The sequence below is a fragment of the Megascapheus bottae genome, chromosome 18 (assembly GCF_031878675.1).
Source record: "Megascapheus bottae isolate mThoBot1 chromosome 18, mThoBot2.hap1, whole genome shotgun sequence".
In the NCBI taxonomy this organism is placed as follows: Eukaryota; Metazoa; Chordata; class Mammalia; order Rodentia; family Geomyidae; genus Megascapheus; species Megascapheus bottae.
Window position 1 is genome coordinate 37,586,486 of NC_143526.1, and position 121,896 is coordinate 37,708,381.

The following is a 121,896-nucleotide window of genomic DNA, read 5'->3' on the forward strand; positions in this document are numbered from 1 at the left end:
ATATTGGCTTACATGAAAGTTTATCCATTGCAACAGTGGCTAAAATAGCAAGGATTGGAAAGTACTCAAGTGTCCATCTGTGAACAACTGGGAAGAAAGCCAGGCACATCTGCACAATGGAACATTGTGTAACTGGGGAAAAGTTTGTATACCAAGAAGAGAATGACAGGGTAGATAGTAAGCCCAACAAAGCAATAAGTAGTGCCGGGTGTGGTGGCTCAAGCCTATAATCCTAGCTACTCAGGAGGCTGAGATCTGAGGATCAAGGTTTAAAGCCAGCAGGCACAAAAAGACCTGAGAGACTCTTATCTCCAATTAACCTCTAGAATTAACCACTCATGGGAAGTGGGGCTTGGCCCAAGGATAAGGTGGTAGGTAGCCTTGAGCCAAAGAGCTTAGGGACAACACCCAGGCCCAGGGAGGGCGATAGCCCTAAGCTGAAGAGCTCAGCAATAGCTCCCAAGCCCAAAGTTTAAGCCCCATGACCCACACAAAAAAAAAGAAAGAAAGAAAAGAAATATGTAGCCTAGTGCTGGTGACTCATGCCTGTAATCCTAACTGCTCAGGAGGCTGAGATCTGAGGATTGCAGTTTGAAGCCAGCCTGGGCAGGAAAAATCCATGAGACTCATATCTCAGAACTACTCTGAAAAAGCTGGAAGTGGTGCTATGGATTAAGTGATAGAGCACTAGCTTTGAGCAAAAAGAAGCTCAGGGACAGTGTCTAGGACCTAAGTTCAAGCCCCAGGACTGGCAAAAAACAAACAAAAACCACAACAGTAAAATGCAAAATAAATTTAAAGAGCCCCTCCTCTAAAGCTTTTGGGCTGAGCCTTTAGGTATCCATATTTCTTATAGCTGTCCAGTTTCAGAACTGTTGGGTTTGGGGATTTTGTTTGTTTTTTTGTAGCCAGAGAACATGTATCTTTTTATAAAACCAAAACAAGGTAGGGAAATTCAAGCCCAGAAAGCTCCCTCCCATCCACACCCCCTAAAACTCATCCCATTCCCCTTTGGAACCATAATCTATTTCTCTCTCCCCTACCTCTCAGTGTCTGCCTCTTCCCCTTCCTCTATATTCCTTCATGCCTGCTTGCCTGCTTCAACACTTATCTTCACTCCTTGGAAGGTCTTGTGTATGGAATATAGAAAGCCACTATGATGATGTGGCTAAGTGAAAACACTATCAGGGAAACTCACTCAACAAAAAGAAAAGTAGAAGCAGCAGCACTGTGGCTCAAATGGTAGAGCGGTAGCCTTGAGTTGAAGAGCTCAGGGACAACACCAAGACCCCAGGACCGACAAAAAAATAAATAAATAAAGTATATTTTGGGGGCCTGGAACATGACCTGGTGGTAGAATGCTTGCTAAGCATACACGGGTTCTATTCCTCGGTACTCAGAAAAAGCCAGATGTGGTGCTGTGGCTCAAGTGACAGAGCACTAACCTTGAGCAGAAATTGTCCAAAGACAGTGCCCAGGCCCTGAGTTCAAGCCTCAGCACTGGTGAAAAAAAAAAAAAGTATCTCCTGAGGCCTTGTGGTTACAATTGGTTGCATGCTGCATTCCTTTGATTTGGCTGTGCCCTCTGACAAGACTCAGTTTCCCCAGAGAGGCTTGGATGGCTCTGACACAGACCAGACCTACCCATGACTAAACATATGTGTGTGAAAACTGTCTCTGGGCTTTGTACCCCTACACAGAGGGGTGGACCTTCTGGGCATGGTGGGCCAGAGCACTTGCTTCTGAGCTCTTGTCCTGTGTTTCCTCCTTAACAGCACCAGGCTTTTCCTCTTCCTCTTCTGAGGAAGCGTGTCTTTTTAGTCCTACCTAACACTGCAACTTAGAAAAAAAATCTGTCCTCCCATCCCCAACTTGTAGTCTTGATCTACAAAGAGATTACAGATTTTCTCAGTTGCCTCCTCTGGACTGAAGCATGGAATTCCATCTCAGAGCTGAGCAACTGATTGAACTGCTGGGACTATGGGCTAACTAGGAGCTGGGAATTATCAGCATCCAAGGATGTTGGCTCTAAATCTCTAGAAATGTTCTTTCACACCCTTCTTGGCAGATGGGCTCATCTTTTGGGTGGCATGGCACTTTGATGTCTCACCAAAACTGTGGAAGGCATGGGATAGTTCTTCAAAGGAAGACATAAGGGAGTTCTACTCAAAGGAAGAGGACAGGGAGGGACCAGCAGGGTGCAGGGGTGATTACCACGCATCTGGTAATCACCACTTGCTGTTGACACCACCTCTGTATCCAGGGCACACTTGTCACTTCAGTGCCACTCCTGAAACACAGCAAGATGGAATTGAATGGGTTCTTATTTCCTCTAAGTCTAGTGCCCTGGCTTGTGTTGGTCTCTTTTGATTTGAGTCAAACTGAACTGGATTAATACCATCATCCCCTCCCCCATGCTCTGGAAACATTTCTAATGTGTTAATATATTATTTTTATAATTAAAGGAAATGTGCTTGGAGTTCAGAATTGAGGAACTGCAGCTCTAGCCTTTGATGGTGATGGTTATTGTGCATAGGGCCGTCGCTGTTAGGCTGCCTGTCTCACCACACCAGTCCCTTCCCTGCAGCCTTGAGCCTCTGAAAAATGAGGCTCATGGATGGGCCTGCCTTAGGGACTTGGGGAGAATAGGAGTGGTGAGAGAGGACACACTAAATTGATGAATAGGTTCTAAGGAGAAAGAATTGCTAAAAACACTAAAATTGCAGGGTCAAGTTGGAATTTCTACTTCCCATTCCATTCCCAGAAGTTCCTGACTCTCCTCCAAATGAAAACCACATACATATGTATGCTTAAAAAAAAAATGTGTGTGTGTGTGTGTGTGTGTTTGGAAGGATTCTTTTATTTAATTAATTAATTTATTTATTTACTTATTTATTTATTGTCAGTTGTGGGGCTTAAACTCTGGGCCTGGCCACTGTCCCTGAGCTCTTCTCTTCCGCTCAAGGCTACTGCCCTACCCCTTGAGTGAAGCACCACTTCCAGTTTTCTAGTGGTTAGTGAAGTTAAAAGTCTCTCAGTCTTTAGTGCCCAGGCTGGCTTTGAGCCCAGATTCTCAGATCTCAGTCTTCTGAGTAGCTAGGATTACAGGTGTGAGCCACTGTGCCTGGCTGGAAGGATTCTTATTTTAAGTCTCATGCAATTCATTATTTTACTCATTATTATAGTTTGAATCTGAAATGTTCTTGGAAGACTTATCTACTTGGCACTATGTTGCCAGCTGATGGGCTTTTGGAAAATGATTGGATTCTGAGGATTCTGAACTAATCAATGGATTCATCCATTGACAGCATCATAATATAATGACATTATTGGTGGTAGAAAATGGTAATCAAGGATTGGTTAAAGGAAGTGATGCTTCACAGGAAGCATGCTCTGCAAACATATACTTTGACTTCCTTCTCCACATCCTTTCTTATAGTCTTGCTGCTTCCTGGCTGCCATGAAGTGAGCAGCTCTGTTCCACCACACTCTTCCACTGTGAAGCTCTTCCTCATAATAGGCCCAGAAAAGATGGAGCCACCAGACCATGGACTGAAACCTCTGAAGTCATGAGCCAAAATTAATACTTCCTCTTTTCAAGTTGTTTTGTCAGAGCAAGAAAAACAAACTGACACTTGTATTAATCTGCAAGCTTGTTTCTGAATACCTGTTGACATAACTTCATTGTTAAGGCAAATCTGGTTCAACACCTCTCCCTTGAATGGGCCATTTAGGCTATTTTGGTCACCGTGGTTTTTGCAGGGAATGCAGTGCAGATACAGCCAGGAGAAAAAATGTGAGAAAGAAAACCAAAAATAAAAAGAGAAACTGTGAGCCCTTGACAAAAATGCTTTATTTTTTGATGTTTCATAGAATATTGTTCTTATTTATTTTTAATGTTTTTTAGCATATATTACACAGAGCAACAGGTGTCATCGTGACATTTTATTATTTTTTTGCCAGTCCTAGGACTTGAACTCTAGGCCTGGGTATTGTCCTTGAGCTTTCTTAAGGCTAGCACTCTACCACTTAAACCACAGTACCACTTTCAGCTTTTTCTGTGTTTGTGGCACCTAGGAATTGAACCCAGAGCTTTGTGCACGCTAGGCAAGCACTCTACCACTAGGCCACACTCCCAGCCCCAATCATGACATTTTTTATACAAGTATGTAATGTACCTTGATTGCATTCATCCCCCCACCATGCCCTATCTTGCCACTTACTTCTCTCACCTTTTTCCTCTTTTCAAATTGTCTCCCTTCTACTTTCATGATTTTTTTTTTTTTTTGGTCGGCTGTGGGGTTTGAACTCTGGGTCTGGACGCTGTCCCTGACCTCTTCAGCTCAAGGCCACTGTTATGGGGTCAGGAGGAAGGGATTCCACATCCCTCCTGGAGGGGATTCCACGTCCCACCAGAGTCCACCACACAGAGACAGTCTCCTATAAAAAGGTGACTTTATTGGGGAAGTCGATGGTGAACTGACCGGCCGGGGACACGGTGCAGCCTCGGGAGCTGACGCTGCGACCCTGAGCAGCTCTCACGCTGAATTTTTAAGGGCAAAACCCATGCAGTCGACCCTGGCCGTACACGGGTGGCCAGTGGGATAGTTTCATACACAGAGGGATCACAGCCAGCTCCACCCACACGCAGGTAGCCAATAGGGTTACAGCCGAGTATTTGAATTTACCTGTCACCTTAGTTGGCGTTGGCTCACAAATTGGGCAGGTCTCCACACAAAGCAGCCCCCCCCCCCCAAGTGGATATCCTGCCTCATGGGGCTTGGGGATAGGGTTGCCCTTCCCTAGAAGGGAAAGGTGGCTGGGCTGCTTTACCATTGTTGACCTTCCACAATGAGGCGGGGAACTCTTAGGCATTAGGGTGGCGCCAGTCCCTGCTCCCCTTAACAGCTACCACCCTACCACTTGAGCCACAGTGCCATTTCCGGTTTTCTGGCAGTTATTTGGAGATAAGAGTCTCATGGACTTTAGTGCCTGGGCTGGCTTTGAATAGCGACCTTCAGATGTCAGCCTCCTGGATTACAGGCGTGAGCCACCACCGTGCCCGGCTCTTTCATGATTTTTTTAAAAGAAAAAAATCTAGATTCCACATGAGAGAAGGCAAGTTTTTTAAAGGACACAGATGCCAAATACAAATGGCCAATAGGAGATAGGAATTGCCATTCATTTTCAACCAATGTAAGGCAACAAATATCTATTGAATAGCCGCTATTTCCTGCAAGACCCCAGGCTAGTTTCTGGAGACTCTACAGGCAAACTCCATCACTGATGTGAAGGAGCTTCCAAATGAGAGGAGACCAACATGGAGACTCTCATAGAGACATACTAGCTCCTTTTAACTAGCCTGTCCTCGTGCCAATGATCTTGCCACAGCAGGACCTCCATCTCACCATGTGACCCAGCCTCCTTGCCTTTGAGGCGGCATGCTTGTTTCTGCCTCAAGTGAAGGCTTGACTTCTTTCACAGGTTGTAAGCCAGGTGGCCTAGAATAAGAACCAACCAACTTCTGTCAGGAACAGGAAGTGTATTACTCCTTTAACTCTACCCCTTCCTGCTTGTTTGAAATTTTTCCCTCTCCAGCTGCAGTTTCTCTCCCTGAAATTTCCTCTAATGTCACAAAACAAATCTGTCACTTTCTCCAGCCAACCAATGGAAGGGCTTTACAGGTCCCTGTATGAAACACCCAGACAGAAGTTCTGCTCCTCCCTGGGGAACTGTAGTTGATTCATCAAAGCCAGCACTTGGCCAGTTCGTCCAGCAGGGAATCCAGTAGCAGATGGCTTGGGGCTGCAAAGCCCAGACCTTTGAGCCTGTCAGTGCTGCAGGTGACATGAGAAAAGGCTCTATAGCTTCCAGATGTGGGCAACTCTTCCAGAAGCTTGCAACTCTGGCTTGATAACCTAACCTACTATCTTTTTGCAAAGAGCCTGTGTGCCATAGAGCAGGGCTTCTCACATTGAAATGTGTGCTGGCCCAGACAGTCTAGGGTAGAGCCTGAGACTGGGGATCTAACCAGTGGTTTCTGCAGATGAATTGCTTATAACTAAAACCCTTTGGTGTCTTGAAAAAGAGTTGTTACCATCTACCAATTTGTCTCCTAAATTATTGGGCAAAATCCACCATCTCTTTATTGGAAATGGATTTTTTTTTTTTGCCAGTCCTGGGCTTGAGCTCAGGGCCTGAGCACTGTCCTTGGACTTTCTCAAGGCTAGAGCTCTACCACTTGAGCCTCAGCACCACTTCTGGCTTTTTTTCTATATGTGGTACCAAGGAATCGAACCCGGGTCTTCATGCATGCTAGGCAAGCACTTTAACCACTAGGCCAAACTCCTGGCCCCTGGAAATGGATTTTGAAATTCAGGTTTCATAGACTTTAGAGAGGTAAAGTAAGGTCCTACAACCTATTATGTTGGCATTTGCAGAGGGAGCCTGGGCAGCTCTCACTGAGAAATTCCTCAACCCACTGTAGAGAGTGCCTGAACAAAAACTATAAGTTGCCAAATTATCAGTTCAGGTCCTCAAGTAAGAGTGACTCATACATATGCAGGGAGAGAGACCAGTTTTTCCACTTGCTGGGCTTTAGAATTGCAGGTGGGGAGTTTCTAGCTCTCACAGATGTTAAGGCCATAGTTGGCTGGACTCACAGTGGCTTAAGGCAGCAACCTGGGGGGGAGGGGGTTCACCCAGAGCCACTTGCTTCCCCTTCAGCCATTTGCTGCTTTACCCAGCACCACATCTAACTCCCCTCAAGGATCTCTACCAGAAGCAGTTGAGGCTACAGGCTTCCTCACTGATAATCAGCAGAAGAAATGCCTTCACTGCATACAACTCCCAGCTTTGCTCTCACAGGATCACCTTTAGACCTCCTGGGGAATGTTCTAGGCTGGCATGGTCAGTATTTGAGTGAGTCACTGGAGAGAAGGATTATCCTGACTGTCTTTGACAGCTGGGGACCAGCGTGGAGGAAGGCCACACCCACTGGATATGAGTTCAATGTGAAGGTGAAAGCTGGGTAGCATGGACATAGACAGATAACCATGGTGTCCAAGCTATGAATTGCATTTTCCTGGGTACTTTTGGGTTTTTAGCCCATGATCTTGTACTTGCTAGGCTGGTACTTGACCACGTGAGCCACGCCTTCAGTTCTTCTGTCTTTAAAAAATATAGTTTTAACTACATTTGATTCATTTGTGAGGGCTTATATCTATGATGCCTATTTCTTCTCTTTCGGAGTCTGTAAATATTTCTCCTAGTCAATTGCCTTGTTTCATAATGATTTTTGTGCAACAAAAGATGCTAAGCTTTGTGTGTCAAACCTGCCAGTCCTTGCATCACTCAGTTCAAGGAAGCTATTTGTGTGTGTGTGTGTGTGTGTGTGTGTTATTTATTGGTTTGTTTGTTTAGAGGCAAGGCCTTGCTCAGTCATCCAGGACAACGTTAATTCTCAGTCCCCCTGCCTCAGCTTCCACACCCCTACAGTATGCTGCATCTCACCTGGCTTCCAAAATGGCTTTGAAATATTTAAGAGTGGGAACATTAAAATAGTAAAGCCCAGCAACGCCCTTCAAAACTTAGGAAATGAAATCACTTCTTCCAAAGAAACCAACATCCAATGGACAGAATTAGTATTCTCGACAGAACAAAAATAACTGAAAATCAAGGGTGAAGACTTTAAAGAAATGAAAAATTTATCTTCATTGTTTCAGCCTTTCTTACCTGGGTAGGCTTTTTGTTTATTTATTTGTTCTCTTTCTTTTACACTGCTGGGGATTGAACCTAGGGCCTTGCATGTACCAGACAAGTACTCTGCTGCTGAGTTCCAGCCCAGCCCCAGGAATCTTTATTGCCTTGTTAACAAATCCTGAAAAATCTTAGACACTGGATCTTGAGGGGATGCTGCATCTTTCCCACCCTCCTTGGGGACCCCTCTTGCATCTGTGGTTAAGCTACAAAAGGCTTATTGATTTTGAATCACAATTAAAGTAGGTATTATCTTTGGAAAATTGGATGTTCCTGTCTGAAACCATTATTTTCAAGAGCTTTCATCCTAATCAACTGTCTTATCAGTACCCAAGGGAAAGTTTGACTTAAAAGGAGAAAATAAGTGCTTTTCTAAATTATAAATCTCCCAGAAGAGAACAACTCTTCCTCTACTCTCTTTGCTAACTCCCATAGTCCCATTCTTGTCCCGATGACAGCACTTAGCAGGCTGGGCTATAATTACGCAGGTCCCCACAGAAACAGACAATTCACTGGGCAAGAAATTAAAATGGCTCTTAAACACTTGAGGGGATGGTCGCCTTCACTCCTAATTAATGAAATGCAAGTAGAGAATGTGGCTGGTAAATGCAGGTGAAAAGACAACATGAGCAAATCATTTCACCACCTCTGGTGATCTGGAAACTCAGTTGAGGCCATCTGTGGGTGAGCTTCTGGATTCCCACAAGATGACGGCCAAGGGAAGAATTGGAAATTCACCTTGGAGGGCTTTGATCCCCACCTGAAGGGGGGCAGCAAATCATTGTACACCCTCTAATAGGAGGTGCAATGAGACACACAGAGCACCAGGAAGTAATCATGAAACCTCATCCTCAACATGTTTAGCTTACGCTAGTGGGGCAGGGGCTGGGGCTAGAGCTGAGTGGTAGAGTACATGCCTAAGGTACAGGAAGCCCTGGTTTCCATCCCAGCATGGTAAAAAAGAAAGGGGGAAGAGAAATAGAGAGAATAGGGGGAAGTGAGAGGGAGGAAGGGAGGGAGAGAGGAAGGGAGCCAAGTACATATGAAAATTCCAACAGATTAAAGGATATCACTATAAGGCCATCAGACAATTCCCAACAGGAGACAATGGTCAGCGGTCTTTGGTTGAATTCTAGCTGAAACCAACTATAAAAACAATTTCTGACAAACTGGAAAAGTTAAAGTACAAACTAGATGACCAAGGCTTTATTTTTTATTTTTAGAGTATAAGAATTGTGCATTATGTAAGAAAATGAGCTGTGTTTTACATACTTTAGGAAGTATCCAACATTAAGATATTTCTTTGGAAAAATATTATAATATCTATAATTTGCTTCAAAAGCTCCACCCCTCAAACAAGGATGGTAAGTTGTTTTTGAAATAGGATCTAATTTTGTACCTCAACCTGGCCTTGAATTCATGATCTCCTTGCTTCCCAAGGGCTAGGATTACAGGTATGCAACACCACACCTGGCATTGTGTGTGTGTGGGGGGGTCATGGGGCTTGAACTCTGGGCCTGGGTACTGTCCCTGAGCTCTTCAGCTCAAGGCTACTGTCCTACCCCTTGAGCTGCACCCCCCTTTCCCATTTTCTAGTGATTAGAGATCAGAGTCTCACATTCTTTAGTGCCTGGGCTGGCTTTGAACCTTGATCTTCAGATCTCAGCCTCCTGAGTAGCTAGGATTACAGGTATGAGCTACTGCATCTGACTATGGTATGTTTTTAACATTACCCAAGAATGTTATGTTTTTTTTTTTAACAATTATGATGTCTAGGTGATAGATGTTTCTTAGTGTTTGAAAAGGTAAAAGAAAATTTAAAATGGAATATTGAAGACATTTATCTTCACCCATAGATGATTGTTTTTACATAGACAATATGTTTTAAAACCTTCTGAATGGAGAAATCAGGATGTAGTAAAATCCCCCCTTTCTCAGGTTGGTGGGAACAAGTACTAATTGAGACCTTTGACAAAAGCGGTCCGGTGTCCCAGGATTGTTACATTGAAGAATTTAACATGTAAATTATCCTTACATGTATACAATGAATAAATCACTGCAGCTTTGTTTCAATAACAAGATGGTTAGGGACAGTATATATTCCTGTCAGTAAGAAGTGTTGAATAAATATTTTATGGTCCATCCATGGACTGGACCGCTTATGCTGTTCTGAGGTGCATTGCTAAGGAAATAGTACAAAAGACAGGTCAGTGTCTGTCCTATTTATCACCAAACCTCTGTGACCTGGTAAAGTGTCTGGCACACAGCAGTACACAGTGAATACTAGATAAAAGACTAAATTCACCTTTGAACATGACTTCTGTTAGTCAGGCTCTGTGGATAGTGTCAGGTTCCAGGGAGCAATGGACAAATTTTCTACCTCTATCCAACAGCAAAGTGCTTTCTTAATTTCACAAACACATTAATCTTTCCTACAAGATGTTTCATGTTCTTTGCAGAATCAGTAAACAATAGGATACTCTCAGGAGAGAAGAAGAAAAAAAAAATCAGAAGAGTGACAGAGACTGTGCGTAATCCAGGAGGCTAATTTTTTTTTTTTTTTTTTTTACCAGTCCTGGGCTTGAGCTCAGAGCATGAGCGCTGTCCTTGGGTTTTCTCAAGGCTAGAGCTCTACCACTTGAGCCTCAGCACCACTTCTGGCTTTTTAATTTTTTTGTACATATGTGGTACCAAGGAATCAAACCCGGGTCTTTGTGAATGCTAGGCAAGCACTTTAACCACTGGGCCAAACTCCCGGCCAGGAGGCTAATTTAACAAGTGGAATTTACTAGAAAGTAGCTCTAGGCTTCCTGGCAGACAAGGCAAAAGGGGAAATGCACAGACCACAGAACTTCTGTTACCTGGTAGAAGGAAGGACACTGATGAGTGTAATTATGAGTCGCACATGCAAGCTGGGAGGCTCTGAGATCAAGAATCTCTAGTAGTAAGCTGAGAAGCTGATCTTCCTGATTACATTTGTGCAATGCATATGACATAGCTCAACCATGGAGCACAGATACCACGGTGGTCCCGTGAGGTTACATCACCTGATGGTGTCCTACTCATCTTGGTTCATCTAAGGCTATTGTGATGTTTGCACCATTATTTTGCCCCACGACATTTCTCAGAACTCATCTCCTGTGAAGCAACTAGAGGCAGAATGTACATCTATTGTCTCCAAGCCTGTTCCTGTTTCCCTGGTAAATTAAAACAATGTTCTCTAATCAGAATCCAGAGTGCATATAAGGACTTTCCATGACCTGGACCCTGTGACTCAGGCCTGTAATCCTAGCTGTTCGGGAGGCTGGGATCTGAGGATCTGGAGTCAGAGCCAGGCCTGGAGACTCTTTTCTCCAACTCCTCACTCTAAAACTGCAAGTGGAGCTGTAGCTCAAGGTGGAAGAGCACTGCGAGCAAAACTGCTCAGAGAAAGCGCTCAGGCCGTGAGTTCAAGCCCAGGACCAACATAAAAGGAAAAAAAAAAGGGGGATTTCTAAGGACAAATGGTGTCTCAACCTCATGGGAGTGGCCTGGGGTCTATGGATGGTGGCATCCGCATCTCACCGTCCTCAGCAGGGAGTTGGTGCAGCATCCTCTCCTGCCCCACTCTCTGGAGCCATGCTGCCTGGGGTGGCACGGCGGGGCCCACCAGTCAGTAACCAGGTGACCTTGGGCAAGGTCACTTAGCCTCCCTTACCTTCGTTTCCTCCTCTAGAAGATAAGCTAACGGGATTACTGTAGGCAGGCCGTTTTGAGGGGGTTGGAACCCCAGTCAGTGCCTCTTGCCTGGTTAAATCATGCTCTGCCCCCTTTCCATCCTGAGAACCCCTGGGGGTGGGGCGGCCAAGTCAGAGAACCTCCGAGTTCAAAGCGAGCCAGGCCTTTCCTGGCTGGAAGGTGGAGACTCCCCCTCCACGAGTTATCTAAGCGGGGAGGGGCGGACCTGCGGGCCCCGCCCTCGGCGGAGCGCTGGGAGGGGGGAGGAGGGGAGGGCAGGGGGGAGGAGGGGAGGGGGAGGAGGCGCCCGGGATCCCCCCCGCCCCTCCCCCTCGGCCGGTGAGCCGTGACTTGGCGGGGAGGGGGAGGGAAGGAGAGGGGCAGGCTCGGCGAGGCCATGTGATGTTGGACGAGCGAGCCGCGGAGCAGCCGTCTTCCTCCTCCTCCTCCTCCTCCTCCTCCTCCTCCTCCTCCTCCTCCTCCTCCTCCTCCTCCGATCGCCGGCTGTCATGGCGACCCCCAACAACCTGACCCCCACCAACTGCAGCTGGTGGCCCATCTCGGCGCTGGAGAGCGACGCGGCCAAGCCGGCCGAGGCCCCCGACGCGCCCGAGGCGGCCAGCCCCGCCCATTGGCCCAAGGAGAGCCTGGTTCTCTACCACTGGACCCAGTCCTTCAGCTCGCAGAAGGTAGAGGCCGGGGAGGGCGCAGCCGGCTGGGGCGCGGGGCCGAGGGGGCAGCGCCCTCCCGGAGACCGTCCTGGGTGGGGGTGGGGCCGGAGGAGACAAAGGCGCGCGGGCGCGGGCGGAGCGGGGCTGCGGGGACAGCCTCCCCCTCCGGCCGAGCAGGCCCGGCGCCCGGCTCAGAGCTCCGCGCCCTCCGCCCGGCCCGGGCCCCGCTCCGCCCCGGGCTCGGAGCATTAGCTCCCCTCGCCTGCGCTGGGGAGGCAGGAGTTAACCAGCCCCTGCTTCCCGGCTCCCGGCCGGGCCGAGCTGGGCTTTGCTCTTAAAGGCGCAGATGGCCCAGCCCCCCAAAACCCCCTCAGACGCGGGAGAGCTTGGGGGAGACCATCGAATCCCAGCCCGGGGCGGGAGCAACTGCACCTGAAACCAGGCTGCCTGGCGCGGGGGGCGGGGGGCTGGAAGCTCCCTCCCGGCCCGGTCCTTTCTCCCGAGGGTGGATTCAGCACCACGGCCAGAGCCCAGACCCTGGTCCCGCCGAGGCCTAGGGCTTCCAGCCACCTGACTGGCTCTCTTTCTCTCCTGGGAAGATCCTTTTCTTTCTATGAAGAGAAACGAAAGGCTTTGGAAGCCATGCCTCTGGGATTTGAGTTATGGCCCAGGTTCAGTCTCATCATCTGGAAAATGGGATCATGATAAAGATGATATCCCAAAAGCCACCTTGAACTCTACTCCTTTGCTCTTGCCAGGAGGGCTGTGAACCGGGAGGTTCCAATTGATGCTGGCTTGAGTGTGATCCTGGCTAGGACACAGCCTGCTGGATTCTCCCATAGAAAGCATGGATCACCAGGTCTACAGGGTCCAAGCCTTACATTTCCATCAGCCACTTTGGAGTCGCCCCCATTTTACAGTCTATACTTGAGGCCCCACCAACCCCCAGTGGGAGAGCCTTCTTCCCTTTGCCCATGGTAGAGCTTTGCACAAGTCACATTGCCTTTCCAAAGCTTCGGTGCTGTCATCTGTAAAAATGGGGCTAAAAAAATTACTTCCTGTATGTGGGGGGAAAATGAGCAAGTGTACAAAAAAAAATGCTACTGGTGATGCCCAGTTAGAGGTCAAGGCTCTGCAAATAGGAGGTGTGGGTGATGTGACAGTGGGGTTCACTGGTAGAGTTCCTGTTTAGCACATGGGAAATCCTGAGTTAAAGCACCCAAAAATAAGGCAAAAAATGCTAGGTAGAGAAAGGCCTAAGTTAACCAAGGTCATTCTGGAGCTCATCTATAAATTCTGGACATAACTGCATACCAAGGACTGGGCCAGGTGCTGAGACTTGACCCTGGGATCTCACACATGATAAACACGAACAAATTCAGCAGTTTGAGGGTGAATCAACAAATGTCCAGATTGTAGAACCCCTTTCTCTAGACTACCAGGAATCAGGCTCCAGTGGCTAGGACAGAAAAGCAAGGGGAAGGAAGTTTCCCATTCTCCCTTAGAATATTTTCTCCCAATCTGGGATCAGAGCTTAGGTGGTCTTGGAATCAGGGATGGGTCCACCCACAGCAACTGCACTTTGGACCAAGCTTCTACCAACTTGTTCTAGACATCCTCCTGTCTCCTCTGCTGAGGCCCCTGGCCTTGGGCCTCCAGGTGTGTCCCAGAGCAGGCACAGCCTGGCAAAAAAGAGCATGGGCCAGCAGCCACAAGGCCCTGGATTTCAGTCTCCTCCTGGCTGCTTGCTGGCTGAGTGACCTTGGACAAGTTGCAGTCACATCTCTGTGACTCAACAGCTGTGTCTAGTAAAGGGTCCATCTTTATCCAGGATCCCCTACAGAATTCTTGATCTAAAAACCCTCTGCAGAATTTCTGGGACTTCCACAGCCAGAGGCTTAAGCGCCTGGCAGGTAGCAGGAACTTAGCAAACACGTTTTCTTTCTTCCTCTGGCTCCAATGCAGAGACCTCTTCATGGTGATGATCATAAGAGAAGCCAGGCCTTAAAGGAACATGGCCTGCGGAGAGCAGAAAGCATCCCACCTCTAATAACCATGGCATCTCCCCTGGCCACCTGAGGATCCAGAGGGCAGCAAGGCAGCGCAGCTCTAGCTAATCTGTGCTGGGAGCTCCACTGTGCCCTGATCAGCTAGGTAACCTGTACACACTGCCTTCCTCTCGTTATCCAGACTGCACACTGAGTGTAGCAATGGAGGCCCCTCGACAGGGTGAGGAGGCCGCCCATGAATGCATGTGCAGCACCCAGAATAGCGCATGCGCTGTGCGATGTGGCCTATGAGCGCTAGCTGCTATGGCGAAGACATGAGCAGTGATGTGAGCTAGGCAAGAAGTCCGAATCCAGCCCTGCCATTGCCGGTGGCATGGCCAGGGAGGGGGAGAATCCTCACCTCTCCAGGTCACTTTTGGTTCAGGTGTTTGTCCCCTTCCAGGGGTTGTAAAGACTGAATGTATCATACCTCATCTCATCTTGGTACATAGGTGCATGCTGATGGTGATGTTTTAGGAGCCATCATGGGGGACAACTTGGGACCAAGGGTCTAGAGGAACCTCTAAATGTGGAGTGTAAATATGAGGGACTCCTATCCCAGCCTCCCCCACCGCAAGGACAGCAGTGAGGAACCTGTTCCCTGCTAAGACTCATTCGGATAATTAGAACATCATTCGTGGCCATCACAGAATGGTCAGTACAGGAAGATGCCGTGGTAGCCAAGGAGAAGTAGGCATGTTTGTCCTGTCATGCACCAAATGATTTTGAGGGCCATACATGACTGGACAGGGATGGGGAACCCCTATCTAGGGGCATGTGTGAGGTTGACAGGAACAACTGCAGGTGCCTCACTGATTGGCTGTTTCTGACCCTCTGATCCATCCATCCTCAGAGGTAAGAGGTCTAAGTCTGGGTCCTGGAAGGGACCAGTTCTGACCCCTGGGGTCTAGTAGAAAGATGAACCTTTACCTCTTATCCTAGCCTTGACTTTCAGACACCTGGGCTCTGGCTCATGCCTTGGTTATAGTTCACATTCCACCACTCTCCTGCAGACACCTGCAATGGCTCCCCCAGTTCCTCTGGGAGACACCCAGAGTCTTCCTCACCTTTCTGGAGTTGGGACAGTCAGGGGGCAGGCCAGGGATCCCTTTCAGGGTACTGACTTTAATGGAATAAAATCAAATGTATAGAAATGATTTGTAGGTTGGAAAGGAAACCAATCTCACTGAAATACAGCTCTGAAACTATTTTTAAAATGCACATGTTACATGATGATGAGTGGGTCTCTTACTTGATCTGGTGGTGGGTTCAATTACTTTCAAGAAGTTTGCCTTGAGTGTTTACCACACTTGGCAGTAGCTGTACCAACCCTGAAGAAAACCCACACCCCTTTATCACCCACATTCCTATGGAGGGGCGAGCTCCGTCACCTCCCAGCCTAGTTACAGACTCCCTGGACTTGCTCTCAGGCAAGATCCTGAATCTGCAAGTCCCCATGAAGGCATTTACACATGATCCTTTCTGTCTCCCACTATTCTCATCCCTGTCCACCCTGCTCCAGCCACCCTGGCTTTGACATTAGCTTCAGACCTGTCCCCATGTCCCCTCTTTAATGCCTTTACACTGGTTGTCCCTCCACCTGGAGCTCCCATCCCCAGGCCCCTGTCTGACTGTTCCCTCACTCTGTTCAAACTCTGCTTCAATGTCATCTCATCAGGACCTTAGTCGCTGGACCTCCCTGTTTAAAACCACCTCTGCATCAGAGCCTGATTAACTGTCTTAGCTGCCAAACGTTCATTGCCCTTCTAGAGTTCCCAAGGGCAGTGACCCGTCTCATTCAGGGCAGAGCCTCCCCAGCTCGGAACAAAGTCTAGGTATAGCAGGCACTCAGTGAATGTGTATTGTGAAGCAATGTGTTAATAAGCAGTAAGTTGAAGAGTATGTTGGATTTTGTAAGCCTAAAACTGCTCTAAACTGCCACACACTGGTAGCTTGTTACCATAATCCTGAGGATCAGGGTTCAAAGCCAACCAGGGCATATAAATTAAAAAGATTCTTATCTCCAACTTACCAGCCAAAACTAAGACCGGAAGTTATGGCTCAAATGATAGAATGTCAACCTTGAGTGAAAAAGCCAGGTGTGGGTGTGAGGCACACACACACGAAACAGAAATCTATTACTTTTTTTTTTTTTTTAAAGAAAAGATACTTGAGATTAATAAAGTCCAGAGCCGGGCACGGTGGCTCATGCCTGTAATCCTAGCTACTTAGGCGGCCAAGATTTGGAGATCACGGTTCAAAGACAGCCCGGGCACTAAAGTCTGTGAGACTCTTATCTCCAATTAACCACTAGAAAACTGAATATGGCTTTGTGGCTCCAGAGGTAGGTTGGTAGCCTTGAGCTGAAGAACTGAGGGACAGTGCCCAAGCCCAGAGTTCAAGCCCCACAACCGACAATAATAATAATAATAATGTTCAGATGCTGGGTTTTTAAAATAGTCACATAGCAACTAAATGACTGGTCAGAGAGGCCCACCTGGGATATCCATGACAAGACCTGGTAAGGAGGGGCCCATCCCATGTGACATAGGACGTGAAACACCAGTGGGCACTTACCAGGCATTCACAGGAAAGACAGTGTGCCTGGAGATGGCTGAAGTCTGGTTACACCAGATGGTGACCACCCAAGTCTATAAAGCTTCCAGGAAGAGGAGATGGCAGGTGGCTTTGGTAGCTGCCTGCCCTTCCCTGGGGCCCAGCTTCCTCTCTGGGTTCCCCTCCCCCACAGGATGGCACATGGCTTTGGTCAGCAGCTGAGCTAAAGGGGAATGTCTCCTTGACCAACAGGTCAGGGTGACCTGAGGCAGCTCCCAGCTGGGATTGCTGTGTCCAAAGAATGCTGTGAGTGCGAGCTTCTACCCTCCAACTCCAGCCTAGACTCTCCTGTGCTTCTCCAGGGCATGGTCCATCCACACCTGTACTTGGGCACGCATACACACAATCACTCACCTGTGCACACACATGCACAATAACCCTCAGCCAGAGCCTGAGCACACACACTTCTGTGGACTCATCCATGCACCCTTACGTTCAAGCTCTTACATTTGCTTACTCACACACACCATCGCACGCCTAAACCCAAGTGAACACCACCTACCTCCCCTAGACTGCTCACCCTCGGCAGCTGTGGCTCCTCTCTGTCCATGGGGCAGAACCAGCAGCCCCTCCCACAGCCCACAGGCAAGATGGAGACACTAACTAGGTCTCCTGCAGGGCCCTGGGAGCTCACAGCACAGCTGTTGGATGCTCCTAGGATGGAATCTGCCCCCTTTACTTTGCTGCCAGGAAGAAACAGGAAGCTCAGAAAGGGGCAGTGAGCTTCTGAGGTTTCCCAGTTGACAGCAGAGTGAGGGAGGTGAGCTGAGTCCCTGTCTGCAGTCCAGGGATTTTGCCAGCATTGTGTCCCACCCGTTCCCCTCCCTCCCATGGGACTTGTGCGTGAGAGTTGGGGCTTCAGGGGAAATAGTCATTTCTCCTTTCCCAAAGGCAACAGAACAGAAGTTGTTCATGTTAGCTGTGAGGGAGGGTAGGAGGGATCTAGGCCACTACTGAATGCAGAGGCGTGTGTGTGTGTGTGTGTGTGTGTGTGTGTAAGAATAGTGACAGAGACCCATTCTGGGCCTCTATCCATACCTCCCATCACTCTATTTCAACCTCACACCAGTCTTAAAGGAACACATTACATTCCTTACCTCACTGAAACTGGAGGTCAGAGGGGTTCCGTGGCCTGTCCAAGGTCACATGGCAGTAGAGCCAAGCTTCAATTCCAGATTTCTCTGCTTCCAAAACTTGGTTTCGTGCACATAGCTAAGACTCATTGCTCCTACTGTGTGTCAGGTGTTTCATCCTTCCACGAGCCTGGAGGACGCTCTGGAAGAAGTGAAACAGGGTGGGAAGCCAAGCATCCAGCAAGGCAAATGCTGGGACTGGGACTTGAGTGGCATGGTGTGAGCATCCTTCTCTGGCACCATGCTGCCTCTTCTAGGAGCTGAACTCCTGGCATCTAGGAGGGAAGCAGAGGGGCCTGGTTCTGAGGCAGGCACCTCAGGAGTGTGTGGGGTCGGGGACGTTGGAGGAGAATGACTCCCTACCTTACAAGGGTGTCCTCCTCCCCCCTCCCTCCCCATCGAGCCTCTAGGGGCAGAGCCCCTGCCACCCCATGCTGGGGTCCTGGGCAAGGTCTGAGTTTGGCACAATTGAAATGCCCAGAGGGACAGATTGGGGCAGTTGGAGGATCCCATTTTGAGGCAGGGAGATTCTGTCACAAGTGTGTGTTGGGAGCATGTCAGGAGGGGGCAAGTCAGGACTCCCCAGAGAACGCAGGGAGGAGAGTGTCGTGTGGGAGTCAGGAGCGGTCACTTCCATTTTATGTTCCTTGCTGAACTTCGGTTTGACTTCAGGTAAGTTGCTTGACCTCTCTGGCCTTTAGTCTTCCCATTAAAGAAAATAGGGAAGCATTGCCTGTTCAGCCCTCCTGGGGGAGTTGCTATGAGCATCCAACTAGGCCATCAGCTGGGGAGGTGTTTGGGGACAAGAAAGGGTCCTACTGATTGCCTGTACCTGTTAGTTGTGTCAGCACAACTTGTGGTTTTAGAGGGTTTAGCCCATGGCTGCTGGCTCCTTGTTTCTAGGCCTGGGTAAGGCAGGAGGTTGGTTGGAGGAAACTGTTTACCTCATGGCAGACAGGAAGGAAAGAGAAGGGGGGGGTGGCTAGAGAAGGGACAGGGGATAAGGCACAGCCTTCAGAGTCAAGGCTAGTAACCCACTTCCTTCAGGCAAGCATCGCCTCCTAACAGTTCCAAAAGCTTCCAAAATACTGGGCACTGGTAGCTCGCACCTGTAATCCTAGCTATTCAGGAGGCCCAAACCTGAGGATTGCGGTTTGAAGCCAGTCTGGGCAGGGAAGTTTGTGAGACTTTTATCTCCACTTAAGCTTCAAGTAGCTGTGGCTCAAGTGGCAGAGAGCCAGCCACGAGTGAAAAAAAGTAAGAAACAGCACCCAGCCCCAGTTCAAGATCTAGTAGTGGCATAAAAACAAATCCTCCAAAAATAGTACCACTAGCCTGGGAAGACACAGACCCTCTGGGGTCCTTCAGGAGCCTGCAGGGGATATGTCACATTCAAGCTATGACATTACTTTGCTCTGTTCCCCCCCACACACCCCGATAATCTGACAAATGTACTCTAGATTATGATGGTGATGTGGACTTCTGGGAATTTCTTAGCCAGATCCATCCCTGAAGGCCAGGCTGGATCATAGATGGTGGACTGTGGGCAGTTCTATTGCCAGTGAGGAAACTGAGGCTCCTAAAGCTCAAGGAACTTATGTACCTGTAAAACCCTGCCCCGTGAACCACCAGGTCTTGATGCCCCTTTCACCAGTGTGGGGGTGCCTGCCCCTCCTCCCAAGCCAGCATCTGCCCCTGGGACATATAACCCCCACCCACAGGACCAAGAACAGGCTGAAGCAACAGTGTCCCCTGCTGTGTGTGACCTCTGACCTCCCTCCCCACATGCCCCGCCCCACCCGGGCAGAGTGTCCCCTGTGTCCGTCTGCCTGGCCGTCCCCGCTCTGACCCTGGCGCCTGCAGGTGCGGCTGGTGATTGCTGAGAAGGGGCTGGCATGTGAGGAGCGGGACGTGAGCCTGCCGCAGAGCGAGCACAAGGAGCCCTGGTTCATGCGGCTCAACCTGGGGGAGGAGGTGCCCGTCATCATCCACCGGGACAACATCATCAGTGACTACGATCAGATCATCGACTACGTGGAGCGCACCTTCACGGGAGGTACCACGGGGTACCGGGACCCCTGCGCCCATTATCCCCCTGGCAGGGGTCAGAAGTCCCCCAAGGATCTTAAAGTGATAAGGACTAGGAAAATCTAGTGCCTCCCCCACCTGCTCCCCTGGCCTGCGGGAGAAGGACATGGCCCGGAAGGAGGCTGCAGCTCCACTCCCCAGATCCCCTGGAGACACAGGCCAGACACAGACCCCCTGGGGTCCCTCAGTCTCCCATAGATTCCCTCTAGTCCAGCACCCTGTAAGCGCAAATGGGGTCTGGAACCTCACAAACAATCCCCTGACACCCCAGAACCTCGCAGGACCCTGAATTCTCTCTCCACCCCTTGGCCTTCTACAGGCTCCAGATTGGCTGGCAGTGGCAGAGACTTGGGCAGCCATTGAGAGGGGCCCAGCACAAGGGCGTATACTGTAAAGAGATGATGATGATGATGATGATGATGATGATGATGATGATGATGATGATGCATTATGCTGGGCAATGTGGCTCACATCCTAGCTACTCAGAAGGCTGAGATTTAATGATCATGGTTTGAAGCCAGCCTGGGTGGAAAAGCCTGAGACTTCTACGTCCAGTTAACCAGTCCCAGTTCTGGGAACAAGGGTGCCTGGGTCCTCCGGGTGTGACACTTGGGGCTCAGGGATGCTAAGGGTTGGGTGGCTGAGGCAGCACCCGTTGAGGCCCTGCCAATGCCCTACAGAGCATGTGGTGGCCCTGATACCTGAGGCCGGCAGCCCACAGCATGCCCGGGTGTTGCAGTACAGGGAGCTGCTGGACGCCCTGCCCATGGACGCCTACACCCACGGCTGCATCCTGCACCCTGAGCTCACTACCGACTCCATGATCCCCAAGTACGCCACGGCCGAGATTCGCAGTGAGTGCGAGCAGCTTTGGGGTCCTTCCCTGCCCCCCTCCTTTAGACATGGGACCATGTGCTTTGTCCTCCAGCCTGGGTTTCTTTCTCCTAATCCCTCTCTCTCCATCTCACCTCCCCCCCCTCCCTCTCCCTCTCCCCCTCTCTCCCTCTCCCTCTCCCTCTGTGCGTATCTCTCTATGTCTCTCTATATACTGGGCCTTGAACTCAGGATCTTACCTGCAATCCCTATTGCTTTAGTTGTTTTGCATTTAAATATTTTTTATCTTTAGCTGTACGAAGTATTAATTCAACATATCAATTTTAACCTATTTTAAGTAGAGATCACTTCAATCTCATTGTCTTGCTGGTTGACAAAGGTAGGGCAGGCTCTGTGTGTAGCATTGGCCCTGTCTCTAACACTCAGGATTTAATTACTGTAGGGTCTGGCAACACTTATGAGGCCCTGAGCAGGGACTGGGGATGGATAGGGATGGAATTGACTTGTGTGTCCAAGCCCACAGTTCTACCAGAGTGAAGACAAGGACTAGGCAGTTGCAGTATGAGACCTGTAAGGGTCCGGAGACTATTTACTGTGTGCTGAGAAGGATATTCACTGCAGCATAACTGATCCAAATGAGAAATATCAGTGGAAATGACCCAGCTATGCCTGGGGTGGGGAGTGAGCCAATGAATTATGGTCTTGCCACAGCAGAATACTGTGCAGATGCTTAGAAAGAATAGTAGGCATGTGCGTATCTCTCTATGTCTCTAAGGAGTGGAAAAAGGAGTAAGGGATGGGGGGAGCAAGCTTGCTGTGATGTGGTGGCACACCTCTGAGGCTGAAGCAGGAGGAATGTGAATTCTGGGCTACATCGTCAGACTTTCTCAGTACCCCCAAAGAAAGGACAAGAGAGGGCTAGAGATTCACAGGGGCTCTTAGTTCAGGAGAGGGAAGTTCTGGGAGAAACACACAGGAAGCTGCCAGCAGCAATAATCTTGGAGGAGCAGAGCCACCAGTTTGCTGATGAAGAAGAGACAGATTTACTGTTGCTGTACATTCTTTAGCACTGTTTGCATTTTTTTTTAAAAAAAAAAAACAAGTCAGCTGGTATTACCTGTAGAAAAATAGTTTTAAGCAATCTTTTATCTAGTCCCAACCATGTGATCAGAGTCATATGGAGGTTTGGAGCCATAGAATGGGCCTGTCCTGACCTCCTGGGGGCCTAGCACCATCCAAGGATAGACTGGAGCAGCTGGGGAAGGAGAGGGAGGAGAGGGGGCCAGGTTCTGGGAGGACCTGGCGATGTGTGGGGACTGGGACAAGTGCAGTGTGGCTGAGCCCAGGCCAAAGGGGTGCTGGGGTCTTCTATGAGTCTGGGCACTGGGCCTGGCAGAAGAGGGATTTGATCAAGAAAGGAGTAGGGAAACAGTGCACAGTGACAAGGCAGGTCTGCACCTCACAGAGACAGCAAATGGACAGTTCAGAGGCCCTGGTGGTTATCTAGGTAAATGGTGATGGTGGCCTGGCCTAGAGACAGATCCCTGACTCTGGGGGAGGGAGTGCTTCCTTTCTCTTGTCCTGAGCTATTTGAAGGCATCTGGGAGAGAGTAGGGTCCAGAGAAGGCCCAGCCCTCTACTTCCACTGAAGAAGCAGGGAGCATTTAAGGGCTTCAGCTAAGACAGGGCAAAGGGAAACCGCCCAGTGGGTAGGTAGGGGGGGCAGAAACCCAAGCTGATGTGATACCACCCCCAATCATCCAAGGCCTCCTAAAGTCTATAGAGAGCCCGGAAAGCAGCTCTGTGGGATGGGCAAGAGACAAGATGTTGTATTTGACCTTGGCATTCATAAAACATCCATGAGACTTAAATATAGCCCTGGTGCTGGAAAGCCCAGGAGTATGTTTACTGGCAACTGACCTTGTGGAGCTGCGGGTGGGTGGTGTGAAGCAAAACCTCAGGGGGCAGAAGCTACAGGACTACACTTGCTGCTTTCTCTGCTCATTTGATTCCTGGGCTTTTAGGGAACCAAGATGAGTTTGCAACAGTGACCACTCTGCAGAATCTCAAGACACGATAGGGAGGCAGCTGCATCCACGGCCAGCCACATTGGTATTGACACCTCCATGCAAGGTTGTGCCCTGCACAGGGGCGGGGGACACTCATCAGAGCATGGATGAATCGAGTCATGCTGTGGTGGCTCTGCCTTGCCTGGCAGAGGTCTGAAAAGTGTATGCTGGGGACAAAGACACACAGCTCATAGCTCAAGGATCCGGGACGGCTTCAAAGAGGAAATGGTTTTTAATGAGTTCGATTTTGGGAATCGAGGGTATGGCTATTCTAAGAGAGAGAAGTCATGTACTCAGAGCCCTAGAGTTTGGGGATGTTCTGGGGAAGCTTTTGGAGCGACTGAGACTGTCTGGGGATAGGAACACCCTGGTGGAAGCCTCGGAACTCGGGGCAGACAAGAGGGAATGGAGATGGAGAGGAGATGCGTCCTGTAGGAACAGGCACAGTTAGTGCAGGGGCTATCAGGGCAGGGATGAGCTTCGCACAGGAAGTGGTAGGATCTGGGAATGAGGTAAAGAGGTCTCTTGTAGAGATGAGAAAGGGTAGAAAGACAGAGCCTAGCTTGGTCCATGCATGCCAGTGATGGTGAGTCTGCATGAAGCAGCAGCTGGAAGGCTGGAGGGGGAGGTTAAGTGAGGCAATAAAACTCTGTGAACATGGGATCAGATGGACTGAGGTCCAGAGCAGTTGGAACCTCCCCGCCACCCCCCCCCCCCATTTGGCTTGGCTTCTTGTAGGGAGGGGTGCTGCGGGAAAAGAGGAGGATCTGGTTGGGCTTGGGGTTCTACCTGTTTCTGTCCCAGGCAGGCAGCCCTCTGTGTGCCCCATTCTTGTCTTCCATTCTGTCCATTCCTGGCTACCCACAGAGCATGCTGTTGTGAGATGTGCTTGTGTGTGTGTCTCTCCACCGGCTGAGCTGGGGGCAGCTCTCATCCCTGCCCATGTGGCAGCCTGTGGTGCCTGCTCAGTGCTGGCTGTGACCATTGGAACTTCTATGGCCAGTGAGGGGCTGGGGAGACCCTGGGTATGAGGGGCCTTTCCTATTCTCTCTCCAGGACATTTAGCCAATGCCACCACGGACCTCATGAAACTGGATCACGAGGAGCCCCAGCTGTCTGAGCCCTACCTTTCTAAACAGAAGAAGCTCATGGTGAGAACCCCAGCCTGCTGGCCTCCTCCCTCCCTCCCTGGACTGGCTGATGGTTTAAAACAGAAAAGCCACTGCCACCTTGGGGACCCAGGCTCCTTTTATCATGGCGTGAGAGCTGAGCACTGAACTAAGGTTCTTGCACAGAATGGTACTAAGAAGTGTTCTGAGGAAAGCCCAGTAAGGATGGAGGGGTAGGAAAGAGGAAGTACCAAGACTCCCTTAATTGCACAAGAAGCTCTAGAGTGTAAGAACCACTGCACAGGGTCAGGATTTTGGCCTAGTGATAGACTGCTTGCCGAGCATGCCTGAAGATCTCGACTTGATTCCTCAGTATCACATATGTGGAAAAGCTGGAAGTGGTGCTGTGGCTCAAGTGGTAGAGCACTAGACTTGAGGAAAGCCCAAGGACAGTGCTCAGGCCCTGAGTTCAGTCACCAGGCCTGGAAACAAAAACAAACACGAGACAACCACTACACAGGTGATATGCCTGTAGCCAGGGGCCAGCCCGTAGTACCCTCAGGCCAGAGGGTCACTGCAATGGCAGTGGGTCTGGACAAGGCAGTGCTTCCCTCCTTAGTTGAGAACAGGTGGCTACGGACAGTCCACCCTTGCAGCAGCCAGGCTTGTGAGCGCACCAGTTGCCTGACAGGGACGTGGAGGCTGTGCGCTCACAGGGTTGGTTAAGTGCCAGACAAGTGAAGTGGCTTTGCCACAGCAAGGAAGGGATATTTGGGTGCTTGGTGCATAGTAAGGGTTTGGGCAAAGGTTCTTCCATCCTTGGACAGTCTGACTCCAAAGAGGCCAGCTCAGCCTCTGGCTCTGCCTGTCGTGTTTCAGGCTAAGATCCTGGAGCATGATGATGTGAGCTACCTGAAGAAGATCCTTGGGGAGCTGGCCTTGGTGCTGGACCAGATCGAGGCGGAGCTGGAGAAGAGGAAGCTGGAGAATGAGGGTAGGCACCAGCTCTGGGTGGGTGATGCTACCTCCCGCCTTTATGTCCCCCTCCTCCCCTGCCTGCCCAGGGCCATACTCTTTCCAAGGACCTCAGAGATCCTCTCACATTCATTAAGACGATGGGCTAGGGAAACAGACCTGGGTTCCAGGCCTCCTTTGGCTACTTTCTAGCTAAGCGCACTTGGAGGAGGCACTCAGCTCTCTGGACCTCAGTTTCCCACCTAGACAGTGGGGATTTGTTATGTGAGAACACACCTGAGAGTTTCTGAGACATTCTATGAAGTGACACACAGAGAGTCAGGCCAGGGCTATATGCACAAGGCATGTACTTAATACAGGTGAGCGAGAGGGCTTTGTGGCTTTCTGGAGAGGACGAAAGGAGGCTGTTTTCTGAATAAAGCATGAGTTGTGTCACTTGCTGAGTGGGGCCTGGGAAAGGTTTGAAAGAAGAAGGCCCCAGAGCTCAGTCTGTCCACATTCAGTCTCTTGCTGATGGCATGCTGCCTGTGGCCAGGAGAGTAGCTCCCTTTATCTTACTCGTTCACCTCACGCCCCTCATCCTCTCTTCCCCTGTACCTCACAGGAATTCCCCAGCCACCAGAATGGGCACATCCTTGCCTGCACGTCCAGCTACCTTTGCCCCTCTCTGGCTTCGTTGGGCTCACTTTGCCAGACCTCAGCCCTTGATAAGCTTGGAGCACCACTTACCCAGTACTTGCTCCTGTGACCCTAACCTGGCCCAATGTATGACTGGAGAATCAGAGGCAGACCTCTCCTGAACTTGGGAGCGTTCTCCTTAGGGGAGCATAGCGTCTTCCTTTCTACAAAACAGAAAATGGGAACATTACAGGGCATGCTCACAGCCCTGCCCCCACGACAGCCCACCCTCCCAGCAGCACTTAGCCACTCCAAGATGTGTCGTTATTAAATTCCATCTTAACAGCTCTGACAGGGGGACATTTCTTACGGCCAACAGCCCAATTATTCTCTTATTTCTAGGTGGGCCTCTTGCATCTGATGGTAACTTAGATATGACAAATCATAGTAGCAGGGACTCCTTGTTACCATGGGGTAGCTATCCTTGATCTAGCTGAGACCAATCCCTGCTCATGCACTGGACACATTAAAGATACCACCACATCAGTGATTCTCTCCACTCTTTCCTATAGTATCATGTTGGCCTTTTTGCTGGATCATTCCATCAACCTCCCCTCCTTTTCCTTCTTCCTGACTTACAAACATGTTCTTGACCTGTCTCAAACTGGTAGTCTGTCCCTCCCATTTTAGCAAACTCCAAGGGGGGGGGCGGGGAGAAAGAGAGGGAGAGAGGGGGAGGAAGAGAGAGAGAGAGGTGAGAGAGAGAGGAAGAGGGAGAGAGGGAGGGAGAAAGACAGAGAGAGAGAGAGAGACAGGGAGGGAAGGAGAGAGAGAGAGAGACAGAGAGAGAGAGAGAGAGAGAGAGAGAGAGAGAGAGAGAGAGAGAGAGAGAGAGAGAGAGAGAGAGAGCTTACCATCTCCATTTCTTTCTCTCTTGAACTCCTTCCAGCCAGGCCTCCAACTGCTCTTGTCAAGGACACCATTTGTTGACTGTGTCAGGGCTTGAGACTCCTCTTTTTTGTTTTTTAAAATTTCTGGTCCTAGGGCTTGAACTCAAGGGCTGGATGCCCCTAACTTTCCTTTGTTCAAAGCTAGCGCGCGCACACACACACACACACACACACACACACGCGCGCGCACGCACGCACGCGCTCAGAGTTCAGTTGACCTAAAAGAAAAAAACAGAGGTAGGGCTGGGAGTTTGGCCTAGTGGTAGAGTGCTTGCCTGGCATGCATGAAGACCCAGGTTCGAGTCTGGTACCACATACGTAGAGAAAAGCCAGAAGTGGTGCTTTGGCTCAAGTGGTAGAGCTCTAGCCTTGAGAAAGTCCAAGGACAGTGCTCAGGCCCTGAGTTCAAGGCCCAGGACTGGCAAAAAAAAAAAAAAGAACAGAGGTAGCGCACATAAGGATCTACATTAGAGACCATCAAAGACTCACGGGACATAATATCAGGAGATAATGGCAGGACAATGAGAAAAGTGGGTGCACAGGTTTTCCTCTCTCCCTGATCCAGGGCAGAAATGTGAGCTATGGCTGTGTGGCTGTGCCTTCACCCTCGCCGATGTCCTCTTGGGGGCTACTCTGCACCGCCTCAAGTTCCTGGGACTGTCCAAGAAATACTGGGAAGATGGCAGCCGGCCCAACCTGCAGTCCTTCTTTGAGAGGGTCCAGCGGCGCTTCGCCTTCCGGAAAGTCCTCGGTGACATCCACACCACCCTGCTGTCGGCTGTCATCCCCAATGCGTTCCGGCTGGTCAAGCGGAAACCCCCATCGTTCTTCGGGGCATCCTTCCTTATGGGTTCCCTGGGTGGGATGGGCTACTTTGCCTACTGGTACCTCAAGAAAAAATATATCTAGATCCAGGCCCCCTCCAGGGGCTTGGCGTCTGACTGTTGGTGTCTCTGTGCTGTGTGATTCCCAAAGACCTCTCAGTAACTCAGCCCTGTGAACGTGGACAGCACCTCCCTGCCCCTTGCACCCAGTAATTCTATCGTCAGTGTGGCCACATCCCATAGTTTAGAAGTAGATGTCACCAATGCTGTGACCTGAGGTCACAGCTGTACTAGGACAGAGAGAGAGAGAGAGAGAGAGAGAGAGAGAGAGAACAAAAACAAAACACGAATGCCTTTTCTTCTGATTCAAGGTCTCAAGACGTTATTGTGGGACTGGCTAGGATCTGAGGTGAGTCCCAGGACATGACATCCACTGGGGCTCAGGTTCTGGGAGGTGCCGAGGGCTCGAGGGCTTGACCCTTCGCCTCCCCTTCCTTCTTGCCAGGGACCTCTTTTACAGGACAAAGCCAACACTGGAGACTCCACTCTTCTAACCAGTACCTCCATCTGGGGCTGGAGAGCCAGCGAGTCCACGGGAGGCCCCTGAAGATCATCAGAAGGGGCTGCATTCTTCTCCTGGACATGGACTGAGACTTGGCTCAAGCCAAGGCAGCGGCATCCCAAAAGCTGGCCACGAGCAGGGTGGACCCCACGAGCACACCCACTTCACTCACCTCCCCGTGGGCCAATGAGTTCAGTTTAACATTTCAGTTGAAATCCCAGAAGGCAACCACACGGGCCCCACCCCTCCTTGAGTTGTGTTTCTCACCCATGAAGTGGGACTTTCAGCAAAAGCCATGTTGGCCTTCCCCGAGAAGGTCAGTCCCAGCTCAAGTGCAGGGGTGTGTCCCTCTCCACCTCCTTCAGTGCCCACCTCCCATCTTCCAGAGGCTACCCCGTGCTGCATGCAGGGGGAGGGTCTCCAGCTTCTCCAGGCTGTTCCCTGGTCGGGTCTCACTTTCCTGTGCCTTTTGCATGCTGGGAAAGGGCCTGGATGTCACTGCTGCTCATGCTTCCAAACCACTGAAAGCCCCAATAAAGCATCCAGGAGGAGCAATTGCTTTTCTTTTCTAAACTCTGTGGTCCACCCAGCTCGCATTTCTAAAGTTGCGGGGGGGGGGGGGAGCGTGGGGAGGCACAGAGGAATGGAGATACAAGCACCTTCCAACCCCCTGTTCTGAGTAATTCTCTTGGCAGTTTTAGAATCTTTGTGCAAGTAACAGTTGAGTTCTAATCTCAAGTTGCTGGGCCTGAGCTGTCTCCTGGGCAGACTTCTCCAGACCTTTCACCTGCCTTGGACACAAGTGCATTGCAGATTACAGAACATGTACACAACCATTTCTTTACGCAAATCTGTGGTTGGTACCCAGGATACATACCCTCTCCCCCCAATTTCTCAATGGGAAACATATATAATTTGTGATGGTTGTGATGGCACACACCTGTCCTCTCAGCACTCAGGAGGTCGAGGAATGAAGATCATGAGTTCAAGGCCAGTTCTGGTTATATACTAAGTTCCAGACTAGACTTGGCTAGATAGTAATACTTTGTCTCAAAACAACAAAAATATTGTTATAAATATTATTTTATTTATTTTCCAAAAATATAGTATAAGAATTTGCATATGTTCACCAAACTTTAAAAGAAAAGTCAGGGCTGGGAGTTTGGCCTAGTGGTAGAATGCTTGCCTAGCATGCATGAAGAACAGGGTTTGATTCCTCAGTACCACATACATAAAAAAAAAAGCTGGAAGTGGTGTTGTGGCTCAGGTGGTAGAACACTAGTCTTGAGACAGTCCAAGGACAGTGCCTAGGCCCTGAGTTCAAGGCCCAGGACTGGAAAAAAAAATAGGAAAAAGAAAAGAAACTCCTGCCTCCAAACAGGGATGGCACACACAGACCAAACAATGACATGAGCAAGTCCAATTGGATGAGGAATGAATGCGAGGGGTTGTTTGCAGTGTTGGACTGTCCCCTGGCAGTTGCCACCCCAGGCTTCTCTTTCCTCAGTTTATGTCCTTACCAGAGATTTTGAAGGGTACAGTAAACACTGCAAAGGAAGGATGGCTTTACTTTCCTGCAACCCATCACAGAGCCTCAGTACCAAGAACAAACATAATGACATAATGGCACTATTTTGGGGGAGAGCTATTTATAGGGCTATTCACCCCACAACTCCTAGTCAAACTCCTATTCAAGAATGATATCAGGCCAGGAGTTTGGCCTAGTGGTAGAGTGCTTGTCTAGCATGCACGGAGACCTGAGTTCAATTCCTTGGTACCACATACATAGGAAAGAAACCAGAAGTGGTGCTGTGGCTCAAGTGGTAGAGTGTTAGCCTTGAGAAGCCCAACGACAGTGCTCAGGCCCTGACCATAAGCCCAGGACTGGCAAAAAGAAAGAAGAGAAAAGAATGATATCAATGGGCACCTGTGGCTCATTCCTGTAATCCTAGCTATTCAGGAGATTGAGATCTGAGGATCATGGTTCAAAGCCAGCCCAGACAGAAATTGTCTGTGACACTGTTTAAAAAAGAAAGAAAGAAAGAACGAAAGAAAGAAAGAAAGGAAGAAAGAAAGAAAGAAAGAAAGAAAGAAAGAAAGAAAGAAAGAAAAAGAAAACACAAACACAACAACAGCAAAAAACGGATCCTGGGCCTGGACACTTCCCCTGAGCTTCTTTTGCTCAAGACTAGCACTCTACCACTTAAGCCACAGCACCATTCTTGGCTTTTTCTATATAGTTTATTGGAGATAGAGTCTCTCAGACTTTCCTGCCTGGATTGGCTCTGATCTCAGCCTCCTGAGTAGCTGTGATTACTGGCAAGAGTTACCAGCACCCAGATCTGTAAACTCTTACCTCCAATTAATCACACACACAAAGAAAAAAACGAAGTGGTACTGTGGCTCAAGTGGTAGAGTACTAGCCTTGAACAAAAGGAACCCAGGACTAGCACCCACACACAGAGTTCAAGCCCCAGAACCGGCAAAAACAAAAAACAAAACAATAACAAAAAAAACAAACCCAGCATCCAGCCCGGGTACTAAAGTCCATGAGAGTCTTATCTCCAATTAACCACTAGATAATCGGAAATGGCGCTGTGGTTCAATGGGTAGGGCAGTAGCCTTGAGCTGAAGAGTTCAGGGACAGTGCCCAGGCCCAGGGTTCAAGCCCTACCACTAATAAAAAAAAAAAAAGAAAAGAAAAAAATGAGAACATGCCCCCTCCCTCTCCAAAACAAGCCTTGCAAAGCTCCTTCTGTTAGCCTCATCACTGGAGGATCCTGGCTCTCTGCCCACTCTGAATGCCTAGCTGTGTGGATGGGTAGATCAGATAACACCAAGTTCAGGTTGCAAAGTCACTAGGTGTCTCAAGATCAGGTATTCAGTCTCTACTAGGGAACAGCAGTAAGCAGATGCTTCTCAAAAGACAATTCTTTTTCTTTTTTCTTATTTGTGTCAGTCCTAGGGCTTGAACTCAGGGCCAGGGTGCTGTGCCTGAAGGTTTGTTAGTCCTGTGAAGACTCAGATGGCCCATTGCAAAGATGGGGATACCTGTCCTAGATTGGAGGCAGCAAAAGCTACAATCCCTTCCTGGAACCTCCGTAGGACTTTCTGAAGTGGAGCGATCTCCACCCAATGACACTGGGACTTTTACAAGGGCATGGGAGTGAGTAGAGCAAGATTCCTATTTTCATTGATGGTGAAACAGAGGCTCAGAGAGCTCAGATTTCCAAGGTATAAGCAGAAGATTGAGTTATTGATAAATTCCCCCACAGAACTTTACTTGGACAGCCCTTCTTTCTACTTCCTGTCTACTGGAGTTAAACAGCCTCTTCCACAAATTCCTGCACCATTACATTCTGCCTTGCTCAGACCTGAAGTCTCTCAGGTATTTATCACAGTAATGGAATGTCAGAATCAAACAGGAACCAGCTTTGCTTTAGACAGTTGGTACTAGTTTCACTATCTTCGCTCCGCATCAGCTATAAGGCAACTCATTGCAGGCATGCCTGAGTCTGAATGAGTGCTGCACCCGGTGCCTAGCACAGAGCCTAGGACCCTAGGTACTCCTCCACTACTGAGCCAGAGATGGCTGAAACATCACATCATTTGCCCTCCTTTACACTCCAGAAATGGGCTCAGAGGACGCAGAGCTATATGCTGAGAGCATGAACCCAGATATTTCTGTCTCCAGACTATGTTATATATACTGTCATCATTCCTTGTAGTGACTATATTAGATTACTAGCTTAAGAATTACTATCATTTATGTAACTACTGACATTTGGGTTCTCCATTATTTCTCGTTCTTGCAGACAGCTGTAATAAAATCTTTCCATAGCATTGACAGCATAAACCCTACACAGAGATGGTTAGGTCTACATATCTGAAGACATTATCTAAGTAGGTGGTACCAATTTGTCACCCCACCTTTCCTCTAAGGTAGGAGAGTATTGTGTGTTTAATGATAAACTTCCCAGAAGTTTCCAATGGCGTCTAAGCTGTTCAGGGCTTAACAGAATCTCCTTTCCCTTTCCCTCTCCCTCTCTCTCTCTGTTTTTTCTTTTTTTGGTACTGGTCCTGAGGCCTGAACTTAGGACCTGGGCATTGTTCCTGAGCTTTTCCACTCAACACTAGCACTCTACTACTTGCACCACAGCTCCACTTTTTGATGATTAATTGGAGTTAAGAGTTTCACAGACTTTCCTGCCAGGGTTGGCTCTGAGCTGTAATCAGATCTCAGCTAGAATTACAGGTGCCTGATCAGAACCTACTTTTTTGAACGCTATACAAGTTGTTTTTGTTTGATCTGATGTCTGGAATGGTGGTACATATCCCAGTTACAAGGGAGGAAGATCATGAGTTTGAGGCCAGTCCGATCTATCTGGCTTTCAACAGCCAGTCTGAACAACTTAGCAACAACTTGTATCCAAATTAAAAGGACAAAAACCAAAAATGGGCTGGGCTGTGGCTCAGGGATGGAGCTTGTTTAGCATACTTAGAAGACCCTGAGTTCCATTCCAACAACCCCCTCTCACTCCAACGAACTTTGATTATGGACACTTTTTAAAGACTTCTATAGTTCATCCCTCTAGGTGTAGGCCCTACTCCCTATGTCAAGCATGCGATCAGGCCTGAACCCATCAAGGTGGCCACAGAGAAAAAGAAGTCAGGCCCAGATAAACTACAGAAGTCTGCTCTCCATCACTCACCAGGAAACCAGGTTCCACTCAGCCCTGAGTAGGAGTTTCTTCTCACATCGTTTCCTAAAATAAAAGCCATAGCCAGCCTGGGAGAACTTCTCACCAAGCAAAACAGAGAAACAGAGCACAGAGGGTTAACAGTCCTCACAGCATCTGTTAGATAAGGAAACTGAGACTGAGTTGCTAAATGACTAGTTCAAGGTCCCACAGTAAAATAGTGGCAGAACCTCACCCAGGTCAGATATCCAGGCCTAATTCTCCTGTCTGACAGCTGTTTCTGTCAGTGGCCTCCATGGCAGTCCTTTCAGTGCTCCTTTTTTCAATCTCAGTTTTTGAAAATCAGGTTTCCTCATCTAAATAAAACTATAGCTCAAACCAGACACAAGCCTGTGCCTAGCTACTCAGAAGGCTGGTATCTGAGGACCACGATTCAAAGCCAGATCTGGCAACTAAGTCCAATGAAACTCTTATCTCCAAGTAACCAGTAAAAAGCCAGAAGTGAAGGAGTAGCTCAAGTGATAAAAGTGTCAGCCTTGAGTAGAAAAGTTAAGGGACAGACCCACACATTCAGGTCCAAAGTTCAAGCTCTGGAACCAGCACACACACACACACACACACACACACACACACACACACACACACACACACACACCATGGGACTATATCTCCGTGCCTTTGAGTGTGCTGTCTCTACCGCAGGCTTCTTTTTTTCCAATAAACTGCTTCAACTCATCAAGGCCTCAAAGAAATGTTACCTTTCAGGAAAATATTGGATAATCCACTGAAGTTGGTTATTTCCTGCCCTATGTTCTTGGGCCCTGACTTGGCCACGAATGTAAAAAACTCCTCAAATGTAGAAATGTGTTGAAGTGTCAAGCTTAGCACACGGCTTTCTCTAGGAAGGGGCTACGGCGGCACAAATGGCTTCTCCCCAGCTTTCAGTTCATGTGACCTCGGGGAGGGCCAGTGCCTGGGAAGGAGGAAGGAGCATGAGCAGGGATAATCATCTGCCTGAGGAGTTACTCATCCTGGAGCCATTGAGCTTTTGACATGCCACCGGGAGGTGCCAAGCAGCTCCACTGACAAGTGAGTGGACACCACAGACTCAAGACACTGTCAGGGTATGGAGGCTTCCAGGGCTCCAAGTGCTTGCAAAGGCCTCTGTACCAGGGTGAACTTTGTCACTGGTCTTTGGCTAGGCCTTCTGAGGACCAGCTCTGCCTTCCCTGTCTGACTGACCCAGGCCGCAAGATCCTGATAGAACAGCAAGGCAGGCAGGGAAACAGGTATACTCAGGATATGGGATTTAAGAAAAAAAGAACAGGCATGAAATAGCCTAATACAACAAGGAACTCAAGAAAAATTCACCTGTTTTAGATTCTGGGCTTGCGTAGGGGTGTGGAAAGGAACACACGACACACCAGGGTATATGTTTCTATTATCTCCATTGTACTTTAATTTTCTTGTTTCCACACAGGATCTGTGTGTGTTTAACAGTGCACAAGCCATTCTCGAAATACAATATGGTACCCAGGCGATGATAGATGTGCACGGAAACAAGTGAGCGAACCTCTACATAGAGGCAAAACACGTACAGCAGGACTCTATGATCCCAAAGCCTCATGTTCAGCACCTGAGGACAATAAACACTTTTTCAAAGGACACTGTGAGTCTGTGTCAATGAGTGATCTAGACTGCAAATGGCTCATAGATGTCAGAGGACATTCAGAGGGCCTGATGATCCATCCCAAAGGCTGTCAGAGAAAAGGAGGTGGAGAGATATCACCTGCGAAGCGCAATGCTCACCACTGTACATGCATCATCTCTTCTAACCCCAACGGTATCATCTCTATCTCAGAGGAGGCTGAGGCTTGCCCACAGGTCATGTGACATTTGGGGTGGCACCATATGTTTGCCATACCTGTCTCACGCAGGCCATGTTACCTCACACAGGACAGCTAAAGGGAGCTGGGCATGTTGCTCAGAGGCAGAGGGCCTGCCCAGCATGCATAAGGCCCTGGGCTTCACCCCAAGCACTAAAAACCAAAAGCAAACACAAAACAAAAGGAAAACAAAGGAGAACAAAGACAAGCAGGTAGCAAATGCCCGATCCATACAGAAGACTAGGTGATTGACAGTTTCCACTCAGTCACTTTAGTATTAAGCCTGGATCAGAGCATGAGGAAAATGTACCGAGACTGACATGCAACAAATGAACTTGTGGAGACACCAGTGCCTGTTCCCTGAACATGAACTATGAGAGCCCCAGTGTCAGATACCCCAGCAACAGATGTAAACCCCATGGTGAGAGGTCCTCTCTGTGACCTATCACTTCTTCTCAAAGTACCATGACATGGCTGCCTGTGTTTCTCCCTCCCTGGAGACAACATCTCCCACCTCATGTTTAATCAATAAAGTTGACTGCAGTTCATTGGGATGTGAAGTACATACTTCAAATAACTTCTTAAAAAAATACTGCCTCCAGAGTTGCTAACCTCCTAATAAACTAAGCTCCTGTCAAGTCAGTTAAGTGTTTTGCTTATCAGTGGATGCTATTGTCCACTGGGGGAGAAGCATCAGAGCAGAAGCCCAGGACTCAGGACCAGCGGTCTAAGAGATACTGTGGGAGGAAAAAGGAAACTTTTTAATCCCAGAGTAGAACTGTGCTTCCTGGGACGGAAATGACAGGACTTTGAACCCTCCTCAGTCTTCTCAGTGAAGGCACAGAACAAAACTTGAAACTGAGGAAAGCTTCAAGGAGGGAAGAAGAGGTGGACTGACTGCAAGGCCAGAGGACAGGGCCAATGAGCAGGGCCAGCCCTTGCTGTTCTGTTGGTGATATGGGTGAGAGGAGGTGGGGCCAAAGTCACCACCATTCAATCAAGAGGGGTTTGCCAACAGTCTGGCTTCTTGCATCACAGAGACACATCTGTCTTCATTTCTCAATGATCAAAATCTTGTCCAAAGGTAAAAAGGCCTTGGCCACACAGTGCAGTGACACTGATTGCTTCCACTATAAACTTAACAGTGTGCAGCCTACAGCCCTGACACGGTCAGGAAGAGCTGCAGTACAAATGTGTACTTTGTAAAATAAGTCAAATGATTCAAAATAGCTGCTTTCCAGGTTTATCCTTAACAAAAGATGGGTTTATAGAGTCAATTAGTGTTCTAAAAATAACCCTGGAAAACAGTTGACACATATCAGAGGGCAGCCCTGGACTAGTGACGGGTTCTCAGTTTTGTCAACAAGGAGCAAAGGCTGTAGATGTCATTAAAAAAGTATAAAGCATTCACTTGAAATGGAAGAGGAAAATGATAATAACACTAACAAAGGCAACCTATGGCTCCAGAAAATGAATATACAACACTAGATAGGTGTGGACAGAACCATTTCATTGTTCGTTACATAGAAACCATCCAAGCACTGCAGTCTAGTGGCTGATGGCAGCTGAATGCAAATATTCAACATTCCATGGAAGAAACAGATACTGTATTACAATCTGAGTGTCTCTCAGGCATCCAGTATTTTATAGAGAACCCTGCCAGAAATAAGTGCATGTGCAGTACCGACCAGAAAACGCTGTTCAAATCACAGCATTAACAGCCAATAAAATCAACAGAACCAGAATCAGGGAAATGGTACCAGTAGGGTCCTGAGGCTCTGGCCTCACCCCTTGAGCCACACCAGACTTCCCTGATTCTGTTCTATTGCAAGGCTCGTCTTTCCCTAGCTAAGAGCAAAAGAGTGTGCCAGAGAAGATCAAGTCTTGCCAGAGATAAAAAGTACCTGACAGAAATGGTGGCGACACAGGTGATGTCACCAAGAAGAGTCTGAAGACTAAAACTCCCCAAACTCCATTCCACCCCCCAAAACTGCCTGTTAAACTTCCTCTCTGAAATGGGATAAATAATTTAGCCAGTACCTAAATAAAATAAGTGGAAAATATATTAGCCATTGACTCCCCCCAGCCCTCAGTTCTGTTTGTCTTTTACTTCTTGTAACTGTCTTGCTTCAAAGTCAAACTGCAGGTCTGTGGAGGAAGACCCGGGGAAAAGGATTTCAGGTACCAGCACCCATAGGTCCCATACCAGCCCAGCAACCCAAACAAGGTGCCAAACACTTTCTGGGAAAAGTCATGGAAATACAAAGCCGTGCACAGAAACATCCACACCCAGATGAAGGTGAGGAAGCCCAGGGCGATGACCAGTGTGGTGATGGCGGTGTGGAAGTAGTGGTTCCGGTCCGTCTTCACCTCATGCAGCACCGCCATCTCCTCAACGATCATGAGGGCACAGAAGGTCAGCAGGAAGGAATGGCCCGAGATGTCGAAGCCGTACCAGAAGCCCCCTTCCCGGTGACACTGCTGTTTGCTCTGGTGCTCCTCCCGGACCTTGTCCAGGGCGGGCGAATGGTAGCAGCTGCCTGTGTAGTGCTCGATGTTGGAGAAGAGGGCGGTGCAGGTATACCAGATGGCTGTGCCTACCAGCAGGGTGCTGAGCCGTCGCAGGACCAGGCCGGCCTTGCCTGTCAGGTGGTAGTTGGTGAGGGCAATGAAAGGCAGGAGGAGGCAGAACGTCCAGGCCCAGGCCAGTTTGACAAAGTACCTGACAGAGGAGGAAGGTTCAGTGAAGAGTGGCAGGTCAGAGGGCCTCATGGGAAAGACAATGGGAGAAATTGAGCAAAGATCCTAAGAGCGACCATGTTTCAGGCCTTTCTATTTAGTCCTTAACTCTATGGATATGTACTATCTGTTAGCCCTGGTTTACAGGCAAGGATACTGAGGCACAGAGAAGTGGAATACAAAGTGGAAGCAGCAGTGGTAGAGCTGGGATTTAACACCAGGGCATGTAATTTTAGCACTGTGTTATTTGTTTTGGAAAGCAATAACAACTGAGCATGTATCAAACACCCAGGGCATTCATACATGTTCACTTTCCATGGGACACTCCCAAGTATCCTGGGAGGATGCATTTAAAGACAGAATTTGAGACCTCAAAAATTCAGTATTTCAGCTGAGGACTGGTGACTCATCCCTATAATCGTACCTACTCAGGAGTCTGAGATCTGAGGATCTCAGTTTCAAGCTATCCGGAGCAGAAAAGTTCATGAAACTCTTATGTTCAATAAACTACTCAGAAAAAGCCAGAAGTTGGGCTGGGAGTTTGGCCTAGTGGTAGAGTGCTTGCCTAGCATGCAGAAAGACCCAGGCTCAATTTCTCAGTACCACATACATAGACAAAGCTGGAAGTGGTGCTGGGCTCTAGCCTTGAGAAAGCTCAAGGACAGTTCTCAGGCCCTCAGCTCAAGTCCCAGGATAGAAAGGAAGAAAGAAAGAAAGAAAGAAAGAAAGAAAGAAAGAAAGAAAGAAAGAAAGAAAGCAAGCAAGCAAGCCAGAAGTGGCTCTGTGGCTCAAACATAGAACCAAAGAAGCTCAGGGAAAGCCCCCAGGTGCGTATGTGCACACGCGCACGCGCGTGCACTCACACACACACACACACACACACACACACACACACACACACACATTCAATACTTAGTCAAAGATCACAGCCAGACAATGGCAAGCACAGATTAAATCCTACTTCAGCTAGCCCCCAAGCACACAGGCCTTTCCCATCACACCTCTGTTCTTTCCTACATTGGGAGGAGGGGTGGGGGAATGGAAGAAGCTCTTGAAACCAAGAGCTTTACTTCAAGCTAGAAGACATAGATTCAAATCCTGACTCTGACTTAACCTATTACTACACTTCTCTAAGTTTCCACATCCTCAGTGGTTAGAGCTGAGGACAACAGTTTTCAAGATCTTTTTCAGGTCTAAGGAGTCACCACTAGTCCCCTCCCATTAACTCAGTCTCTTGAAACAAAACACCAGAAGCCATTGCTACCCTCAAGGACTCTTGTGCCAGGCTGCTTGGCTCTGAGTTCACCCAGGCCAGAGAAAGTGGTTGCTGTCTTCCCTGTACTAAAGGAAACTTCAGTGGCTGACCTGAGAAGTATGCTTTGGAAAACTCCCTTAAGATGGAAGATGGCTACAACTAGTATCTATTCTTAGCCCAGCAGCCGGGGTGGGCCAAGGACACAATGCCTCGGTCCTAGGTTCCAATGGTTCCTCAGATACCACCTAAGGTACTGTCACTTGAACCTTCCCGACACTGATAATGAGGGACTCGGTACAGCCAAGAACTGTCAGACATCTTGCAAGAACTGCCTGGGAGAGAAACCAGGGTTTGATGTAGATTATCAAAGTAGGGGGCAGACTCAGGAGAAGGGGAGGTATTAGACTCCCACTCGGGAGTCATTTCAGCTTCCAAAGTTCTTTATTGCCACAGCAGTGTTTGTGCAATAACCTTACAATCCAGAATTTTTTTTTTTTAAGAAGTGGATGGGTGTAGTTCATGAGATGTCCTAACGAGCCAAACTGGGCTTGCGCTCCTGGAAGGTTGCCCTGCTCTCGGGGTGACTGAGTAAAAAAGGTCCAGGGAGATCCAGGGGAAAGGTTATAGAGTCCAGAGGCTTCTGTCAGGGCGGCCTGGGGATTCCGCCCAGCCGGGCCAGGCTCTCCAACGCGGGGCTCAGGGGTGCTGGGGAGAGGAGGGTCCTCACAAGATGGTGATGGGGAGGCGGGCTACCTGATGGCTGGGTCTGTGCCGGGCAGGCAGGGGGGAGGCGACGCCTCCCAGTGGGCGTCGCGGGGGAGCTGGGGCGCTGGCTGGAGCCCCCCCCCCGAGCCCACCCTCACCCCACCCCCGGCCCGACCCCGCCTCCTCCAGCCCGGCCGTCCCGCCGGCACCCCGCGACACCTCCACTTCGTCCGGGCTTCCCGAAGATCCAGGGCCGCGCAGGCGGCTGCCGGGCCGGAGGGCCGTCCCGCCCAACGCCCCGTCCTGGGGGCGTCGAACCCGGCGAGACCCCGGGGGCCGGGGACACTCACACGTTGAGGACGTTGCGCTTGTTGCTGAGGTAGCTCTCGGGCAGCGGGGACAGCTCCTTGAGGAGCGAGCCCGCCAGCATGGAGGTGGCCAGCGCCCAAGGCAGGTACCGCCGCACGGCCGCCCTCACCAGCGTCCCGCGAAGGAACCACGCGCAGCGCTCCAGGTGCTCCATGCCGAACCTCGCCGGCCACCGTCCGCCGGCCCGGGCGCCTTCTCGGCCACCGTCCAGCTCTACGCCCCGGACAGGCAGCTCCGCCTCCTTGCACGCGCATGCGCAACGCCTCGGTGTCCCGATTCCCCTCCTTACCCTCCCCCCCCCCCCGCGGCCCCGCCGCGGGACCCGCGCGCGCCCTCTTGTGGTCGCTGCCGGCCACTGCAGCGCGCGCAGCTCTGCACTCCTAGGATTGTGGACGCCACTGGGCGTCTGAGTCTTGTCTCTGCCTGGGGAAGAGCGCTTGTGGGGCATTCAGTGGAAGGATAAGCGCAGCCCTGCAGGAACTGGAGTAGTGTACACGGTATCGTTTAATCTCTCTTGGAAACTCGAGGTCATCTCCTCCATCCCAGCAGCCTCGGCTTCTCATCCATGGAGAGGAGCCCAGACATGAGCCTTTCCCAAGAAAGAGTTGGCAACTGAGGCAGACACAAAAGACAAATACCACGTGCTCTCAACTTCATGTGGAATCTAAAACAAGCAAACAGCAGAATGGCAGTTACCAGAGGGTGGTTTTTTTTTTGTTTGTTTGTTTGTTTTTTGGTGGGGTGGGTTGTTCTTTTGTTTGTTTCCTTTACTCATTTTTTTCAGATAAGGTCTCAATTTTGCCCTGGGCTGGTCTTATCTAATCCTGTCACTTCCCAGAGATGACAGGCAGAAACCACCACACCCAGTTTGTTCTTAAACATCAAACCCAGCGTCTTAAGCATGCTATGCACGCACTCTGTACCCCCAACCTACAGATTCATCATTGATACACTGAACTAAAGGAAATTAGGTTACTATTTTTTTTTTGCCAGTCCTGGGCTTGAGCTCAGGGCCTGAGCACTGTCCTTGGACTTTCTCAAGGCTAGAGCTCTACCACTTGAGCCTCAGCACCACTTCCGACTTTTTTCTATGTATGTGGTACCGAGGAATCGAACCCGGGTCTTCATGCATGCTAGGCAAGCACTTTAACCACTAGGCCAAACTCCCAGCCTAGGTTACTATTTTAAATTGCTTCTTTGTACAGAGAAGAGAAATAACTAAAAGAAATGGCCAGGCAAGGTGATTTCTTCCCAGAGGATGCTGTGATGGAGGTCTGAGGGCTGGCCCCGGGATGTGCCTGAGGATGCAGTGGGAAGCAGGCATTCTAGAAGAGCAACCAGCAGGTGCTCTGTTGTTGGCTGGAGTGTGGGAAATCATTCACTCTGGTTCAGGAAGGGGAGAGGCAATCTCTGTAACTGTCCCAGACTGCACAACTCCATGCCAGCCCGCAGAAGCCAGTGGCCTTCCTTCTGAGCTCTTCTGCAATATCTCTGTCTTTATTCACTTATAGCCCTTGCTCTTTCTAGCTGAAGGGGCCAGGATGCTAAGATCTGAAGATCACAGTTCAAACCCAGTCCAGGCACAAAAGTCCATGAGACTCTTTTATCTCCAATGAACTACCAAAAAGCTTGAAGTAGAGCCACGACTCAAGCAGTAGAGCGGAAAAGGCTAAAGGACAGTGCCAGAACAGTGTGGGGTCAATTTTCTTTTTTGTCCAGATTAAATATGTGAACCTTTATTGGAGGGATGTCAGACATACAGCAGGAACACGATACATATGGCTAAAGTAAAGATGCTCTTTGGGGAGTGTTCATAGTAGCTTATAGGAAAGGTAAGGCTTAAGAGGGCAGAGCAGCTCAGTTCTCACACTATGGAAGAGCAGAGCAAGTTTTCTGGAGGGTCCTGTGGTCTCAGCATCCCTGTAAATTCTTAGGGCTGTGGGCGCACAGGAATGTGGGTGCTGACACCAGGGCTTTTCCGCTCCAGCTGCTCCGGCTAGCGACACAGCAAATTCCACCACCACACCTGGCCTTGCAGCTGCCCTGGCAAGACCAGGGCCAGGAGGCTTTCCTCTGGGGTGGCTGCAGGCCCCGAGGGCATGGCTTTGACCTCGGGTCAGGGCCAGGGTGTGGTGGGAACACCCAGCATCCTGCCATCCCTTGGGGTCCAGGAGCTGAGCCCCACTCTGCACCAGTCCTGGCTGCCACTCTACCCCTCTGTCATCCTCTGCCCACCCCTCCGCTTGATACCCAGCAGGGTGGAAATGATCCCTCTGGATTTTGAGGTCCCGAGGTAAAGGAAGAAATGTAGTCCTGGATGTTGGGCTGGAACAGTGTCCTTTCCCGGCAGCACTAAGCCCAGATCTTCCTCCAGCCCTTCCTGCTACTCTCAGGGGGGTGTTAGGATTTCCCCCACATACACCACGTTCCTGTCCTCTCTGCCCTGCCTTTCTCACTCATTTCATAGGTGAACTCTATTCTCCACCGTCATCCCTCTGCCACCATGCTCTCTTTCTCTCTCTCTTTCTGCATCCCTGCACCCCGTCTGTCCCCAGCTGACCTCTGTGGATTGCCTGTTTTCTATGATCATTACCTAATACTAATATCTTGACTCCTGATGGGTGGGAAATTTTCGGGCAGTAGCTCTTCCAGGAAGAAGTTTACAGTCAGGGCAGGGGATGGTGGCATACACCTGTACTGTTGTCTCAGCACTTGGGAGGTGGAGGCAGGAGGGTGGCGAGTTTGAGATCAGCGTGTGCTATATATCAAGACCCTAAATCACCACTCACCCCTCAAAGATAAGAAAAGAAAAGGAAAAGGAGGGGGAAAAAAGAAGAAATGAAGGAAGGAGGAAAAGAGGAAGGAGGAAAAAGAGGGAAGAAGGGAGAGAGAGGAGGAGGGAGAGAAGAAGAGAGGAGGAAACTAAGAAATGAAGAAATAGAAGGGAAGGAGAAGAAAGGAACGAAGAAGTAGTAGAAGGAAAGGAGAAGAAAGGCTTTGCACGAGGCTACGTTACCCCAGGATTACTCTTTCTTGTTTATTGACTTCTCTGTATCAGGCAAATGTCAAGTCCTGACAATGATGTCATGGTGTAAGTTTGCTATACAGATGAGGAAACTGAGGCACAGAAAAGTTGAGTAACTTGCCAATGGTCACCCAGCTGGTAAATCCTGTCCTGGGTGGTCAGGATCAGGAATCCATGTGCTGCTCTCCACCAGATTGTGCCATCCTGGAACTCATCTCTGAAATGATTTCTCCTTGGTTCCCAAGCTGTGAGCAATTTCTAGTTGGGCCCAAAATGGAGCAGGACCATAATTCTGTGCTGTTGAATCCAGGGACTAAAACAAATATGCTCATCCTAGGATGAGCAGAAAACAACTCTTAACAACCACTTCTGATTAATTCCTGTCCCACCCTAGGCATTCTTACCTGCTTCCAACCTACCATGGGGAAACTGGGACCAGCTTTTGTCCCTAGGGGAGCAGCAAGGGTGTCCCAATAAAGGGACCCCTGGTAGCAGCCAGAGGTGCTGGTGCATGTCCTATCTGCTGGTGGGGGTGATTCTTGGGACACAGATGGTGCTTTTATCTGTATGTCTGGATTATGGGTGGTACCTTTCTTCTCCTTGTCTGTCTCTCTGTAGAGAGATTAATTTGCCCACCAATCTCTGGGACACGGGCCCAAATCCCTCATTGGTGGTGCCTCAGTTTCCTCCTGTGTACAACATAGGGTAGGGCTTGGTGATGGGATTACTCAGCAGGTGTGCCTGGTGTGAAAAGCTAGCCAAAGCCCCCATGCACCACTGGAATAGAATGCGGGAGCACAGTATTTACCGTACGTGTGGAGTAAGCAGGAAAGGGTGTGAGGGCAGGGATTGCGGGAAGAGGATGTGACCAGCAGGTGTGTGAACTCTATATATGCAAACCCCAGGACAAGTCAGAGAGGCCTCTGTGTACCTCCATCTGTGTGTGTGTGTGTGTGTGTGTGTGTGTGTGTGTGTGTGTGTGTGTGTGTGTGTGCGCACGCGCTAGGGCTTAGCCTCAGATCTGGGGTATTCTTCCTTAGCTATTTTGCTCAAGGCTGGGGCTCTCACACTTGAGCCACGGCTTCCCTTTCATCTTCTTCACAGGTAAGTGGAGGTAAGAGTCTCAGGGGCTTTCTTGTGCAGGTGGGCTTCAAACGTTGATCCTCAGATTCCAGTCTTTGAGTAGCTAGGATTACAGGTATGAGCTCTAGTGCCCGGCTCAGGGTGTTTATCTTCACAGAGGCTGTGAGGACAGGGTGAACAGATGGATGGCATCATGCCTACTTGGCAAGCGGGTCCCAACCTGCCATCTTCAGCAGAGCCTTATTTCTGTTCCCCAAGTAGGTCACCTAAGGCCCAGAGATAGATGAGGGCTCGCTCACCTCACGACACCTAGCACACTGGGGCAGAGCCTCAGATCATCCTCTCCCTTCATGGTGAGAAAGCCCTGCAGACCTGCAGAGCCAGAAATGACATCTTCTCTCCCCGTTTCTCCCCCCTGACACCTAGCACACTGGGGCAGAGCCTCAGGTCATCCTCCCGTCATGGTGAGAAAGCCCTGCAGAGCCAGAAATGACATCTTCTCTCCCCGTTCCTCCTCCTCCCCCCCTGCCAAATCCTCCCTGCTTGGAAAAGCACAGAGAAGTTACTGGCCTGCTGGGGACTCCCGGGCGGGAAAAGTGTATGCTTTGGCGGCCGCTGCTGTCTGGTTTGAGGAGGGGGAGGAGGAGCCCTGAGCAGCTGACTGAGGTGAGAATTCATGTGTCTGGGGAGGACCTGGCTAGAGGGAACCCCTCCCAGCCAGAGCTTGTACTGCCAGCACACCTGGGGGCTCAGCTTGTCACCTCCAAACTGGGATGTTTCTGGATGTTGCAGAGGTCACAAAAAGAAGAGGCTGGGAGGGCCAAGGTTATTGAGATGGTCTTAGAGATATAAACATAACTAGAAAGACATAAAAATCTATGATGGGATATATACTCTATACACATAATGAAATATATGGAGTGATATGTATCTATGACATACAAACTCTCAGCATAATTTTTTCCATCTTTTAATTTAATTTTTTTATTGTCAGAGTAATGTATAGAGAGGTTGCAGTAACATTCACCAGGTACGAGGTGCATTACTTCTCACACATTGATACCCCTTCTTTCAGCTCAATTTTAATTATGTTCTAAAATCAATGTGCCTGTGATTGCATATAGAGATTCCCTTCTTTTTTTTTTTTTTTTTTTTTTTTTACCAGTCCTGGGCTTGAGCTCAGGGCCTGAGCACTGTCCTTGGACCTTCTCAAGGCTAGAGCTCTACCACTTGAGCCTCAGCACCACTTCCGGCTTTTTTCTATGTATGTGGTGCCGAGGAATCGAACCCCGGTCTTCATGCATGCTAGGCAAGCACTTTAACCACTAGGCCAAACTCCCGGCCCCAAAGAGATTCCCTTCTTATATACTTGTTTGTTAAACATGACATTTGACATATGATGTAAAATCAGTGTTAATTTGAAACATGATGAAAAATCAGTGTTGATACAATCTTTATATTTAAAAAAAAAAAGAAAAGAAAAAGAAGAGGCTGATGGCCGGAGAGTTTGGCCTAGTGGTAGAGTGTTTGCCTAGCATGCACAAAGATCTGAGTTCGATTCCTCGGTACCGCAAACAGAAAAAAGCCGGAAGTGGTGCTGAGGCTCAAGTGATAGAGCTCTAGCCTTGAGAACGTCCAAGGACAGTGCTTCAGGTCCTGAGCTCAAGCCTAAAACTGGCAAAACAAAACAAAACAAAACAAGAAGAGGCTGAGAAAGGCAAATGCTTTCACCTTCGGTGTGTGTGTGTGTGTGTGTGTGTGTGTGTGTGTGTGTGTGTGTACTGGGGGTTGACCTCAGACTGTGGGTGCTGTCCCTTAGATTTTTCACTCAAGGCTAGCACTATAGGCCTCCATCTTTCCACTTGTGGCTTTTGGGTGATAATACTCATAGAATATCCTGCCTAGGCTAATTTTGAACCATGAACTTCAAATCTCAGCTTCCATATGGGTAGAATAATAGATAGGACCCACCGGCACCCCCTTGCTTTTATTTAAAAACATTTTGTTATTGTTAGTAACAAAGAGAACACCTATTGTTTCCATTTTCTGGAGTTCATTTGGATACATGTTATTTTCTGTGACAGAGGCATACAGGCATTGGGCCTTTGTGTTCCTCTCTGTTAGAGTGTCCTCCCTGGGTCTCACCGTGTGTACAGGCCTAGCATCTGCTTGTTTTTTTATACACCTTTCTTGTTTCAAGTGTGCCCTCCTGTTATAAAAGCCATGCAGAATACAAGGTGTCAGAGAGGAGGAAAGTAAACCCTTACTCAACCCAGAATTTCAGCAGCACAAACACAGGCTTTAAGCTCATGTATGTGTGCCTGTTCACTCGTAGATAGATTCCCACGCAGCTGCAGACATGCGTGTGTGCTGACACATGATACACAAGTGCAGACTAGTCACGTAAGTCCATGCTCCCCCCACAGTACTTTCTGGGTGCCAGCCTCTGTCCCAACCCCACATCTAGTAACTCTTTTCATCATATGATAGTGCCATGAAGTAGGCATTGTGATTTCTCCCATGTGGCAGACGAGACCCCGTTAGTCCATCAGTGAATGCAGTAAAGAGGATTTGAACCCAGAGCCGTGGACCTGCTACTAAGTTTATGTGGCATCATAATTGGTGATTCTAGGTCCTCTCCACCCCATGAATCAGTATTTGATTCTAAAAGTGGCAATATTTCCACGTACCCACAAAGTCCTGGGGTTTGGATTCCAGTCCTGCTCACTTCGAGCTGATATCTTCTCTCACAACTCTGGGACTCAGTTTCTTCATCTATGAAATTGAGGGTGCTAACGTCTGCCTCTTAGGATTGGCAGAGCCCCCCCACTCTCTGTGTTGCGCTCTAGAGCCTGGCTCATGAGACCAGGTAGCCTTACCTGCTCCACAATTCAAGTTCCTAGGGGGCACTTGAGAAGCACTTCCAGAATGCCAGGCACCCTTAATATGCCAGGATCTGGAAGGTAGAGATAGGACTGTGGAGCTCGGGTCCCCCCAGGGGTACAGGGGATTCCCACCCCTTTGTCATATTCAGCCCTAGCCCCTCACAGCCCAGGATGAAGCAGGAACACCAGAGAAGAGAGAGGGGGGGGAGAGGGAGAGGGGGGGAGAGAGAGAAAGAGAGAGAGAGGGAGAGGGAGAGGGAGAGGGAGAGAGCGAGGGAGGGAGGGAGGGAGGGAGGGAGAGAGGGAGAGAGGGAGAGAGGGAGAGAGGGAGGGAGGGAGAGAGGGAGAGAGGGAGAGAGGGAGGGAGAGGGAGAGAGGGAGAGAGGGAGAGAGAGAGGAAGAGAGGGAGGGAGAGAGGGAGAGAGGGAGAGAGAGAGGAAGAGAGGGAGGAAGAGAGGGAGAGAGAGAGAGAGAGAGAGAGAGAGAGAGAGAGAGAGAGAGAGAGAGAGAGAGAGACCAAAAATTGCTGGCAGTGGGAGGGACCTCCCCCGTCCAAGTTGCAGGGCTGGAAGGGGAGGGGGCTGTGTGGGGCCAGGACGTCAAACGCCATCCACTATTAAAGTCGCTGAACAGCCAGGCGAGCCAGGGAGCCTGCAAAGGTCCCCAGTATCCTTGCCACCTCTTGCCACCTGCTGGGGCTGCCTGTGTCTTGGTAGGAGCCCCCACCCCCAAAACAGGCTGCTGCCTGATCCCTGAGTCCTTCCTCCATCATCTCTTCTCTTCTCTTCTCTTCTCTTCTCTTCTCTTCTCTTCTCTTCTCTTCTCCTCTCCTCTCCTCTCCTCTCCTCTCCTCTCCTTTCCCCTCCTCTCCTCTCCTCTCCTCTTTTCTCTTCTCTTCTCCTCTCCTCTCCCTTCCCCTCCTCTCCTCTCCTCTCCTTTCCCCTCCTCTCCTCTCCTCTCCTCTTTTCTCTTCTCCTCTCCTCTCTCCTCTCCTCTCCCTTCCCCTCCTCTCCTCTCCTCTTTTCTCTTCTCTTCTCCTCTCCTCTCCCTTCCCCTCCTCTCCTCTCCTCTTTTCTCTTCTCTTCTCCTCTCCTCTCCTTTCCGCTCCTCTCTTCTCTTCTCTCCCCACTTCTCTGTTTTCTTTTCCCTTTCTCCCCCAATTTCCTGATGGTTTGCCGTGGTTTTTCTTTCTCCTCTCCTGTCTCCTCTCTCTTCTCTCTTTCCTCCCCTCCCTTCTCTCTCCTCTCTCATGCCTTTTCTCCATGTGTTCTTTCTCTCGGCTCCTTTCCTCCCCCCGCCCCCGCCACCCTCTGTCATCCTCTCTTCCCTGAGTCTCCCTCCATCCCATCCTTAGGGCATTGTGGAACCAGAGGGGCTTCTCTGCATGTCGGGGAAGTTGATCCTACCTCTGTGGGTATCAACCGAGCCTGGCCTTGAAGGACTGGTAGAGAGGGTGTCTGGCTGCAGAGGACGTTGTCTGTCTCCTGGGAGGGTGGGACAGGGGCTGCTTTGATGTGGTAGTGCCATCCCACCCCAGGGCCAGCCTGGCTTAGCCACTGTCTGGCGTTTCTCCTCCCCACACCAGCCACTGAGTCCACTGAGGAAGGGAGGAGGGAAGGGCTGGGAATCTGGACCCAGCCTGGGGCAGGAAGGCTCTGCCAAGTTTCCAGGGGGGCATCCTTTAGGGCTGGCACTGCCCAAGGAGAGCCCAGGGCTAATGCTCTTACTCCCATCCTTTCCAGAGACCCACTCTGACCACACCAGACAGACGTGCCATCCAAAGCTAGCCATGGTTCTGCTGTCTAGCCCCATGGTCCTAGCAGGCCTGCTGCTCTGGGCCGGCCAGGCAGGGGGGGCATTGAGGAAAGGTAACGACTCTGTAGCCCTGACCCAGCCCGAGGGAGCAGCTGTGCAGCCCCTGAGTGGCCCAGGGCACCGGTATCGCTGGAAGCGCCACATCTCTGCCCGGGACATGAGTGCCTTGCTGGATTACCACAACCATATCCGAGCCAGCGTGTACCCACCTGCTGCCAACATGGAGTTCATGGTGAGTTCCCATGCCCACCCACTGCCCTTCCAGCAGATGCCAGCTGCTCACATGGCCTGGGGTCACTGGCTTGGAAGAGCTGGGCCATCTACCAGCCTCACCAGCCATATCTGGAGGTCTGGGAAATAGTGCACCCATTTCAGAGATGTGGAAACTGGTTGCCATATAGATTCTCAATGAATCCGGGCACAGGGTTACTATTTATGGAGAATCCTTAGCCCCAGACACTGTACCCAGCCCTCTTCCTTCAGTAGAATCCCTTCTTTCTATTTCCTAAGTTGAGAAACTGAGATTTATGCTGGGCACCGGTGACTGGCTCACTCTCATAATGCTCGCTACTGAGGAGGATGAGATTTGACGACTGCAGTGTGAAACCATCCTGGGCAGGAAAGTCTTCAAGACGCTTATCTTTAGTTGACCATCAAAACGCTAGAAGTGGAGGCATGCTTCAAGTGATAGAGCACTAGCTTTGAGCAAAAAAGCTAAGGGACAGCATCCAGGCCCTGAGTTCAAGCCTCAGGACTGGCGCAAAGGAAGGAAGGAAGGAAGGGAGGGAGGAAAGGAAGAAAGGATGGGAGGGAGAGAAGGAAGGAGGGAACGAGGGAAGGAGAGAAGCAAAAAAATATATATATTGTTTTGCCAGTCTTGGGCCTGGAACTCAGGACTTGGGCACTGTCCTTGGGCTTTCTCAAGGCTAGAGCTTTATCACTTGAGCCACAGCACCATTTCTGGCTTTTTCCTTGTATGTGGTACCAAAGAATCAGACCTGGGTCTTTGTGCATGCTAGGCAAGCACTCTATCACTAGGCCAAACTCCTGGCCCCCCCCCCCAAAATTTTTTAAAGACAAATTGGGATTCAGATAATTATTTTCTTTCTCAAGGTCACCAGCCAGGATTCCAAGTCAGATCCAAGCTAAGGTTGTCTCCCACATGGGGGGCAGGATTTGGCTTCCCACTGTGGACCCACAGGCGGCAGGCAGCTAGAGCCGCCAGTGCCATTGTCTCTTTAAGGATTTGGTAGACACTCCCAGATCCTTCATTCCCAGCAGCGGGTGGAGACAGAGTTGGGGACTGACAGACAATCAGCAGACAGACAGTCACCTGGAGATCCCAGGTGGAGCCCAGCTGGCAGCTCAGCAGTGGGGGAGGCTGGAGTCTCTCACTCCAGCCCTCCCAAAAGCCAGACTCCAGGTGGCGGGAGTGGGGGGTAGCCCTTTATCTCAGCTCTACTCTTCCTAAAGAAGAAATCCCTGTGAGCTGGTGGCTGATCTCTTCCACTGCCACCACCTGGGGTCACTAGGTCCTTTGGGAGCCTTCAGCGGAGGGAGGGGACCCAGCTCCCTCCTTTGGTGGGGTGGGGGTTGCCTTGAGGGGGTTGGGGAAAAATAAATACCAACAAGATGTACTGATAGTTTTTCAAGAGGTCTTTGTTAGGGATGGGTGGGATCAGAGCCCCAGGACAAGCTCCTCTCAAGGTGAGGGTGCTATTAATTTGTTGCTTGTCTGACTCATTCATCTGTGAACACCTAGACTGACACATTTTGCAAATACATGACACATTTATTTAGTACCCATGGTGAGCCTGTGGCGTTTACCCCAACAGGTGTTTAGTTATGGCATGTAGATGGAGTAGAGAGAGCAAGAAGTTTCCCCAGAGGCTCTGGGGATAAAATCCAGGCAAGGTGGCAAGTGCGGTTTAGCATACTGCTTTCTCACTTTACCCCCTCTCCTCTCAGGCTACCCTAAAGGAGGCCTAACCCCCACCCCACCCCCTTTTGGGGGGGGGGCTGGTCCTGGGGCTTGGACTCAGAGCCTGGGCAATCCCTGAGCCTCTCTGTGCTCAAGACTAGAGCTCTACCATTTGAGCCACTTGCAGCTTTTTCTGTTGATGTGGTACCGAGGAATCGAACCCAAGGCTTCATGCATACTAGGCAAGTACTCTACGACTAAGCCACATTTCCTGTACCCTAGACCCCTCTTGCCACCCTAGTATCTCCTTTGCTATTGACATCTATCTACAAAGGTAGACAGGTGTTTGACTAAGCATATCTCAGTCCCAAAACCCCAAGAAAGGTGGGGTCTCTGAATTCTCATACTCCAGGACTGCAGTCACTCAGGATTGTTTAACTTTTCATTTCCTGGCGAGACAGTGAGTCCCCTGTACCAAGAAATACTGGTCAGTGTTTGCTAAGTGAGCAAATAATGCCTTGGAAAAATCTTGAGGCCTCAGAGTGAAAGGGAACAAGCTTTAGCCTGGTGCGGGTGACTCAGGCCTGTAACCCCAGCTACTCGGGGGGCTGAGATCTGAGGATCGGAGTTTGAAGACATCCGCAGCAAGAAGGTTCATGTGACTTTTATGTCTGATTAACCACTAAAACAACAACAACAACAACAAACTTGGAAAAGGAGCTGTGACTCAAGTGGTACAGCATTAGACTTGCCTGAAAAAGCTAAGAAACAGTGCCTAGGCCCTGAGGTCAGGCCCCAGGACTGGCAAAAGAAAGAAAGAGAGAGAGAGAGAGAGAGAGAGAGAGAGAGAGAGAGAGAGAGAGAGAGAGAGAGAGAGAGAGAGAGAGAGAGAAAGACGAGTTTTTGTTTGTTTTACTTTGTTTTAGCACTCTATCACTTGAGCCACAAGGCTACTTCTGGCTTTTTGTGTATATGGTACTGAGGAATCGAACCCAGGGCTTCATATATGCTAGGCAAGCACTCTCCCACTAAGTCATATTGCCAGCCCTTCAAAAAGCTTCTGAATTATTATTTTTGTATATATGCCAGTCCCTTTTTGTGTGTGCTTACTTGAACTCAGGCCCTGGGTACTATCCCATAGCTTTTCTGCTCAAGGCTAATGCTTTACCATTTGAGCCAAAGCTCCACTGAAGTTTTTAATGCTGACATATATCTGCAGTGGAAATATAACAGGTGAAATCTTTTTGTGTGTGTGTGCCAGTCCTGGGGCCTGAACTCAGGGCCTGGGCACTGTCCTTAGATACTTTTTGCTCAAGGCTAGTGCTCTGCCACTTGAGCCACAGCACTATTTCTGCCTTTTTCTGAATATGTGGTATTGAACCCAGGGCTTCGTGCATGCTAGGCAAGCACTCTGCCACTAGGCTATGTTCCCGGCCTGGTAAAATCTTATAGTCAGTAATCCCCCTCCTCCAGGGACTGTTGAGAACTCTTGAACACATACCCCAGGCCCCCTCCCATCAGAGTTGAGGGACCCAAGCATGAATGAGATCCAGCAAATAAAACAGGACCTCAAACTTGGAGTCAGAGAGCTGACGAGGACTTCACATGAATTTGCAACTGACCTTAAAACCATCATAGGCTTCCGCTTTCCAGTCTGTCCAGTGGGCTCTTTGCAGAGTTCTGGGAGAGCCCAGCCCCTGATCCCTGGGCTTCATTGCACATTGTCCTGGTTCTTTTCCTCCACGGCCTTTCTTTCCTCAGGTCTGGGATGAGCAGTTGGCTAGGTCTGCCGAGGCCTGGGCCACTCAATGCATCTGGGGCCATGGGCCCTCACAACTGATGAGACACGTGGGCCAGAACCTCTCCATCCACTCTGGCCGGTGAGTAACACATGCTCCTGCCTTCCCTTAGTCATTCAACAAACACACACCGAGCAGTTCCTCTGTAGCAGGTGTGAGTGTGAGGCTTGGCCATGAACTCATAGTAGGCAGGTAGACAAGCCCCTGTGCAAGGGAGAGATGGGGGAAAGGGGGGAGAGGGAGAAATAAGTGCCTCTCTTCTTATTTTGGAGAGTGACCTGAAGATTCCGAGACAGGATAAAGGACAACATGAGAGGCATGAGGAGTAGAACAGAACTGGGCACAGATAGGGTTGGTGGGCATTCGTTCGATTCCTTAGTACCACATACACAGAAAAAGCCAGAAGTGGTGCTGTGGTTCAAGGAGCAGAGCACTGGCCCTGGGATAGAGCCCAAGCCCTGAGTTCAAGCCCCAGGACTATTGACAAGAGAGAGAGAGAGAGAGAGAGAGAGAGAGAGAGAGACAGAGAGAGACAGAGAGAGACAGAGAGAGAGACAGAGAGAGAGAGAGAGACAGACAGAGACAGACAGAGACAGACAGAGACAGACAGAGAGAGAGACAGACAGACAGAGAGACAGAGAGAGAAACAGAGAGAGAGACAGAGAGAGGGAGAGGGACAGAGACAGAGAGAGAGAGACAGAGAGAGGGAGAGGGACAGAGACAGAGAGAGAGACACAGAGAGAGAGACACAGAGAGAGACAGAGAGAGAGACAGAGAGAGAGAGAGAGAGAGAGAGAGAGAGGAGAGAGAGAGAGAGAGAGGAGAGAGAGAGAGAGAGAGAGAGAGAGAGAGAGAGAGAGAGAGAGAGAGAGAGAGAGAGAGAACACGAACACCTTCTCTTCTGCCAGTCTACCCTGGCCCCAGCAGAGTAAAAGATGGCATTAAGGCCAGGCATGGCCACTCCCTGAGTGAAAGCTCAGGTCCCTTTTTCCTTCTTGCTGTCACTAACTGGCTTGGTGGTATGATCTTCCTCCCTTCTCCCCCCCCCCCATCATGTCCCTTCTCCATAGCCACTAAACCCTCCCCTCCAAACTTCATCCAGCCCCCTGGCCTCCCCTCTTGAGCCTCCCAGATGAGCTGTTCTGAGTTCTGGGTTCCAGTCCCCCACGGTTTCTCCACAGCCCTTTTGAGCAGTCATGTCTGACACACTTGTGTCTTAGCCACCAGATGCTCTTCAGCCTCCATCCAAGTGTGGGACTCAGAGATGGCCCAGTGTGGCCTCTTCTCCCCTAAACACATGAGCTCCTCGTGCCTGGTCTTGGCAGGACAATGACAAGTTGAGATGCTTTCTGGAGCACTTAGAGGGGAGCCTGCCACAGAACCCACCGAGCTTCAGAACTCACTCCCGAGTTCACTATCCATGTTCTCATCCCCTGGCAGAGGAAAGGAGGCGCTGAGGGACTCACCCAGCGTCACCAAACAAGTAGGTGGTCAGCAGCTCTGGGAGCCCCAGCTTCCTGTCCTCCACCTCCAGGTACCGCTCCGTGGTGGATCTCGCCAAGTCTTGGTCGGAGGAGAGGCGGCATTTCTCGTTCCCAGCCCCGAAGGACTGTACCCCACACTGCCCCTGGCGCTGCAGTGGCCCTGTGTGTGCCCACTATACCCAGGTACCCTCTGCCTGGGCCCAGGGTGATACAGAACAAATTTCAGCTGTCCTGGGACTCGACCCTCCTACCTCAAGAAAAGAGGGGAGGAGGAGAGAGAGGGAAGGAGAAAGGGAGGAAGGGAGGGAAGGCTAAAGAAACAGTTTACTATGGTGTCAGTGCCTCTAGCCCTTGGGACAGGAAGGCAGCCTCCTCCAGGAAGGCCTCCTGGATGCTCCTGCTAGAAACTGAGTCCAGCAGCCATGCCACCCTGAGGACCCCGGCCCCTTCAAGTCCTTCTCACCTGCACATCTCTCTGCCTCCTCAGATGGTGTGGGCATCCTCCAGTCGGCTGGGCTGCGCTGTCCACACCTGCAGCAGCATCGATGTGTGGGGCAGCACGTGGCGCCAGGCAGTGTATTTGGTGTGCCACTATGCCATCAGGTAAGTGCGATCCCCTAGAGCCCTGGGGCAGAACGTGGGTCCTGAGAACTCAGTGTCTGTCCTTTCCATTCAATATCACACCGTTGGGGTAACCCTTTTTCTGAGTTGCAGCTTTACTTGGGAGAAGAAGGGAAGCACGTGGGCAGATCACAGAGCAGGCACAGCACCTTTACCCAAACTTGCCAGTCAAGTCTGAGTTAACACACAATTTTAAAATGTCACATATAGGGGCCGGGAGTTTGGCCTAGTGGTTAAAGTGCTTGCCTAGCATGCATGAAGACCCGGGTTCGATTCCTCGGTACCACATACATAGAAAAAAAGCCGGAAGTGGTGCTGAGGCTCAAGTGGTAGAGCTCTAGCCTTGAGAAAATCCAAGGACAGTGCTCAGGCCCTGAGCTCAAGCCCAGGACTGGCAAAAATAAATAAATAAATAAAATAAAATAAAATAAAATAAAATAAAATGTCACGTATGGGATTGGGGATTTAACTTAGGAAGAGCCCTTGCCTGGCAAGTGCAAAGCCCCAAGTTCGGTCCTTAGCTCTGGGTGGGGGGGGGGAGTTATAAAAATGTCACTTACACAGTTTCATTCACACTTGGTTCTTAATGACTTGCAAAATACTGCCATGTATTATCTCATTTAAAGAGAAGACCAAAAGAGCTTCATGCAACTGGCTCAGGCCTGTAATTCTAGCTATTCGAACTCAGGGCTTCATCATGCTAGGCAAGCACTTTACCACTAAGCTATATTCTCAGCCCCTACCTTAGTTTTTAGAATCCTACTTTGGCATTTCTTTCTTTTTTCTTTTATTGCCAGTCCTGGGCTTGAACTCAAGGCCTGAGCACTGTCCTTGGATTTCCCAAGGCTAGAACTTGAGTCATAGCACCACTACTGGCTTTTTCTATCTATATTGTACCAAGGAATTGAACCCAGGTCTTTGTGCATGCTAGGCAAACACTCTACCACTAGGCCAAACTCCAGCCTGGCACTTCTTTTATGATAGTGGGAGGAGGCTGGGGTGTGGCTCAATGGGCAAACACTTTCCTACCATGCATGAAGCCTGATACAATAGTGTGAGCCAAGACACTCAAATCCCCAAGACTTTCAAAACAAAACATCACCCCAATTCAGCCAGCGTATATTAAGTACTTTGTGTGTGGGGGGGGGCATGGGGTTTGAACTCTGTGCCTGGGTGCTGTCCTTGAGCTCTTCAGCTCAAGGCTACCCCCCTATCCCTTGAGCCACAGCCCCACTTCCTGTTTTCTAATGATTATTGATGACAAGAGTCTCATGGTCTTTAGTGCGGGGCTGGCTTTGAATCATAATCCTCAGATCTCAGCCTCCTGAGTATCGAGGATTACAGGCACGAGCCACTGCACCCGGCTCTATGAAGTACTGTATATACATATATGAAACTAGAATAATAAAATACATCAAACTTTGCAAAGTAAGAGAGGAAGAATAAGTAAGCAAAATGGGAATGAATTTGATCAAAGTCTATTATATGCATATATTAAAATATCACAAAAAACCTCACTGTGTACTTAATACATGCTAATGAAAAAGAAATACCTATGAATGCCCAAGCTGAAAATAGTGATGGAAGTAGTAATATTCCTTTACAAACAGCTTTATTAAAATATAAGTCATGGGGGGGGGAAATGGGTACCAAGACATGTGAAAGGGTATCAATGTATGTGAATTAATGCACCTTCTATCTGGCAAATATCATGTAACCCTTTTACTAATTACAATAAAAAATGCATTTAAATAAAAAAAAGAAAATAAAATATAAGTCACATAATTCAATTCACATACAACTCAACCCACCAGGGGACTTCCATATATTATGTTATTAACCTTTGAAAATAGTGGAAAATTCAAATGACATAAAATATGCCGTTTAAGTCATTTTAAGTGTGCACCTTGGTGGTGTTGTGATCACAATGTTGTACAATCATCGTCGTCATTTATTTCCAAAACGTTTTCATCTGCTTAAAGGGCAACTCTGTAGCCATTAACCTCTATCAGGAGCAGGGGACATGGATTTGGAGGGAAATCTGGAAGATCCGTACCAGAGCAGCCATGATGAAACTGGGTTCATCCCTTCCCAGAGCTGAATGATACCCATGAGCGAATTCCTCTAGTTCTCATTTGGCACAGCTGTTTTCTCATAAGACATCATACTGCTTCCTTGATTGATTTTACTCAGGATGAAAATCGAAGTTTCAAAAGATGGCTCAGCGTGTCATCAGGGTTTAGAACTCTGGGCCAGAGCACAGATCTGCCTCCTGCACAGGGGTTGGGGGCATAAGAAATCGTAGGCACTGGCCAGGCAGTGCACATGTACACAGAGCTCAGCTTGCGCTTAGCTGCTCATCTGTGTTGGGGGGGGGGGTCTTCTGTTGGTTTTGTAGATGAAGAAACCAAGGCTTAAGGGTGTGACCTTCCCAAGGTCACATGGCCAGTGGTTCCAGTGCTGAAATATGGAATGGATTTTCCCCCCCAGTTGTGGGGCTTGAACTTATGGCCTGAACACTGTCCTTTGGCTTTCTCTAGGCTAGAGCTCTACCACTTGAGCCACAGCACCACTTCTGGCTTTTTCTCTCTATGTGGTACTGAGGAATAGAACCTGGGGCCTCATGCATGCTAGGCAAGCACTGTACCACTAGGCCAAACTCCAGGCCTTTAATGCTTTTTAAAATTTTTTGTCCCCTAACCCTGTTTTCCTGGGGCCTTTTCTCTTTCAGGGGCAACTGGATTGGAGAGGCGCCCTACAAGATGGGGAAGCCGTGTTCCGCCTGTCCCCCTAGTTACCAAGGCAACTGCAACCGCAACATGTGTTTCTCAGGGCTCAAATCCAATCGGCTCCTGGGGATCTGAATTCTCCCACAGCTCGTGGGTTCTCTGGTGCTGCATCCCTTCCTAACACGAAGGACTTACGAAAATAATCAAATAAAATAAGGAAGACCGGGTGCTGGTGTCTCATGCCTGTAATCCTAACTACTCCGTAGGCTGAGATCTGAGGATTGCAGTTCAAAGCCAGCCCACACAGGAAAGTCTCTGAGACTCTTATCTCCTCTTAACCACCAGGACACTGGAAGTGGAGCTGTGGCTAAGTGGTAGAGTGATAGCCTTGAGCAAAAAAGCTCAGGGACAGTGCCCAGGCCCTGAGTTCAAGCCCTGTGACTGACAAGAAAAAAGAAAAGGAACAGGAGTTGGGCTCCCCCAGGATCTGGATTTCCCTCCTGGATTCCCATTGCAGGGTATCCAGCATGTGTCACAAACAAGAAAACACCTTACCTTCCTTTTTCCCCTCTGGCCTCTGCCAAAAAGACCTGTATCTTTAATTAGCTCCATGCACAGGGAGCCTGAGCTAAAGCAAGCAGTACAACAGCTTGCTTTTGTGACTCAAGCTCCAAACTCCAAACTGTCAGGCCAATGGAAGATGTGTGTGTGTGTGTGTGTGCGTGCGTGTGTGTGTGTGTGTGTGTGTGTGTGTGTGTGTGTGTGTGTGTACTAGGGCTTGAAGTCAGGGCCTACACTTTTTTGTACTAGGCTGGTGCTCTACCACTTGAGCCACAGCTCCACTTCCAGGTTTTTACTGGTGATTGGAGAGAAGAACCTCACAGACTTACTTATCCAGGCGAGCTTTGAACCATGGGTCTCCCATCTCATCCTCGTGGTAGACAGGACGTTAAACTTCCGTTATGTCATCCTTACCCCCAAGCCCACCTTCATCCCCCAGATGCCAGCAACTATGGGTAGCCTGTGACGTCTAGTGGCTCCGTTCTCAGTTGAGCACATTTCAGGTCAAAACTTTAAAAAAAAAAAACATGAAATAAATGTGTGCACATCTACCTTCCACACTGCTTGCTCCTGGTAAACCACAGAATGGACAGCCCCTTCACCGATGGGGACACTGAGTCTCGAAATGTGTAGCTCAGAGCTTTCCATGGCACTGAGGCTGGAGCTCTGGCTCCCAGGTTACCTAGTAGAAACAAAGTTGGCCTGAGGGTTCTCTCTCTCCTCTCTCTCCTGTCTGTCTGTCTGTCTGTCTGTCTGTCTGTCTGTCTGTCTCTCTCTCTCTCTCCATCTCATTCTCCTTTTTTCCACACTATCTCATCTCATTAAACGATTTCCCTTCTCTCCACCCCATCCTACCCAGAGATTGAAGCACACAAAAGTCCCTTTGTCTCCAAGAGATAGTAAAATCTCCTCCCCCAGACCTTGCCTTGCAGCTGGAGCCGCCCCCACTCAGCTGCCTAGCACCCCATTCAAACACCTGAGACAGTTCTGCACGGGAAACGAATCCCTTTCTTTTTTCTTTTTTGGTGGGTTGTGGGGCTTGAACTCAGCCTGGATGATGTCCCTGAGCTCTTCAGCTCAAGGCTACCACCCTACCCCTTGAGCTACTGTGCCACTTCTGATTTTCTAGTGGTTAGTTGGAAATAAGAGTCTCACGGACTTAGTGCCTGGGCTGGCTTTGAACTGTGATCCTTAGATCTCAGCCTCCTGAGTAGTGAGGATTACAGGCATCAGCCACGTTGCCCAGTAAGATGGATCCCTTTCTGTAGAGTTACTATGGTTTCTATGTTGGCGGTGGGTAAGTCCTTCCCTCCAGGCCACCACATGTCCCCTCTGCCTCCAATAAAGTCCTTTGAGACCCCAAGCAGTGGCTTTATCTTGTCCTTTCTCTAAAAAAAAAAAAAAAAAAAAAAAAAACAAGACAAGGAAATTAGGGGAAGGGAGAAAGGGAAAGAGTGGGGAAGATGCAGGAAGAATGAAAGCCCTACTACAGAGGCTAGGTCAGTGCTCTTGACACTTGCAGCTGTATTATTACTCCACTCTGCAGGAGAGAGTAGAGCAAGAGGCTATGTACCAATTTCCAAATGCTGGAAATGAGTCAAGTACACAAATCAAAGTTTACTATTCACTGATAATATCCTTCCTCTTTTACCGATAGGGCATTAAAATACCTTTCCTTTCATAAAAGTTGATAGTAAATAGATTTCTTTTAAAATTGTTAACACCCTCTACTAGTGGGGCAAAAGGATTTCCCAAAACCAGGAGTTTGGCCTAGTGGTAGAGTGCTTGCCTAGCATGCGTGAAGGCTTGGGTTCGATTCCTACCTACCACATACATAGAAAAAAAAAAAGCTGGAAGTGGTGCTGAGGCTCAAGTGGTAGAGCTCTAGCCTTGAGAAAGTCCAAGGACACTGCTCAGGCCCTGAGCTCAAGCCCAGGACTGGCAAAAAAAAAGAAGGATTTTTCCCAAAGCATTTTCCTAAAGCATTCTGAAAGGGTAGGTGTTATCTGACCCCTGGATCCAGTGATATCATAAAGTGACTAGAAAGGAACAGATGTGGAATTTTAATTCAGCTTTACTTACTCCCACCATCTGTGCTGTTTAAGTGCTCCACCTCAGCTCTCCACATTCTGGGAGCTGGGATGAAGAGAATCCCAACTCCTGATGGTTTCTAGCTGCTTTGAAGAGTAGCCAGTTTCATTAAGTAATCACAACCGTTTTAAATGAAGGGAACTGCTATGCCCCAGAAAACCAGACACAAAAGAAGCTGCCTGGTGCCAGTGGTTCATGCCTGTAAGCCTAGCTACTCAAGAGGCTGAGATCTGAGGCTCGTGGTTTGAGCCAGCGCAGGCTGGAAAGTCTATGAGACTGTTATGGTCAATAAAGTAGTCAGCAAAGGCAGAAGTGGCTCAAGTGGTAGAGCACTTCCCTTGAGCAAAAGAAGCTCAGGGACAGCGCCCCAGGACCAGCCAAAGGAAAAAAAAAAAAACAACAACCCAAATCCACAAGGTTGCCTTTCAATTGGCTACATGCAGAGCCCTTCTGCTATCTCCTCTCAGAGACACTCCAGCAAGTAGATATGACTCAGCACAAGAGACTATTGTTGGCTGAGAATTCCAGATGATATTCAGGATTTGCCATTTCTGATAGGACCTTTGATAAGAGCCCCAGCCACCAAGAATAAATAGATGGGACTTGTTCAGGCTGGCAAATCTGGCTGGGGTAAGGACTCCCCCGCGGGCACTATACTTCAAATCCTTCTTGTTGCACTTTATCCAGAGCCTCATTTCTGTTTAGTACAAATTTGAGGGCTTGGGATGGAGCTGAGTGGTAGAGCCCTTGTCTACCAGGCTCCAGGCTGTGGGTTAGATCTCCAGATCCTGGCTGTGGGTTAGATCTCCAGCACCACTGAACAAAGAAACAAAAACAATGTTTGACCCTCCTACCCTATCTCATTTGATCATTCAGCGGCTCATTCATTCAACAATGGCGAGAGTTAACTCTAGAACCAAATAGACTACTCACAAATTTAATTTAGAGACTATGTGCAGGGTTAAGTTACCACACCCACTCAGTGCACGAGACACTCATAGCTTCTGTCTCAAGTTGCACAAAATGGTCCTGAGCTTATAAGAGGTGCCATAGAAGTGTCAGCTTTGAGCTGTCTCTTACTGATGCTCATTAATACAGATTAGCTGCTGTAAACTGGAGCTTACCACCAAATTAAGTTCCCCAGATCTTCCTTCCTTCCTTTTAAATCTTCCCCCTCCCTTTCTTCTTCCTCTTCCCTTTTTTTTGGGGGGGGAGGAGAGGGGAGTGGTACCAAGGCTTAAACTCATTTTTGTTCACAGGACACTACCACTTGAGCCACATTTCTACTTCTGACTTTTGGTTGGTTAATTGGAGATCAGAGTGTCACAGACTTTTCTATTAGGTCTGGCTTTGAACTTCAACCCTCAGATCTCAGCCTCCTGGTGTGAATACAGGCATGAACCACCAGCGCTCAATGACTATTTGGCCTTTTAAAGTTTGTCTACCTTCCTCATCTTCCCCTTCCCCCCCAAACCAATGTTCTGTATTTCCTGAGCTTTTATATTCTATTGGGGCTGCAAGGCTTCAAATAGAAGAGGACACAAACACTTGACCTCCAAGTCCAAACCCCTTTCTGATGACGGCTAGGCCAGGGATCTGCCAGAGGTTCTGAGCCATGGGAGACTAAATCACCAGCACAGGAGCTAATAACTGTGTGTCAAGAGAGTTGGCGTGCAAGCCATGTGGTAATGGCAGGGGCTAAAGGAAGCTGGATGAGAAGTAGGCAGGGGCCAAGCCACAAACGGTCAAGTACTTCACAGGCAGGCAAGGAGGAAGATTCATTGCTGTTCTAGCCCTGGCCTGGCATGATCAGGTATTTCCCAGAGAAGAGAATTCAGACTGCACTAATGAAGGGTAGACATGAGGAGGCCCCGATGGTGGACGCTGAGAGCAAGCAAAAGGCAATCTCAGCAGCACAGATAAGAGATGAGGATGGCTGGAAACAAGATGGTGGGAGTGGACATGGAAGTGGTTGAGGTTCTGAGTATTTAGGAGGTGAGATTGGAGGGCTGCAGATGCAGCTGCGTCTGGGTATCTGCTGGAGTGGTCCGTGGAAGTCCATTTTGGCTGCTGGGGCCTCAGGGAGATCTGATCTTGGTTTCTGCTTTCTCTGTGAAAAGAAGAGTGGAAAAGGTTGGAGGAGAGAAAAATCTGACCGGGAGGGTGGAAAACAGCTGAGAGAGGAGTAAGGAATCGGGCTGGGCTGTATGGAAGGATCCATGGGCTTTGCTGATCACATTAGGCCCATCTGTGCCTCTTGGTTCCTTCGTTCACACCCTGGTCAGAGCATAGCATAGACAGGAAGAAAGCAAAAGGCTAAGTAAGGTTCCCTCTGCCTTGGAGGGTTTTGTCAGGAAACAAACTGGAAAGACACAAGAGAGCTGCTGAAGTCAGGAACTGTTGGCTTGAAACTGGAAGGAAGGAATGAAAAGGAATGCAGGAAGAGAGAGGTCAAGAGGCAGGGAGAGCTTAGAACTGGAAACTTCAGCCTATGAACAGGGGTGAGCTGAGGAGGTCCCCTGAGGAAGGTGAGAAATGCCCTGGAAAAGGAGACCAGGGGCAGACAGATAGGGCCACCATGAGGGGGCTGGTAACATAAGGAAATGAAATTATTTACCCCCAACCCCTATGCCAAAATAGCAGAGCTGTAGTTTTCCCAGTCTCCTGAGCACTGAGTTGGCTTGACTGCTCTTCATTTGAGCTCTTATGACACAATGAAGACTCTGATTTCCAAATTCCTAGCCAGGTAGTGAAGAGCCAGCACTGGGACACAGAGGCTGTAAACCAAAATGAGTCACGTGGCAGATGAGTACAGTGCAAGACAACAAACACACAGGAGGTCTCAGACACCAGATGCAGTCTTCTGTAGACCGTAAAAGGCAAGGGGAGACCCGGGCAGGACAGAGCACCTACCCCTGGGTATGGAGCCATTGGTATTCAACCTATCTCAGCACCCACCAGTTTTTAATACTTTTGAGTGTCAATTAGATGGAGACCCATCTCCTCTGTCAGTCTACCAGTCCCCTGGGTATAGAGATGATGTCCACTTGGCTTGTTCCTGTTAAAGGAGTCTAGAAGGCAGAAGGGCATATAACAGATGCACAATAAACTAGTTAGTTGAAAGGAGGGGCTGGGGTTGTAATTCCAGATCCCCTGTGTACCTGCCGTGAGCCTCTAAGCAAGTACTTTTTCCTGATGCCTCAGTTTACTCAACTCCAACTTCAAACAGCGCAAAGTCACTTCCCAGCATCCTCTGGGCACTCAATAAACTTCAGTTCTCCACCCTCCTTTTCTCCCATCCCTCCCTCAACTTCCCCTCATTTCCTGTAGCAGGCCACACCCATCATTTACAGTCATAAAACCCCACCCCACTTGGACTCTCACCTTCACAGCCCCTCCTACTCAGTCCCTTTACTCAAGTTGGGGGACAGGGGCTACCAGCCCTTCTCGTCTGACTCTGGGTACCCCTAACCCTCCAGCTCAGGATTAGGGCGTCAGTGGACCTCAGGTCTGACCAGGTCGCTGTTGCCATGGCAATAGCCACAGTCCCCAGCCACAGGTTCCCTAAGTGACTGGTTACTCTTTAACGTATCCACCCACCCTGGGTGATTAGAAGAATCAATAAGATAACCAGGCCGTGGCAGCTGGCGGTGCTCCTTGCCTTCCTGGTGGACTAGCTCCCGGTGGGCCTGCTGTGCGGTGTGGGGCCAGCTCCTCATGCCTGCCAGTATCCAGCTGGATATCCTTGGCCATGGTCAGTGTGAACGTGCCCCTTGGGGCTCCCGTGGAAAGTACTTATGGTGAGTGGGGCCAGCTGCTGGCCCTGGGGGAAGACCAGACCTGGTGGGACTATGGTGAGGCTCCGGGAGCCCCAGAACACCCTCAATGCTTTTCTGATGGGATTGGAGACCCTCCAGGGTGTCACCCAGAGGGACGAGACTGGGATGGAGCCTGAGTGGGATGGAGAGAGAGTTCTGGGAGGGGCCACCAGACCCTGCGGGGAGGGCTTGGTTCTGTTTTTGTCTGCCTTTGGCTTTTCTGGGAATGCATGCTTGGAAGCTTTGCCTAATTCCATGGAAGACAGGCTTGGGGGAATCAACCCGCTTTGCTGCAGACAAGCAGGCCCAAAGGAAACTGTGCCATGCCTAGGATCTGGACGTGAGTGAGTTGGTTTGTCCTTCCAGAATCCCCGAGGCTCTGGAGAATGTAGGAAGGGGTTGAGGTACTGATGCACTCTCCCACGTGACTGTGGGGGACTAAGGGTTACGTGTGTGCTGGGAATGGGAAGCTTGAGAGAGGCTGGAGAGGGTGCTGCCTACTGTCTGTCTGGCAGCCAAGGAAGGGCTCAAGCTCTGAGGCTTGTGATACCCCCTAACTGGAAGTTGCCCAACTGTCATTCGGTAGGGGAGGATTGATAAATTTACGATGGAATGCTACCCCACTGCGGAAGGGAAAATGGAGATGGGGAAGAAACTCCATGTTGCCAAAGCTGCGAGCCAAAACCCTGTGTTGTTTCCGGATCTAGAATGACATATGTACACTGGGGTTGTATTTGCATAGAAAATTCTGTGGGAGGCCGCAAAAGAAAGTGGTAACAGTTTTGTTACTGAGGAGGGAGATTCAAAGAATGTTTGATTTTCCTTTGAAAGGGAGGTGGGGGGATCACATTTTGAAATTTTAAAAGTTAGGTGCATTTTATAAACATTAACTCACCTCTCTCTCTCTCTCTCTCTCTCTCTCTCTCTCTCTCTCTCTCTCTCTCTCCTCTCTCTCTCTCTCTCTCTCTCACACACACACACACACACACACACACACACACACACACCAGGGCAAAGAGCCTACCACATGGTAGGGACTGGACAACTGTCACTGTCCTCCTTCACTGAAGACACATGGCCAGTGAAAGACACAGTGATGATCCTTCTAGGGGAGTCTTTGCTTCTACTCTCCATCACACCTGGAGTGCAGGCTGCTGAGGAAATAGCAGAAACTGAACAAGCAAATGGCCTGAGGACCCATCCCTCCACTTGGCTAGATGACCTTGCTCAGGTTAATCTCACTCTGAACCCATTTCCTCTTCTGTAAAACAGAGCTGACTTCCCTAGGAGAGGGCACTAAAGAGGACTATTAAGGGGGCCAGGCATACCTTAAGCCCCAACAGTAAGACTTGATTTAACCCTAGGCCAGAGCAGGACTTCTGGGCTTTCAAAGAGGCCAATAGGAAGCTGAGAAGGACAATCCAGGCCATTAACCTAGACAGGTATGAACAGCAGGCCCCCAAATGTCACTCCCAAAGGATAATGTATATAAACTGATGGCCACTCTGTCTTCTAAGTCTATCTACTTTGGAAGATGCTACATGTCCCCTCGTGTACCTCTTAGCCCCTGTGTACTGCTCATCACATAGCCAAATGGATAGATGGGTGGTTAGAACCATGTTCAGATGAATGGATGGAGAAATGGATAAATGGATGATTAGATGGAAGGATGGATGGTAATATCACACAATAATATATGTGATATTAGAATACATAATATATAATAAAGTTTCATACCTATTATCTCAGCAGCTGTCTGAAATAATCATAGTGTTGCTATCTCTAAGGATAGAAAAGCAAACCGAGACTTAGGATTGTGATTTTATTTTATTTTATTTTTTTTGCCAGTCCTGGCGCTTGAACTCAGGGCGTGAGCCCTGTCCTTGGGCTTTTTCCTCAAGGCTTGCACTCTACTACTTGAGCCACAGCACCATTTCCAGCTTTTTCTATGTATGTGGTATTGAGGAATAGAACCCAGGTTTTTGTGCATGCTAGGCAAGCACTCTACCACTAGGTCAAACTCCCGGGCCAGGATTATTACTTTTTTAAATTACATGAATTGAAATCTGACATCGCCAGCTATCGATGATCCTCTTAGCCAGGATACAGGCATGGCTGGATAGAAGAAGGAGGTGCACATTGGCCAGATTCATGGCACAAATCTACAGAAAGAGCCCCTTGGTCCCAGTGGAGCATTTGCTATGACATGTGTATATGAGAATGTTGAGGACTGAAGGGCCCTGGGAGTTTTCTTTTTCTCTTTCTTTTTGTGCCAGTCCTGGGACTTGAACTCTGGTCCTGAGTGCTGTCTCTAAGCTTTTGTGCTCAAGGTCAGCATTTGAGCCACAACTCTACTTCTGGCTTTTTGATGCTTACTTAGAGAGAAGAGTCTCACAGACTTTCTGTCTGCCTAGGCTGTCTTCAAATTGCAATCCTCAGATCTCAGCCTCCTGAGAAACTAGGATTGCAGGCGTGAGCCATAGGTACCTGGCAAGGGTCCTGCTTTTCTGACCAAAAACAAACAAACAAACAAACAAAAATAACCCTGAGTTAATATCCTTCTACTCTCTCATTCATTCATTCATTCATGCATGCATGCATGTTCTCATTTGGGCAGTGTTGGCATTTGGACTCACACACTAACTAGAAAAGTGCATTGAGTCCTGAGAATAGTGCAAACCCACAGAATGTCCCCATCAGTCTGAGTGGTTGCATCCTGGTTTTGATTCTGAGTAGGACAGTTTCTACCAAGCTGATCTTCGGTGAGGTAACACAGGATCTGTCTTCCCCCTGGACTTTCAACATTCCCACACTCCATTCTGCTTCCTAGTTTTCATTGCTGTGCATGGTTGTGAGTCTGGCTCCACATCACGCTCTAAATTCGAGGAAGTCAGGGTGTCACTGGTTTGTTTGGCTTTGTCTTTTAAGGTCTCACAGTGACTGGCCCGGAAGAAATGCTCACTAAATGTTTGCTGGATGAATGAATCTGGAAGGTTTTTAGAAATGATTCCTGAACAAATATCACTACACACCAGCCAGGACTAGGTTCTTCTTTTCTTCCCTGCCATCCTCACCACATTGGCTTTTGTGCCTTCTACTTATCCCATGTTAGACCCAGGGTGGCTTTCCCAGAAACCAGGCATCATGTTGATGATTAAGTGCTCAAAACTGGAAGAAGGAAAATTTCCCACAATATACTTTTTTTTTCCTAAAGGAAAAAATCCTCTAGAAACAGCCTCACACCAGACTTCTCTAAGCTCAAGAAAGCTGGAAACTAAGGTTTCGGTGGGAAACAGTGGAAAAGTGGAAGCTGGCTTAGCCCAGTGATGGCCCCTCTCTCTTGGGGTATGGAAAAGTGAGGGAGGCTCTGAGAGTTTCTGGGCCTTAGTGCTTTTGCCATCTTGACTGGTAAGTTTTCACTGTGAAGCACTGTCGTGAAGTATAAGATGTGAATAGCATCTCTGATCTGCTCTACTCATTAGATGCCAATAGCATCCCTCCCCACCAGTCCAAAAAGTCTGCAAAAGCCTGCCTCATGGTGTGTTACCTGGCAACAGAAGAACCACTGGGCAGGGCCTGCCCACAGTTGAGTGTACTATGACTCATGAGTTATGGTATTTGCTTTGCCAACCAGGATCCAACTCAGAGCCAAATTTGGGGCCTCCCTGAGCAGCTATGAGGGTAAGATGTCATGGTGTGCTAACCTACCTCCTGACTTTATTATTTCCCTATACTTTTTCTTTGCTAGTCCCAGGGCTTGAACTCTGGGTCTGGGTACTGTCTCTGTCCTGTCCTGAAGATTTTTCTTCCCAAGCTGGCTTCAAACAGAAATATGCAGCTCTCAGCCTCCTGAGTAGCTAGAATGACAGGTGTAAATCTCCCGTGCCTCGTACAGGAGAGGCTTTCTTAAACTAAACTATATGGGGGCCTGCCATCCAGAATCTCTGTGGATGCCAAGTATCTGCCTTATGAAATGTCCTTTGTGTGAGTTGGGACATCCATCAAGTGGAATATGGAGACTGCTGCCAGCTCAGACTATGGGGTCTGTGGGTTGGAATTGTCATCCAGCCATGTGATCTTGAAAAAAGTCTTCGGTCCTCATGCTCTTTGCCTATAGGATGTGGACCCAGGTGACATCTCCGTAGGGCTGTGGTAAGAATGTCATGGGGAAAGGATGTCTGGAAGAGGTAGGAAGGTCATAAACATTTGAACAATCACTGTCATGAAGGTGGGTCAAGTGGTAGAGTGCCAGCATTGAGTGAAAAAGCCAAGTGAGGATGTGTGGGCCTAAATTCAAGCCTTAGTACAAGTAGGAAAAAAGGTACAGATAGACAGAGAAAAATGAGATAGAACAGCAATTTGAAGGAAAGGTGACAGGGTGCATACATCGTTGCTCACTCTGCTTGGTTTTTAACCATTAATGGGTTTAATACCTTTCAAAGTAAAATGTTTCGGGGGGGTATTGTTAAATGTCTACAGTTACAAAGATAACTCAATGAAAACATAGGAAAAGGTTTAGCTTAGCCTTAAGGGTTTGGATTTTTTTGTGTGTGACAGTCCTGTGATTGGAACTCAGGACCTGAGTGCTGTCCCCACACTTCTTTTGCTCAATGCTAGCACTCTACCACTTGAGTCACAGCCCCACTTCTACCTTTGTTTGTGCTTAATCAGAGATAAGAGTCTCATGGACTGGGCCAGGAGTTTGGCTTAGTGGTAGAGTGCTTGCCTAGCATTCATGAAGGGCTCGATTCCTTGGTACCACATATACAAAGAAAAAGCCAGAAATGGTGCTGTGGCTCAAGAGGTAGAGCTCTAGCCTTGAGAAAGCCCAGGGACAGTGCTCAGGTCCTGAGTTCAAGGCTCAGGACTAGCAAAAAAAAAAGAGTCAGAGTCTTATGGACTTTCCTGGCCAGGCTGGCTTTGAACTGTGATCCTCAGATCTTAGCTTCCTGAGTAGCTGGGATTGCAGTGTGACCCACCAGTACCTAACTTGTGGTTTTTGTTATTGTTGGTATTATTGTTTGTTGGTTGTTTGTTTTTGCAATGCTGAGGATCAAACCTTGTACATGTGAGGCAAGCACCTAACTGAGCTGTTCCTTCAGCCCCATAATTTTGTCTTAAAGTAGATATATTATTCTTAGAAGACAATTTAGTAGTCTTCCTTCCAGACTGACAATCAGCAGTCATCCATGCTGTAGATCACTCCGACTCTGTTAACATGTACCACACAACACTCCACAGACTTACCATGGTAGACAAAGTTGTTACAGTTTGTTTTATTTTCTGTTCACATAATTGCTGACTCTTTTTCATCTTTTCTTTTTGGAGCCGGAGGTTGGCACCAGCCTTAAAGTTACAGTCCTCTTGACTCAGCCTCCCAACTACCATGCCCAGCTTCTAATTTGTTTGTTTGTTTATTGCCAGTCCTGCAGCTTGTACTCAGGACCTGGGTACTGTTCTTAGACCTTCTCAAGGCCACTTGAGACACAGCACTACTTCTGGCTTTTTCTGTGGTTCTGAGGAATTGAACACAGGACTTCATGCATGTGAGGCAAACATGCTACCACTAGGCCAAACTCCCGGCCTTTTATTTTTACTTTAAGTAATTGTACAGAGGGATTTCAATTCAACATACAGTATTTGAGTACAATTCAGGATCACCCCTTCATCATTCTTTCCATCTCTCCAACTCCACTCATCCCTTCTTACCTGATTCCATTTTCACACAGGTACCAACTTCTATTTTTAATTCCTGAATAAAATACTATTCCTTAAATTAAAATGCATACAAATATATGTATATATATATATATTGTGTTGGTACTGAGACTGGAACTCAGGGTCTTGCACTCTTGCTTAGCATTTTTTTTTTGTCTGTTGTGCGGTTTGAACTTTGGGTTTAGTTGTTGTCCCTGAGCTCTTCAGCTTAAGGCTACTGCCCTACCCGTTGAACTACAGCGCCACTTCAGGTTTTCTAGTGGTTAATTGGAGATAAGAGTCTCATGGTCTTTAGTGCCTGGGCTGGCTTTGAACCATGATCCTCAGATCTCAGCCTCCTGAGTAGCTAGGATTACAGGTGTGAGCCACTGTACCCGGCTTATTGGCAATTTTTTTTAAAACTCAAGGCTGACAGTTTAGCACCTGAATCACACTGTCACCTCTGGCATTTTCCTGGTTAATAGCAGATAAAATAGTCTTCCGTAATTGTCTTCCTGGCATACCTCGATCCACAGATCTCAGGCTCCTGAGTATCTAGGTAGAGAGCCACCAATGCACAACAAAAAGGTATTTTTAAAATTCTTTTTTATTGAAAGCACATGTAAGGCATTTAAAATAGATCACATTTATGAGTTACATGAATGCACCTGCACAAAATTTCACAAAGATAACCACTGTTTTGCGTATGCCGGTTCTGGGGTTTGAATGCAGGACCTGGGCACTATCCCTGAGCTCTTGAGCTTCTTTTTGCTCAAGGTTAGCACTTTCCCACTTAAGCCACAGCTCCACTTCTGCCTTTTTCTGAGTAGTTTATTGGAGACAAGTGTCACTGACTTTCCTTCCCTGGGCCGGCTTTGAAGTGCAGTCCTCAGATCTCATCTTCCTGAGTAGCTAGGATTACAGGTGGGAGCCAGCAGACCCTGGCAAAACGTTAACTCTTAATCCTCACAACTGTCACGTCACTTTTCAGGAGAGAAAACAGGGCTCAGAGACGTTAAACAGCTTACTCCCAACCACACAGCCCTTCAGAGGCAGAGCTAGGACTCAAGCCTAGACATTGTGTTAGCCAGGGCAATGCCAGCTGATGTCCCATGGTCCCTTGTCTCTGCCTCATTTCAGCCACTCTGGCCTTTCTTAGCCTCTTTCAATTATGCCACACACACATTCCTGCCTCAGGCCCTTTGCTGCCCTGCTGTCTGGGACACTTTTCCCCAACTCTTCCCATAGTCCATGTCTCTCCCTAAATGACCTCCACTCTGAGGCCCTACTTAGTCACCTCAGTCTAAGCCATCTCTACCTCTGCCCCTGTTTATCCTGTCCCAGCAGAGGGCTGGCTGGCCTGCTCCTGCTGCATCCCACAGGGCAGCAGTAGGGGCTGTATCAGTCTTGGGAGGCTGAGTCCACACAGTGGAGGCCATTTTTTTTATAGTCATCTGGGCCCTTGGTCCCAGAGGAAGCTACAGCTTTGGCCTGAGCGGCGCCTTGGGTAAACAGGCCTCTCTGCCCAGACAACCTCTATTTGACAACTGTCTGTCTTGAGACCTGCCAAGCCTGGCCCCAACCACACAGCCGAGGCCCCAGAATTCCCGGGGACAAGCCTCGAAGGCAGCCACACCCCAGGGAGGGCTGTAGAAGTACAGGTCAGAAAGTTATCCAAACAGGCTGGGGGAGCTGGCCGACCTAGCTAGGCTAGGTGCTGGGAGAGTGCCCTGGATGGGTCGGGAGGCTCCCGGGCGCCTCCCATGCAGCAGGATTCTGCTCTAGCAGCGAGGACAGGATCCTGGTCTCACCTGTACAGTGAGAGATTTGGGTATAGTAACTTTTGGTTTGGGGCTGTGAAATAGTGGGTTTGAATTCAGAGTCTTGTGATTACTAGGCAGGCACTCTACCATTTGAGCCAGAGCCCTAGTCTTTAAAAAATAACATACTGGTATTGGGGCTGTTTTGCTTAAGGCTAGTGCTCTACTACTTGAGACACACCTCGATGTCGCGCGCGAGAGAGAGACACAGAGACAAAGACAGACAGAGACAGACAGAGACACAGAGACAGAAAGAGAGGGAGGCAGGCGACTTGGAGATAAGTCTCAGGAACTTTTCTGCCTAGGCTGGCTTCCAACTGCAATCCTTAGATCTCAGCCTCTTGTACTCAAGTAGCTAGAATTATAGGTGTAAGCCACCAGTTGTTTTTAAAATTAAGACAATAACAACAAAAACCAAGCAGTAGCATTATTTCTCTTAACAAAAACCACACAAAGAACCAGCTCTGGTGGCTCAGGCTTATAAGCCTAGCTTACTCAGTAGGCTGAATCTAAGAATCACACCTCAAAGTTAGCCTGTGCAGGAAAGTCCCTGAGACTCTTATCTCCAATGAATCACCAGAAAAAACAGAAATGGAGCTGTGGCAGAATGTGGTAGAGCACTAGTCTTGGACAAAAGAGCTCAGCGACAGTGCTTAGGCCCTGAGTTCAAGCTCTGGATCTTTGGCAGTTTGCATCTTCTCTTCCTGAGATTCACCATCGCCTAGCAAGTTCCCCCCGCATCCTGCCAGTGGGGACATAGCTGCAAAATGTTTATTTGCATTTTGTCTACTACCAGAGAGGGAGGGGCTGTGGGTCTCCATCTTTCCGTCAGGCCTGAATTTGTTCATGTCCTCAGCTCATTTTCCTGTTGCCTCATTTACCTCATTTCTGGGAGCTGTTCTTTTTTTTTTTTTTAATCACCCACAGGACCTTGTCTTACACCTGTTTTAGACACCCTGCCACATGCATTAGAGCAGCAAGCTCATCTGGTGTTCACTACTTTGGGTGTAAAGGCAGAGAATTTGCTATTCTTTAAAAAAATATTATTCTTATAAAAATGCTGTACAGGGCCAGGAGCGTAGTATTATGGTAGAGTGCTCACCTAGCATGCCTGAATCCCTGGGTTCAATTCCTTGGTACACATACACAGAAAGAGCCAGAAGTAGTGCTGTGGCTCAAGTGGCAGAGTATTAGCCTTGAGCAAAAAGTGTCCAAGGACAGGGTCTAGGCCCTGAGTTCAAGCCCCATGACTGGCCAAAAAAAAAAAAAAAGAAAGAAAGAAAATTGCGGCAAAATACACATAAAATTGACCATTGTGTCATGAATGGCTCATGCCTGTAATCCTACGTACTTAGAAAGCTGAGATCTGAGGATTGTGATTCCAAGTCAGCCAGGGCATAAAAGTTCTGTGAGACTCTTATCTCCAATTAACCACAAGAACACCAGAAGTGAAGCTATGGCTACAAGTAGTAGAGTACTAGCCTTGAGCAAAAAGAACTCAGAGATAACACCCAGGCCCTGAGTTCAAGCCTCATTACTACCACTGACACAAAGAGTGTTATAAGGTACATTCACATTGTTAGACAACAATCACATCCATCCCTCTTCTGAACCTCTCTCATCTTGCCACACTGAAGCCAACCCATTTATAACACAGCTTCCCAGCCCTCCTTCCCCTACTGCCTAGTAACCATTCCTCTATCTCCATGAACTTGACTTGATCACACACATGAATTCAATAAATGCTCCTCACCTGAGTAGAATCATACAGGATTTGTCCTTTTGTGACTAACATTTCCCTTAACACGCTGTCCTCAAGGCTTACCAGCCGGCATTATGTATCAAAATACCCTTCCTTTTTAAGGCAGAATACTATTCCATTGTATGGATTTACCACATTATCAATTTGTTTATTTTATTAATTTATATTTTTGCCAGTCCCGGAGCTTGAACTCAGCGCCTGAGCATTGTCCTTGGGCTTTCTCAAGGTTAGAGCTCTGCTACTTGAGCCACAGCACCACTTCCAGGGTTTTCTATGTAGGTGGTACCGAGGAATCAAACCCAGATCTTTGTGCATGCTAGGCAAGCACTTTACCACTAGGCCAAACTCCCGGCCTATCTATTTGTTTATTGATGAATATTTTGACAGTTTCCACCATTTTGCTAACGTGAATATTGCTGCGATGAGCTACTCAGAAGTGTGATTAATTCTAGTTGTGTTTTGAGAGCTGCTATACTTTTTTGCATAGAGGATGACAATTCTATATTGCCAACCAGTGTATGTAGGTGTTTTAATTTCCCCACAGACTCATCAAAACTTTTCATTTACTGTTTGGCTGTTGTTTTATGATACTTATAGTAGTTGGTAAGAAATAGTATTTTTGTAAGCTGGGTGCAATGGCTCATGCCTGAAATCCTAGCTACTCAGGAGGCTGAAATCTGAGGATAGAGGTTCAAAGCCAGCCCAGGCACTAAAGTTCATGAGACTCTTATCTCCATTTAACCACTAGAAAGCTGAACGTGGGCTGTGATTTAAGGGGTAGGGTGGTAGACTTGAGCTAAAAAGCTCAGGGACAATGTCCAGGCCCAAAATTACAGCCCCACAACTGACAGGAAAAAAAAATAGTATTTTGTATTGTATGTATGTGTGCTAATATATGTATATATACATGCTTTCTCAAGACTAGAGCTCTACCACTTGAGCCACAGCATCACTTCTGGTCTTTTTTTCTATGTATGTGGTACCGAAGAATCGAACCAGGGTCTTTGTGCATGCTAGGCAAGCACTCTACCACTAGGCCAAACTCCTGGCCCTACATGTATGTTTTGAAACAGGTCTCACTGCCCTAGAACTTAGATTGTCCTGTCTCAGCCTTCTGATTGCCTGAGCTGTCCATTCAACATTCATTGTGTTTTAATTCGCATGTCCTTAATAGTTAGGAATAACAAAACAAATTTGCATGTACTTCTTGGTCATTTGTACAATTTATTTTTTTTAACCTTTTACCTTTTTATTGTTATATAAAGGTGTTGTACAGATTGGCTACAATTGCATAAGTCAGAGAAAGAGTATGATTTTTTTTTTTTGCCAGTCCTGGCCTGGAGCTCAGGGCCTGAGCACTGTCCTTGGACCTTCTCAAGGCTAGAGCTCTACCACTTGAGCCTCAGCACCACTTCTGGCTTTTTTCTATGTATGCGGTACCAAGGAACCGAACCCGGGTCTTCGTGCATGCTAGGCAAGCACTTTAACCACTAGGCCAAACTCCCGGCCCCGAGTATGATTTTTTTTCGGACCATGTCACCCCTTCTCTCATTCTCTGTTTTTCCCTGCTATCCCAGCCCACAAATTGCATGGTTCATTTTCAACATAGTGTCTAGTAAATGCCACTACTGCATTTGTTTACTTGTTGTCCCTCCATTTCTGTGCCCTCCCATTCTCCCAGAGACAGATAAATGAACAAACAAGACCAAAAGAAAAATAACAAGAAGGGGAAAAAATGGAAATGTTTCCATTTCCTGGAGTTCATTTTGATAAATATTATTTTATATGATCATAGGCATAGAAGCATTGCGCCTTTGTGTTCCTCCTCTAAGAATATCCTCTTTTGGTCTCACTGTGTGTGAATGCCTAGAGTCTTTTTTTGTTTTTGTTTTTGATCTGTCATGGGGCTTAAACTCTGGGCCTGGGCACTGGAGATAAGAGTCTCATAGCCCTCGATCCTCAGATCTCAGTCTCCTGAGTAGCTAGGATTACAGGAGTGAGCCACCTTGCCCAGCAGTGATATTCTTTTTTTCCTTTTATTTTTTATAATTGAGGTAATGTATAGAGGAGTTACAGTTACATTTGTCGGATCCAGCAATGAGACTCTTATCTCCAGTTAACCATTAGAAAACCAGAAGTGGTGCTGTGGCTTAAGTGGTGTGGCAGTAGCTTTGAGCTGAAGAGCTCAGGGACAAGACCCAGGTCCAGAGTTCAAGTCCCACAACTGACAAAAAAAAATGCAATAGGTGCCAGTGGCTCACTCCTGTAATCCAGGGTGTAAGTTCAAATCCTACAACTGACAAAAAAAAAAAAAGCAACTGTCAAGGCCTGGTCCTTTCCAATAGCTTACAGAGGGACTTAGCTCTTCTGATATAAGTACCATGTTGTCTCTAGTGAGGCAGGACACTGAAACGGGGCAATTGTCACCATATCCCCTGATGCTAAGGTTGTTCTCTCCGTACACACACACACACACACACACACAAAGAGACCCAGAAAAATCCAGTAACGTATTCAGGGTCGCACAGCTAGTCCATGACAGAACCAGAATTCAAGCTCAGGAAGTTGGGTTCCAGAATCCATACCATCCTGGGCTGCCCCCAAATATTCTCAGCCATCTCAGCCTGCTTTGGGAGAGGGGCCCTCCCTTCCAAACACAGAACGAACAAAACCTCCAGAGGCTTCGGAAGATGAATCACGTTAAGATCTAGCACAGTGGTGTGCTTCTCTGTTTTCCCATTGCTTTCTGCTTTTAAGTGGCATTTCCTTCTAAAATAAATTTGAGTACAAAGAGGTGAGTTGATGTTAGAAAAATATGATTAAAGTAATAGGGTAGGTGGGTTGTTAACATGGCAGAAATCATAATGGGCTTAAGGGAATCAGCAAAGCTTTGGAAAGACTGTTCAGACAGGCTATGTGAGGCTATGCTGCAGTAACAAAAAGGGTCTCAGGGGCTTCATCAGGCAGTGAACCATTGCTCTCTTACAGTGCATTCCCCTCCTGGACCAGCAGGGGGCTCTCCCGGTCTTGGTGACTCCATACCTACTCTTGTTTCCTCAGCAGCCACAGCTCTTAAAGCCTCAGCTACATGACCTAGGTTGTTTTTTATTCGAATCTCATTCATCAATAATTGTATTGATGTATCGAATAAAAAGTCAGTATGCAACTGACTTCAAAGGAAGCAAAGAAAGGTACTTGAAAGGAGAAATGGGGGTGTGTGTGGGGGGAACAGCCCACAGATAGACTATGAGTCATGGAGCCTAAAGGATGGATCCTGAAAGGTGAGCTGTCATGACCCACTGGATTTGTGTGACTTTGGCCACTGTGATCCACACCACTTCAAATGTCTCTCAGCAGCTGTTCCTGTTCTCCAATGAAAGACTGTCTGGCTCCACTATCTGATAAGTAGATACCCAGGATCCTATCAGTTGGTGGGTGATGTTAGTTCATAAGCTGGTGACTTTGTGTCTAGTCTCTTCGGGGAAGTAAGATGATGTGGAGAGTTTGGTTCTGCTACCATAGATATCCAGAGAAGGGTCACTGGAAAAGGAAGACATCCAGGGTAGAGCCTGTATGGATTTAAAACTTGCCTGGAAGAAGACCACTTGCAAGTCTAGTGGCCTACCACAGCAGTTCCTACTTAGGAGCAATTGTGAGACTTACAGGACATTTGGACACAATTTGGGCTATCACCCTTGGGGGTGGGGAGGGAGGTGATGCTCCTGGCACCTAATGAGACTCTGCTAAACATGTATAATACTTAGAACAAGCTCCCCCACAAAGCGTTATCCAGTTCAGAGGCCCAGAGTGGTAAGGTCAAGAAACTCTGGGTAATTACTGAGCTTGAACCTTTGTCAATGTTGGAGTCCATATATTTCTTAATCTCTTGAATTTTCTGAAAGTTCTACAATAAGCAGAGAAATTTTCTAGTCAACTACTATCTACCAAAGCACTTTATTATTATCAATTTCCCCTCAAAAATCCAGACAGTGGTCTCACAAAGAGCTCCGAAGCACCTATTAGTCCTTTAGTTCTAACTTGTTGATATTGTGAAATGTTCTATGACAGCCACAGGATGAGTCATTAAAAGGGAGTTGAGGAAATGATAATATGGAAATATATATAAAGCTGAATGTATGCGCAATTTCACATTAATACAAAGCTCTGACAAGAATAAGTTCAGAGACAGAAAATAAATATCAACCAGAGACATAAAACATGCAGGAAAGGGCCAGGAGTTTGGCCTAGTGGTTAAAGTGCTTGCCTAGCATGCACGAAGACCCGGGTTCGATTCCTTGGTACCACATATATAGAAAAAGCTGAAAGTGGTGCTGAGGCTCAAGTGGTAGAGTTCTAGCCTTGAGAAAGTCCAAGGACAGTGCTCAGGCCCTGAGCTCAAGCCCAGGACTGGCAAAAAAAAAAAACATGCAGGAAAGCCCTTCAGGAGGTGACACTTAAGTTTTGATCTGAAAGTTTTGTTTTATGGGGCTAGCTACACAAAGAACCAAAAAACCATGGTCAAGAAGGCAAAAAAAACAAACAAACTATTAGATAGGGGTGGCCTGGCGTGGTGGCTGCCACCTTGGGTGAGGTGACAAGGGGGAAGAAATGAGGTTGGAGGGGTAAGGATGGAGAAAGATGGTGAATTTCCCTCGAATCTGTGGCAGGAGACTTATGAACTTCTTTAAAAATGCACAGGAAGAAGCCACATCTTGATGTATGGCAGGATTCGATCCAATGCATGTTTTGAGATCACCCACAACCCTTGGGGGTGGGGTGGGGAGGCCAGAATGGAAAAGGACAAAAGCTGTGGTAGAGATGGGAAGATGACTGCAATTTCAGGGGTTAAAGCCAACAGACAAGATAAAATAATGGCATTTACAGGGAAGTGGATGAATCTAGAGCGAATCATGTTGAGTGAGACAAGTCAAGACCTAAGGAATAAAAGGTGCATGGTATCCTTAATATGTGAATATTAGATCTAAAGAGTACAAGAGCGAGGACTCAATATTTGCATACCCAATGCTATGGACATGGTAATGGAAATATAAACATAACTATATAGACATAAAAACCTATGACTCTGGGCCGGGAGTTTGGCCTAATGGTTAAAGTGCTTGCCTAGCATGCATGAAGACCCAGGTTCGATTCCTCGGTACCACATACATAGAAAAAAGCTGCAAGTGGTGCTGAGGCTCAAGTGATAGAGCTCTAGCCTTGAGAAAGTCCAAGGACAGTGCTCAGGCCCTGAGTTCAAGCTCAGGACTGGCAAAAATAAATAAATAAATAAATAAAATAATAAAAAAAAAACCTATGACTCTGTAGACATAATGTTTTATTTCATAAATTAATATGTTTCTATGACATACAAACCCTTAGCCTAATTTTGATTAAGTTCTAAAAACTAAGTCCCAGTGATTGTATATAGAGATTCCCTTCTTGAACACGTGTTTAACTTGTCATTTGAAATATGACGTAAAAATCAATGTTAATAAATTCTTTAATTAAAAAAAAAGATTTGGGTGGTCTGATGGCTTAGGACAGATAGGAAGGGGGATACAGACAGCGACTCAGGGATGAGGGGGGTAGATGGGACTTGTCGACTGAGCAAGGGGAGTGGCTCATTCTGCACACAGCATTGAGTGTGTGCGACTCCAGGGCCGTATTTTTTTTTCCACTCATGCATCCACGTGTCATTTTCATGTTGGATGATTGTAATGTCATAAATGTCCCTGCGTGCCAATGAGGGCTTGGGTGCCTGGGCCCTTCCTCAAGGCGCCTGCGCACTGGCCCCAGGTGACAGAACCCTCTAGGTGGAGGAACGGCTTTTCACCTCTTGCGTCGGGGTGGGTGGCGTAGTGGCGAGCGTTGACTGGTGGCCGCACCAAGCCGGCTCCCACGCGAGATTCGGAAAGGCCGAGGTGCGTCTAGGCCTGTGATTGGAGGGACGGCATTGCGGCCTCTGCTGTGACTGATTGGAGGCCAGGTGGCATTTTCCGAGTTTCCCGGCGCTCGTTCCCGCCTTTGGCCACCAGGAGGCGCTCGGGAAGCGCCGTGGGCGGCTGGGGCGCCCCGGGGCCGGCGCGCGCCGCTGGTGTCGCCCCGGGTGCCCCCTTTCCCGGGCAGTGCGCGAGACGCGGGCGGGATGAGGGCGCCCAGCTTCGGCCCGGCGGCCACGCTTGTCTGCGCAGCTCCTTTGGCCCCTTCCGCTGGCCAGCAGCCCCGGCGAGCACATTGGCCGGCCCGAGAGGTGGGGCTGCAGGTTCGCGGGGTTGGCCAAGGCGCCCATCCAAGTTGCAAAATCGTGGAGAGTCGGGGCAAGTGACTCAGCAACTCCCTGCTGGGCCGGGACCCCTCCACCCTCTGCTTCCCCTAAGCAGTTCTTTCTTGGGCTGACATTGCCTCCTGCGGGTGAAGGCCACTAGCTCAAATCCCCATGGCCAAGGAGGCCTCTGCCTGTCCCCAGTTGCACCTCCTCCCCACGGTCCACTGGTTCCATTGCGCTCGCTCTCACTCTCTCTCTCTGTCACATTGAACTTGCTCCTTGTGTGTTCTGGGTTTTGTTTTTGTTTTTGTTGCCAGTCCTGGGCTTGAACTCAGGGCTTGAGCACTGGCCTTGGACTTTCTCAAGGCTAGAGCTCTTCCACTTGAGCCACAGTACCATTTCAGGCTTTTTTCTATGTATGTGGTACCAAGGAATTGAACCCGGGCCTTAGAGCATGCTAGGCGAGCACTCTACCACTAGGCCAAATTCCAGGCCCCTGTGTTTTAGTTTTTGTTGTTTTAGTTTTGTTGTTTGTGCTTTAGTTGTTTGTTTGTTTTTACTGGTCCTAGGGCTTGAATTCTGGAGCCTCTTTGTGCTCAAGACTAGCGCTGTAGCACTTGAGTCACAGACTTCTCTGCTAGCACTTGAGTCACAGACTTCTCTGCCCGGGATAGTTTCGAACTGCAATCCTCAGATCTGAGCCTCCTGAGGAGGTAGGATGACGGGCATGAGCCATCCATGTCCCGCTGAAGTTGTTTCTTTACCTTCTGGCTTTGCCAACCCTCCTTTTCTTGAAAGGTTAGAAAGGAGAATAGGGTTACCAGTCCAGAGCCATTAGATTGGGACTTGGGAGAAGCAGCAAACTTCTAAAGAGCAAGTTCTGCCCTGGTGCTGCATTTGGGATCTACTTGTGCCAAAAGAAAAAGGAAAAGGAAAAAAAAAATCCATTTTCATCTGAAATTCCAATGGGACCCTGTGAAGGAGGGATCTTGGGTTGCTGTTCTCCAGCACCCACAGTAATAGCCCTGAATAAACATTCAGGGGGTGTTAGCACAGGTGAACAGGTGACTTCACCAGTTCACCCATTATCCAGCCAACCCAGCTGGGTTCTGGGAAAACTCTGCCCCCAGGAGGAGGCCAACATTTACTGTCTGATTTAGCCACAATGGTGTGAAGTTCCTGGGGACTGTGGGAAGATAGTCGGTGGGACTTCCTAAAGGAAGATGACCAAGGTCGGCTGGAGGAATAGCATGCCCAGAGAGAAAAGTACGATGTGTGTGACAGCACTCTGACAGGGAGCGTTGCCTGGGTGCCAGCTCCCACAGGAGTGATTCCAGGATGGCGCCATGCTCCTCCTTAGATGGAGAAACTGAGGCTTGGGAAAAGCAAAGGGCCATTCCAATGCAGTCTAAGAGAGAAAAGCTGAACTTCAAACTCACATCTGGCAGATTCTGGAGGCCTGTTTGCTTCTAGAAAAGCTACCTGGCTGAGAACCCGAACCCTGCATGGGGGGTGGGGAGGTAAACTTCCCGAGAGGGGGCTTGTTGGTGTAGTGGGAGAGCATGGAGAGGCAGCAGGAGGGCCCGGCTTGTGTTGTGTCCCCACTCCTGTTCAAGTTGGGTCTCCTGGGCCCCCTTGCTGAACCCTGTGGCTTATTCCCTGCCTGGGACCTGCCCAGGTCCAGTCTCCATGGTGACCACCGGCCACCATCCCTGAAATCTCATTGTGACTAGCATTAAGGGATTAGCTCTCTAGCAGCCCTCCCAGGGTCTTGGGTTCCAGGGTGGCAGCAGGAGCTGGCACAAGGATGAAGAGGTCGCCCGCCGTGCGTGACGCCACAGTGCCAGGAGGATGTCAGAAGGGGGCCAGGGATTCCCCCAGGACCCATCAGGTACTGTCCTGACTCCCCGCCTGTGTGGAGGAAGAATCAGTGGGTGGGGAGAGTCCTTGAAAGCAAGGGAAGGAGGCCACAATCTGAAGCAGTATGGAGCGCTTTATCCTCAGCCCACAGACCAGGAAGGCCAAATCCCTGAATGGCTGAATGGTATTCTGGCCAGAACAGGAGCCACATCCCCTAACAAGGTGAAGGGAGCCCCGAGGTCTCCATCAGGTAGGCAGCTCCCAAGATGCCTATTAGACCAACTGTAAAATATTCACCTTGCACACAGGGAGATGGAGGCACAGAGAAGGAAAGCGACTTGCTCCAAATCAATGAACTAAAGTGAGTCAGCCAAGAGAAGCTGAAAACAGGAGGATTGTGGTTAGAGGCCAGACTGAGCTAAAATTTCAAGACAGCCTTATCTCAACTAAGAGCCCGGTATGGTGGCGTACGTCAGTCCTCCCAGCTATGTGGGAAGCATAAATGAGGAATCACAGTACAGACTGGCCTGGACAAAAAGCAAGATGCTATCTCAAAATAGAGCATTTGGATGCTGGTGGCTCACACCTGTAATCCTTCGTCCTCGGGAGGCTGAGATCCTAAGGACCATGGTTCAAAGCCATCGTAGGGAAGAAAATTCCATGAAACTCTTATCTCCAATTAAATTCCAGAAAACCAGAAATAAAGAGCAGTGACTCAAGTGGTAGAGTACTAGCCTTGAGCAAAAACACCTTAAGGACAGTGCCCAGGCTCAAGTGGTAGAGCTCTATCTAGTCTTAAGCATGAACAGCACCCAGTTCAAGCACCATCACCACCACCACCAACACCACCAACAACAAAATCTTTGCCACTTCTATCTTCCAGACCCCTCCTGCTGAGTTTCAGGAAGAGCCCCCTCGGGCTCCTGCCCCCTGGAGTCTGTTCCCTTTTCCTGGCTCCTCCCCTTCCCCCTGTCTTCCTGCCACAAGGAGAGAATGACAAATAGCACTGGAGAGGTTCCACCATGCCAGAGAGCACAACCACCAAGCCCCAGGGGTGGCGCCTACTCACTGGGCTCTGTTTATGTGAGGGGGGCTTTGGAGCCCAGACACTATGGAAGCCCAGTCTAGGAAGGACAGGGCTGCCCAGGAAAATTCTCAGGGAGGGAGGGACAGCCTTCCCAGAAGGCCACAGTGTAGAGAACAAACACCAGATTACTGGGAAAAGAATGTTCCTTGCTTGCATTGTTTCTTCTTGTCAGAACTTTCACGGTCCTAGCAAAGCGCCAGCCTATAATAGTAAATGCAAAAAGCAATGGGAATCATGTAAGAGGTAGGGAGGCAGGGCTCACTGTAGGGTCTTGTTCTTAATATGACAGCTTTCCAAAAGGCTCTCAGAAGCTGTGGAAGAAAAGTAAGAGAAAGAATCATGGGCTGAAAAAGTTGGACAGAATCGATGGCCAGGAGCCAGTGCGGTGCCTTTTAAAACAATTTAATTTTGGGTTTTGGGTTTGTTTTTTTTTGCCATTCCTGGAGCTTGAACCCGGGGCCTGGGCACTGTCCCTGAGCTTTCTTACTCAAGGCTAGGGCTCTACTACTTTGAGCCATAGACTCCAGTTTTCTGGAGAAAGTCTCACAGACTTTCTTGCCCCGACTGGCCTCAAATTGCAATCCTCAGATCTCAACCTTCTGAGTAGCTAGGATTACAGGTGTGAGCCACTGGCACCCAGCTCATACTTTTGATTTTGAACCATGAAAATATGGTGATGGTTCTGCAGTGCAAAACTTTTAACAAATGAGGCAAAGTAGAAGCAGTAATTAATGTAATCACTTGCATTTTAATAATGGGTCAGGTGGGTAACCACAGTGGCAACCCGTCTCCACATCTCTGCATCTTTGATCTGGAAGGGCCCTTGATTTTAAGTCAGTATCCTGTTGCCAATAGCAACAGTACTGGTCACTGGAATCAGACTAATGTATAAGCCAAAGATAAGGCTGACCACGGGTGACTAAGAACCTCACTCAAATTTGGGCCAGTTGCAGTCTGATGTAAAACTCGAACCCTCACCAAAGCATTTCTAGCCCCAGTTTTCAAGGCTTCCTTTGATGGGTTGCAATTGTAACTACACAAGAACAGCACTTTGGAATTTCAAAATTACTTATGCTTAATACCACCCACTCGAACTGATGTTTGGTCTGTGGTGGAGGCTTTGTGCTGTTTTGTTTCATTGTGGTGCTGGAGATAAAACCTAGAACCTCAAGCATGCGTCAGGCACCCTACCACTTGAGCCTTACCTCTTTTCTTTTTTTGCTTTAGGATGTTTCAGGCAAGGTCTTACTATTTATTTATTTATTTATTTGCCAGCCCTACTGCATGAACTCAGGGCATGAGCACTGTCCTCGGGCTTTCTCAAGACTAGAGCTCCACCAGCCACAGCACCACTTCTGGCATTTTCTATATATGTGGTACTGAGGAATGGAACCTGTGTCTTCGAGCTTGCTAAGCAAGCACTCTACCTTGATTCTCTCCATTTCTGCCTCTTGAGCAGCTGAGATTACAGGTGTGATCCACCATGTTTGTCATAAGCATCCTTGGGCTTTTGTTTTTGTTTTTTTTAAAGACCCCAGATGATTCTCTCACTGTTTAGATTGAATCTCTGCTGTGTGCTAGAGACCTGAATAGGAAACCAAGACCAAGGAGGGGAATGACCTTCGTTCAAGAATGGCTGGAACCAGAGCTAGGGCAGATACCCAGTAACTTCTAGGATGCCTTTATACAGCTAAATAAAAAGTACCCATCTCCACCTCAGGGCAGGCCACGCTCCATGGGCTTCAGGACAGGGTCTGGATTCCCACCCCCACTCAGCCCTGGAAAACATTTGTGCAATGAGCCACCTGTGCAACTGTACACAATGATCCTGGCCTAAGTCTCAGGATTTCCAAACACTTCCTCTCAGTGACCTCCAGGCAAATTCCTAGGGCCCCTTAGAATAAGAATGCAGGGAGATTAAAGATGACTTCTTGGATATAGACTCTTTCCTTAGGCCCCCCCTTCACCCCTAGACCAGAGCTTGATGTGGGCAGGGGCTCCCCGTTACCCCCCCCCCCCCGCTAATCCTGTAGGGATTGGACAGGTCCCATCTAGCTCCCAAGGTCACCCTGCAGATAAAGTCAGGAACATAAACAGAAGAGCTGAGCATATAAACAAGAGAAGAGTACCACTTGTTCAGATGTCACAAGCCACCTGGCAGGAGGCACACAGACCTCGCACCCAAGGCCTCCTGGGTTTCTTTCTGATCACAACCCAGGCCATCCTTTCTGCCTGACCTCCTCCCTCTGGTCAGCATCTCCCACAATGCCTTGCTCTCTGTTCAACGTGACATCCATGGCCTACAGCTGGCTGGCCTTCATGGAGCCTGTCCTGCGTATGTGGCAGGCTCGGAAGGGCAGGCAAGCATGGAGGTTAGCATAGAGATTTTGGAGCCTGTTTGGTTTTGGGTTTGGGCCTTTCTTCTGATTTCTTACGAGCTGTGTGAGCATGAGCACATGACTCAACCTCTTGCTGCCTGTGGTCCACAGAGTGATGATTTAAAAAACAACCATGACAACAAACACAACAACAACTGTGCTTAAGGCACAGAGTGGCTTGAGAATCCATGAACTAAGACATAGGAAGCCCCTCACACAGCCTGGCCTTGATTCTAAATGCCCATCTTGGGTTCCGCTTCCCCCTCACGCTGATCTGGAGTGAGTTATTATTCACAGGGGAAACAAACGGAAACTCAGAGGGCTCAAAAGCCCCAGGCCACAGTTCTGTGCCTGACCCTTTCAGAGACTGAATGAGGCCAAGTCAGAGCTGTGACCTGCAGCCTCAGTGCTGCTGGTTCCAATTGTCCTCAGAGGACTACAGGACCCCAATGTCGGGTGGAACCCCCTGAGTTGGGGAGCTCTTTCTTCTAGTTCTGGGAGGGAGAGGAGAATGGTGACTTTACAGATGGCGCCATCTTGTCAGTGATGCCCTTCAGCATATGACTTAGGCCTAAAGGATGCTGGACATCCTGTTGCACCCATGAGAAACCCAGGATGCTTGGGGTGACCTCTGTGTCCTTGGCTGAGCCACATCCCTCCTTGCTTTGTGTGCATGCATTTCCCTATCTGCACACTCAGGCGCTGAGGCTGGGATCTCTTCTAAGTGAACCCGTGTGGGTGCCCTCCCTTAGCTTCTGGGAACCCCAGCACACAGCCTGAAAAAGCCCCAGCCCACTTCCACCCCAGAGGCATGCTAGGCTGTGACAACACCGGATTTTGGAATCCGGAGCTCAGTGCTCAAAGCTGCTGCATCGCGTCCCTCTCTGGAAAGCACCCCCACTGCCTTTTATCTCTCTTTGGTAACCCGAGCAAATTTGCTCAGGACCCAGAGCAGGGACACAGGCAGACTGTTGACTCTGGAGCAAAATCATCCCTTTGGAGGGCCAGCGGAGGCTGGCTGCTGGCTGTGCACGCCGAGGCCAGCGGCTTCTTGCATAACCCAGGAGGCCTTCTGCCCTCCCCTGCCTTCGCAGGGTTAGGGGTGAGGCAAACCGCAAACTCATGCCCAGTTAATTTTTTAAGGCAAAATCAACAGGCTCAGCAATGATTAGCAGGCAGGTAAGTTCATCTTATTCACGCTGAGTGGAGGGAGGGAGGAAGAGGCTGGTGGAGGCCCAGGGATAGGGGCCAGTTATCAGTTAACCACATGCACGTTGTTTCCTTCCAAACCCACTGGCTTTCAGCCTCATCTCCTTCATCTTGCTCTCAGCACTAGTCTTGTGGCATCTGGTTGGCCACCAATCATGGAATGAACATACACAGCCATCTACAGTCTGTAGGAAGGAAAGCAGGAGTCCCCAACTCCTTGTAAAGACAAAATTCACATGCCACCATCTGGTGACCTGGAATAAGACCTTTCCACATTCAGAGGCTCTGAGAGAACCCCAGATCCATTGTCATTCAATGGTCCCTGATATGGCAGCTGCTGTTCACTGAGTTTCTTGATATAACCATTGCCTGTGGCCGGGTTAAGGAGACAGCCCTTCTGCTTGAAGGTTCTGAGAGGTCCAAATGGGGATTTTAGCCATGACAGGATGAGTAGGACTTGAAGCTCCAGGAGGAACAAAGAGGCCCAGATAAGCACCAGAGGGCACCTACCTGGTGTCTGCCGTTGGCACCAGCAAGCGTCAGATCGCAGCTCCAGGCAGAGGCCAGTCCTCTCAGATGGGAGACAAGGGTCTCCCCAGGGAGATTCCAGGGATTGCCTGGCAGACCCCAGCTGCCCAGTAATCCTACTCTTGGAACTTGAGAGCGGCCAGGCTGGGCCAGCCTGGGGCCAGGTGGCTGCCTGGACTGGAGTTTGGTCAGCAGTTGGGGACCTATATTGTGAGATAGTTAGGACTTTGTCCACAAACTGGAATTTGAAATTTCAAAGGGGCGAACTGAAGGGCCCTACCCCAGAGTGGAGATGGCTCTTGGCTTCTTTTCCCCACGACTTTTGTTCTTTGTCTTGATAAGTCCCGCTTCTCCCCAGACCGCGCCCCAGGAGGCAGGTGGGAGAAGAAAAAGGGAAGAGAAGTAGCGTGGGGAGCACTAGGGAAAGCCAAGGGCCAGGTGGCTCTGAGGTGGCCAGGTGTCTGTAGGATGCCTCTAGACATGGATATGTCCAGGCAGCCCCAAGGGGCAGGGACAGAGGGCAAGGATAGCTGCTCGATGGATGGCATTGAGAGCACCCCTACCTAAGAGCTTTCTGGAGATGAGGTCCTGATTCCCAAGATTCATCCGACTAATGGCTCAGAGTCCATGGCCAGGGACCCTAACCATGATTATTGTCCTCTCCAGGTGCCCCTGGACCTCTGTTCCAGGGGGTTCCAGGACACCTCTCCCTACCACCTCTCACTTGTTGCCATATGAAATCTGAAGTTGCTCAAGTCCTTGGTATAAACTGGGATATATTTGCATATGACCTCTATGCATCCTCCCTTATGCTTTAAATCCTTTCTAGATGATGTAATCCTACCTGGTACATGTGAATGCTGTGTAAACAGTTGTTATGTTATAATGTTTAGGGAATGATAGCGAGGGGAAAAAAAGTCTGTACAATGGTCAGGCCCGGTGGCATGCACCTGTAGTCCTGGCCTTCGGGAGGCTGAGGCAGGAGGACCCACTGAGTCCCAGGAAGTCCAGACAACTCTGGGCAACACAGCAAGACCCTATCTCACTCATTCAATCAGCCAAACAATCATCAGTCAAATGTAAAAGACTAGATGTATAGACGGCCAGTACACATTCAGGTGTGCTCCCCCTTTTCCACCTCCTTCCCAGAGTATTTGCTACATGAGGTTGATTAAAACCTTGCTACTAACCAAATGTGTGGGGACAGAGGACCACTGCACACTAATACTAATCGATTCCTGCCCTCACGAGGAAGACTTCCCTTCCATTGTGTGTGTGTGTGTGTGTGTGTGTGTGTGTGTGTGTGTGTGTCTTAATGTTAAAAGCAATATTGAGAGTAGAACCTGAAGTTCCAGAGTTTGGAAAACCATGATGCTTGGATTTTTATTCCAGTCTGTCTGGTTCCAAGATCTCTAGTGTATGCCCCTAAAGGACAGTGGTAGAAGAGTTGAGGAGTTGGGGGAGTGCTTGAGAACCTGATAGGTTGATCTTAGACAGAACTGCAGATTGGAACCATTTTCCAACAGGAGAAACCAATGAGTGGGTCAGCATAATGTGCTTGAGTTCCCAGAGCTGGTAGATCTCACAGGCAATGTGGCATTTACAGGGGGGAGGTGGCCTGGAAAATATTGTTTGGAGTTGGCTAAAGGTGGAGTAAAAGTGGTGAATGGAAGAGATTATGCAATTTACAGTTGATGAAGGGGAGCTTTGCTGTGAGCAGGCTATAATGGGGCAGGACATGGGTCTGAAACATGCCACCACACAGTTTGTGTACACTGTCTCTTGGTAAGCCATGGATTTTTGTACTTGGTAGCTCTTCATGTACAGGCTTTCCTGTTAGTAGAAAGCTGTGTGTGTGTATCAGTACTGGAGCCTGAACTTAGGGCCTGTTCCTTAGCTTTTTTTTTTTTTTTTTTTTTCTGAAGGCTGGCACTTTACCACTTGCCCCTCAGCTCCACTTCCAACTTTAATTAATTAATTAAGTTAGTTAGTTAGTTAGTTATTGGGAGTTAATTGGGGATAAAAGTCTTACAGACTTTTCTGCTTGGGCTGTCTTTGAACTGAGATCCTCAGCTCTCAGCCTCCTAAGTAGCTAGGATTACTGACATGAGCCCTGGGTTTAGTAGGTTGTTTTTTATGTTAGTATGGTATGGTACTGCTGACCCTATTTGATCGTAGACCTCTTTTGATTCAACCTAAGTTTTCATCTATAAAGAGATACACTGTTATTTTGTCACCCAATTAAATTCCAGCTTGCCAATGATTACATTCCATATTCAGAGAGGTAGAAAGGTCCCTGACAGTTCATTTGGACACAGGCTGCTGGGTTGGATAGGAAATAGTCTCAGGTGGCTTGTCCTAGGTGGCAGAGACCTGGGGTTGGGTCTTCTTTTCCCACCCTCCTAGCCCTGTCCCCCAAATTGATGGAGTGAGGATGGATGGATGGATGGATGGATGGATGGAGGAATCACTAGCACTTGTAGTCAACTTCTAGTTTCTATCACATCTCAGGATGTGGGTTGGGGGCCCTTGTCTGCCTCCTTCCTACCTCAATGTCTCGTTCTAGTGAAGAAGTGACTGGACCAGGATCTTCTTTTCATTTGATGGATGGAAAAGTGAAGCCCTAAGAAAAGATGTGGCTTGAACAAAGGAATTCAAATAATGACAGCTAGGGTTTAAAGGCCCCAGGCACCAAATCCCACCCCTTTCCTCTCCCACCTTCTTCCCCATTATGTCAATTCCAGACTCTAGGGGGAGAGAGAACAAAACACATAGGACCATGTAAGAGCTTTGAATGGTTGGGAGAGTATGGAAAAGACGCCTCCTCAGCCCTCAAACACACCAAACCATCTTCCTCTATTTGTCCAGTATTTAATTCACAAAAAAATTCATTCAATTACTAGCTCACCCTGCCTCCAATTCTCACATTCCTAATCCACTCACCCATTAATTCCCCCACCCTTCCACTCAGGAGCTGGCACCCGCTCATTGTCCTACTCTTGTTCTAGGCTACTGCCACATCCTTCCAATCTGTCCTCCAGCCCACAGAGCAGGACAGGCTCCCAGTTTCCCCCAAGTCTCTGCTCTCCTTCTGTTTTGACTCTATCTCTGCAGCTAGTTTGGGAAGCTCTTGAAAAAAAATGTCAGCAGCAAAGGGCACGGAGGGACAGAGGACAGGGGCGACAGGAGCTGAGATTGGACCAGACAGGCTGCATTATTTTCAGAGCCCACTTCAAAAGGGCAGGTGTGGCCATGACCCCTTGTCCTAACATTGTGGAAGGCGTCAAGAATAGTAGCAAATGCAGGGATGGTAATACAGCTCTGTATTCCCTACTGTAGGCAAGAAGAGCAAGAGTTGGAAACTCACCTAGAGCAGATAGTCAAGTGGAGGCCAGCCTAGGCTACATAAATTTATTTTTTATTATCTTTAAATAATTGTACAAAAAAGTGCAACTCATCATATAAAAGAACTCATTTTTGAAAAAAGTAATAATAACGAGCTGAGGAAAGCAGAGTGTATGTGAGATATGTTAGCCTGATGTTTTTCTTATACCATCTGTCTTTTAATAATGCCCAAACCACCCTTTGAGATTGGTTATCCATTTTATAGAGAAGGAAAGTGAGTCTCAGAGAGAAAATCATTGACCTAGACTCACAACTAGCGGGAGGTAGGCGCCTGAATGCAAACCCAGGTCTATGGCAGCAGACTTTATCTTGGCCTATTCTGGGAGGGGGTGGGAGCCAGGGAGTCAGGGAATCAATCAGTGATGGATAGAGTCTGGCCCTGCCAGAACAGCTGGGAGCAGTGGGGGCTGGTGGTGGGTTCTGTCAGGCCACTGAGAACCAGGGAGGGGGATCTAAAACCTCCAGTCCACTCTGCTCCCGGTGGATAGATGGAGAGCCAGAAAGAAACGGAGCTCCCAGAACAGTGACTCCATGAGAGCAGTGTCTGGGCCTGGAATTCGTGTTTCCAACTCAGAGGCAGCTTTATCTGTGCCGAGCACGGGAGGCAGAACACAAGGATTCTGGACATGATTGAAGCAGGGTGTCTTCGAGGTGGTCTGAGCATGTGGGAGAATGAGCACGGAGAGTTACCGTGCCTGCCTTACAGAAAGGATGGCTGAACATCGGTGTTAGGGCCCCAACAGTTGTAATTAGCACCCTGGGTGTCAGTCAGAATCCAACAAACAGCCAAATCCCTGCAGGTCTGCCCAGCCCATCCGGCAGCAGGGGACGATTAACCATTAACCCCTACCCCTCCCCACAGAGCCTCCACCCCAGCAGAGGCTAGGCCCAGACGCCAGGCTGAGCCTCCCAGAGGACAGTTTGAAAGGAAGGAAGGCAGAGAGGGGACCTGGGAGGAGGCAGGGGGGAGGCCAGGGGCGGAGACTGGGGCTCAGCCCAGAGGCTTGGGGTGAGCACCCTGGGCAGGGCAGGTGGCTGAGGCGTGGGCAGGGGAGAATGCGCCTCTCCAAAACCCTGGTCGACATGGACATGGCCGACTACAGTGCTGCGCTGGATCCGGCCTACACCACGCTGGAATTTGAGAATGTGCAGGTGTTGACGATGGGCAATGGTAGGTGAGGGCAGGTGTGCTGCCCAGGTGTGCGCCAGTTGGGGCAGGTGTGCCCGGGGATGGGAGCGGATCTTTGGCACTCAACTTTGCGGTGGGAGGAGAATGATAGGAAATGGCAGATGGGTCCTATAGGCTGGCACAGGTATTTCCAAGTGAAGCAAATGGACCCAAGTACCAGGACCAGAGGCATTGTGGGTGAGGGAGGCCTACACGGTGCAAATTCCAGCAAAAATAGACCCCAGATTTTCTCTGGGCTCTTTCCCAGCCCAAGTGACAGTTCTCCGAGTGTCACCAGTAAAAGGGACAGGATGGCGAGCGCCTCCTTGGCGTCCAGCTTCTGTAATGCAGGCAGACACAACCCTCTCTTCAGTCCCCTGCGCCTAGGTGAGAGAGATGGGAAGGTATATTCTGTTCCTGAAGATGGTTGCTGGACCATCTGAGTGGATCCCCAAGTGTCTGTGGGACTTTCTTAGGGGAACTGGGGCTCAGGGACAATGGGACTCTCCGAGGTTTGCTGAGCAAAGGCCAGTGCAGCTGTGTGCGCTGCGAGTTCATGTGGTGTGCTCCCCCATTTCCATGTAGGCAGTGGGCGGAATGGTATACTGTGGGGGCAGACTGTACCTGTAGGAACAGGCTTGTGTTCAGTTGTGTGCTATCTCCATGCCTTCTGTCCATTGCATGGGTCTCTCTATGTCTTGAGAGGTGACTGTCCTTACTTAGCTGTGTAAGCAATACAAGTGTGTGTATCTATGTGTGTGCACATATGCTGTACATGTGCGTACACTACGGTTGTGAATGTGGGTGTGTTTGTGTGCCTGTGTCTGCTGCCTGGCATTTTGTATATGCCCAGGGTTGTGCTTGCTGAGTGTGTGCCCCCTTCCCCCCCCCACAGCTGGGGCCCCATTTCCCTGATGCATGTGAGTGTGTGGATTCTTTCATGTTGCCATTTGCTAGAGGAGATTCACCTCCACAACACATTGTTTTGTGTGCGGATGTTGCTGCTTGTGAGTGTCTCAGCCAAGTGTATAGCCCTGAGGAGGGAGGACGCCCGGATGCCAGGAAGCTCCTGGAGGGAAAGGCCCTTCTGCATTCCTCCTCTCCCAGACCTGAGGTTGTCACTGCCTTCCACTGGTGGCTCTGACAGAGCCTCGGAGGGAGGCTGTGGCTCTGGCTAAGGTCTGGAAAGCTGAGATTGATGCAGCAAGAAGGAGGAGGAGGAGTAGGAGGAGGAGAGAAGGCCGAGTCTGGGCATTGCCCCTGCTCTGCCTCATCAGTTGCTCCCCTGCCCGCTTGCACACACTATGTGACCTTGGATATGTCACCTCCTCTCTTGGCCTCTGTATTTTCTACAAAAGGAGTTCATCGTGGGGCTGTTGGCCAGCAAGATTTTAGGAGGCTCCCTGGGAATCATGGGAGAGGCCCCGAGGAAATGGTAAATGAGCTTCTGCTGCCCTGGGCCGGTGTGGTGCTGCCATGCTTCTAGCAAAGCCCAGGGCCCTTGGGTCCCCAAAGAAGAGGCCAAACCCCATGGCTGTGAATCCCTAGTGTTAAATTGGTCTGAAACCAGAAAGGTCCTTCCTCCCTTTGTGAGCACAGCACGCTGTTTTCCTCCCCCGAGTCAGTTTCCTTCTCTATAAAACAAGAATAAGCCTGGTGCGGGTGGCTCACGTCTGTAATCCTAGCTACTCAGGAGGCTGAGATCTGAGGATCATGGTTTGAAGCCAGCACAGGCAGAAAAATCTGTGAGACTTTTATCTCTAATTAACCACTAGAAAACTGGAAGTGGTGCTGTGACTCAGTGTGGTAGAGTGCTAGTTTTGTGCAAAAAAAAAAAAAAACTCATGGGCCGTGCCCAGACCCTGAGTTTAAGCCCCATGACCAACAAAAAACAAACAAACAAAAATCTCGCACAATGATAACTAGTAGTCCTGTTGTGAGGCCTCCTCAGAAAATAGCAAGGTTCCTGAGGATTTGCCCCGGTGTCTGGTCCTAGCTCCCAGGGTCATCTCAAGGACTCTGAGCATCTGTAAGAAGGGCTTGCTTTTCCTAAGGCTGGATTTTGCAGTGGTCTGGGAGCTGAGGTTGTGTGAAATTGTCCCCCAAAGGATACATTCTGAGCTGGTGGCTCTGAGGCTCCAAGAACGTTTTCCCCATCCCCCTCCCCTACTCTCAAACCAGAAGCAACAGCCAGTGTAAAGTGGGTAGTCCTTATTTCTTAGAAGGCCTGACAGACACCCAAGCTCAGCAGAAGGACCCGAGGAGTCCAGCACACCAGTCCCTCTCCTCACAGTGATAATGCTGGCTAAGTCACTTGTCATCTCTGAGCCTCAATATCCTCACCTGGAAAATGGGGTGACCTACTGACCTCAGGGGAAGACAGGCATCCACTCAGGTTGGGGGCTCATTGCCAGACCTCTTCCTGAGTGGCAAGGACGTGTGGGGTCAGCTCTCTCTGGGGGTTAGTGGTGGGGAGAGGCTGCAGGAGAAAGGGCACAAATGTGGCTTAACAATTATCCCCGTCTCCAGGAATAATTCACCAAGTGGAGGGGGCTGTACTCTTGGGCACACTTAGGAGTCCCAGGAGATGTTCAGCCAGGAAACTTGGGCATAGAGGCTGAAGTTTCTTCTGCAGGAAAGAAAATGGCTCACAAGTATGGATGTAGAGCTACTGTGCCAAGCACTTTCACCAGCCCTGATTGGCAGATCCTCAGAGCAGCCCTAGGAAATCCTGATGCTTCTTAGTTTACAAGAGAGGGAAAGACAAAGCCATGAAGAAACAAACAAGCACACCCAATGCCATACAACCAAACAAGCCACTGGGATTTATCCCAATCACAGGCCTCCAACAGTATGGTTCACTCCAATTATTTAGAGTTTCTGTAGAAACAGGAGAGGAGAAGAGAAGAGAGGAGAGGAGAGGAGAGGAGAGGAGAGGAGAGGAGAGGAGAGGAGAGGAGAGGAGAGGAGAGGGGTATTCCTCTATGGAGTGGGGGTAGGGGACAATGGGAATCATAGTGTTAATCATCTCTAAAGGATTATCCTAGTAAAAGATTTATTTCCCCCTGAAGAAGGTGTTGAGTGCCAAAACTGTCTAAAAATCTGAAAACAACTAGACCAATTAAATTACCCACTTTGAGGGGGGGAAACTGAGGCCAGCTAGCAAGAAGAGGGAGCTTGCCCAAGGTTACCAGTTAGCTATAGCATCAACTTTAGGCCCAGGGATCTGGTCCCCAAGCCATGACATCCTCACCAGTGTTGGTACTGGTACAGAGGCTTTGACCTCTGGAGCAGGGTGTGTTCCAGAAGTGCTCAGGCCCCAGCCATGACCCTCCAGGGAGACAGAGGAACGAGTGGTATCGATCAACATGTCTTCCTGGCTCACCAGAAGAGTTAGCAGAGTATCTGGGCCCTAAGCTGAGAAAGAACAAGACTTGGTCCGTAGCGAGTATCTGTCCTTGCCTCTTGTCCACAGCCCCAAGTAGGCATCAAAGGGACTGGCATGGCTCATAGTGGTCTTTGCTCTTCCTGGATCCTCACTTCTTCCCTTCTGGCACAGATACAACCCCATCAGAAAGCACCAACCTCAACGCGCCCAACAGCCTGGGTGTCAGCGCCCTGTGTGCTATCTGTGGGGACCGGGCGACGGGCAAGCACTACGGCGCATCGAGCTGTGACGGCTGCAAGGGTTTCTTCAGGAGGAGCGTGAGGAAGAACCACATGTACTCCTGCAGGTGAGCAGCATCCATTGCCTCAGCAGGGACACAGGTGCATTGCAACTCCTGTCTCCCAGGGCTCTTTTCTCCTTCCTGGGGGCAGCTGGCCTTTGAGACCTTCAGAATTTTTCAGGCCCTTAGGCCTTGTGGGTCTAGATAGGAAGAGCTACTCTAGCAACTCCATTTATTAACCTTAAAAAAAAATGTGGGCCAGGAGTTTGGCCTAGTGGTAGAGTGCTTGCCTAGCATGTACGAAGACCCGGGTTCAATTCCTCGATACCACATACATAGAAAAAAGCTGGAAGTGGTGCTATGCCTCAAGTGGTGGAGCTCTAGCCTTGAGAAAAAGTCCAAGGACAGTGCTCAGGCCCTAAGTTCAAGCCCCACAACTGGCAAAAAAAAAAAAATGTGACCTGGAAGGGGCTGCTGGCTCATGCCTATAAATCTCGCTACTCAGGAGGCTAGGATCTGAGGACTGCTATTCGATGCCAGTGTGGGCAGGAAAGTCAGTGACACTTTTATCTCCAGTGATCCACCAAAAAGGCAAAAATGGTTCAAATGCTTGAGATGGCTAAACAAACAGTGGACAGGCCCTGAGTTAAAGTCTTAGTATCAGAGCTCATGCACTTACACACACACACACACACACACACACACACACACGCATGCACGCATGCACAAGCATGTGAACCATCTGCCTACCCCAAGGGCTCTCCATGGCTTTGAAGATCCCTCATGTGAAAGCAACTGCCATTTTATGTAGCACTGGTAGCTCATGCCTGTAATCCTAGCTATTCAGAAAGCTGAGACCTGAGAATCATGGTTCAAAGCCAGCCAGAGCAGGAAAGTCTGTGAGTCTTATTTCCAATTAACCACCAGAAAACCAGAAGTGGCACTGTGGCTCAAAGTGCTAGAGTGCTAGCCTTGAGCAGAAGAGCTCAGGGACAGTGCCCAGGCCCTGAGTTCAAACCCCATGACCGACAAAACTTAAAAATAAAATTTAATCTGTGTGGCTCCTTGCCAGCTCCATCCCTGAATTACTTCACGGTCACCTGTCATAGCCCCTCCGAGGGACATCTATTATTCCCACTTTATAGATGAGGAAGCCGTGGCTTGGAGGGCTGGGAATCTGTTTGAGGTCAGCCATTTTGGATTAATGGTAGAGCCAGAGTTGGACCCTTAACCCCCCCTCCCCTCCCACACAACCTGTCCAACTTCTGTGTGGCCTCTGCCTCCCGGGCCCCAGAGTGGCATCGACAGGCCAAGTACTGACTCCGAGCCTTAACCAGGAGCCTGCTAGGAGCTTTGAACTCTCACAGGATGTAGTGGGAAGCACAATACACTGATACTCAAGTGACAAAAGTTCACAACTCAGCTCTAGTGCCTCCCAGATGAGCTCTAATGCCTCCCACCCCAAGCCATTTGTCACCCTCTGTACCTCAGTTTCTCCCCTACTGAACAGGATAAGCATATTCTCAGAGAGTCCATAAGTCTCCTTCTGGGTCCTGATGGGTTAACATGGGAATTCCCAGGGGGCAGAGATAGAGCCAAAAGGCTGGGGATGAACCAGTGGCCAGGGTCCGTGTTCTGTTCTAAGAGTGGGGAAGCTGTCTCTGCTCCATCCAACCATCCAAAGCCCTCAACAGATTTAGCCGGCAGTGTGTGGTGGACAAAGACAAGAGGAACCAGTGTCGCTACTGCAGGCTTAAGAAGTGCTTCCGGGCTGGCATGAAGAAGGAAGGTGAGCCTCGGCCCTCCCTGCACCCCACTGCCACACCTGCACCCGAGCTCCCCACCGTCATTTACAACTGTAGCCATACTTTATGGCTCAGGGACAGGCCCCAGGGTGACTGGCTAATGGCTAAAAGGAGGGAGGGCCTGGAAACCTGACCACAGGGAGCGGCTGGGCTTGGTCTTGAGAAAGATTCAGAGATAAGCTCCCACTGAGCTACTCAAGCACCCAGTAACTGCCACCAGGCCTGCCTGTGCCACACATGGTAGCCAGGTTAGATGCTCTTGCTTAATACAAGTACTTCAGGCCAAGCTGCAGTAACTCACACCTGTATCCTAGCTACTCATGAGGCTGAGATCTGATGACTGTGGTTCAAAACCAACCTGGGCAGAAGAGTCCAGAAGAGACTCTCAGCTCCAGTTAGCCACAAAAAAAAAAAAAAAAAAAAAAAAAAGCTGGATGTGGAGCTGTGGTTCAAATGATAGAGCAATATCCTTGAGCACGAAATATTTGAGCACGAAAGCTCAGGGACTGTGCCCTTCAGTTCAAGCTCCCAGGATGGGAAACATAGTTCAAACATTAGGAAAAGTATAGCACATGACATGAAATATCCAAATATCTATCACTCAGCCTGCACAAATGTGAACAGCTAAGGTTCTATTCGTGGGCTTCCTGTCCAGAAACAATCACCCAGTTTCTCTTCGTCCTTATCTTTGGGTGTTGAGTGGTCTCCAGGGCTCCCATCTAAACAGTAGGAGCAAGACTCACACCCAGCTTGCATGGAGGAGGATGGGAAAGCGAAACAGGAACTCTTGACGGGGCTCTTCTCAGGCGGGATAAATCCTCCCACTCTCACGACAACTTCATGGGCTCCTTTCCAAGGCAGGGGTAACTGAGGCCCAGGGTGGTTAAGCAAAGTGCCTATGACTCTACAACGGCTCAGAGGAACAGCTTAGGTTGGAGCCTAAGCTTTTATGCTGTTGAAAGCCACACAGTGGTGCCTTCTTTATCCCCGCCCCTCCCCCCCACAGCCCCTGAAAGAATTATATTTGGCCCAAAATAAGAACATTGTTTTTTTTTAATTTTAATTTTTGTAAATTAATGGCTTTCAAAATACCCTGAGTTCATTTTGCTATCTCTTCTTTTTCTTTTCTCAATCCAGATTACCCAGGTCTCTTTCAAACCTTTACTTCTAACCCAGGATTATACCATACCAGCCAAACCTTTAGTCCTTAGTCAAATCCAGTACACACACACACACACAGCACATACTCACCCCAGAAGCAAGAGTCTGAGATCCAGGCCAACAGAGAAGAAAGGGAATGGTGGTTTGGCCACTCCCCATCCCCTGTCTCTGTTGCTGAACCTCTTTTTTCTGTTCTTCTCTCAAAGTATTTTCTGTGTGTCCTCCACAGCTTAGTGGGAGCTCAAGAACTCTGATATAAATCAAGGCCCAACATTCCTGCTGTATACACCCCAAATCTAACAGACCTCTCTGTTACCCTGATGGAGGAAGAGCGTGATCAAGCGGCTGATGCCCTCCTTTGTCCTGTGGTTTCCCATGGAGTGAAGCTCTCTCATCCCTGAGATGAGCAACACTTTATGGGACATGAACAGGAATGGGAATGTGGGTGCTTGTCTCGATGCTGGTAGTAAGACTGAAAGCTTATAGTCTGAAGGCCTAGTGTTCTACACAGTAGTTCTGTTATCCCAGCAGCCTGAGATTTTAGGCCCAGGGCCTGTTCAGGGGGTGCTGCATGTGAGAAGACTCTCTCACACAGAAATATCAGCAGGTGGGAGGGGTGGGCAGCCCCCTAGAGCAACTGCTAGACTGTATGTGGCCTGCTCCTACTTGGTAGGTCCTGTCTTCCCTACCCCTTTCCCACTCCTGGAGCTTGAACTCCAGTCCTGGGCACCGTCTCTAAGCTTCTTTTTGCTCAAAGGTAGTAGTCAGCCACTTGAGCCACAATGCCACTTCTGGCTTTTTCTGAGAAATCAAACCCAGGGCTTCATACATGCTAGGCAAGCCATCTACTACGAAGCCACTTCTCAGCCCTATATGTCTCTTATTAAACAGCCCGATTCACATGAACCTGGGTTACCTAAGGGAAGTTTCCACCCCCTCTGGACCTCACTTTGCCTATCTATAAAGTGAAGGGGTTGGATAATGAGGAACGGAGCCAGCAACCCCAAACCTTAGCTCCTGGAAGGGAAGCAGGTCCCTGGCCTCCTAGGGTAAGCTTAAACAGAGCTGCTTGGTTAGTGGGACTGGACAATGAATACCCCATTGGAAGGATAGAAGATTCAGCAAGTGGTGAAAGCTAGTGAATACTAACTTACTTATATGCTTGGGTGAGCTGCAAGATCAGGACATAGGCTGGGTGACTTTGAGAATGGATCAGGGTGACAAAGTTTTGTATGACACTGTGGGTGAATCCTGAGAAGTTAAGACATTGCTGGCTCTACTTAATTCTTCCAGGCCCTTAACATCTATTCTTGGCCTGGTGGGTAGTTCCTAAAGCCAAGAGTAAGTTTTACTGATCAGGACAAATAGGGACAAGTTTTCATTTCTTTCCCTTTTGAACCTCTCCCATCAGAGGATTTGAAAACTGGACCTCAAAAATCCATTAGGACCAGAAAGAACTTAAGTCAGGTGAGGTGGCTCATGCCTGTAATCCTAGTTACTGGAGAGGCTGAGACCTGAGAATCTAGGTTCAAAGCCAGTCCAGGCACTAAAGACCCTAAGACTTTTCTCTCCAATTCATCACTAGAACAAGGGGAAGTAGGGCTGTGGCTCAAGGGATAGGGTAGTAGCCTTGAGTTGAAGAGCTCAGGGACAACGCCCAGGCCCAGGGGTAGGGCAGTAGGTAGCCTTGAGATGAAGAGCCCAAGGACAGCACCCAGGCCCAGAGTTCAAGCCCTATGACCCACAAAAAAAAAAAAAAAGGAAAGAAAGTGAGAGCTTGGAATAGAGAGTTACAGACCTGTTAGGTCTAGGAATCATCAAATCAATCCCCATTTCATAGGTGAGGAAACTGAGGCCAGAGGGGACGTGTGATGGGTCAGGGATACAATCAGGTCTAGAACACAGGCTCTTTGGAACTGTGCAGATACCAGCTTTCTGGGCTAAGTTTGAAGTGAGTGGTCTATTTGGGAGCTATATTCTGACACTCCCTGGAACCCACTGAATCTCATAGCCTTATGAATCATGGTCAGAGGAAGTCTCACTGAGGCTGGCAGGGATTTCTCCAGAAAGAGCAAAGACTGGGCGGAGAGAGGGAAAACCCTAAGGGTCAGTCAGTCAGTCAGTCAGCTCACAGCTGGCAGAGAATTCTGTCCTACAAACAAGGCCAGGGAAAGACACCTGCCTAGGCTTGGCTCTTGAACCCAGGACAATGGTTCTACTCCTGGCATCAGAAACCAGGCCAAAATATAGGGCCAGGGGACATAGGAAAGACAGGTTGGTGACAGACGAGAGGCATCCTGGCTCAGCCCCTCCTTCCCCCAGTTTCCACCTCAGGGTCCTCTAGGAAGACATGCTCATCTCTCCTCCACCTCTTCTCCATCAGTTAATATTCAATAGAAGTTACATTAGGTCCCCGACCCTGCTAATACTGAGCAAACATTTGGAAAACATCATTCCGTGACTGAGCTTGCCCGGGTGCTGATAAGACCAGCTAACCTTGAGGAGCTCACAGAGCCTTTCATTCTGCCCGCCTCTGCACCTCACCTGCCCCAGTGGGTGCTGGGTGCGGGAGATGGCTAGGCTGACAAGCCTAGCTGCCAGGACGGGTCTGCGAGCTGTCAGGGCAAAAGAGCTGCCTCATTCAACACTGTCTTTCACTCACTCGACAGATCATTCCTTTTCTCTTCTCTTCGTTTTTGGCCTGAGACTGACACTGGAATTTAATACTTGATGCTGAATGGCTAGCAACTCTACCAACTGAGCCAGGCCTCCAACCCCTCCATAGATATTTATTGAGTACCTCCTACATGACAGGCTGGGTTCTGGACAGCCCACTGGTGCTAACAAGCGGGCAAGAGAAATGGAATTCTGGTTTGCTGGATATTCATTGCTTAGAAAGAGGCAGAGAATAAGGAAGTCCACAAGTAATTCTCTAGGAAAATACCTTGAAGAAAAATGAAGTTGGGACAGAGGCTGCGGGAGGGGGGAATTTGAGGAGATGGCATTCTTTTAGATCCGAGACAAGAAGCAGCTGAGTCAAGGGAATTCCAGGCAACTGGGAACAACAAGGGCAAAGGCCTCGAGGGTGCATGTGAGTGAGCGGATGTGAGGCGGGTAGGGACAGGTGTGGCCAGGTGTGACTGGGACAGAGTGAACAAGAAGTTTGGAGACTAGAAGGAAAGGGTGTTCTGAGGAGCTGTGGCCTGGCAAGACATTGCTTCTGAGCAGAGGCACAGATAACCAGACTGTGGACCTCTGTGGCGGTCTCTGTCTTCTAGAATTGCACAGTTCCAGGTCCAAGAGCAGGAGCAGGGAGGTAATGAGGCAGGCCTAACCCAGCCCAGGGCAGACACAAGGGGCCTGAGCAGGGCTGGGGCAGTCACTGCTTTGTGGGAATGGCTGACTGCAGGTGTTGTGAGCAAGTGTGATGGGGAGATTGAAGCCCAGGAGACTCCCCTTGCTTGATTGGGCTTTGGGTCTGAGAGATTGGGAGGCTCCACTTGCAGTTTCTAAAGTTGGAAGGAGTGCTAGGAGCAGGCTAAGGGGAAACTGAGGCCTCACAGGGGATGCTAGCTGTACCAGCACAAGGAGGCGGTTCTCTGGGACTCCAGGGACTGCAAAGGACCCTCTGGAACCGAGGGCTCAGGCAGTGTGGGCTGGGAGCTAGGCAGACACACATCCTGGCCCCTGGGTTCTGGAACGTTCACTGTGCAGGACAGGAGGAAGGAAGCCTGGCCTCTGAAGTTAGGCAGGTGAGGGATCCTGCAGGTGGATGGGCCACCAGCTTTCCCTCCCCTTCCGCTTCCCCATCCAGGGCACCCCAATTTGCTTATTTTCCATACTTTTATTTGGAAAGGAAGAAACCATTTTCCAAAGCCAGCCTGACGGTCTGAGCTTTGAACAGCTCCCCCTCCTCAGGCTCCAGACCCACCTCCTGTCCTCTGCTGATAGTCACTGGCTTACATCCTGCTGCCCCCCCCCCACACAATGGGTAGATCACTGCCTCTACCTCCCCATCCCTTCCAGAGCAAATCCTGGTGTCTGCAATGTTCTCTCACAAGCCAAGTTAGAATCATCTCCTCTCACTTTTCCACCCTGAGCTGGGTTCTGCCCTTGAGCGCCCACCCACATTGGTGTTTCCTTCCCTGTAGTACCCATCACGGTTGAATCTATACATACTGCTTCCCTGTGGGTCATGAGACACCTGCTCCCACCCTCCCCCGCCCCTCTTCACCTTTCTGTGCCCCTCATAGCTGTGCAGAACGAGCGGGACCGAATCAGCACCCGGAGGTCAAGTTATGAAGACAGCAGTCTGCCCTCCATCAATGCGCTCCTGCAGGCCGAGGTCCTGTCCCAGCAGGTACTGGTCTGGGGACCCCCCCCCCGCCCAGAGGTTAAATGTGGCACAGCCAGTTTCATAACAAAGATAGAATTTGAACACAGAGCTGCCATCCTAGGGGCCCTGCCTAGTTTTGTCTGCTACCGACATTCCACAGTGCAGACAGATTCTGCTCTCCCTAAGGGTTTGAGATCAGTCCTAAAAGAACAGGGGAGTGGGCCACTACACTGGGGTGGCAAGCTGGGACTCGGTGGGCCCCTTTTATAGGGTTGCTGATAGGCTTCCTTGCTGTGTGGCCTCAGGCCCATCATGGCACCTCTCTGAGCCAAGTGGTTTCATCTGAGAGATGAGGAAATGGATTTTCTCCCTGCTGTATCTGGGGAGCTGAAGGAAAAGAGAGAGTAGGAGAACAAGGAGGAGGAGGAAGAGGAGGCAGGGAAGGCATCAGGGAAAACCCCAAGGGAGACCTCATCTCATCTCCATGTTCTCCCGTCTGAGCCCTTGTACCCCAAGTTTCCTGCACAGAGAGAAGTTCACATGCCTGGCCCTTACCAGATAGGGAACTTTCTAGGATGTGGATCTGGGCTAGGGACAGGAAGCATCAAGAGGACCTGCCACCCTCAGCAATTCCTTGTTTCCCATAGATCACCTCACCGGTCTCTGGGATTAACGGTGACATCAGAGCAAAGAAGATCGCCAACATCTCGGACGTGTGCGAGTCCATGAAGGAGCAGCTGCTGGTGCTGGTGGAGTGGGCCAAGTACATCCCCGCTTTCTGCGAGCTCCCTCTGGATGACCAGGTGAGGAGTGGGCTACCAGGGTGCCAGGCTGCCAGAGCCCTAACAGCTCACCTGGGAGATAGCCCTGATTTGATTTTTGCAAAACAGACATAGCCATCACAGACACACCCAGAACCCAGCACTTAACAGCCACAAACTCATTTCATCCTTCTACTGACCAAGAGGTAATTACTATAATTCTTCTCACCTCCCATTCTTCTCATAGGTGAAGAAATGGGCACAGAGAGCATGAGTAACTTACTCAAGGTCACACAGCCTTGCAGGGGTTAGAACCAGCCAAGGAAGCTCCAAAGTCCAGGTTGCTAACGAGTACACCACACAGCTCTCCTGGCAGGGGATGTTGACAGGGACCCAGGAACTAGAGATCAGGTGACTCAGGCTTGAGCTCTGGCTCTAAAACCACTTCCCTGCCTGGATGATCCTGAGCAAATTATTTGGAAAGCCTCTCTCTGAGGCTCGGTTTTCTTATCTGTGGAGTGGGAATTAATGATCTACTTCAGAGTATTGTCAGGTGGAGGAGGATGTTCAATGATTTTAAAGACACAGGCATAGAATCACATAACGGAGCAGGGATAGCCCGGTCGCCATTCCTCACTGTTATCCTTCCCTGTATCAGCCAAGGCCCTGAACCCAGCTCTTTATTTCCCAATGTCCCCTCTCGACAACCCAGAGAATGAACCAGGGAGGGAAAGGGCTAGGGGCAAGTTGGCATGTGTCTGAGGTCCCCGGGGTGCTGCAGGGGACAGCTCCCAGGAGATCTACCCTGGCCTCTATAGACATCTTCCCTTTCCCAAGCCAGGACAGAAGACCCCAGTCACCTTCCTGGCTTGGGAGGAAGCACCCCACAAATGCATGCCATTTCTTAAAGCTCATGAGGGCAGGCGACTGTTTCTCTTGGTGGAAGGAGTCTCCCTCAAATACTGACAAACTCCCCCAATGGGTCCTCTGTAAGATGATGGTCTGGCTGCTCAGACTGCTCCTCAGGGCTGGATAGGGGACCATGATCTGGGATTTCACCCTCTCTTAGGGATCATATGTAAGAGGCCAGAGCCTTCTCCTGGCTCCTGTGCTCTTGCCCCGACCCCTCTTCTGGAGAGCGCACATTAATATTTAACCCCCCTGGTTCCTTCCCAGGAACTTAGCAGGACAAGATACCCCCCAAGCTGAACAATTGTTAACCTCCATTTCCCACCCAAACCTCCCTGGCTGGGGCTCAGAGCATTCTCAGAGGGCAGTGATGGGTGGCCAGTAACACAGGACAATCATTAACATGCCCCCCCACCGCCTGCCCACCCCCCAGTACCGCTGCCATGTCTGCAAGTTGGACCCAGGAACCCATTCATTCATGGTACATAAGGGAGGCATCTTTCCCAGCACAGGCAGGGCCCACCTGGGAGATGAGAAGGCCTTGTCCTTTTTTGTTAATGTCTCTGGAACCAGCTTCTAAGCCTGGGTGGCCTCATCAAGCCGCTGAGACCTTAAAGGTCTCTAGGCTGGGGCCTAAAGAGGGAACTTGCTTGGCTGAGAGTCACAGGGCAGCGTGGCCAAGAGCTGAGAAGCCAGATTTCCTGCCTTGCAGCTTGAAAACATCATAAACTTCCTTTGTTTCCCTTCATCCTGGTCCTGGATAATGGATTCTTACCTCCAAGGTCACCCATTTTTCCTCCTCTCTGCCTTCCTCACAAGGTTCTGGCCATGGTGGGGACTGAGGGGCTAAGCTGGATCTGGGGAGCAAGTTGAGATGTTGGCTTACACATTCATCCCTGTTAGTATTCTTGAGTGCTGGTGGCTCTTGGCTGTCGCTCAGGAGACTGAGATCTGAGGATTGAAGTTCTAGGCTAGCCTAGGCAGAAAAGTCTAGAACTCATCACTAATTAACCAGCAAAAATCCACCCAGAAGTGGAGGTGTGAGCCAAGTGGTAGAGCACCAGCCTTGAGTGAGAAACCTAAGGATCAGAGGGAGGCTCCTGTAGCAGTACATGAGAACGCCCAGGGGAGGCGTGCACACACAAGACAAACCTTTCCATTCTTTCCTTCATTCAAAGATCTACCAAATGCCTACAGTGGGCCAATCACCCTCTATGCCTCCTGAGAGAGGCCTTCCCCAGCCTCCTAACACAGCCCTTCACCCTTCCTCCCTTTTTCCCTTCCCTCTTTTCCCTCTCTCCCTGCCCCTCCTTCCCTCCCTGCCTGACACTTAACATTTGCTGGCACCTCACATTTGCTGACTGAAATAATAGTTAAGTGAATGAGTACAGAGCAACACCTTAAGGTTAAGGCACTGTTTAGCTTGCTACAGATTCACCAGCCTCACGCACGTCACCAAGATACAGGCAGGTTCTAGAGGCCACCAGCCTGCTGCTATTTTTTTTTCCAGCCCATCTTTGGTTTCTACACAAGCATTAATTAAGGCAGATAACTCAAAAGCACAAAGTACATCCTCCCAAGAGCTCGCTGGGCCCAACCTCAGACTGCAATCTTCACAGGCTACTGGGCCTTGCCATAGGAAAGGGGCCTGGCACAGATTCCCTGCCTTGGGGAGAGCCAACATCCACACTTGGGTTCTTATAAAGCTCTCTTAAGATCCTACAAGTTTACAGACAGATCCCAGATCTTCTGGGCCAGTGACTTCCCAAGTTCAGTGGAGCTTCTGAGCCAGCAGGTAGGGGTAAGGAAGGGTTGCCAAGTGCAAATAGTTGGGCCTGCCCCCCTCCCCCGCATCAGAACCACTGATAATAAGCCTAAGAATTGGAATTTCCATAAAGTGCCTTTGAGAATTCTTCCTAGCAGGCTGACGGGTACGGATTTAGGACCCACAGTTCTAGAATACCTGGGGTAATGAGTCTTGGAAGTCTGTTGAAAGCTCCTGAGCTTCAACTCAAAAGGGTGCACACAGAGCATGGCTTAAAGTTATCCCAGGTACCCAGATGAAGCCAAGGAGAGCAGCTGTTACCCCCCAAAATTGGGCTGTTCTGGGGTATAGACAACACCTAGTTCTGAGCGCATGAGCTTGTCCCTTCAGAGCTGCCGTTCAGGTCCCTTCCCAGTAATGGAAGAAAGGCAGTTTATACAATTGTTACTGTTATTATCAAAGGATTGTACTGGGGGGGTTACATTTCTCTTTTGGACAGTGTCCCCTCTCCCTTCATGTCCCCCAGTTTCTCCCTCCCAACCCCGTCCACAAGTTAGATAGTTCATTGTCCACCTATGTATACTAAATAGCATGATTGCATTTGTTCATCCACTCTCCCCCACTTTCTGAGCACCCCTCATTCATACTAAAAGTCTCTAGGGGCTGGGAGTTTGGCCTACTGGTAGAGTGCTTGCCTAGCATGCACGAAGACCCAGGTTTGATTCCTCAATACCACATACATAGAAAAAACCCAGGAGTGGTGCTGTGGCTCAAGTGGTAGAGCTATAGCCTTGAGAAAGCCCAAGGACAGTGCTCAGGCCCTGAGTTCAAGCCTCAGGACTGACAAAAAAAATAAAAATGTCAAAAGTAAAAACAAACACCACTAATAACACCAATAACAACCAAAAAAACCCATGTTTCCATTTCCTGGATTTCATCTTAATAAATAGTATTTTAAATATTCTGAGGCGTTACAACTTTGGGTTCCATCCCTAAGGGTAGTAACCTTTTTGAGTCTGTTTGTGGGTGAATGAGCCCTGTACAGGTTATCAGGTCCAGTTATGTTTTATATCTAGCTTCCACATACGAGAGAGAACATGTTTGTCTCACTTAGTGTGATTTATTCTAGGTCCATCCATTTCTCTGAACATGGCAATAGCCTAATTCTTTCTCGTGGACGGGGGAAGCCAGTAGTTTTACAATGCATAATTTTGAATTCAGGCACATAAAGCTGACTTCCCCAGGATCACTGAGTTGGCTAGGAACAATCTTTCTGAGAGCAGAGATGCCAAACCCATCCCTTCTCTCTTCCAGGTGGCCCTGCTCAGAGCCCATGCCGGCGAGCACCTGCTGCTGGGAGCCACCAAAAGATCTATGGTGTTCAAGGATGTGCTGCTCTTAGGTAAGGAGGCTGCCTGCCCCAGCCAGGGCTCTGTGCAGGGCACACTCAGGGTGGCACACACTGAAAGAAAGAACATCTCCATGGTGACATGGAGGGTGAGGGAGACATATCAGATGTGACCCTGCCTTTGGGCTTGTCACTAGAAGATTCCAGCGTTCAGCTCTCAGTGAATCTGAGTTTCTCACTCAGGTAGAAGCAATTAAGAATGTCAGAACATGATGGAAATCTCAAGGCCTTCTCATCAGAACCTAGTCTAACCCTGGCGTCAGCCCTGCGTTCTGATAATCTTTGTGCTATAGGAGCCAGAGATAGATAGGAATGGTGCAATACTCCTTCCCCCCAACCCACGCGCCCCCAAGAGCTCACCTGGGCCTTCAGATTGTATTTATTATTTTAAGAGCATGGATAGCACGTATCATAGACCAGGAGCTATACAAACGACTTGATCTCTCTCGCCCCCCCCCCATCTCATCCTGGAACTTGAATTCAGAGCCCATGTACTTGCCCAAGGCTAATGCTCTTTCACTTCACTTCAGCCACAGCTTCATTTGCAGTTCTTTGAGTGGTCAGAGATAAAAAGTCTCAACCAACTTTCCTGCCTAGGCTGGATTTGAACCACAATCCTCAGATGTCAACCTTCTAAGTAGCTAGCGATATAGGCATGAACCACCCAATGCCTCACTGACAAATATCTCTTTTCATACAACAATGCCATAAGGAAAGAGTAATTGATTGATTGTTGGATGGAATGAGGATTTCGAGACAGGTTCTTGCACATGCCAGGCAAGCAATATACCACTTGAGCCAAGCCTCCAGCTCCAGGAAGCTCTATTATTTATGCCCATTTTACCGGTGCAAAAATAAACACAGAGAAGTTGAGCTTCTCCAAACATACCAAACAATAAATGGCAGATCCATTCAACCTAGTTGGCCTAGTTCTAGAACCTGCTCCCCTTAACCTTTTTGTGCCTTCTGAGTGGACCATGAACTGCCCCCCCAGCTTGAACTATGTTGGAAAAGGAAGTTGGGGTGCTATAATAAGGGATTCCCCGAACAGCCAAGTTCCAAGCATCATCTGATGACCTCAGACAACTCACCCTCTTAATCTCGGCCTCTGATTTTTTTTCATCTCTGAGTTCATGATGACGCTTGGAGTATCTCCTAGAAGAACCAGGGGCCTTCCAGCTTCAAACCACAGCTAGAGGAAAGGAGACAACCCAAAGTGATGAGTCCATCTTCTCTCTCCCTCCTACCCTTCCAGGAAATGACTACATCGTCCCTCGACACTGCCCCGAGCTAGCGGAGATGAGCCGCGTGTCCATTCGCATCCTCGATGAGCTGGTCCTGCCGTTCCAGGAGCTGCAGATTGATGACAATGAGTATGCCTGCCTCAAAGCCATCATCTTTTTTGACCCAGGTATCTTTCATACCTCCTTACCCATCCCTGATTTGCTAGAAGGGAACCCAGCTTCCCTTGTTGGGGTCATGTCCCCCTGTGTTGTCATGACAACCAGGGCAGGCCCATTTTCATTGGCTCCAATGTATAGATTAGGCACATCAAAGGAGTAATGGGACTTGGCAAGTTCCTGTCTTCTTCTTTCCTCTCTTCCTTCTCTTCTTCCATCTTTGTTTCTTTTCCTTAACAAGTTTTATTAAGAAATCTGTACATAGCTGGATGTGGTGGTTCATGCCTGTAATCCTAGCCACTGAGGAGGCTGAGATCTGAGGATCGCAATTCAAAGCCAGCCCAGGCACTAAAGACTGTGAGACACTTATCGCCAATTAACCACTAGAAAATGGGAAGTGGGGCTGTGACTCAAGGGGTAGGGTGGTAGCTTTGAGCTGAAGAGCTCAGGGACAGTGCCCAGGCCCAGAGGTCAAGCCCACGCTGACAAAAAAAAAAATCTACACAAATGGAAAATGCAAATAATCTCCCATTTGGGATCCCGTTTTGGAGGAGCACTTTGGAGCCCTCTACATGTTTCCTTCGACTATCACCTCAACAGCTCAAAATGAACTGCTATCCAGACACAATGGCTCATGCCTATAATTCCAGTTACTCAGGAGGCTGAGTTCTGAGGATTGTGGTTCAAAGCCAGCCTGGCCAAGTAAATCCTGAGAGATTCTTATCTCTAATTAACTAGGAAAAAATGCCAGAAGTAGAGGCATGGTTCAAGTGGTAAAGCACCAGCCTTGTGTGAAAACGTCAAGCAAGGACATAAGTCCCTGAGTTCAAGGCCCAATACATATATATACAGATACAAGAGGGAGGGGGAGGGAGGGAAGGAGGGAGAGGAAGGGAGTTAGAAGGCTTCCTGGAGGATATGACAGAAGCAGCAGGCAAAGGAAGGGCAAATCTCCCAGTGTAGGGTGTGCAGCATGTACTTAGGCCTTAACTGTGGTCAGGAGCCCTGAGTTCATGTTATGACCTTGCCAACAACTGGCCACATGATCTGGAGCAAGTCTTCCCTGGCTCTGTGCCTCAGTTTCCCCAAGTCTAAGGTGAAGAATGGCTAGAGGTGGAGCTTAAAGTTAGAATATTTGCATTGCACATTTAAGCACACACACACACACACACACACACACACACACACACACACAAAGTCACTTATTGGACTTGCTCTGGAAGTCCCTCTAGCTCTTCCCTACTTCTGCAATTTGGTCTCTCAGGAAATGGGACCCAAACCTTTTTTAGCCTGCATTTAGGAAGCCACTGTGGGTGCCAGTGTAAGGGGCTGTTCAGACCCTGTCCCCTCCAATCCTCAACCCCAGCTGAGTCTCACCAACCCCCTCAGTCTAAGCCCCACCCATCAGGGGTGTCTGGCTCCACTGCCCTTCCTGCCCACCTCTCCCATTGCAGACGCCAAGGGCCTGAGCGACCCAGGGAAGATCAAGCGGCTGCGCTCGCAGGTGCAGGTGAGCCTGGAGGATTATATCAACGACCGCCAGTACGACTCCCGGGGCCGCTTTGGCGAGCTGCTGCTGCTGCTGCCCACACTGCAGAGCATCACCTGGCAGATGATCGAGCAGATCCAGTTCATCAAGCTCTTCGGCATGGCCAAGATCGACAACCTGCTGCAGGAGATGCTGCTGGGAGGTGCGTACCAGGCCCAGGCTGGGGGGCCAGCGTGCCAAGGGGAGCACCCCACACACCCCTGAGCTTGTCTCTCTGTCTCTCAGCACCATCTTCCTGGATTTTGCTTTCCCTCAGAGAAATGGGGACAAGGCAGAGGTCCATTTATTCAGGAGCCTGGCAGGTCACAATGACAAGTTTTGAAGATTCAGCAAAGAACAAGAACTTTCTAGAGGGTGTGTGCATGTGTGTGTGTCTGTGTGTCTGCGTCTGTGTCTGTGTGCATGCATGCATACGTGCATTTGCGTGTGTGTATATGCGTGCTTGTAGGCAGGCATGTGTGCTGAAGGGCTTATGGGAACAGATCATAAACTAGTGTATAATAAAGATAATCAATATGCCGGTCATAAGTTTAACTGAAGAGGGGCCTCTTCAGATAAGCCAGCCAATTAATGATTTCCATTGTAAAACCTGATGGGTCAAAGGAAAAAGTAGGCTTAAAAGCCAAGTGAAGAACATTTCAAGCAGAAATAACTAGTTTCAGATCCCCAAGACAGATAAGTTTGTGTATCTGAAAAGGAAGGTTAAGGTGCAAGACTGTGGTTATATGAGCTAAGATGGAGATTAGGCAAAAAGTAAATTACAAACATAAGACTGTGTAGGCCAGGATCATAAATGTGGATTTTAGCCAGGTATAAGAGTACATACCTATAATCTCAGCATTTAGGAGACTAAAACAATTCAAGATCAATCTGGGAAAAAGTTAGCAAGACTTTCATCTCCACCAGCAAACCAGATATAATAGGTCAGACCTGTGATCCCAGCGAATTCAGAAGCCATCAATAGAAGGGTTATGATTGAGGTCTGCCATGGGCAAAAACACAAGACTCAATATGAAAAGTAACTGAAACAAAAGGGGCTGTGGATGTGGCTTAAGGCATGGAGGAGCTGCCCAGCAGTCTGGAAGCCCTGGTCTCAAATCTCATGACCACTAAAATGGAAAAAAGAAAAGAGGAAGAACTTGGGTTTTATTCTCTGCATTATTGAAAAGAGACTAAAAATCAGACTGCTGTTTTAAATAAACTATTCTGTTGTGTCGATCGTAAGTTTCAAGAAGTGCTATAAACTATAACTGGCTTGTAAAAGATGCTCAACAATTGTTACCACTAGCTCTCGTGGTGCATGCCTGTAATTCCAGAACTCAGGAGTCTGAGGCAGAAAGAGAGCTCAGGTTTCTAGGCCAGCCTGGGACACATTGGGGTCTTATCTTAAATAAATATATATATATATGTATACATATAGTTATTATTCATTGGCCTCTCTAGTTATGTGAAGAAAGGACAAAGTTACTTGAACACAGCAGCATAGTAAACTTGACCATCTGCTTGGAGGAAGAGACCCCAGGTCCTGCTGGTAGATCTGAGGTGGAAAGTCACAGGAAGAGGAAGTCAAGGGCACTCACTGTGCTTTGAGAGGCAGAAATGATGGTGGAGAAATTCACTGAGAAGGGGAAATCTGGAACAACCCTTGAGACTGGGTCTGGATCATTGCCGGGGCCACTCAAGAGATCCATTCTGAGTTTCTCAAGAGAAGACTATTGACAGCCCAAGAGACAGTTGAACATGCAAGTCTGATGCCTGAGCTCAGGGGAAAGGCAGTCTATGGCTTTCTCAAATTTAGGAGTAAGGAGAAGATGGCCAGAGGGAATAAGAGAAAACCAGAGAAAATCCAGGGTCCAGGAGAAGAGTATATTTTCAGGAATACAGGGCACTTAGTGGTATTAAATGAGAGAGAGAAAAAGAGATTGGGGACTCCCAATCTCTTCCTCATGGGGGAGGAAGAGCCCACTGATGGATCTTTGCACAAAGTGCAGAGCAAACTCAGAGGATTATGGGACTGAAAACCAGATAATAGCGAGCAAGTAAGACAGTGGAGAAGTGGGAGAGTACAGCCTTTGAGAATATTTCACTATAAGAAAGTTGAGGACGGGGCCGGGAGTTTGGCCTACTGGTTAAAGTGCTTGCCTAGCATGCATGAAGACCCGGGTTCGATTCCTCGGTACCACATACATAGAAAAAAGCTGGAAGTGGTGCTGAGGCTCAAGTGGTAGAGCTCTAGCCTTGAGAAAGTCCAAGGACAGTGCTCAGGCCCTGAGCTCAAGCCCAGGACTGGCAAAAAAAAAAAAAAAAAAAAAAAAAAGAAAGTTGAGGATGCTTTAAGGAAGCGATAATGGCGATAGACAACAGAAAAACAGAAGTGGGATACTAGATAATGAACCAACCTCTGGTAGGACTGGAGAATGGCTGAAGCCCTGAGGCTGGATGGAGTGAGCTGGAAGTATGGAAGGTGAAATCGATGTGAGGATGCTTGAATGTGAGGTGGTGATAGTGTGACCTAGAGCAAGGGTACTCAATGTGAGCACTGAGGCTATTGGGTTATACGTTTTTGTTGTTGTTGTTTGGTCCAAGACCAGGATTTGAACTCAGTTCCTGATGCCTTTGCTCATTGGCTAACACTCTACTGACTGAGCCATGCCTCCAACCCCAGCACTACTGATATCTGGGACTGAGTGGTTCTCAGTGTGAGGCTGTCCTGTCTCTGCTCTCTGCCCATGCGATGTTAATGGTGTTCTGGAACAACGTCAACCCAGAGTGCTTTCAGACATTGTCAAAATGCCTCCAGCAGGAACAGTTCCTCCCCCAGTGAGAACGCTGTGGTAGGGTAGTTCATCTTACACTCACCCCGAGCCTGTGAACAATGACGTTGTTCTGGAATGGTTGTTACTAGAATCATAGTCGGGAGCTGTGGTCTCTGGCCATAATTGTAAGGATACAACAGCATGAAGCACTTCTATATCAGAGAGCGCTGAGAGAAATTGACTACAACCATTCTATGACTCTAACTCCTGTGCTTCTCATCGTACATCATCTCAGAGCTGCTGAGATCGCTCCCGGCTGCTGTTAACTCACTTTTGTTCTCTTGGTCCTGTGGGGTCTCTGGACACCCCCCAGGGCAGTCTATGGGCAGGAGTAGGTCCCTCTCAGGCATTGCTGGTATTCCACGGGCCTTACCCCAGATTCACCATGCTTACTTGATCCATCTCTACCTGCAGGGTCCTCCAGCGATGCGCCCCATGCACACCACCCCCTGCACCCTCATCTGATGCAGGAACACATGGGCACCAATGTCATTGTGGCCAACACGATGCCCACTCACCTCAGCAATGGACAGATGTGTGAGTGGCCCCGACCCAGGGGGCAGGCAGGTGGGTACCGTGGGCTCTCTTCTGAGGAGGGAGATGGGTTCTGGTGGCTCATGCCTGTAATCCTAGCTACTCAGGAGACTGAGATGTGAGCATCATGGTTCAAAGCCAGCCTGGGCAGGAAAGTGTATGAGACTCTTATCTCCAATTAACCACCAGAAAATCAGAAATGGAACTGTGGCTCAAAGTGCCAAAGCACTAGGCTTGAGCAAATAAAAAAAAAAAGCTCAGGGACCGAGCCCAAGCCCTGAGCCCAAACCCTACAATCAACAAAAGAAAGAAAGAGGGAAAGAGAGAAAGGAAGGAAGGAGGGAGGGAGGGAGGATGTTGGGTCTAGACTCTATTCTAAGGCAGGGGATAAGGGATGAGATTGTCTATTTGTCAAAGCTATTTATTTAGGGAGGCTGTTTATACAAAGAGATGATTGACAGCCTCTACCAAATGAAGCTGTCCTTGAGATGAGGCAAGTCATTGGATGAGGGGACCATTGGGTAAGAATTCGTCAAATGACATTGACCATTAGGTAAAAGTTTCCATTGAAGTAAAGCTGTCCAACTTGGGGAGGTTAGTCATTACACAATTAGAAAGAACGTACATGCCTGTAATCCTAGCATTCAGGAGGCTAAACAATAGGATCATGAATTTCAGGCAGTCTAAGCTACAAAGCTCCAGGCCAGTCTAGGCTGTGTAGCAAGAAACCAAAGGCTGTGGACATAGCTCAGTGATAGAGTACTTTCCTATCATATGCAAGGTCCTAGTTTCAATTCTTAGCACCACAAAATAAAAAGAAGTAGCTCATGCCTGTAATCCTAGCTAGTCAGGGCACTGGGATATGTGGATTCCAGTTTGAATTAAGTCTAGGCAGAAAAGTCTTTGAGACTATTATCTCCAAAGAACTAATCAAAAAAAAATGGAGGTGAAGTTGTGGGTCACATTGTAGAGCCTTGAGCAAAATAGCTAAAGGAGAACTTAAGGCTCTGAGTTCAAGTCCCAGTAAGGATATCCACTGTTCTAGACCATCATCTGAGGTAAAATCGCTAGCATCATTGAATTCATTAATCAATTCAAAGAATGGATTCATCCATGAAATAAGGTGGTTCACTGAGATGAAATGGCAATTCATCAAGATTGTCCTTTTGGAAAGTTTCCCATCAAATAAAATTAACCAGTTAGGTGAAATTTGCTCTCCCAGCATGTGAAGGAAGTGGGGCCAAGAACTTTGTTCCTCAACTCCTAACTTTCAAAGAAAGTATTTTCAGAGCCAGTTATCCCTGAATCTCAACCACTGCTCCTTTTTCCAGAAATATATCTCACTGATCTTGGAGACAGATCTCACACGTAGGTCTCACACCTAGGCCCTGGCTTGGGAGAAGAAAAGTGCAAGTCTTTATATCAGATGATGAGACATTGAGTGGGAGAAACTTCCAGATTTCCCAGAACTTAGATTTCATGATGAGAGACATTAAGAATGATCTAGGCTGCATACTGGTGCCTCATGCCTATAATCCTAGCTACTCAGGAGACTGATATCTGAGGGATATGGTTTGACTCCAGCAGGGTCAGACATATTTGTGAGATTAATTACCAGCAGAAAAAAAGCTGGAAGTAGATGTGTGGCTCAAGTAGTAAAGCACCACCATGAGCTTGAAAAAGCCAAGCAAGAATGGAAGGTACTGAGTTCAAGCCCGAGTACTGGCACATACTCACACATACAGAATTATCTAGATTAATTATCTCATTTTATACAAGAGCAAATTAAGCCAGAGAGAGGAAAGGACTTTCTCACAACTTCACATACTCCCACAATGGCTGTAATTTTGAGCAGCTTCTTTGTTTCTTTGTCCCATCAGCCACTCCTGAGACCCCACAGCCCTCCCCACCAGGTGGCTCAGCCTCTGAGCCCTACAAGCTCCAGCCAGGAGCCATCACCACCATCATCAAGCCTCCCTCAGCCATCCCTCAGCCGACCATCACCAAACAAGAAGTCATCTAGCAAGCTGCTGGGGGCCAGGGGTCCGTCCCAGCCCCCCCCAGAAAGCACCTGGGGATCATAACATGGTCACAACCAAGGAATGCGTGACAGCAAGGCCAGCCCCAGAGAGCAATGGAAAGGGTGCTAGGCCCAAGAACCTGGGCTGAGGGCCACAACCACTGCCACCCTCGGTCTTGTGTCCTGGATGGCACAGTTTTGCCCTGGAGGAGGCCCCAGCCGGGAAGTCCTCCCTGCCTTGGACCACAGCTGTCATTTTGAACTCACTGCCTTTATCTTCGTATCTACCCCCCTCCCCTCCCCCAACTTCTTCGCCCTGAAAGGATGATTGTCTGAAGATCCGGGACCTTGTCCAAACACAACTCCCAGCTCTTGCAGTTGGTGCTAGCCATGGGGTCCAAGCACAGAGCCCTGAGGCTGGGTCAGCAGGTGGCTCTGTCCCCTCCCTCCGCTATCACCCTCCTCAGCCATCCTAACTTCTCCAAAGCCACTGACCTGAAGGCCAAGGAAGACTTATCCACCATTCTCCCAGACATTGTAGATGCCTTTTATAACCCCTGACTGAGGCAGAGCAGGAGCACGGGTCCCCATGCCTCGCCTCTGAACCCATCACACTTCTCTCCCTGCATCCTCAGAGAACTGGTGCCCAAGGCTGATGCCTGCCATAGGAACCCGGAGAGAGGACAAGAATGGCCAGAGAGAAAGGTTGTGACTCTGAGGCAGGGTGGGAGCAGGGCTGGTAAAGCAGATGAGACAGGATAATGTGAAGGAGAGAGCCCAGACTAAGGAGCAGATGTAGGAAGAATGGTGGGGAGGCGTTGAGGAGGGGTCTGAAGGGTGTTGGGTGGGCAGAAGATGAAATCAGCATCCTACAGAAATGGGAAGGCTGAGAGGCATCAAGGTCAGCTGAAGGTCAAGTTTCTGTAGTGATGCTGGAGAGAGTGCCAGAGCCTGGGGGGATGGGTTAGGGGATCCCTAGGGAAAGTAATGGCAAGGAGGAAGCACCCCCAGGCCCTGTCTCAAGCGGTTCCTCACTCCCAAGTGCTGTCCTAAAGCATCAGCATCTGCTGGACTTCTTCTCGGTACCTAGAGATGGCTACAGAAGATGAAACTGAATCCTAAGAGTTAAGTGATCTTTTATCTGAACCACACACAGCTCATCAGTATCAGGTCCAATCTGGACTCAGTTTTCCCTAGATCAGAGTAGATCTCATTCATCTGAAATGATCCTCTGGTTCCCACTGTGATTAAATCAAAACATTTCTGACCTTCACCAGCCACAAAACCTAAAAGGTTTCTTCTTTCTAGACGTCTTGCCCACTGCCAGGACTAAAGTTCTCTGATGCTCCAGAACCCTGCTTGCTGATAAATATGAAGGAGAATTCATGAGTCCTGATACCTTTTCTCTCTTCACTCCCGGGTCTGGGGGCGGGGCGGTGGGGACTTGGTTCCTGAAATGGGGCTTGGCAGTCTAGGGAGGGGACAGTCTGGGGGAGGGGCAAGGGAGATATCTGAAAGTTTGGGATCATCATTCACAGAATATTCTTGCAATAGTAAACTCTGTGATGGAGCAGCCAGTGCCTCATCCCTGCAGAATTTCCATGTCTTTGGGAAGATTCTAGAAAGTACTGCTTGGCCACAGGAATAGTTATGCCCTGGGAGGTGGAGATGTAATTAGGACAATGAGTGGTCTGACAACTTCCTTCCACCCAAGGTTGATCCTTCAGAGTGGCTGGAGAGCCAGTACCCCAGTGCCCAGAAAATTCCACCTATTAATGATAGTTCCTCTTTGCGGAAGGCACAGAGAAGTATGGGACAATTGTTCTAGAGGAATCTACACACACACACACACACACACACACACACACGCACACAGGCGTGTCAGGATGGGCCTTTCCTGCCCCAGAAAGCCAAGTTCTGCTTCAATGTTCAGAGGAACCCCCTCAATCCCTCCTCAATCACCCTCACCCCGGTGCTCCCAGAAATTCTGTCCCATTAGCTCAGTTGAGTCTGCATACATAAGACAAAAGCTGGTCTCATTCTGGCCAATGTGGTCATCCTCACTCTTGCCCCTGTACCCCAGTGTTGTAGGCCTTCCATTTTGAGAGCAAAGTGGAGGTCATTTCCAGGAATGAGTAGGAGTTAAGAGTAGGAGCTACAGTGTCCTTTAATGAGAACAGTTTTCTGGAGTTAAGGGGGTGCAGTCCTCTGCCTCTGCCCACCCTTTTCTGATGGAGAAATCCATTTCACTTGAAAAACCTTATTGCAATGCAGGAAACACAAAATAAACAGTTTACTTTTCTGATTATAAGCTGAGGATGCTACCTTGGACATTCTTTTTTCTACCCGAGTTGTGGTGGTCCTGAGACATCCACCTGATGAACTGAAGAAGGGCTGGTGGAAAGCAGGTACGCTCCCTGTAGAGCCTCCACCAAGACTCCTCCTTTCTTCTAGAAGTTTCCAGAAGCTTCCAGAACTCATAACACTCTCCTGAAGGGAGACCCAGAGGGGCTGGGGTGGAGGGGGGGAAGAAAGGAGAGAATTGGAAATGGATGTGTGTCTATTTCTTGTGGTGACTTAAAATGAATTGTGAAATTGACATCAAGCCATTCTGGAAGAGGGCCAGGTCTCATCACCCGAATCTGTATCTGTTTTTGAGTGGAGTGGATATCACTAGGCCCTGTTCTGACCCCTGAAACCCCCATCATTGCACCCCCAAATGAGGCACAAAAACAAAAAAAAAACGCTTCATACTTTTATGTGTTTTAGCAAGCATTTATAAAACAAAATAAATGACGCATATGTTTTCTAAACTCTTGTATGGATTTTTCTTTTCAGGTGTTAGGACTAAAGATGGTTTTAGAGGTGTTTGCAGAATACAAAATGCTTTCATCTCCATTATTTTTTCGTCTTTGCATCAAGAGGTGAGCAAGTTAGACCTTGTGACTAGCTCTCACTATGTAGATGGGGAAACTGAGGCTGGAGAAGTTCTTCCCAGACAATGATGGAAATCCAGTCTTGCTCTCCTGACGCCAGACACTCCATATATGGTCTGTAAAAGTTGATACTCCTTCCAAAGGAGGGAAAGGATGACAGAAAGATCTGGAAAGATGGAAAGAGGATCCATGGGTCAGTGATCTGCTGTTGAGGTCTAAGATGAAGCCTTTGTTTTTTATGACCTCAGCCTGTCAGTCATACAAAATGAAAAGACTTGGGAGAAATTTCATAATCGCAAGTGTTTTGAAATAAAAAGAAGAGCCAGGTGGCTCATGTCTGTAATCCTAGCTACTCAGAAGGCTGGGATCTCTGAGGATCAAGGTTGAAAGCCAGCCCAGACATAAAAGGACCTGAGACTCATATCTCCAATTAACCTCTAGAAAATGGGAAGTGGGGCTTGGCTCCAGAGTAGTGCCATAGCCTAGAGCTGAAGAACTCAAGGACAACCTCCAGGCTCAGGGGTAGGGCGGTAGCCTGACCCACAAAATAACTTTACACACACATTTTAAAGTCATAGAAGTTTTCTAAGTGATTGTACTGGCGTTAAAATTAAGTATGAACTTCTAGTTTGGAGGGGTTTTGTTGGGGGGGGTCATGGGGCTCGATCTCTGGGCCTGGACATTGTCCCTGAGCTCTTCATCTCAAGGCCACCGCCCTGCCCCTAGAGCCACAGCTGCACATCCCATTTTCTAGTGATTAAGCGGAGATAAGAATCTCATAGACTTTTTTACTGCCTGGTCTGGCTTTGAACCACAATCCTCAGATCTCAGCCTCCTGAGTAGCTAGGATTATAGGTGTGAGCAGCATCCGAGCCCGGCGGACTTCTAGATCTTTACAGTGAGTAAAATGCTTTCAGGTGAAAAGAAACCATCAGGGTACTATTGTAGAAAAGGTCAAATAAAGCCTTTCCAGGCTGGTCCAGGGTAAGATGCTGATCTTGTGGTCTCCCATCCGCTGCCTGCTTGGTTCCTGGGCCACTCCTGTCTCTCTATTCCTTTTCCATCCACCATTAGCACCAGGAAATGGTTTCATTAATGTTGTCCCTGCCTCTGCCAGCCTGCCCATGGGGGTGGGGATCAGAAGAGGCTATTTTCAGTCCTAAATTATGTTTAATAAATCCATATCAAAACCATAAACTGAGCTGCCATAAATTCCCCTGACCTTGGCCCTTCCACCTCACCAGCCCTTTGCTCCAGTTAATCTCCAGTCTCAGTGTCGTGGTCAGGGCCTTACATATGGTTTCTATTTCAGTTGCTACACAATACCTGCTAGGCAACAGACAGCCACACGCCCATTGTAGGGAGATGATGAGAGTGAGATTTAGGAGGGACAGGAGCCTGTCCAAAAACCACACATCCAGGGAGAGACTCAGCCAGGACTTGAGACTCACTTCTGCTACCATCCCTCATGGCTAGGGAACTGACGCCTCTGGGAAGACTCCTCCCCGCAGTCCCTCTTCAGAGGCTCAAAGATCACTGAGAAGCTAGGTGCCACTGGCTCATACCTGTGATTCTAGCTACTCCGGAGGCTAAGATCTGAGGATCCAGGTTCAAAGCCAGCCAGGGCAGAAAGAGTCCATGAATCTCTTATCACTCTACTTTTTTTTATAGCTACAGGCTTCCATAGACTGACTGCCACAAAGCCAGAAGCAAAGGTGAGGCTCATATGATGACGCATGAGCCTTGAATTAAACAGCTCAGGGACGGTGCCCAGGCCCTGAGTTCAATCTCCAGCATGAGACACACAGACATTCCCAAGTCAAAACTCCTCATCTCATCATCCCCAGTGGAGCCCCAGTGTTCACGGAGTGGGGACCAGAAATGGAAGGGACCCTAGGTGACAAAAGCTTGAAGAACCAGGTAGCAAGAATGACCTGGTATTCTAAATTAGTAAAGTCACTCCACTCCCTAATTTGTCATAGCCAGATCACCTTAGGTGGACACTTCTCAAACTGGCATGTCACATATGCAAATCCGAAGTTGTGATCCAAGACAGGTGACTCCCAGCATCCCATGAGGCTGTTTGATGATGGTGGAGCCAAAGGCTGAGTCACAGGGTGTTATGGACAATGTTTATAGTGTTCTTCCTCTTTGCCAAGCATAGCTGGACAATGTCACCCCCACCATGGCCCTCGGGGGCAGTCACTCTTCTTGTTGTTTCAGACATGAGAGAACAAGTTCAGAAGGGGGAAGCAATTTGCTCAAGGTCCTAGATGATACAATAGCTGAGCAGACAATCATAGCCCCACTCCAGAGGCCACCTTGAGGGGACTGAGGAGATCAGTGACTCAGACACTGTGCAGTGGAAAGAGTAGTGACAGCACTTTAAAGGGACAAAGAGCAAAGCCCCAGGATGAGGTCTCCAGAGAAACAAAAGGCAGCTGAAAATCAAGAGCCCAAGGATAGGCTGGGAAGTTGGCCTAGTGGTAGAGTGCTTGCCTTGCATGTATAATGCCCTCGGTATGATTCCTCAAGACCACATACACAGAAAGAGCCGGAAGTGGTGCTGTGGCTCAAGTGGTAGAGTGCTAGCCTTCAGTAAAAAAGCTCAGGGACAGTGGGTTAGCCTAGTGGTAGAGTGCTTGCCTAGTATGCATGAAGACCCAGGTTCGATTTCTTGGTACCACATACATAGAAAAAAGCCAGAAATGGTGCTGTGGCTCAAGTGGTAGAGCTCTAATCTTGAGAAAGCCCAAGGACAGTGCTCAGGCGCTGAGCTCAAGCCCCAGGACTGGCAAAAAATTAAAATGGAAATGAAACTAGGTGTGGTAGTGCATTCTGTAATACCAGCTTTTCAGTAGGATGAGGCAGGAAAATCACTTGAGCTTGGAAGTTTGGACCCTGCTTGAGCAACATAGCAAGATTACAACTCAAAACTAATGCTGGAGGGTGGGCAAACCTATAAATACCACAGAGGTGTTAAAGGCATATCTCCTCTTACCCAGTGGTTAGAAGAACGGACCTTCTGAAACTTTATTAAGTTTCCAGAAAGGCCAGACTTAGAGAATCATGTCACTTAATGCCATGTCCATTCCAGAAAGGCCAGACTTTGAGAATCATGTCACTCAATGCCATGTCCATTGAGATTTGGTAAAATCTCCCAGCATTCCACCAAAACCCTCATCCCACTCTTGGTATGGGGGCCTCAAACACTGGCTAGAGAAATGGGGATTTCACTTGGGGAGACAGGATAACACAGGAAGGCTCAGAGCAGGGAAAAGTTCACTCTGGCTGGGCACTGGTAGATCACATACACCTGTCATCCTAGCTACTCAGGAAGCTGAGATCTGAAAAATTTTGGTTCAAAGCCAACCCTACCTAGCAGAAAAGTCTAAGAAATTCTTATCTCCAATTAACCACCAAAAAGGTTGAGGTGGAGCTGTGGCTCAAGTGATCGAGTGCCAGCCTTGAGCAAAAAAGCTAAGGGGAGCATCAGGCCTGGAGTTCAAGCCCCCTAACACTGGTGCGAAAACTAAAAACCAATTTAAACAAATGAAATTTCGCTCTGGGTGCATTGTGGGGGACTGGATGGATCAGGTGATTCCACAGCAAGGGAATCCAGATCACAGATTTGGTAAGAGATTGTGTCTGCACCAGCATGGTAGCCAAAGTGAGGACTCGATCCATCGAAAAGATGCTCATTCATTCAACAAGTACTTAGTGACTAGTGGAGCACTTTGCTGAATCTTAGAGGTGGGCAGGGTCAGGCCAAAAAGTCTTAGATTTTTTTTTTATGTCAGTCATGAAGCTTGAACTCAGTGTCTGGGTGCTGTCTCTGAGCTTTTGCACTCAAAGCTAGTGCTTTACCACTTTGAGTCACAGCACCAGTTCTCATTTTCTAATGGTTCACTAAAGATGAGAGTCTCAAAGATTTTCTTGCCCAGGCTGGCTTTGAACTGTGATCCTCAGTTCTCAGTCTCCTTGAGTATCTAGAATTACAAGCATGAGCCACCAGTACCCAGCTAAGTTCTTGTATTTTATTTGAGGTGCAATACCAAAGTGAAAAATTCCACATTTGTAGGAGCCTGGGTTTGAATAGGAAGGTAGAATGATATGCTCTCTGTCCATTAAAGAAATTCTGTGCTATGGAGGCAGGAGGCTCCTATGTCAGCATGGAAGCAGACAGCCCCT

The 121,896-nt window shown here is 48.9% G+C and overlaps 4 protein-coding genes and 1 long non-coding RNA gene across 7 annotated transcripts; 3 read left to right on the top strand and 2 right to left on the bottom strand.

The window, feature by feature from the left end:
* Positions 1–11,795: 11,795 nt before the first annotated feature.
* On the top strand, positions 11,796–28,527 carry Gdap1l1 (ganglioside induced differentiation associated protein 1 like 1). Its single transcript, XM_090352396.1, has 7 exons — positions 11,796–12,164; positions 19,807–19,999; positions 20,712–20,885; positions 23,991–24,085; positions 24,923–25,037; positions 27,152–27,819; positions 27,916–28,527. Exons 1-6 carry the CDS (start codon positions 11,985–11,987, stop codon positions 27,493–27,495), a joined length of 1,101 nt encoding a protein of 366 aa, XP_090208522.1. The 5' UTR covers positions 11,796–11,984; the 3' UTR covers positions 27,496–27,819; positions 27,916–28,527.
* Positions 28,528–34,103: 5,576 nt separating this feature from the next.
* On the bottom strand, positions 34,104–39,856 carry Fitm2 (fat storage inducing transmembrane protein 2). Its single transcript, XM_090352397.1, has 2 exons — positions 39,608–39,856; positions 34,104–37,280 (listed from the first exon to the last, which is right to left on the bottom strand). Exons 1-2 carry the CDS (start codon positions 39,778–39,780, stop codon positions 36,665–36,667), a joined length of 789 nt encoding a protein of 262 aa, XP_090208523.1. The 5' UTR covers positions 39,781–39,856; the 3' UTR covers positions 34,104–36,664.
* Positions 39,857–40,002: 146 nt separating this feature from the next.
* LOC150050503 (uncharacterized) lies at positions 40,003–54,412 on the bottom strand. The gene is made up of 3 exons (XR_016538726.1): positions 54,102–54,412; positions 51,978–52,358; positions 40,003–40,290 (listed from the first exon to the last, which is right to left on the bottom strand). It is a non-coding gene; the product is annotated as an uncharacterized LOC150050503 (long non-coding RNA).
* On the top strand, positions 44,312–57,678 carry R3hdml (R3H domain containing like). Its single transcript, XM_090352860.1, has 6 exons — positions 44,312–44,400; positions 48,362–48,666; positions 52,117–52,235; positions 53,689–53,821; positions 54,126–54,241; positions 56,991–57,678. The coding sequence occupies exons 2-6, from the start codon at positions 48,409–48,411 to the stop codon at positions 57,121–57,123; spliced, it is 759 nt and encodes a 252-aa protein (XP_090208986.1). The 5' UTR covers positions 44,312–44,400; positions 48,362–48,408; the 3' UTR covers positions 57,124–57,678.
* Positions 57,679–80,801: 23,123 nt separating this feature from the next.
* Positions 80,802–115,772, top strand: Hnf4a (hepatocyte nuclear factor 4 alpha). Of its 3 annotated transcripts, none has more exons than XM_090352399.1 (10): positions 80,802–80,893; positions 94,197–94,371; positions 96,000–96,094; positions 101,525–101,631; positions 102,255–102,410; positions 106,357–106,444; positions 107,706–107,861; positions 109,305–109,541; positions 112,630–112,782; positions 114,630–115,772. In XM_090352399.1, the coding sequence occupies exons 1-10, from the start codon at positions 80,854–80,856 to the stop codon at positions 114,770–114,772; spliced, it is 1,350 nt and encodes a 449-aa protein (XP_090208525.1). In that variant the 5' UTR covers positions 80,802–80,853; the 3' UTR covers positions 114,773–115,772. The 3 variants fall into 3 exon arrangements, with proteins under 3 accessions (XP_090208525.1, XP_090208524.1, XP_090208526.1); XM_090352398.1 differs by lacking the exon at positions 80,802–80,893 and adding an exon at positions 90,382–90,640; XM_090352400.1 differs by lacking the exon at positions 80,802–80,893 and adding an exon at positions 90,382–90,640 and having other exon boundaries at positions 114,605–114,722.
* The last annotated feature ends 6,124 nt before the right edge of the window (positions 115,773–121,896 follow it).

Bases quoted from the DNA above. Each gene is read 5' to 3' on its own strand.
- Gdap1l1 (XM_090352396.1), top strand. From the start codon at position 11,985: ATGGCGACCCCCAACAACCTGACCCCCACCAACTGCAGCTGGTGGCCC. The intron at 20,886-23,990 runs GTGAGTGCGAGC...TTCTCTCTCCAG, and splicing joins CGCCACGGCCGAGATTCGCA to GACATTTAGCCAATGCCACC. The intron at 24,086-24,922 runs GTGAGAACCCCA...GTCGTGTTTCAG, and splicing joins CTAAACAGAAGAAGCTCATG to GCTAAGATCCTGGAGCATGA.
- Fitm2 (XM_090352397.1), bottom strand. From the start codon at position 39,780: ATGGAGCACCTGGAGCGCTGCGCGTGGTTCCTTCGCGGGACGCTGGTG. The intron at 37,281-39,607 runs GTGAGTGTCCCC...CTCCTCTGTCAG, and splicing joins AAGCGCAACGTCCTCAACGT to GTACTTTGTCAAACTGGCCT.
- R3hdml (XM_090352860.1), top strand. From the start codon at position 48,409: ATGGTTCTGCTGTCTAGCCCCATGGTCCTAGCAGGCCTGCTGCTCTGG. The intron at 52,236-53,688 runs GTGAGTAACACA...CTCCACCTCCAG, and splicing joins CTCTCCATCCACTCTGGCCG to GTACCGCTCCGTGGTGGATC. The intron at 53,822-54,125 runs GTACCCTCTGCC...CTGCCTCCTCAG, and splicing joins TGTGTGCCCACTATACCCAG to ATGGTGTGGGCATCCTCCAG.
- Hnf4a (XM_090352398.1), top strand. From the start codon at position 90,526: ATGCGCCTCTCCAAAACCCTGGTCGACATGGACATGGCCGACTACAGT. The intron at 94,372-95,999 runs GTGAGCAGCATC...AGCCCTCAACAG, and splicing joins AACCACATGTACTCCTGCAG to ATTTAGCCGGCAGTGTGTGG. The intron at 107,862-109,304 runs GTATCTTTCATA...CTCCCATTGCAG, and splicing joins CATCATCTTTTTTGACCCAG to ACGCCAAGGGCCTGAGCGAC.